Source organism: Oncorhynchus clarkii, chromosome 8 (assembly GCF_045791955.1).
Source record: "Oncorhynchus clarkii lewisi isolate Uvic-CL-2024 chromosome 8, UVic_Ocla_1.0, whole genome shotgun sequence".
Classification (NCBI taxonomy): domain Eukaryota; kingdom Metazoa; phylum Chordata; class Actinopteri; order Salmoniformes; family Salmonidae; genus Oncorhynchus; species Oncorhynchus clarkii.
This window is the reverse complement of record NC_092154.1, coordinates 24,996,692-25,112,191: the sequence shown is the minus strand read 5'-3', so window position 1 is coordinate 25,112,191 and position 115,500 is coordinate 24,996,692. Positions and strand designations below refer to the sequence as shown.

The 115,500-nt window shown below is 43.8% G+C and overlaps 5 protein-coding genes, 1 non-coding gene and 2 pseudogenes across 13 annotated transcripts; 5 read left to right on the top strand and 3 right to left on the bottom strand.

Moving 5' to 3' along the window:
• Positions 1-9,284: 9,284 nt before the first annotated feature.
• LOC139415422 (intraflagellar transport protein 172 homolog) lies at positions 9,285-36,474 on the bottom strand (annotated as a pseudogene).
• On the bottom strand, positions 17,644-30,424 carry LOC139415166 (intraflagellar transport protein 172 homolog). Its single transcript, XM_071163046.1, has 14 exons — positions 30,392-30,424; positions 30,097-30,254; positions 29,618-29,703; positions 28,205-28,386; positions 24,315-24,422; positions 22,958-23,050; positions 22,602-22,724; positions 21,823-21,887; positions 21,522-21,642; positions 20,634-20,924; positions 20,450-20,532; positions 19,276-19,372; positions 18,227-18,613; positions 17,644-17,775 (listed from the first exon to the last, which is right to left on the bottom strand). Exons 4-11 carry the CDS (start codon positions 28,276-28,278, stop codon positions 20,511-20,513), a joined length of 897 nt encoding a protein of 298 aa, XP_071019147.1. The 5' UTR covers positions 28,279-28,386; positions 29,618-29,703; positions 30,097-30,254; positions 30,392-30,424; the 3' UTR covers positions 17,644-17,775; positions 18,227-18,613; positions 19,276-19,372; positions 20,450-20,510.
• Positions 36,475-42,883: 6,409 nt separating the features above from the next.
• trnaa-ugc (transfer RNA alanine (anticodon UGC)) lies at positions 42,884-42,955 on the bottom strand. Its single transcript has one exon. It is a non-coding gene; the product is annotated as a tRNA-Ala (tRNA).
• A 410-nt stretch (positions 42,956-43,365) lies between these two features.
• LOC139415165 (epidermal retinol dehydrogenase 2) lies at positions 43,366-45,630 on the top strand. Its single transcript, XM_071163045.1, has 6 exons — positions 43,366-43,917; positions 44,123-44,257; positions 44,374-44,473; positions 44,620-44,764; positions 44,855-44,980; positions 45,200-45,630. The coding sequence occupies exons 1-6, from the start codon at positions 43,552-43,554 to the stop codon at positions 45,366-45,368; spliced, it is 1,041 nt and encodes a 346-aa protein (XP_071019146.1). The 5' UTR covers positions 43,366-43,551; the 3' UTR covers positions 45,369-45,630.
• Positions 45,631-45,817: 187 nt separating this feature from the next.
• On the top strand, positions 45,818-69,563 carry LOC139415164 (multifunctional protein CAD-like). Of its 3 annotated transcripts, XM_071163041.1 has the most exons (44): positions 45,819-46,220; positions 47,113-47,252; positions 47,357-47,486; positions 47,618-47,760; positions 47,973-48,114; positions 48,341-48,512; positions 49,030-49,215; positions 49,347-49,456; positions 49,544-49,686; positions 49,812-49,943; positions 50,141-50,374; positions 50,540-50,761; positions 50,974-51,162; positions 51,298-51,422; positions 51,523-51,656; positions 51,806-51,918; positions 52,001-52,251; positions 52,593-52,839; positions 52,946-53,044; positions 53,273-53,497; positions 53,843-54,025; positions 54,196-54,414; positions 54,585-54,752; positions 55,131-55,313; positions 55,409-55,513; positions 55,671-55,916; positions 56,334-56,415; positions 56,586-56,752; positions 56,915-57,079; positions 57,178-57,309; positions 57,688-57,889; positions 58,022-58,212; positions 58,375-58,608; positions 58,732-58,870; positions 59,036-59,077; positions 61,548-61,604; positions 62,049-62,236; positions 62,427-62,501; positions 67,537-67,749; positions 67,943-68,068; positions 68,247-68,402; positions 68,547-68,648; positions 68,727-68,821; positions 68,954-69,559. In XM_071163041.1, exons 1-44 carry the CDS (start codon positions 46,139-46,141, stop codon positions 69,051-69,053), a joined length of 6,789 nt encoding a protein of 2,262 aa, XP_071019142.1. In that variant the 5' UTR covers positions 45,819-46,138; the 3' UTR covers positions 69,054-69,559. The 3 variants fall into 3 exon arrangements, with proteins under 3 accessions (XP_071019143.1, XP_071019142.1, XP_071019145.1); XM_071163042.1 differs by lacking the exon at positions 59,036-59,077 and having other exon boundaries at positions 45,818-46,220; positions 68,954-69,563; XM_071163044.1 differs by lacking the exons at positions 59,036-59,077; positions 61,548-61,604.
• On the top strand, positions 52,396-52,523 carry LOC139415696 (small nucleolar RNA SNORD15; annotated as a pseudogene).
• Positions 69,564-69,808: 245 nt separating the features above from the next.
• LOC139415162 (DnaJ (Hsp40) homolog, subfamily C, member 5 gamma a) lies at positions 69,809-89,265 on the top strand. Of its 5 annotated transcripts, XM_071163036.1 has the most exons (7): positions 69,843-69,977; positions 80,255-80,403; positions 80,630-80,843; positions 81,681-81,837; positions 83,387-83,592; positions 85,589-85,628; positions 86,280-89,262. In XM_071163036.1, exons 2-5 carry the CDS (start codon positions 80,264-80,266, stop codon positions 83,587-83,589), a joined length of 714 nt encoding a protein of 237 aa, XP_071019137.1. In that variant the 5' UTR covers positions 69,843-69,977; positions 80,255-80,263; the 3' UTR covers positions 83,590-83,592; positions 85,589-85,628; positions 86,280-89,262. The 5 variants fall into 5 exon arrangements, with proteins under 5 accessions (XP_071019141.1, XP_071019137.1, XP_071019139.1 ...); XM_071163040.1 differs by lacking the exon at positions 85,589-85,628 and having other exon boundaries at positions 69,809-69,977; positions 86,280-89,265; XM_071163039.1 differs by lacking the exon at positions 83,387-83,592 and having other exon boundaries at positions 69,860-69,977; positions 86,280-86,364.
• Positions 89,266-91,103: 1,838 nt separating this feature from the next.
• LOC139415161 (tripartite motif containing 54) lies at positions 91,104-113,759 on the top strand. 2 transcript variants are annotated; one of them, XM_071163034.1, is made up of 9 exons: positions 91,104-91,626; positions 94,187-94,362; positions 97,412-97,589; positions 105,549-105,644; positions 105,876-106,109; positions 109,752-109,774; positions 110,132-110,268; positions 110,459-110,497; positions 113,180-113,759. In XM_071163034.1, the coding sequence occupies exons 1-8, from the start codon at positions 91,456-91,458 to the stop codon at positions 110,488-110,490; spliced, it is 1,047 nt and encodes a 348-aa protein (XP_071019135.1). In that variant the 5' UTR covers positions 91,104-91,455; the 3' UTR covers positions 110,491-110,497; positions 113,180-113,759. The 2 variants fall into 2 exon arrangements, with proteins under 2 accessions (XP_071019135.1, XP_071019136.1); XM_071163035.1 differs by lacking the exon at positions 113,180-113,759 and having other exon boundaries at positions 91,289-91,626; positions 110,459-110,698.
• Positions 113,760-115,500: the final 1,741 nt, after the last annotated feature.

Genomic DNA, 115,500 nt, shown 5'->3' with positions numbered 1-115,500 from the left:
TATAAACTTTAATTGTATTTTGAATTTATTGTTGGCCTTTTTCGAAAATCTGCATTTTTTTGTACAAGATTTCTCTGCAACAGACTCGAATGTTATAGGCATAGGGAGGGTAGCCTAGTGGTTAGAGCGTTGGACTAGTAACTGGAAGGTTGCAAGTTCAAACCCCCGAGCTGACAAGGTACAAATCTGTCGTTCTGCCCCTGAACAGTTGTTCCTAGGCCGTCATTGAAAATAAGAATGTGTTCTTAACTGACTTGCCTAGTTAAATAAAAGTAAAATAAATAAAAATACACGTCAAATAACTCAAATTGTATTGGTCACATTCTTATCAGATGTTATATAGTATAGAAATGATTGTGTTCCTAGCTCCAACAGCGCAGTAATATCTAACAATACACACGAATGGAATTAAGAAATATTAGGTCGAACAATGTCGGCAGTCCGTGTGTGTATATATACACACACGTGTATGTGTGTACCGCAATAGTTAAATAGGATAGGCCTAGACTAGAATACAGTTTATATATATGAAGTGGATAAAACTGTACCTAAACATTATTTAAAGTGGCCATTGTTCCATTATGGCTATGTACATAGGGCAGCAACCTCTAAGGTGCATGGTAGAGTAACCCGGTGGCAACAGTCTATTGACAGTGATTAAAGTTCAGTCCAGGGTACTGGGCGGAGGCCGGCTTGTGGTGACTATTTAACAGTGATGGACTTGAGATAGAAGCTGTTTTTCAGTCTCTAAGGTCCAAGCTTTGATGCACCTGTACTGACAGGGTTAGCAAGCCGTGGCTCGGGTGGCTGAGGTCCTTGATGACGTGGCCTAGTTAATGGGAGACTGGTGTGTTGTTAATTCCTATAGGCCTACATCTATAGTCCGATACACTCAGAAACATTATCTTATGTGGAAATCCACAAATAATACATTTTTAAAAATTGCATTAAAACATACAAGTTTTATCCAACACAATCACGTGAGAATAATTTGTTTACGGAAGACATATAGTTGGTTATAGATGGGTTTGATAAAAGGATTGGCTAGAGACTGATCGATGTTGATGCACGAGCTGAGACCACTGTCTTTCATTTGTGAAATCAATTAACTTTAATAGCTGCATAGGCCCTATAAAACTGAACAGCAATGCGTCACGTTCACAGTGCATCGCCTATTGTCCATAGCGTTTGAGACTTGATGATAAAATAGATGGGAAAGGCTGTGTTTTGTCGTCTTCCATTCAACACCAATATACTACACATTCTAGATGTACACTGTGGTCACCTGCAGCCTGCAAGCCTACATTAACGCCACTGCACCCTTTCACTGCGGGGCTCGATGGCTTCTTTGCCGCATAGAAAGGCCTCTAAATCAGATAGGCTTTATTCATTACTGTGTAATATAGGTCAGCATAAAGGGGTGGATTGCAGAGCTTGGCTTACCATACAAGCCATCTGGAGTTCACTGCGCGTCGAATTTGTTCACGGGAGGCACGCGTCCGGCTGCTCAGCAGATGACACTGCGTTTTACTGCGGCACGAGAGGGGGATAAGGGGACCTCAACCAAATCCATGCATACGAACGGGTGTTCACTTTGAACAATAGAAAAGGTCTGGGGTTATGGTGCAGCTATAGGTCTGGGGTTATGGTGCAGCTATAGGTCTGGGGTTATGGTGCAGCTATAGACTACATACAACGTCGCCTTTGTTCTGCAGTACTACCACATTTTACGCAAGATGTAGACTGCGCCACCGATGTAGTCCTATCCAATGCCTATTACAGAAATTATTGAAAATAGTTGAACATTTAACATTGCAATGTGCATTATTTGTACCATAAGAATTATCCACTCATATAAATGTAGGCCTAATTATCCATACATATATCATATTCCAGGCCTTATATGATGCTATTTTTAGCGAGCACGATTTTTTTTTTTTTTTTCATATTGGATCTCTGTGTAATTTAATTCAGGGTTCGAATGAATAACGAAAGAATCCCAATAAATCAATGGGCTTCATATGGGACACGACAGGGATGTGGGTTGGGGGAGAGAACGCACAGATGACAGGCCATATGGAGACGGCCCATTTGGGGTAAGAATATCTTAATTCCCAATACTTCATGAAGGTTTCTCGCCATGTTTGCAAAATATTTACGATTGGCCGTGTATGAAAACACAGCAGTGTAGGCTACATGGACACAGCTCTTGAGAATTATCAATAATGAATTATGCCAGGCACGTGCAGTTTGATAATTGTGCATTCCACATGAGCAGGGATAAAGTGAATAGGCATGGTGTCTCCATTTTTCCAGATGCCTATAAAAAAGGTGCCTATAGTCTTCTTTTGCCACATCAGCCTATACACATAGCTATAATATTAGGCCCCTATATATTTATATTGTGCCAATTGAAAATGTAGCCTAATAAAATGCATCAGACATTCACATATTTGTTTCACACGTCGATAGGCCTAAGTTTTTTTTCATTGGAAAAACGATGTCAATGCAAAATGTAGGCTCATGATTATGGCCATCGTGTGTATTTTTCTGTTAACCACGTCTATTGTCGTTGCAAGGCTTATAGGTAGGCTAATCTCGGTAAGTCAATTACATGAGAGAAAAGGGGAGTTGGAGCGTCCCATTTCGAAACCCCTACGATTTGTTTAGTAAACCTGCAGATGCTACCTCTTCCCTTCTGAATAATTCTCAGAAGAGAAGAGAAGTGGAGGAACAGCACAAGGGAGAGGAGCAGGGCGACCACGCTTTAAGCTGCGCACGGCGATGATAAACTGGGCTACTCTCCTCTCTGTCAGATGGCTCTTTGCATCAGACCCTTTTACGTGACAGTCTCGGCTGGCTCTGCCTCCAGACTGCACCAAAGCTGTCTCCTCTCAGTGTGCTGCTTAGATGTAGCCTATGCTTTTTAGCATTTCCCGCATCCTTTGAAGAGGTCAGGGTATTTTAATGCACAATCAGTGGAATATGGGTGTTTTCATCACGGCACCAATTTCCATCTTTCGCAGCGCGCAGACAACATGGCAGAATTGATGTCACTGGAAGGACATTTCTGTTCAGCATCATCAACGGAGGAGACCATCCTTGGTACCCAACCGGATGTACGGACTGTTTCGATGTTTCGAGGAAAATGAGAGTTGATTGTAAAGGTATCGCAACAACGCATTTCTGTAAGTTGTTCCGCTGAATAACATGTTGCAAAGTTAAGTATACATTTTTTTGCCTCAGCATTTTTACACAATATTCTGTTTCTAAAGGGGGGAGGACTAATTCAAATACGCATAAACCTTATGTAGATATGCATGTTTTTAGTTAATTGTAAATAAAGTGCTATTTCTAAATATGGGATTGTTAGCCTATATATATATATATATTATTTACTTTTGGCACCTTCTCAATAGGTTATATTACAAGGCCTATTATCCGTTATATATTCTTGATTCTGTCAATATGGCTTCTGTTTATCCCCAAAACCAATGTGTTGGTCACAGCTTTGCCAAATTGTACCTCCCACTCTTTTTCTCCAATATTGAGCTAACCCCTGTATGATGCAGGTGCGTTCAGTGCCTCCACCTCCTAACCCACCCTGCTCGACCCCCACAAAAGGCAGGGACGACTCTATTCAGCCCAACAGCTTTTCCCCACTCTTTCTTAGCTCATGCAAAATGCAGCAGAGGTATCTAGGTCATTCGCATTTTAGCGTGTGCAAGATTTGACAAAGCTGATGAGAAGCCAGATGGGCCCTCTTCTATTTTTTTTGGTATCATGGGACTTGAGCAAAAGGACCGACTGCAGCAAGCCCTGTATTTTCGCTGCTGTCACTCGGGCCTGGCGTTCGTTGCACCACCAAGGATCGGGCTATATCTACATCCAAGGAAATAATAATATAGAATACATCTCATGCGCTCGGAAGACTGCCACTGCCAGGATATAGGTAACTTAGGCCTAACATAACGGTTAGCTTTTTTGTGTCTTTTTAAGATTCTCAGTGGAGTTTATTATTATTAGTCTATATGCCATGTCGACCTCCAATAATGCAATGGTGACTAACAATGTATACGCATTAGGCGCTACTGTATTGGATAACGGTGCCTAGCCAGCCGGTGGAATACGTAGTGGTACATTTTGGTGCAAGACCGTTGCTTTCAATGAGGTTACCCTCATTACGCGCACTGCAGCTCGTCAGGCAGTTGCCATTACAGTAGCTGTTACAGTGATACAGAGAAAGACTAAAGGGGCCCTGTCTCTCCTCGTGTTCACAGCGGACCTTGATTTAAATGTCCATACAATTAAGGCACGCGGTGAATGCCAAGAGAGAGGGTAAACATCATCAACATGTACGATGTGTGTTCATGTGTCATATTACACAGTAATAGGTCGTCAGATAAGCCTCTACCTCAAAAGGTGAAAGGTCTTTCTTTGGAGGTTCTGTACCGTGCCTTGTGCTAGCATTTCTGTAAGGAAGCGACTGGAGCGCGCCATTCCATTCTCTGCTATAGCCTGCGCGGTTAATTGCTGTAAGGTCGAGGTGAAATCTCATCCATATAAATACACACGCTGCGTTTTGTGGAATTTAGATCTTTGTAAATTCTTAACTGGGACACTTAGAACCTATACCTAGAAGAAGGGACTCTGGATGATGACAAATGGAAAGTAATAGACTATTAAAATCAACGTGTTTGTTGTATGACAATATTAAGTGAAGGCCTGTGAAATGGATTGCATAGCTTCCTATAATGGAACGAAAGGCAAACACTAATGCGCACAACGCGTTTTGTTACACAGTGATGTGTGGTCAACAAGAGATGCGTAAAATAAAATTCGCAGTCCAAATCGGGACATCAGTGACATAATCCGTGTGGCAGGATTAGTTTGTCCGGCCTAGCAGCGCATGTCAAATTACTCAAGGAATACAGTGTCGTTATAGGCCTACATGTTTCGGGTCAGGGTAAAAGGAATGTGATACGATTGATATTTTCAGCCATGAAAAACGCAGTGATTACATTATCTCATATCAACAGGGATTAACAAAAGGTTTGTGGATTATGTCGATTACGTTTCGCATGCATTTTGTAATATTCTGCAATGATTGTTGTAACCAATTCTTTGCAATAAAATCTCACAATGCACAAAATAATGTTAAGAATTTATTTTTTTAAACCAGAAATTATGCATCGGTTTTGTTTCTTTGGTGCGCTATGTTCAGACAATCCACAAATGTGATATTAATAACATGGCTTGTCAAACTGCAATGCAGAATGCATGTAAAACTTTCATAATGATTTTCTATATTTCAGATAACATTCCGGAAATGTATCTGGTGGTAAAGTGCATTATCACAAACAGAAATCATGTCAAAGCTTGTCATAGTAAACCAGAAGTTTTCGGTTCGACAGGTTCTTCATTAAGAAATGTAATGTTTAAGACTGGTATATTTTTTGCAGCCAAATCGAACGAAAGAGCATAACTTCATTTTGCAAATGTACCACTGTTCCTCACAAGAATTTTCATATGTTGTGAACGTTAGCCTGAATATGATCGATATCATGCACTCTGAAAACGACTTGAACAGCGCGAAAACGTTCATTCTTTAAAATATATATTTTTAAGACTTAGTTTAGCGTATGTTTTCCCTCTAGGACCTTTTCATTTATAAATAGACCCACAGAGTGATTACGACAATACCTAAAAAGGTAAAAAGTTGTGTTTATTGTAGTTTGAGATAGTAACTATGTATTTCAAAGTAATGAGTACGTTTGGTTTAAAAATGAATCTTTATGCAGGTAATACAAATTAAACATTTACACTGATTTAACTATCAAAATCAAAAGCGGTCTAGACAAATGAAGGCAGTTTTACAATAATTTTGTCCGTTCGGGCACTTGCATCTTCATCTTAAATTGGTTTATATAGGCTAGTTTCTTTGCAATGGTAATTCATGGACATTATAACACAGGATTCCTGATTTTACATTCTTACCGAGAATGCTGTTCTGTTGTATCAAATTGTCACAATTCCCGATGTCAGTTTGATAATATAGTACAGGTAGGCTGATGGACAAGCGAAAAGAGGCCTGACATGCCTATATGCGTTACATAACATAATTTCAATATATTGGTAAAAAACGTTATTTCAATGCACTCATTTCTAATTAGGCCTACTTAAACCGTTTTGCATTTGACGTAATACGCGGTGTGGCATTCAATTAAAAAATTCGGACAAACGGAAAATTAGGCCTATATGGAATAGTTGAACATGCCTCGGTTTCGTAATACGCGGTGTGGCATTCAATTAAAAAATTCGGACAAACGGAAAATTAGGCCTATATGGAATAGTTGAACATGCCTCGGTTTCATAAACGCTTTTCTGAATGTTTTAGGCCTCGAGCTCCCAATAGATAACTTTGAGCGAGTAGGCCTACTGGATGGTGAAATTCCTGCTTCTCTCTTTGGAAGTATAAATGAAGAAGCAGTCAGAAAAACGCATACAGATGTGACAAGTTTTATGGTGCGTAAAAGTCTGTGCAATAGGGTCCTGCATTTAAAAGGCCAAACCTTTAGTCGCGGGTGTTTGTGGTATAATTATAACATTTGATAATTTTTGATAAAAAAAGATAGCATTTAGGATTTTCTGTAGAATTTGTATGGATGACATAAGTGTACCCTATAGGTGGCCTAAACAAATAATCAACATTTATATTGAAAATTAGGTTAAAAAAAATATATATAGTCAGGTATGGAGGCAAAATAGAGTGGGTTACCACAAAGATGATCTCTCAGTGATACCTTGCTGAGGAGATCACTGATACCTGTGCTGACCTCATTTCTGTATACCCCCGCTTAAAATAAATATTGTCATGAAGATACAGTCCTATAATCTATGATGTTCAATTTTGCTCAACAAGAGACAAGTTATTTTACCTTTATTGTGTGTGGGGGGGGGGGGGCTTTCAGAATGATATGTATTTGGGTGGGCCTTTCTAATGATGTCGGCAGGGCCTAGTCGGTTGTAGCCTAGCGGCAGGGTAGCCTAGTGGTTAGAGCATTGGGCTGGTAACCGGAAGGTTGCCAGCCCAATGGCATGTTTCAAATCCCCGAGCTGACAAGGTACAAATCTGTCTAGCGGCAGGGTAGCCTAGTGGTTAGATAGAGCATTGGGCTGGTAACCGGAAGGTTGCAAGTTCAAATCCCCGAGCTGACAAGGTACAAATCTGTCATTCTGCCCCTGAACAGGCCCACTGTTCCTAGGCCGTCATTGAAAATAAGAATTTGTTCTTGCCTGGTTAAATAAAGGTAAAATGAAAAAAAAAAATGTCCATGAACGGGTATTTTGGTGGCTGATAACCTTTGTCCACAAGGGGTATTCTTTGGCTGGGAATCACTCCACCTGAGTGGGTAAGGGTGCGATGATTCATAACATTTTTATAGACCTAGAACCCAATTTAATATCAGGTAATAAGATATAAGATAATATAAGATAATACATGCACTGAGCTGTGTGGTCTACCTTTTCTGTTCAGCAACTAAATGTCATTTTGGTTGAACACACAATAAAAAGAATGGGGCCTAACAGCTCTCCCATTTTCTAGGTGGCCTTGTATTAGAAGAAATAGATGCAGAATATTTTTTATTTAACCATATTTCCATCATATGAAATACATTCAAATCTGCATTTAATCCAACAATACATGAAGCCAATACAGTATTCTAAAGTGCACTGTCAAATTCTCCTATCACACAGGAACTTTGCTTTTAGAACACAGCACACGTATTACAGATAACAGCACTTTGATTATGAAGATACAGCACCTGAAGTGTAAAGGCATCTTTCAAGTCCCTCAACTAAATAACTAAATAGCCTACTCCAGTCCTTCAGCAGTACCAGGAACATAGGTGAAAATGGGAATGAACACACATTCAAAAGGTAAAACAGGACAGACACAGAGGAGAAGAGGAATGTTCTGCTGAACTTTACAGACATCCCCATGGTGACACAGAATCCTGACATCAGGGACTAAGTGGCCAATGGGATGCCAGTAAGGACTGTGCTGATGTCAGCGCTGCAGAAATGTATGGCGCAGTAACACAGCAGGTCTTCTCAACAGTCTATTGTTATGGAATGATGTGAACTGTTCAACACTAACAGCAAACCAGAGATGGAGAGGATGGATTAAATAACTCAGAAGTAGGCAGAGGCTCTAAGCAGAGTACGGTATGGTAAATTACTGTAGTTATGGGTATGCGGTACACTGGACGAAGATGGAGTTTTCAGCATCTTGGTCCTGTCAGTGGAAGAAGAAGCCGGAGGTGGGGAATCCACCACGCCAGGCTCACAAACTTCAGCAAATCCTGGCACTCCGGGCTGTGAGATATAGATATATATTTATATATTTGACACACACGTGTTATAAGCTAGTCTTTAAATCTCTGTGGACATTAGTCCATTTACTTAAATCACACTGTAATCCCAATCACACACAGGAAGGATGAAACAAAGGAAAATGGGCCCTTCTCTAAGACGCAACCTTACATGTTATACATTCTAAACCTGCATGAGTGCCTGTGATCAAAAGTGTGGATAAATTCTAAATCAAACCCAGTGTTTCATGTGGGTGAGGGCTGATGGACTAGCAGCTAAATCAGCAGAGGAAGTCATAAGCACAGTGATGTAGTCTCCAGGTCGAACATAACAAACCCCCTTCTTACACTTGTGGGCATTACGAATGTATTCCAGTCGTCCTTGTTAGCTGCCTTGCCAGGTTCTTTGAATTCAATCTTATTCCGCGAGAGAGAGAGAGAGAGCGCGAGAGCTTTCATTACAGTCGTATGTTTAGTCAACCAATTAACAGGTCTGCCATCATCCGTGGGTCTGCTAACTGCCTCCCTGAACACAACACAGTTCTCTGGGTGTTGTGGGAGGCCAGTCAGTCCCTGCATCTCTGGATAGCACTGCATCTTTACGTACTATATACCAGGTTATATGCACCCGTGTCTTGTCAGTAATGTTATGACTGGTGCAGGCCTCTGAGCAAGCAGGAGTCAGCACCTCTGCTTTGCTTACCAGTACAGTATACACATGTATGCCATCAACTAGTTAGGTTGAAGAACAAAATGGGGTTCATATGTACTTTTGTGAATCTATGCCAATTACAAGAATAACATGGCAATTATAAAATATTTAACTAAGGTCAAAGACTCTCCAACAATAGCCCCCCTCACACAGACACACCCAAGACTTTTCACACCCCTGGAGTAGATGGTACAGTCCTAGACACTGGGGTAATTCCATAGAGATGGGAGACGGTAAGGTAAGGTGGTAAGGTGCTCTGTAGGGGGTTTCTCCCACCCACCTGTGATAACGCAAGGCAGGTAGCGGATGCCGGTGTTGGCTGCCAGTAGAGAGGCGTCGTAGGTGTCCCTCTCGTCGTTGGGCAGCACCTGCTCCATCCGCTGGTCCATGGACACCGTCAACACCCAGCCACGGATCTCCTCACGCTGGGCATCCTGGGATATGACAACATCAACATCATCATCACAGCCTAGTGTCATCATAAGACCATAACAGGAAAGTCAAACAACAGCAACATTACGCACCTCATTAAATAGTAATATACTGTAGCTAAGCCAACAACGTCATGATATAGAGCTATCAAGCTAACACTGTCACAGGACAGTTATAACACAGCAACATTTCAGACCTGTCATAAGACATAATGACACAGCAAAGCAAACAATATCGACTTGTGCCTTACAGTGACGTGTAGCTTAGCAGGGACAGGAACCTCGGAGATGTCCGTGTCCTGGAAATCAGAGTGGTCCAGATTCCCTTCATCTATCCCCTGGAAATACCACAACAGGTATCAAGACAACATTCATACATTATCTCATCTTCAAACATTCAAATTAAAACAATGGATACAGAAAATGTTTACAGTTACTCACTGTTTATATGATGAAATATAGATTGTCATCACTCATATAAGCTACGTGTGAAGTTTTTATGCTGACTGAAAAAGTCTGCAGACTTTGGTCAAGTTGAGGTGAAACCCCCAAGGTAAAGCTGAGTGGGGACTCACATTAGACAGATCCAAGAAGTGGTTGAGGAAGATAAAGGACATGTTCTCATAGCCCACAGCCTGTAGAGAGAATCAATAGTTCAGCAAGTTGGGAGAGATTGACATTCTCCTAAATTATTTCATTTTTGTTCATTTCCCCAAAAAATTTAATTCTGAAAATGGACGATGCGATAAGCTACTTCATACTGCTGTTTGAGCACAACATTATTCATAACACCTCCAGCGGCCCTACCAGGAGCACAGACTCAGGGGACTTTGATCAGAGTAGTTCCCAGGGGGCTCCAGCAACAACAACAACCCCCCGCCTCCAGTGATTGGCCGAAGCTCATACGAGCAGTTCTCATACCCTGGCAGCCATGCCTGCCTTGTAGAAGGCCTTGTCAGCTGGGATAAACTCTGTGTGGCATAGCAGGGAGATAGACAGCTTGGCAGCCACACTGACCTACAGAAAGATAGGGAGAGGGGTGGAGAGGAGAGAGATCGGAAGTGAGTGTGTACCACAGCCAACACTATACAAAAACAGGCTTCCGAGAGTTGTCAAGTTGGCTGGAGGAACATTCTTGATACACACAGGAAAATGTTGAGCGTGAAAAACCCAGCAGCATTACAGTTCTTGACACACTCAAAACCGCTTTGCCTTGGTTTCTCAAGTGTTGTTTGTATCGCTGGTCCACATAATCTTCAAACCTACATGAATAGACAGACAACACAATGCAGAAGGACGTTCTACTCAAAAATGAATGAAAATAAAAGTATTCTGCCACCATCTAAAATATAAATTACACTTCCAGAAATGAGCCCATTAACACATTGGTAAAAATGTGTTAAATTATGTTAACATATTGGGCCATGTTTATAGCCTATGCATGGTTCATATTATCAGGTATGCAACTGATGCAGAAAAAAGCTAATAAATAGGCTGAAGCATGGGGTTGCCTATCTGCATTTACCCTATTGGCCTAATCATTAGCCAGATCCCAAATGTGATCTTTTAACTAGTTATTATCCTATTGATGAATTTTATGTCCCAAAAAAGTTGCATAAAAACAACCGCCTACCTGTCAGGGTAAGTGAGTAAAACGTTCCCGGCCTGTACTTCTCACATAAACCACTTGTGTCACCAGAGACATCAGTAAGAGATGATAGCTCTGGATTCACCTGCTCGGTCTATGTCAGGGAAAGAGCAGGTGTTCCTAATGATTGTTCACTCAGTGTATATAAGAGTTGGTCAACCCCTTGGCAGCGCGTGGCGCATTAGTGAGAGATGAGCAGATGCTGATCTCAAAGAGTTGGTCAGCTTCTCACACTGCAAACAGATAGACAACGAGACTATTAAAAAAATAAGCTCACTACTTTAAAACTGTCACTACATAGCAACTACACACAGAGACTATGCATTGGGCCAATACGTGTGGTTGCTATACAGTACGTTGTGACCGGTCACTATCGTCTCCCGTCTCCCTCTGGACCTGTACTCATCAGCAGCAGCATTACGTCTCTCAGGTCAGCCCACATGCAGGACTCAGCGCCGTCTCTACCTAACAGGCTCAGCAGGTCCAGGAACATCATCTTGTAGTTCTGGGGGGGTTGGCTGGGGCACCTTCTCCGCATCTCCCTCCTTGATCAGGTGGGCGGCGTACAAGTCCACACACACTTGTGAAGAATCTTGTAATTCTACAAATATTAAAATGAAAAACAGTAATGGAATAAAACTGAAAAGACAAAAATAAGGATGAAAGACAATGAAACTAAAGCAGGAGTGTTGATGGTAGAATCACTACCTGTTTAGAGGCGATCTCTATGCACTTCTCCCATTGGCCTCTCTCAGCATACATGTCCAGAGCTGCCATGACATCCACTCCTACCAGCTAGGATTAGAGAATATCCCAAATTACTAATATGGTATACACTTACAGAAAAACTTTTAAAATGTTTTAACTATGGAAGCCTTTCAGCAGGTTTACAAGGCAATGGAAGCCTCGTAATAGCTAGCATCCAGAAACTTTGATACATGCTTTTAAAACTAGCCTGACGGTTACAAACACCCACATTATGAAGTCTTTGGTGCATTATGCAGACAATACACACAGAGTGACACGTCCTTCGAAATCTGCCATTCACGTTTCACAGGCAGGACTTTTTCCATCATCATTCAACTAGAGAAGTCAGAGCCACTGAGCCAGTCTAATGTGGCATAACAAAGAGTGCAAGGACTGGGAATATGGATCCATTTTGTTATTTCGCTCTTATTTCTGAGTGGATGGAACCTAGGCCACCATTTCAATGGTCTCCTCCCAATAGTAGGAGAGCAGAGAAAGAGGTGAGGAGGAGGCAGAGAGAGTTGAGGAATTAGAGGTGGGCACACTGACATGAAAGATATCTTACAGCACCACCACCACACAATGACACTTCCCTTCCTGATTTTCTACTGAAATCAAAATATATATTTTTATATCATTGGATACACATAATATTACAAGTTATTTGGTACTTGCTGAGTAAATATTACTTAAAAACAGGCTTATTATTTGCAATACGTAGTTGCGTTAAATTGTAGCTACTCACCGAAACCTCTTTGCCTTGGTTTCTCAAATGTTGTTTCTATCGCTGGTCCACATAATCTTCAAACCTACATGGATGGATAGGACAGACACACAATGCAGAAAAGTTAAATGTCCTTCATTGTCCTCGATTATGTACTATAATGACTGTGTTCAGGAGCTGGAGAACAAGAAAGCAATGTAACCATGTAATACTCCCCAAATAGATAAATCACAGCACAAATGTACTGTACTAAAAGGACGACAGTAATAAGTGGGAGCCTATGGCGCATCAGCAGCTCTCATTGTCTGAAGGAGTTGGTTCTGTTCTCCCTACAGACAGCCGTTGATTATATACACTTTATAAAGGCTCTGAAACAAACAGGGATGCTGAGAAAAAGCTAAGTCAAAACGTGTACATTTGACAAACAATGTCTAATAAAATCAACTGACAAAATAAACAACTAGTTAGCTACTGTCGTTCACTCTGGATGAGATCCTAAATTACTAATGCAACATGCAGAATAGATGAAAGGAATCCAATCGCATTCACTAAGTCTCCCTCCGTCTCTCTGGTTTTTAGGAGCAGCAGCAGCTGACTGATGTCTGTGAGGCCTCTGACTGACACACTGATTTCCCCTAGCTGTAGCCTAATGACAGAGGTGGTATTCTAACCGGATAGGCTTGTTGTCAGGGGCGACCAGGCAGCGTTGTAGACAGGCTCACCTTGGATCCAGCTCCTTGGCCACTCTCTTGGCTTTGTTCCATTCTTCTCTCTCGATGAATGCATCTATGGCTTCCTTAATTAGGTCCAGGCTGAGGTACAGCTCAGCCGCCTGAGGAAAATAAAACATTTGGCATCAAAAGAGAATGCTTGAAGGACGCCAGAGAATAGGCATAAAACATGGGATGCCTTGTCTTTTTCTATCAACACACTCGCTTTCCGTTGGCAGAGCGGCCTCCACACCTTTAGATTGATGAAACCTGTTGCAGAATGTAGTTACGTCCCCTAAATCTTTTTCACAGAATTTTTCTAAAAGAGATTATTTGACCTCAAACATTTTGAAGGACTGAAAGATGAACATTCATACTGTATTTGTTCAAGACTAGCTATGAATAGGCACATAATGGTCCCGTCGAGGCAAACATTGACTGGACAACTGTCTTCCACACACCATGTCAAATCAATATTAATAAACTTTCTAAATAGCATGAAATTGCTGTAATTACTTCAATAGAATTTCCACAAATCAGTTGACATACAGTAGCCTGAAACCATGCTTGTACTAAATAACACTGAATGATCAATATCAAGAGGCCGTTAGTATTGAGGGAGCCACAGCAGGAAGTGTGCGGTGACTCACAGCACTGTACTTCCTGAGCTGGGTGAGGCGAGGGCCCACAGCGTGGATCACATCTACAGCCCTCTCCTGGGTCAGGAACTTGATGGCCAACTTAGCAGCCTGGGGGAGGTCACACACACAGGAAACATTGAGTCGCTACACTCATGGCCACAGACAGTGGCACAGAAATACACAGGAAATATGAAATGGCACGACTGTCCATCCAGGGCCACAGATAGAGGCTTGTCTCATAACCAAAAACACAAGTGACACTACACCAGTCGGTTTTGTAAGGACAGCATGTATGGGTTGTGTTATAGTGACATTCATTGTCAGTCCTGGGGCTCCATTGTGTACCTTCATCCAGCACTTCTCCACAAGGGGGGGGGTCGTTGGTGGAGTCCTTAACCTTGAAGTAACACTCCACGGCCCGGGCGTACTCCCCAGACTGCTCCACCCCTCCGTACACAGACAGAACACACGTCAGTAAGACATTTACATGTCCTCCTTGGCATTATGAATTAGATATAACTGAGACGCATTGGTGATTAACGGACCAGATGGAAGTGAAGGGAATAACAGAACTAGAACATAAGACTTGGAAGCCCATTCTAAGAACAGACAGAATACAGTACATGTCTGTCTGTGATTAAGGATTCAGGCTTCGAAGGCAAATACAAGAATACACAGCGCACACTTCTCTCATTAAAATCCCATCTCTCTCCCTCTTCTCCCATGCGTTACAAACTCAACCCTTGTGATGTTATAAGACAGAGACAAGAGTCAAAGTGAATGGCAACATGTGTTAGAGTGTTCTGGCTCTCAATTGAGCATGATTGACAGTATCAGAGGGCTGAATTACTCATAATTAGGAACTGAACTAAAGACTGCAAAATAAATGTCTCTTCCTTACCCCCCCTTTCTTTATGACGGAGGCTTTGATCTTTTCCCACAAGTCATTAAAAGCAGGGAGCTGATGGTTGGAGACTAACGGAGGCCCTGCGTGTCTGCACTTTAATGAGCTGCTCATTATGGATTTAATTCAGGATAAAAAGCTGCCAATGTTTAATAACGAATCATCCCAAAGCACATCTAGATTAATAACAGACCACGACACAAACTGTGTGTACATGAGTTTCTCCTTCTCTGTTAATGTGCAACGTTGAGACACGTTTTCTCTGCCTCTCCAAAGCCACAAACAAACATATTAAAAATGGGATAATAACCAGGAAAAAGGATGGTAAAAACAGATGTTGTTGGAGTGAGTCTTGCTCACCGGGAGCCCTTCTTGGCAGCTTCCTTCTCGTACTCCTCTTGAAGGACGCTCAGCTTGTTGGGAAGGTACCCTTTACAGATCCGCATGGCATCACTCCACATCTCCGCGTCCTAAGACAAAAAAACACCAACAACAGCAGCACTCAGTACCAGGGGGCATCCAACTCTGTGAAGCATATCCAGCCAAACGAAGTGTGAATAATGGAATGAAAACATTACGGAGCATTGCATTCTGTTTAACCTGTAGTGTTCTCTGTAAAACTACCCCCAGACTTCCAGAACACAGAGAATAATGAATTGACTAGAATATGAACCCTCTGATTAAGAATAAAGGCTCACTATATAATATATATAATCACTGTGGCTTCTTGCATAAATTTAACCATTTTCTTTTTTAATGACAGACATAATTCCTGATTTAAACCTCACTGAGGACAATCTGAGTCAAATGGTTTGATTCATTCACATCTCCAAAGTCCTCTTTCAAACCAACCCCGTCAGCTCGACTGTCAATTAGGAGTCTGGAGTGTCAGTTCTAACCAGTTCAAACAAAGACAGTCCCTTACTTTGTGTTACTTAAATGGCCAGCTCTGGCCTCTGAGGCCAGAGAAGGAAGGCCTCAGCCTTGTGAAAGTCCTTCTGTTCAAAACAGAACTTGGCCTGGCCTACCAGCTCATCTGACACAGTGTCTGGGTTGTTGGCCCCCGCCACCCTCTGGGCTCTAACCCAGTCCTGGTTATGGACGTACCTGTAAGGGACACACCCGGCTAGGAGTTAACCTCCCTCTTCATTTTGTTATAGCGCCAAGTTCAACTGTTTCATTGATCAAATTGAAGACAGCAAACACTCTCTAAAATACTTGATATTAACAGATTAAAGCGCTCCAGCTGATATCAACTAGACAACATGACTCATGATGTTATCTTCCAGTAGCACTAATACTGTAGGTCTCTCATCCTACACTCTCTACAGCAGAGATCAAACAGGCTCAGGGCTCCAGTTCCTCTACGCTTACCTGTACCCATGTTTGCCCTGTACAACTATGGTCCTTCTGTGGGGTGCTGAAATTCATACTTGAATAAAAAAAACTATTTGCGAATACAATCACCGACGTCTTCAGCGTTGCTCGTACTACGTAAACTGAGATTCAATTGGCCCTGTGCAAGTCAAGATCCTTGGGACGTCCCTATCCTAAACCCTAACTATAATCCTTACCTAACCCCATTAAAGTTGACATTTTAAAATGGTTACGGTAAGGACGTCCCAAGGATACCGGATAGCACAGACTTATGTAGCACGAGTAAAAAAGTCTGATTGTATTCACAAAAAGTTTTTATTAAGTGTATGAATTTCAGCACCCACGCGCGGAAGGGCAAACAAGGCAAACCACACGACCAGTTATCAAAAGTCAACTCCGCCTCGATATAAGTGAACGGGGCTGAACGTTCCTCAGCTACATGTTAGTGAGAGCTGAGCTCCCCTCCAACCAAACCTGCCTGCACCACATCTCACACACTTATTATAACCAATGTACAGAGAAGTGAGGGGAAGTTCTGAAAGGGCTGTGCTGGCACCGGCGCTCCGTTTAAAGTCTACTAAGGAAGGCTTGAAGCTCCGACTTCTGTAGGGGACACATGCCAGCACCTCTTGCTAGCTGGCGAAGAACTCCTCCTGATATACTTACATCAGCACCGCCTCTTTCTGGCTTCCCCGCTTTGATGAACTCTGTCTCGGCTTCGGTGAACTTGCCCTTGAAAAGTGAAACATTATCACAGCTCAGTGCTCGGCGTTGGAGGGATTACTAATGCATGCGTGACATTTAAATGCCTGCGGAAACAGCGCTCAGACACAAATTTGGGCCGGCAATGGAGAATTTTTTGTATTCATCTCTGAGATGATGCAAGCTGCAGAGTAACCTTGAGTGTGTGATTGTTAGGATGAGGAGGAGTGTGTCTGTATAAGCTGTGGTATTATACCTGATCCTCCAACATTAAGGTGTTTTTCAGGTGGCTCTCAGGGATCGTGTTCTTGGTAGATAGACGAGCCAGTTTACAGGCAAAGTCAAAGGAGCTGAGAGAGGACAAGAGAAGAATGACCACAATCTACTGTACAGCACCAACAGACTCCTCGCATAGGAATGAATGGGGAAGGTCTAAACAGCTTGTGTCCTGTTGAATGCTTCAGACGATTAAATAAATGTTTTAAAATTCTAACTTGTTGGGCAATATAAAGCAGGCTGAACAGAACAGAAACATCAGATACTTTGTCAAGTACCTCCCAGTGATCAGAATTTAACTGCAGGGAGATTCTTCACCACTTTGTCAACGATATTGAAGAGCTTGAGGTTCCAGGCAGTACAGTAAAGTGTAGTCCAGTGCATTGGTCTACTCACCAGTCGTCTGCTGCAAAGCCGATGGAGGTCTCCAGCAGACCAAACTTGTTGAGCAGTTTGACGGCAGCCTCCCCTCCCAGACTCTTGGCCCACAGGTAGCCCACCTGCTTATGGGCACTGGCTGCTCGCTACCTGCCATGCACAGAAGAGGAGCAGGAACTGATTAATATGCCAGAAGCTCCCACCATCAATCACCTCGCAGCACAGAGAAGAGCAAGAGAGAGTGAAACAGCTACATACAGAGAATTGGATACTGGAGCTCTTAATATATTACTGTACAATTAAGTGTTAAATAAAGAGGATGTGCATTTATGTGCCTCTATATTGTTCCAATGGCGGGCCAGAAAGGAGGGAGCAGAAGTAACACAGTTGCAGCCAGGTGAGGATGTGTTAAGAGTGTTAGGAGAGCTCTTGCAGCGTAACACATCCACTCTGTGCTACTGCTGCTCTGTCTGTTAGCACAGACCACCGTCTTTGATACAGGCCAAGCCAGGGATGTTACAATCACACCGTCCTGCTGTTGACAAACACTCATCGTATCATGGACTCTCAGGTCAACTTTGTTAGTGGTGTGGACACGTACCCTGTAGGCCTCCTCCCACATGTCGTTGACACTACATGTTGACTGCAGCCTTCCACTCCTGGCCCTCCATATAGTGGTACTCTGCTTCTGAAAACCTGGACTCTGTCCCCAACTCTTGGGATAGGGAACTCAGACTTAACATGATTAATCTAAATCACCTTGAGCCTCTCTCATAAGAATTTTCCCGAATACCCATAAGATGTTTATATTTTCTCTTTGGGCAGCACCCCCTATCGTTGACCTTGGCCAGGTGCAGGTGAGTGTCAGCCAGTAGGTCTGGGAGATGTTTGGCCACCAGGCGAATCACATCGTCAACATTTTATTCTTCTTATATATAGCGATGGCCAGGTCCGGCTTCTCCACTGTTGCAAACAGCCTGCCGATATTCTAGACACACACACACACACGATTGCATTGCTATGCATGGAGATTGAGTAATTCTTAATCTCTGAATACATAAACTGCAAATTAGGCATCAGAAAAAAATAGAATTTCCCTTTACTGATGAATGTTGTTAACCATTTCTCACAGGAGAGATCAATAAGCGAGGCAAGTATTGAGATGACACAGAGTTGGGGGCACATGGTGACATATTGACTTTGTGGCAGGCTTGCAGCGTGAGGGAGATTACTCTGTCTAATATGGAAAGACACAGGCTCCTTTTGAGGCAGATAGACTGGAGGTCGACACAACACAGCACAGACCTTATTAAAGTCCAATTTGCTATCAGTGCACGGCAAATGAACACTTTTGTTTGTCAATTTGTTGTAGTCGGACCTTGACCTGAACGGCAACTGACAATTTTCTGGATGTGAGTGAAATATAAGCAGGGCCCTATAACCCAATGTTGGAAAACTTTGCCTTTGATGAATTTGGCAGCAGGGTTGTGGTCGATACGGGTGTAAAACAGAGGGTAATGAATGATAGGGAGGGAGAGAGGAAAAGAGGAAGAAGAGAAGGAGTGGAAATGACAAAATATGTTTCATTGTCACATAAACAGGATAGGTGCAGTGAAATGTGTTGTTTTACAGGGTCATGAGAGAGGTTACCTTTCTGCCTCCTTGTATTTCCCCTCTCTCCCCAGGTCCTGGGCTCGGCTGACGTACAGAGCCGACACGTCCTCCGGGTCATACATTTCGCTGCCAGCTAGGACACACAATGAGTGTGTGTGAGTACTGGTACCCCGTGTACATAGCCAATTAGATTTATGCATTGTGTTATTATATTTATATTATTTATATCGCTGTACATAGCCAATTAGATTTATGCATTGTGTTATTATATTTATATTATTTATATCGCTGGAGTATTTCTCCAGTCTTATCCTGCTTCCTGTGTGAATTCAAGTATGCTCCCTCTTATTCTCGCTCTCCCTCCCTCTCAGAAGAACGGAACACAGGGACCATGCCTCAGGACTACCTGGCCTAATGACTCCTTGCTGTCCCCAGTCCACCTGGTCGTGCTGCTGTTCCAGTTTCAACTGTTCTGCCTGTGTCTATGGAACCTTGACCTGTTCACCGGATGTGGTACCTTGTTCCGGACCTGCTGTTTTCGAACTCTCTCCTACCCCACCTGCTGTCTAACGCAGCTATGGAAAGCTAACTGACATTTACTCCTGAGGTGCTGACCTGTTGCACCATCTACAACCACTGTGATTATTATTTGACCCTGCTGGTCATTTATGAACGTTTGAACATCTTGGCCATGTACTGTTATAATCTCCACCCGGCACAGCCAGAAGAAGATTGGCCAACCCTCAGAGCCTGGTTCCTCTCTAGGTTTATTCCTAGGTTTCTGCCTTTCTAGGGAGTTTTTCCTAGCCACCGTGCTTCTACATCTGCATTGCTTGCTGTTTGGGGTTTTAGGCTGGGTTTCTGTATAGCACTTTGTGACTTCGACTGATGTAAAAAGGGCTTTATAAATAATTTTGATTAATTGATATAAGCTTTTATCTCTGTGTTACTGGGAAAGGCCTGTAAGTAAGCATTTCACTAATCCACACCTGTTGTTTACAAAGTAGGTGACAATTTGTGTGTCTAGCCAGATCACTAACTCACTTTAATTCCCACCACAATTCACTCTAAATCCCACTTTAAAAGAACACACAGGCCTGCTACAACTAAACATAGAAAGCACAGCAGTGTTTCCCATTTCAATCAACCCCCTGGCATTTGAAACTGGGCGAGCCAGATGACGAGATGGGACATTGAGGAGGATACATACCTTATGAGCCTGCTCCCACCCACCGTGAACATATCAATGGCATCTTTGATGTGGTCTCTCTTCACAAACAGGGGCTCTGCAACCTGGGTTCCCACAGAGAGAGAGATGGGTGAATTTCTGTGGATTCCAGCTCTCAAAGCACTGCATCGATACTTTAATTAAATTCGGCAAACACACTGCTCACGTAGCACAGAGGCAGCATGGAGTCTGGTCTGGAAAAAAGCAGACATCGCCAGCTGCCAGGTTGCTAGGCCCCTGACTCATCAGAACAGTTGGAATGAGGCTGCGGTCATCTCCTCCCCTCCCGCTCTCTCCATCACTCTGCCCTCTAATCTCACACTCCTGGCTGGAGGCGTAGTACTGGGCTATCTTCAGGTAGAACTTCCCTCCTGACCGGTCTTCCTGTAACTCCAGGATATGGACCGCCTTCCACTGGCGAGCGCCTACAGCTGCCTCAATGGTCTTCAGGGAACAACTATGATAGAGAGATAACAAAAGGGGTAGGAGAGGAGGGGGAGAGCAAAGGGGTCGATGAAGCGTTTGCACCAATGAAGGACATTGAACTAATGAAATACAATACAAAGCAACCTTATTCATCCCCATGGAGAAACTAATAGGCTACGCCCAGCCAGGGAGCAATTAAGACTAGGCTGGCTCTACCCAATGTCAGGATCCTGTCAAAGTACTCCACACATCCACTTTTACTGGTAATTTCTTTATTTGATTCCTGTGTGTTGATTCCCAGCAGTATGTGATTAGTAGGAGATGGAGCTTTACTGAGGCCATTTTGCCAGTCAGTCAGACCACCACAGTATTAACAGAGGGCCAGCCATCCAATTAGCATCCAGTGTTCTATCTACAGCAGCCTACCCTGGGGACTGAAGCCCTGGCGCTGCCTAATGAACAACACCTCCATTTGATTACAGAGGAAATTAATCATTCACTTGACTTTATAAACAAACCCCTCACGCCAGCTCCTCCTGTTTCCCACTCCTTTCATCTCTTTCCTTCTCTCTATATCACTCCCTCCCTGGTTGGATTAACTTATGGGCAGACAGCAGAGCTGACTCACCCAGCCTCGATGTAATGGTTGATTGCAGCGTCCATTTGTTTCTGCTGGACCAGGTAGTCTACCCAGTCCTCCTCCAGCTTCACCACATCAGTTGGGAAGGAAACACGAGCCAGCTCCACAACTACCCTCAGGGAAAGACGTCCCCGTTATATTCACATCAATATAGTTTGCAATTAATTCTCTAAACCAGTATAAACCCCACCATCAAGATTGGGCCATTAACTAAAGAACTAATACATAACACTACCCAATAGGTGATGTTAATGAATATGTTAACCTCCACCTGCTGTGTCAGGCCTACCTTTCCGGAAGGTAGCGGTCCAGAACCCTCTGGTGGTTCCTGATCTTCTCAAACAGATCTCCTCCCTGATGATAGGGGAGAGAAAAGTTCATTAGTTTCAGTTCAACTTCCTCCCTCTCATTTAGTCACTTAGAGCATCTCAGGACCTCTGGTCCATAACCAGATGGTTCAAGAGCAGAGAGAGAGAGACACAGAAACAGAGAGAAACTCAGAAAAGTAGACAGAGCAAGAGAGAAAGATTGAGGAGAGAAAACAGAGGGCTGACTAACATCCCTCCCAGCACATCCTTTATTAAGACCCACAGAGACACCTTCCCTGACATCTGTTCTGAGGAGTCACCCATGGCCCAGAGTAAGATCTTAATCAGCACTGAGACTCAGGGTGTACACAGAGCTAGAACACTGCACATCTGTCTCTCTCTGCACCAACTTCTGCTGCCTCACAAAAGACAAGCCAACTTATCCATCACACACAAATCACATTGCCAGACAATCAAGCCGAGTCCCTCAGAACTTCCCCTCTCCGGTGCTCCTGATGGAGATCTAAACAACCACTAATCTCATCTCATTAACTTCTCCTCTGTCGCCATGTTGTCTTGAAGAGACCTAGTGTATTGTTAACGGCAGCCATTGAGTTCGCTGTGTGACTTTGCAGTGGTCATGACACCCACCCTCTCAGAACTCTCCCTTGATGAGGGCAGCAGCGATTCTACTGAGGATGTCACTGTTGGAGACCAGCTCCTCACGGCCAAATCGGGCGGCCTTGACTGGTAGGCCCACCTTGAGGTAGAGGTTGACGACGCCCATGAAGTCCTCCTCCCCCTCTTTGACCTCGCCAACCTTCTCATGATGGGTTGGTCTCCATCAGCCACTGGTAGTAGCTGTGACGCAGGTTGTTCAGCTCTGGGAAGACAGAGACTAAGTCCATGAGTACTGGCTACTCCAGGGTACTCCACAGCCTCTTAGTACTGGTTTACCTTGGCTTCAGCGATGCAGTCGACCCACATGTGAAGCTCCTGATACATCTCCAGCACCTCATCAATGGCATTGTACAGAGCACACCACACTTAATTATACATGAGGCTGGGAGTCCCTGAAAGTCTCAGACCAAACTCTGCAGATTCATGTTCTCTTACCTGCTCCATATAGTACAACTCTGACAGCTTGTAGTTCTTGTCCAGCATGGCCAGGCGTGCTTTGACTTGGTAGAACTCTGTACCATCACCACCCTGGAGATTAGACAAGACAAGTGTCACATACAGGTAATATCAACTAAATTGAATGTCCTTTCTAGCAGACTGGTGCAGACTTATGCATTAGCAAGCAGACCACTGCAACAATGGCTAACAGGTGTGTGTGTGATAAGCATTACTGGGGTTTAGTAACTCAGCGGAGTTGAGTGACGTAATGGATTGAATGAATGGCCTGGCCAGCCAGGGAGCAGCTGAGCAGACAGGGGTGCCAGGCTGGGTGGGGGGGTGCCAGTGTGGCAGCTGCCCACACTCCAGGGGCCAAAGAGACCCACACAGGGGCCCCAACTGACACGCAGGGCTCAGCCTTGTAGCCCGAGATGGAACACCTGGATTGGGTTTCCTCCAACAGAGCATTCAAGTGGACCCAAACTAGAGCCTCCAACACTACTAAGGGGAGAGACCAACACACACTACAATACGTACATATTGGTCAGCGATATTGTTAGTCTCGTTCAGAAAGCGAACTTGAGACATCCCCCAAGGCAGCAAAGCACCTAAAAGAAACACAAAAATGGCTTAAGGGACAATGAGGGTGCAGCTAAATCAAATGTTTACAGATAAACTTTTAAACCTCTAAAACAACAGCCTTAACCCTGGCGCTGGAGCACGGCTAAACACAAGAACGTTTAAATGGCTTCTAACCTGGGCCGGCTGTATTAACAGCTCTTTCAGAGAAGTTGCATCACGCTAAAAAGCTGCGCTCGCCATCTTATTAGCAAACCACACTCCTTCATTTACATTCTCCTCTCCGGACAAAACTTTTTCCTGCATTTATGCAAATCAAACTACATACATAACGAAATCTCGCCACATTATTGATGCCATGCTACAGTGAAATCTAACTTTCACCCCCCCAAAATAGAAGGAAAATGCCTATAAAAAGGGAAAAATTACAAAAACTTGCTCTGGTGGTGCTTGCTTAAGCAAAATGTCCTATTAAGAAAGAGACTTCTCTACATGAGTATTACAGAGTAAACTCAGCTCTGGATGAGCTGCTTGGGTTTTTACTATTTCTGCCCCCCCAGTCACACACACAGCTCAGAAAACCACTGAGGGGAGGGGCTGCTCTAAAGCTAAACATCTTCACAGGAGACAAGTCACTTTTCACAACTTAAAACGGAGGGAGAGGTATAGAAAAGACTGCATTAGAAGATAAGCCTAGTGTTGCTGAGCACCCTTGGGGGACACACAATGGCATGTATGGAGTGTGCGTGTGTGTGGGGCCCCCAACTGTACTGACCTCTCTGAGATGTGGAGCTGGCGGGCCACCATGGACAGTTTGCTCAGAATTTTCCACATGTCCTCCGTCTCTGAGGACATCTCCAGAGTCTCCAGGAACGCTGTGGCTCTGAGGAAGACACACACACACACACACACACACACACACACACACGTGAGTCACACAGCAGGAGAGAGCCACAAAGAATACAAGTAAAAACATAATAAACAGAATCACATTTTTGAAGCTAAGGTGACAGCTTGACCAAGCCCCCCAAAAAATATTGAAAAAAAAAATGAAAAAAAGTGCTGGTTGTTGAAATAGACTTCATACACTTCAAATAGGGGACACAGCATTTCTTTCCAAATGGGTGGAATGCACACCGAAATAGTTGCATTTTAAACCCACAAATTCCACCCTTGCATAGATGTTGCACAATGTGGGATCTAATCAAAACCAATTCAGAAACAAGTATAGTAATAATCTCTTGACACTAGCTGCCACTTTCATGCACTGCAAAAAAACCACTGCATTCTTCAGGGATGCAAACTAGTAAGGGCCCAAAAAGGTGACTTTTTCTTCTTCACTGAAACGTGCAAAAAATAAATCCCTGCTAGGGGGAAATGCAGGTTTTAAACAAAGAATTTATCTACATGATCAGTCTCTGTGCGTAAAAGAGGTTAATGTGAACCGAACACACAGCTAAAAGATGAAAAGAGAGCAATCCAATGTTATTTGTTGCCAAGACTTTACTGCAAATGGCACTCAAGTCTTGAGAAAATAAACAATACACTAATATTGCAGTTAACCATGACAGCCTTAATAATAGAACGCTTGTGACCACACATAAATATTGCACTCTGACAAAAAACATCTTAAAGTAGAAATATAATCAAAAAGAGGCATTGTATTTTTGCTCTATTAGTGGCCAGTATATACATTGATCAAGTGCACATGGCTACATGTGTGCAAAAATAACTTACACAGAGTATAAAAAAGTATAACTCCCCCCTCACTCACATGTCTTACTGTCATATTTGGGCTACACTGCACATTATTACATTGAACACTTTTATGCCACTTTCTGACATCTGTTCTATAATGTGCCAGAAAAAGTGAGAAAAATGGAAAGTGTGTGGTGTTCCATTCACCAATAGTGGCACCCAGTTTAAAACAGGCCCAGCTCCAGTTGATCCCTGAATCCACTTGTTTAACAAGCATTTTTACCTAATTTAATTCTGAAAATTAACCACATACTGTAGAGGGAAAACTTAACAGATAGTGGTTAGTTCGTTAACTAGTTACAATTCACACAGATTGCCAGGGTCCAGTAAGCAACTAACGTGTATTAATCTGAGGAAAGGCAAGGAGTCGTTTACCAGTTAATAATCTGAATCTTTACATTTAAAATTTTAGGTCAACAAAATATTCAAAAGCAATAGCAGTGGTTTTTTACAGTGGATAATAGCTCATAGCTGGGTTTACAAGCGCGGATATCGACTCAGCCGCTTGAACATGCTTTTGGGGCACAGTCGAGAGCGCGCTGGACCTCGGGCTAGAAGGTCGAGGGTTCCAGACCTGCTGTTTCATTCCAATACTATAGCGAATTGGTTAGGTTACTAATGTTAGCTCATCTGATGTTGTAACGTTATCTGTCTGACTTTATTAGCAAGCTAATTTTCACACCATAAACTCAATTATTTGATGTATTATTTGATGTGTTATTTGATCAGATAAATTGGCTAACATTGCTCAACATTTCTCTGGCTACGGAGAATTCGATCCAGCTAGCAAGATACTTAACTATGGGAATACTTGTTCAATCACACTTTCTTCCTCACCTCAAACTTTCCAAATGCCAGTAGTTTTTCGGCTACAGCTCATGAAGTACACTTCATCACCTTCTCACTGGTCAGTCTTCTCACGTTACCTCTTCCTTGTCGTTCAGGGGACGCGCTGGTGTAACTGACAAGCTGCATTTCCAGAGGCGCGCTGATGCTGTAACTAGTAAATTGGTTGTATCTTCTTCCTTCAGTTGCGTACTACGCTGGCTGCATACTGCGCTCGCTGCGTTCTGTTGCTATTTGAACGATTGGCTGAGCCTTGGATACAGCAGCCAGTCTTGCTCAAAACGCGCAACACTCGTTCGCTTATAGCCAGTAGTGATCCGAGATGCTACATTAGCCCTATTCTCAGCCCTTATAGCTCTGCATTCCGAGGCCTAATCAAATATTTAACCTTTATTTAACTAGGCAAGTCAGTCAAGAACAAAATCTTATTTAGGCCTACCCCGGATAAACCCGAACGACGCTGAGCCAACTGTGCGTCGCCCTCCCAATCACGGACGGTTGCGATACATTAGGAATATGTTTCTAGGCCTCCTGGGTGGTGCAGTGGTCTAAGGCACTGCAATGCTAGCTGGGCCACTAGAGATCCTGGTTCGAGTCCCGGCTCTGTAGCAGCCGGCCGTGGCCAGGAGACCCATGGGGCGGCGCACAATTGGCCCAGCGTCGTTAGGGAAGGGTTTGTCCTTGTCACATCACGCACCAGCGACTCCTGTGGCAGACCTGGCGCAATGCACGCTGACACGGTAGTCAGGTGTACAATGTTTTTGGTGACACGTTGGCTAAGTGGGCATTGTGTCAAGAAGCTTGGTTGGGTTGTGTTTCGGAGGACACACGGGGGACACACGGGTCCGACCCAATTGGATACCACAAAACTAGGGAGAAAAAGGGGTAAACATTTTTTTTGTTAAAGGAATGTTTCTGAATAAAAAGAAGACCAGCTCAGAGTCGGCAAATTGGGTTGAAGTGGGTACTAAACTTCACGGTCTGGTCTATAAATAGAAAGTAGTGGAGCCCAGCCCACGAGGTGACGCTAGGCCTTGCCAGCTGGCCTACTGTGAGGGAACAGTAGCACATGAGTTGGCCAGGACCTCCCTCTCTCACCCTGAGGGGGGACATGGTGGCTTTCTCTGGGCTGTTGATGTTGTAACACACACACAGGTCACCTCTGTTTTTGCCCACCACTACGTCACTGCCAGGAACCCACTGCAAGTAGGAGCAGAAACTCAACACTGTGGTTTTAATGCTGCTCTCAACGTCATACAGGTGGAGCTGAGGGAGGGGGAGAGAGGACCAGGCAGTGATGCAAGGAATCAAAGAAACTCAAATCAGCAGTAATGCACCTTTCAAAACTAGAAATCAAGGTCTACTGGGTCCTTTACAACAAATTCTAAACCATAGCAAAACATCCCTTGAGTGTACAAAACATTGTGAACACCTTTCCAAGACAGCTTTCTCCTGGATTCACCTGGTCAGTGTATGATCCAGTATTGATGTCACTTGTTAAATCCACTTCTATCAGCGTAGATGAAGGGGAGACGGGTCAAATAAGGATTTTTAAGCCTTGAGACATGGATTGTGTTTGTGTGCCATTCAGAGAGTGAACAGGCAAGACAAAATATTTGCCTTTGAACAGGGTACGGTAGTTGGTGCCAGGTGCATACGTTTGCGTCAAGAACTGCAATGCTGCTGGGTTTGTCACGCTCAACAGTTTCCCATGTGTATCATAGTTCACCATGCAAAGGACATCCAGCCAACTTGACACAACTGTGGGAAGCATTGGAGTCAACAGGGGCCAGCATCTCTGTGAAACGCTTTCAACACCTTGTAGAGTCCATACACCAACGAATTGGGCTGTTCTGAGGGCAAAAGGGGGGGGTGAAACTCAATATTAGGAAGGTGTTCTTAATATTTTTTTTACACCATGTATGAGTAGAATTTGTCACTTCTCAGTCAGAAGCTCCCAAAGGGATTCCCAATTAAAATGGTTGTCATCCTTTGCCCAAGAGAGAGCACATCAAACAGGCATAGCTCTAGGCAGCCCGTTACTTTGAGCTTCTGCCTCACCCGCAGCTTCTTGTAACTGTAAAGCAGCTTGCGCCCCATCTAGTTGAGCTCCAACCAGTCAGTCTTGGAGTCATGGCTGATGGTTCCCAGGTTGTAACCGCCAGCCAATTCCACTGTGAGTGGGAGGGAGAAGATTACCTGAGCTGTGCCTGTAGGGCATTGTATCAATCACTGACGGGCGGCTGAGGGAGAGAGAGAGAGAAAACATTCAACTCCAGAGTGATTGAACTAAGGGGAGAGGTGGTGTATCACGTTTAAAGCCACGTTATATATCTATCCATCTGCTAGAGACAAGAGATATATTAAAGATATGTTGTGACTGATGGGCTAACAGAACAAAGACATAATGAAATATGAATATGGCAATGTTCACAGTCAGCATCCATCCACTCGAACAAACACATCTATGATTCTCTCATAAATCATTTGACAGAGGCCTGGCATTGCCTCTCCTTTTATTCTGTAATTAAGCTTCCGAGAAACACGGCTAAAAAAGCATTTTCCAATTTATACTTTCAGAGCAGGTTAAGTACACAACTGACAATGCGAGGGAGGGAAAAATAAATAACTGCGCCTGTCATTCAAGGGGGAGAAATAAATTGCATGGAGGTTGCTTCTCATTTTCACCACCTAAAAATAAAAAACAGCTCGGCAGCCAACAGAAGGACATACCTGGACTTAATTAGCACAGGAAGTGGACCGGGCAGATGGTGCTCAGCTCAGCGCTGCTTGGGCGGTGATTCAGACTTAACACAGCCGCTCGCCACCTCGCATGTCCGGACCGCCGTGGGGTCAACACCTAATTGAAAGGCATCGTTCTCAGAAAGTGGCATATGCCCGTTTGTTTCAGTATCTCTCTGTACCGGCCCTCACAGGGCCCGGCGTCTCAGGCTGCTCCAGGGGAGAGAGGGAAGAGGGGGAGGGTGTGGGCACGCTACAATCAAACGCTCGTTTACCTAATCAATACCTAAAGCAACGTGGGGGCCAGGTTGCGCGAAGCAGCACCTGCCTGCCTCCACATGAATGGGGATCATTCATCACAAAAAGCAAGTCAGCGTCTTTGTGTGTTAGACACTATCTACAATAAGAGTGGAGTGGCGGGCTGGGCTGGAACTGGGGCTGAGAGTGAAGGTTGCAAACACTTAGTTCACAGATTTAGCAGTTACTTCACACAGGCAAGTTGGCTGCAAATCACTTCAATAGATAGTAAAAGCAGAGATAAAATACAAAAGTCCATGTAATTTTGGCCTGAGAATTAAAGTTATAGTCAACAAGCACCCCAGTCAACCTTGGCATAACCTGAAAAAATATATTTCTGCAGCACAGAAATCATGATTTTATGTCCTCGGTCTCAGGCAGCATACTCTCTGCATCATACATATTCATAGCATCACCTTCCACAAACACACTTACCAATGGCAATGGTCTTGATGTCAATCAGGTAGGCTAACTTGTTGCTGTCTTCAACTCCATTCTGCTTGCGCTCATTGAGACAAACACTAGAGATGCAGACAGTGTGAGGCAGACAGATCAGGGAGCTCAGGAGGAATGTTAATACCAGCCTGAACCTCCAAACATTTGCACAGAAGTAACTCCAATCTGACAATCTTGACAGCCTAAATACAGTAGGATGGATTTGTAATTACTAACTTTGTCCACTGAAAACTGTCTTGACAGCTCTATGCAAAAGACTTATCCTTCTTATTCATTCAAACTAAGTGTGCCTTAATTTCATGTACAACCAAAGCTCAACGCTACCACCTAGTGACCATTTTTTAACATTACTGTAGTAGACTGGAAAAAAGGTATATGGCTGTGGTAGTGATTAGAAAATTCATTAACTGCTTTCTATTATATAATATGCATTAGGAGGAGAATGGGTGAACACCAACCGGATGAGATGTGGGTTCATGAACTCAGTTCTCACTGATCCCAGGATGTTGTTGCTGCCGTACGCCACCAGCATCAGCACCCCAGTGTTGCAAATCATACACAGCTGACAACACATCAGTCAGCAGCTGACTCCCTACTCTGAAACAATTCAGAATTCCTATGTTGAAGAAGCAATGACAGCCAGTTAACAGGTGCATGACAGGTATTTTCTTATTCATAAGTTGGGATAGCAGTGGCTGAAAACTCCTCACAATAGCACATAACTGCAGACAAAGCTAAAACTGGGAATTGTACCGTTTCATTTTCAAAGAAGAATTTCTCATTCCCCCTGGAGCCCTGCCATCTGAAAAAAGAAGAGCAGAGGGGTCTTTGTTCACCTGGGGTGAGGTGCGGTGGGCGACACTCCCTGCTTTACACATATACCTGCAGCCAGGGCGTAGTATTATTATTACTACATGTCATTTTCAACATCAGCACTCCAGCATAGGAAGGCTCCTTAAACTCACAATTAACCAGATATTAGCAAACTGAATCCTGACAGCCCTCAAACTTCTTCTTATAACATTTTAAAACAGGTCCTTGGAACTTCATCCATAACCATTGGTTACACGGTTATTGTTCCAGCTGTAATGTTGAGACTTCGCATAGAGGGGACGGTGGCCTACAATAGACACCAGTCAGCGAGGGCAATTAAATGTATTTTCTAGTACTTAGTGTTTTAGCTTTTTATGGCTGCAGGGGCAGTATTGAGTAGCTTGGATGAAAAGGTGCCCATTGTAAACGGCCAGCTCCTCAGTCTCAGTTGCTAATATATGCATATTATTATTAGTATTGGATAGAAAACTTTAAAGTTTCCAAAACTGTCAAAATATTGTCTGTGAGTATAACAGAACTGATATTGCAGGAGAAACCCTGAGGAAAATCAAAACAGGAAGTGGCTTCTATTTTGAAAACTCCATGTTCCATAGCCTCCCTTTGCTGGATTTAAAGGGATATGAACCAGATTCCTTTTCCTATCGCTTCCTCAAGGTGTCAGTCTTCAGACATAGTTTCAGGCTTTTATTTTGAAAAATGAGCCAGAACGATAACATCGCGTCAAGTGGTCACATGAGTTTTGCTCGCGCAACAGAATTTGGACAGCCATTGTTTTCCCCTCTCCTACTGTGAAAGACATTTGCGGTTGTTATATTATCGATTATATATTTTAAAAACAATCTGAGGATTGAGTATAAAAAACGTTTGACATGTTTCTGTGGACATTATGGAAACTATTTGGAATTTTCGTCTGCGTTGTCGTGACCGCTCTTTCCTGTGGATTTCTGAACATAACGCGACAAACAAACGGAGGTATTTTGGATATAAAAACTGGGAGTCTCGTGAGTGAAAACATCCGAAGATCAAAAGGTAAATTATTAATTTGATTGCTTTTCTGATTTTCGTGACCAAGCTTCCTGATGCTAAGTGTACTTAATGTTTTGTCGTGCGATCGATAAACTTACACACGCTTGGATTGCTTTCACTGAAAAGCATAATTTCAAAATCTGACACGACAGGTGGATTAACAAAAGGCTAAACTGTGTTTTCCTATATTGCACTTGTGATTTCATGAATATAAATATTTGTAGTAATATTTATTGAATGTAGCGCTATGCTATTCAGCGGTTGTTGATGACACTTATCCCGATATCGGGATTGCAGCCATAACAAGTTAAATCTTCCAACTGCTCACTTCAAATTCTAGGTCTGCAATACCACACGAGTGGAGGCAAGTAAATAAATAACTATAGTGAAAGATTAGCATCAATTCCAATATAAAATAACCCCATATCCATCTGCCAGTGAATGGTCAGACTGTCATACCTCACTCAGGTTGTTGGAGGACAAGTCTCCCAGCAGCAGAGTATCAGAGGTGTGGGCCACCAGGTAGCGGTCCTTCCTAATGATCTTCACCTCGTCTATCTCATGGCCGTAGTGGGATTTCAGCACAACCTGCAATCCCTGTGGACAGGTTCTTTACAATCACCTGGAGAGACAATGTTCAGTTAGATAGACTGAGTCACAAACCCACTGACAAAGGCGTAGAGAGGAGTTGGCAGTCGCAGGTTTAGAACTACTGAGTTTATTAAAGCCCCCTCTCTCTCATTCATATATCTCTCTACACACACATATATATCTAAATAAATGCGGGACGAGACCTAAAGTGCAAAATAAAGTTCAGGAAATAGGAGAGATTCCTCTCAGGAAAACAAGCAACATTTACAATGACTGACAAGACAAATGACAGAGGGAGTATATATATATATATATATATATATATATATATATATATATATATACACACACAGTGATAGCGTGGGGATTAGAACCAGGTGTGTGTAATGATGACGAGACCGGGGTTGATGAGTGAAGGGCATTTGCCAGCAGCAAGAAGGCCTGCAAAGCCGAACGCCTGAGTTGGACAGGAGGGGGAGCCAAAGCGAAGGCTGGTGTGACATCCGCAAGGAATTAAGTGACATGGCTAAGAAGAACTGTTGAGTCCACAGAGGGTGATGTGAAAAGCGGTGAAGGCGGTGAATATCACAATGTACCTGACTCAGTCCCTCATAAGTAATCTCAAATTTGTTCTTGTAGATGCTCCTCCAATGGCAGCAGAAAAACTGTTCCCCTCCGCCACACAGTGTACTCTGAACACAGGGGTTGACAAAAACACGTTCATTAAGTTTAATTTACAAAAAGCTGTGAAAGGCAACGTGTAGCCTACTTTTTACAGTACTTTCAGAGCAAAATCAATTATGGCATGGTGTGTGCGTAACAGGTGTGTTCGTACGTGTATGGTTACTAACTGCACAGAGGCGTGAGCCGTCCTTCTTCCAGGCCAAGGCAGGGATGGTGTACAGGTTTGGAATCTCTTTGGGGGATGCTTCGTCCCAAGCTCCTTTCAGAGGACCCCAGTTGAAGACTTTGAACAAAACAATTTATCACCCAGAAGAACTTCCCAGCAATGTAGGATACTGTATGAGGTTGTATTATCATGCTTATTACCTGAAAAATGATGTATCAAAATGAAGACTGACCGGTAATTGCTACCGATGACCACAGACTGTCCACTGGGGCTGGTGGCCACTGAACTCTTTCTCAGCGTGTCCTCGGCTGTAGTCAAAAGTCTGCTGGATGTGACCTTCCCTGCCATAGGCCACTATCTTCTTGTCACATCCAGCCACTATGACGCTGTTGGCTCCCCATGCCAGGGCATATGGTTTGGCAAGGGTGGGTCAACAATTTACCCTGCAAAAAGATGAGACATGCACATCAATACACAACATGCATCAATGCACATCTACCTGATACGATTTCAACTGTGAACCAGAGACAGTATACAGAGAGGAGTTCACTATTATTGTGATCACCACGAGATTACAACTTTGAGTGAAAAGGTTGAAATAAAGAACAAGAGCACACTGTTGTCAACGAGACAACGTAGGAATCTTCTCTGTAGACTGTAGATGACTTGTTTGTTTTTGTGTTAGCAAGGTGAACCCGAGAGGAAGCAAACAAAACATGTCAAGATCCAACACAATGTTCAGAAAAATCATTGAACTTTGTTAATAAAAAAAAATGCTGTCAATAAATTTTTAAAAGATTGTGTATATGTTTACACACCTTTCCCTCAGTTAAACCAAAAACGATTGCGTGTTCTGCCGGCCATAACAAACATGTCAAAGCACTCAAACAGGATGAAATGTGTTTCATTTGAATGTTGTTGATTAAAATAAGATAACTTACCATCTTTACAAATTTGTTGCAGATTACCTTCTCACCCCTGTGTGAGGGATAAGAAGGATGCATCACAATTGATACAAGGAAAGGCTACAGGTCGGTCAACTGTGAATTAAAAGCCAGCCAAAATACAACTATGAGAAGTATGAAGTTATGCTTACCATTCCTCTCAGATTTTGTAGACATAACATAATTTATCAGTTTGGGCAATGGCAATTTTTGTTGAGTCGGGAGAAAATGCCATGGCCTTGGCAAATCTAATTGTATTAGTCACATGTGCCGAATACAACAGGTGTAGAGCTTACAGTGAAATGCTTACTTACGAGCCCCTAACCAACAATGCAGTTTCAAAAAAATATGGATAAGAATAAGAGTTAAGAGTAACAAGTAATTAAAGAGCAACAGTAAAATAACACAGAGTCAATGTGCGGGGGCACCGGTTAGTTGAGGTAATATGTACATGTTTATTTTTAAAATTTTAATTTATCCTTTATTTTACCAGGTAAGTTTGCAGCAACGACCTGGGGAATAGTTACAGGGGAGAGGAGGGGGATGAATGAGCCAATTGTAAACTAGGGATTATTAGGTGACCGTGATGGTTTGAGGGCCAGATTGGGAATTTAGCCAGGACACCGGGGTTAACACCTTTACTCTTACGATAAGTGCCATGGGATCTTTAATGACCTCAGAGAGTCAGGACACCCGTTTAACGTCCCATCCGAAAGACGGCACCCTCCTCCTCCTACTGGCCCTCCAACACCACTTCCAGCAGCATCTGGTCTCCCATTCAGGAACTGACCAGGACCAACCCTGCTTAGCTTCAGAAGCAAGCCAGCAGTTGTATGCAAGGTGGTATGCTGCTGGCGACATGTAGGTAGAGTTATTAAAGTGACTATGCATAGATGACAACAGAGAGTAGTAGTGGTGTAAGGGGGGGGGGGGGGGGGGCAATACAAATAGTCTGGGTAGCCATTTGATTAGATGTTCAGGAGTCTTATGGCTTGGGGGTAAAAGCTGTTTAGAAGCCTCTTGGACCTAGACTTGGCGCTCCGGTACCACTTGCCGTGCAGTAGCAGAGAGAACATTCTATGACTAGGCTGGCTGGGGTCATTTTATAGGGCCTTCCTCGGACACCACCTGGTATGGAGGTCCTGGACGGCATGAAGCTTGGCCCCAGTGATGAACTGGGCCGTTCGCCCTACCCTCTGTAGTGCTTTACGGTCAGAGGCCGAGCAGTTGCCATACCAGGCAGTGATGCAACCAGTCAGGATGCTGTCGATGGTGCAGCTGTAGAACCTTTTGAGGATCTGAGGACCAATGCCAAATCTTTTCAGTCTCCTGAGGGGGAATAGGCTTTGTCGTGCCGTCTTCACGACTGTCTTGGTGTGTTTGGACCATGTTAGTTTGTTGGTGATGTGGACACCAAGGAACTTGAAGCTCTCAACCTGCTCCACTGCAGCCCTGTCGATGAGAATGGGGGCATGCTTGGTCCTCCTTTTCCTGTAGTCCACAATCATCTCCTTTGTCTTGAGACAACATAGCTCTTCGTTCCATACTGAAAGAAGGTTGGGCTCCCGAGTGGCGCAGCAGTCTAAGGCACTGCATCTCAGTGCTTGAGGCGTCACTACAGAAACCCTGGTTTTAATCCAGGCTGTATCACAACCGGACGTGATTGGGAGTCTCATAGGGCAGCGCACAATTGGCCCAGCATCCTCCGGGTTTGGCCAGTGTAGGCAGTCATTGTAAATAAGAATTTGTTGTTAATTGATTTGCCTAGTTAAATAAAATAAATATCACAACATTATCACTCGATCAGACACAGCTTCAGTTGTGGTATCAAACTGACCTGACAAAGTGGTGTGTATGTAATTGATGTGAGTATAACATGTGATAGTCAAACGACAATGGTGGTGATAACTCACCTTAGAGTCAGCAGGCTTAGTAGAGAACTTATCCCTTTACACCTCTGTCCACAGTGCATACAGCACATTTTATATAATTCGGTGCCCATATCATACAAGTCACTTTGGTAGCTCCCTCCTGTGGTAAATGGACCACAAATTGGATAACATGTCAGTATACTTCACACGACGCTAGCTGTACCCTCAGTGAACCCGGCACATAACGCACTGCTGAAGCTAGAAACATACTGTTAAGCATTTCGATACACCTGCTTTAACATCTTCCAATCTGTGTACGCGACAAATAAACGTTGATTTGACAGTGTTCTTCAATACGGTCTCTGGAGCCACACCAAAAAGCCTAACGTCGTTACACACAGACACTGTCCCTGGGTCATCCGTTGAATAAAATGTACATAAGTTAGCTACTAAAAAAAAGGTAGTTAGCTAGCTAGTTAAGAACACATACTAAGTCTAGCTAGATACTAGACAGTGCTAAGTAGCAGCAAGCTAACGTTAGTCATCAAAGCATTAACGTTACGTACAGTAACGTTTGCTAACGTTAACTTTAGCTAGACCTGGTGGCTAATGTTAGCTAGTAACGGTCAAGTTTGCGGCCGTTAAAAAAGGTATTCAGATGTTTTAGTCGCATGGTTAAAATCTAGAATAATCTGTGTAACTGCTGTAATGTGAAATCGTTAGAAAATTAAATATTGCTGTTGACGTTATGTAGACTGAGTGACAAGGGAGGCAGACATTTTGGTAAACATCCGTCCTCCCTGGTTACCGTTGTCTGGCACGTACGTGGGCGTGTTCAAATGTTACGTTTTTAATCTCACGTGCACAAGTACAGTGAAATCCCTTTCCCGCTAACTCCGTTCAAACCCAACATGCTGTAATCAATATTGCACACAAAAATAATATAAGGTAGGAAAAAAACACGGGGGGGGGGGGGGTCTGGGGTACAGGAACGCATGAGACAAAAAAAAATCCCCTTTATTGAAAAGCATTGAATGCATATCATCATCATCGCATTTGAGTAGTGGCATAGAGCAGGCATAGAGCAAGTGACACAAATGGGTTACATTTTTAGTACTCTAGGATCCCAGAAAATGTTGGCATTTTATAAAGGAATTTAAAAGCAATTCAAATACATTTTCCATGACTGGAGACTATATTTTTTAATACTGCACAGATTATAGAAATAACAGGCTACTTTGACATTGACAAACTAAGAATCTGAGATCAGTCAAAACTAAGTTGTCTTAAATCCATCAATAGCCTAGGCCAGGGGTGCTCAACTACTATTTGAGGTCCAGTCACAAATTTCATAGGTGGCAAAGGTCCAGATGTATAATGTAATTTATCAGCGTAGTAACAAATCCCAACCTGTACACACCACTCTAGTTGGCAGAGAGAAAATGTTGCAGTTTTAAAGCAGATTCTCCACATTTTGCATGGGGCAGAGGTTTGTTTCCCCTGTTTTAAAGCTAATTTCCTTGAGTTCATTGCATTCTTCCATATCTTATTTGTGTTTTTATGATACCAGGGGTCAAAGCCCAAGCGAGTAAAGTATTTTTTACCCTGTCCTGGGTCCGGATCCGGTCTGCCGGTTGAGTATGGAGGGCCTAGGTCTAGGTGTGTGGAGATGCACATATTGTAGGCTACAATACCAGGAGGGAAATTAGTCCTAAAAGCATTTTTCAGTGTCACTGACTCACCCAATGATGAGTAGTTCACTTGCTGGTGGTGGCCGATGTGTTCTTGCCTAAAGCCTCTCTCGCTTGTTTTACTAAAGATTCTAGATCACCTGTACTCCACACACAGAGACGTGTACAAAGCTCTCCCTCGCCCTCCATTTGGTAAATCCGACCACAACTATATCCTCCTGATTCCTGCTTACAAGCAAAAATTAAAGCAGGAAGCACCAGTGACTCGGTATATAAAAAGTGGTCAAATGAAGCAGATGCTAAACTACAGGACTGTTTTGCTTTCACAGACTGGAACATGTTCCAGGATTCTTCCGACGGCATTGAGGAGTACACCACATCAGTCACTGGCTTTATCAATAAGTGCATTGAGGACATCGTCCCCACAATGACTGTACGTACATACCCCAACCAGAAGCCATGGATAACAGGCAACATTCGCACTGAGCTAAAGGGTAGAGCTGCTGCTTTAAAGCTCTCTGTAGCTGACGTGAGTAAGACCTTTGAACAGGTCAACATACACAAGGCTGCGGGGCCAGATGGATTACCAGGACGTGTGCTCCGGGCATGTGCTGACCAACTGGCAGGTGTCTTCACTGACATTTTCAACATGTCCCTGATTGAGTCTGTAATGCCAACATGTTTCAAGCAGACCACCATAGTCCCTGTGCCCAAGAACACAAAGGCAACCTGCCTAAATGACTACAGACCTATATAGCACTCACATCCATGAAGTGCTTTGAAAGGTTGGTAATGGCTCACATCAACACCATCATCCCAGAAACCTTAGACCCACTCCAATTTGCATACCTCCCAAACAGATCCACAGATGATGTAATCTCTATTGCACTCCACACTGCCCTTTCCCACCTGGACAAAAGGAACACTTACGTGAGAATGCTATTCATTGACTACAGCTCAGCGTTCAACACCATAGTACCCTCAAAGCTCATCAATAAGCTAAGGATCCTGGGACTAAACACCTCCCACTGCAACTGGATCCTGGACTTCCTGGTGGGCCGTCCCCAGGTGGTGAGGGTAGGTAGCAACACATCTTCCACGCTGATCCTCAACACTGGAGCTCCACCGGGGTGCGTGCTCAGTCCCCTCCTGTACTCCCTGTTCACCCACGACTGCATGGCCAGGCACGACTCCAACACCATCATTAAGTTTGCAGACGACACAACAGGCCTGATCACCGACAAGACAGCCTATAGGGAAGAGGTCAGAGACCTGGCCGTGTGGTACCAGAATAACAACCTATCCCTCAACGTAACCAAGACAAAGGAGCTGATTGTGGACTACAGGAAAAAGAGGACCGAGCACGCCCCCATTCTCATCGACGGGGCTGTAGTGGAGCAGGTTGAGAGCTTCAAGTTACTTGGTGTCCACATCAACAACAAACTAGAATGGTCCAAACACACGAAGACAGTCGTGAAGAGGGTACGACAAAACTTATTCCCCCTCAGGAAACTAAAAAGATGTGGCATGGGTCCTGAGATCCTCAAAAGGCTCTCCAGCTGCAACATCAAGAGCATTACTGCCTGGAACGGCAATTGCTCGGCCTCGGACCACAAGGCACTACAGAGGGTAGTGCGTACGGCCCAGTACATCACTGGTGCTAAGCTGCCTGCCATCCAGGACCGCTACACCAGGCAGTGTCAGAGGAAGGCCCTAAAAATTGTCAATGACCCCAGCCACCCCAGTCATAGACTGTTCTCTCTGCTAACACATGTCAAGCGGTACCGGAGTGCCAAGTCTAGGACAAAAAGACTTCAACAGTTTTTACCCCCAAGCCATTAGACTCCTGAACAGGAATTTGCATTGTGTGCCCCCACCCCTCTTTTTCCGCTGCTGCTGCTACTACTGCTCTCTGTTTATCATATATGCATAGTCACTTTAACTATACATTCATGTACATACTACCTAAATTGGGCCGATCAACAGGTGCTACCGCACATTGGCTAACCGGGCTATCTGCATTGTGTCCCGCCACCCACCAACCCCTCCTTTACGCTACTGCTGCTCTCTGTTCATCATATATGCATAGTCACTTCAACCATATCTACCTACTACCTCAATCAGCCTGACTAACCAGTCTGTATGTAACCTCACTACTGTATAGCCTGTCTTTTTACTATTTTTATTTCTTTACTTACCTATTGTTCACCTAACACCTTTTTTGCACTTTTGGTTAGAGCCTGTAAGTAAACATTTCACTGTAAGGTCTACACACCTGTTGTATTCGGCGCACGTGACAAATAAACTGATTTGATTTGACTTTATTTTGAAGTTGATCAAATATTCTGGTAGCCTACAGCATACGGATTAGAGTTCTCTTTTCAGCAGCCATTTGCTTTCCAACCTGTTTTCCTGCGATTGTCTTTGAAATATTTCTAAACGCTTGTTTTGTCGGCATGCTGTTCACTGGGCACATTTTGTCATCAAAGAGAAAGATGAGTTGAATGACCGTTCAAATCGTATTTTCCCAGTCGAAGCTCGTTTGTCCGGAGTTCTCAGTTGTCTTGAACTCACAGCTAGCCACTAATTCCTTCCCAAACCACCCATTGTTGAATTTGCGATTTCCAACTTGTTGTGTAATGCCCAATAGCCGATGAGCACCGAGACGCTTATCTCTAATTTCTCTTCATATGACAAGGATTTGATTGTCGATTTGAGTCATGGTGACGACTGTTAGCTTGCCAGCTAAGATTTTGAAAGTACGATGCTGACATGATCAGTCCAATCAAAGTGTCAAGTGTACTCCCTCTCCGGACTCTAGATCATCAGGCTGCTGATTATCCCGCACACCGGTCACCATCGCCTCGCGCACTTGCGCCTCATGACACTCACCTGGACTCCACACCTCCTTGATTATCTTCCCTATATCTGTCACTCCCCTTGGTTCTTTCGTCTGGTGTTATTGATGCTGTTTTCGTGTCGATGCGTTGTTTGTGGTTCGTGTTCTTTGTTTGTTTTATTTATTAAAACACTCACTCCCTGAACTTGCTTCCCGGCTCTCAGCGCACTCGTTACACAAAGCTACTGTATATATAACGTGATTTGATGTCATTCTATCTGTGGCCAATGACCTTGAGGCTTCTTGGATGGGCACTTCTAATATAACTCTATGGCAGAACCCAAGGGGCAAAAACGTTCTAGCTCTAACCTTAGAATTGGGGATGACCTACTGTCCCATGAGTGACAGAAATCTTAGCCAATCCGGTGCAACGCTCTGTATTTTCTGCTTGCTAGCCCCACCACCACCACAGAAAGCACTGAGCTAGGCTCAAACACCTGCTTTTCGGAGATGCCTTATTCAAGAAAGAAGAGACCATGCTTGTATGCTGCTTTAACTCATTTACACTTTATTTAAATTTTTTTACATTGTTTGCTAACTGATATGTTACACGTATTAATGCCAAAATAACAAGCAAAACAAGCAAGCCCTCACAATAAAAATAAATACATATATAGAGAATATATTTTACCTAAAAGTGTGGGGATCAAAACAGGTGGGGCCCCGCCACTGGTTCTGTGAGAGATACAGGCGCGCTTCTCACACAGCTATCTATGTCCATGCATTGGTCTCAAACAGGTTAAACTGATCACGTTTACATACACACCGATATCCCATTATTATAATTTTTTGTCGTTGACATATGTTGTAACACATGTAAGCATATCCCGTAATAAACTGAAAAGGCATGGATTCCAGTTATGAGAAACCCGGATAAAATGCCTGGGATATGCTGATTTTAGATGGGATATGCTACTGTGGCATGTAACATTTTATCCTGTTTACTGTTGTTTTTCACGGTCTGCACGGGCTCACTTTCGCATATCATTGGTGTATAAATATTGTATCCTTTTACTGCAATAAATGCACAATTCTGCAGGAGTTAATAGTATAGATTATTACGCATTGTTACAGGTTATATGCCTACAGTCAGTGTCCAGATTTCAGTTACTATTCCATTTAACCCATAGGAATATAAATGAGGAATATTCTGTTTATTCATGACTACAGGGATACTCCAGAGCGGGATATCAAAAGTGCATGATGTGAACCGATGTGAAATGGCTAGCCAGTCAGCGGGGTGCGCGCTAATAGCGTTTCAATTGGTGACGTCAGTCGCTCTGAGACCTTGAAGTAGTTGCTCCACTTGCACTGCAAGGGCCGCGGCTTTTGTGCGGCGATGGATAACGATGCTTCGTGGGTGACTGTTGTGTGCAGAGGGTCCCGGTTCGAGCCCGGATTGGGGCGAGGAGAGGGGCGGAAGCTAAACTTCTTCATATGTAAACAGCTTCTCCCGAATGAGACTTTAAGCAGGATATTAGCTACTATCCGGAATACTGGGCACATGTAAACGTGTTCAATGTTAAGCAAACCATAACAACCCCGGGCCCAACCCGAATCGACTCTTAGAATATCAGGCCCTGCTGAAAATCTACTTTCTCACGGTATGCTTTTCTTCTTTCAAAGAAGAATGAACCTTGATCGCTTTTATTAAATTTTTTACATTGCAAAAAGTAAAACTTATATTTCATGCCATGAGCGGTACCGGATCCGGACAAGTAGGATCCGGAACGAAACAGTTCAAAACGGTGAGGTGCTGGTGTGGTGCCGAAAATTCTCCCTCCCTTCGCGTTGTTCATAGCTGCGACTTGCTTGCTACTGTAGTTGAGAGTCTGCTCTTCACTCCGTTGTCTATTTAACCTACATTTCACTGATCTTAGTAGCAGAAAGCATTTTTGTCTGCAGTTTTCGGTTTTGCTATTTGTTTCAAGTGTATGTGGCGGTTCTAGCTTGTATGGCGCCCTGGGCGTACCCCGGCAAGATGCCGACCTGGTCGGCTACTCACGTCGCCCGTACCTAAATCCGCTACTGATTTGTATTAGTCTATAAATAAATATCTCCCATGTCTTATTCGACTAGAATTTTTTGAAAGTGCAAGGATAAAAATTCAGCCAAAGTTGTTCTGAAATGTTTATTGCTTGCCAGCATTTTACTCCCTCCTCTATGTTTAATATAACACACATACATTAATTATTAATTTCGGTTGCTTATGTGAAGTTTGTTCTGATGTGTGCCACAGAAAGTATTTGACTCTAGCCACAAAATTAAAGGAATTAAGAGGGGGGATTCTGGCAGGGGGGAGATGATCCGGCTAATGATTCGTTGATTATTTGAATCAGCTCAGTAGTGCTAGGGGCAAAAACCAAAACGTGCACACCTTGGGGTCTCGAGGACCGAGTTTGGGAAACCCTGCACTAACTCCTAACACACGAAAATATCCGGAGCTCGGACTTGTAAAATATTTGTCAAACATAGCAAAGCTAAACGGATCAAATGAAAAAGCATATGCCAGGGTTATCGAATTGCAAAAAAAAACCTCTGGAGATGCCGGGGATTGAACCCGGGGCCTCATACATGCAAAGCATGCGCTCTACCACTGAGCTACATCCCCTTTCCTGCGTTATGACACAGATACACGTGTACACTACAGTTGTGCCACAATACGAAATTAATTACAAAATATAAATTAACTACATATTTATTTGCCCGCCGACGGATTTATGGTCGTTAAATACGTTTTAATTAGGGTAAACATAATTGTTGCTCTGTAGGCCAAGTATTTAGTTGCTACTAGGTCTACAAGGCTATACTATATCGTTTCCGGTAATGGTAGTGACTGCAGTAGCTACAACTATTACTAATGGTAGTGGTAGTAACGTTAATGAACAGTAATAGGGCTGTCATAGGCCTGCTAACATTAACCCAATCTAAAATGATCTTCATAACAAATGTCCACTGACTACTAGGTGACAGGTCAAACACCAACGTGACACAGCAGATATGAGAGAACAAAAATAAAACACTCATATGACAGCCTTTGACATTAGGACAGGGGAGGGACATCTGAGTCTAATCCGAGAGAGGGACATGATGTTGCGAGACTTTGAATAAACGGATCAATAAATTCTTAGAGCGATTTGAAGATATCACCGAGATACTTTTTAAAAGGGAAGAAAACATTGTAGTAAGAGGGTCAGCCCAGCAAATATGCACAACCAACTGATCCAGTGTTTCGAGGGCTTTCTATTAAATTTGTGTTACATAAAGGAATTTTTTGAGCTCATTATTGGAGCAATCTTTTACCTTTTTGAGGCCCTTGTGCGCCTGTTCATCCAGCCACCCAGGAAGGACGTGGAAGGGGAAATAGTGTTGGTAACAGGGGCAGCCAATGGTATTGGCAAACTGATAGCCAAGGAGCTGGGTCGTCGTGGGGCTACCTTGGTCCTTTGGGACGTCGACTGGGAAGCTCTTGATGAGACAGCCAAGGAACTTCGCCAGATACTGGACATACGTGTCTATGCCTATGCTTGTGACTGCAGTCGACGGACTGAGGTGTATAAAGTTGCAGACATGGTAAGGTGGTTTGTTCTATGTTTGAATGAAAGCTGAGATAACTTTTAGGACAGTCAACTTTTTAAATGTGCACAATAATGTGTATAATAATGTGAACACTGTGTGTAATTGGTAATATAATGTTTAACAGGAGAAAAAAGTACCTTATCCACCAAGCACTGTGTGTGATTTGATGTACACTTTGACTCACCTGCTGATTCAACAGGTAAAGAAGGAGGTGGGGGATGTTTCCATCTTGGTGAATAATGCAGGAGTAGTGACAGGAAAGTACACCTTCACAGAGGCCCCAGACAACCTGGTGGACAGAACACTGAGGGTCAATGTCGCTGCTCACTTCTGGGTAATTGAGCTTGTAATTTCTGGGGAGGCAAACAAAACTATTCAAACCTTATTTAAGAGTTGATCTGTATCCTGTATGATGATCCATACATTTCTCTCTGACATGAATCTGTACAGACATACAAGGCTTTCCTCCCTGCTATGATGTCCAGGAACCATGGGCATCTTGTGTGTGTGGCCTGTCATGGAGGACTGTTTGCTATGAATGGATTAGCAGGTGGGTGAATCTTCATGTGGGTCATTTACACTATTTGGAGTGAGCCCTGAAACACAACAATATTAGCTTCTATCCGTAGTGTTACTCCACAGAATTTAATAATAATTTACTGACTTTGTTATAACATTTAAAAAAATTGTTGACAGACTACTGTGCCAGCAAGTTTGCAGCTGTTGGATTTGCTGAATCCATTGCCTTAGAGATGCTTGTCCTCAAGAAGGAGGGGGTCAAAACTACTATAGTATGTCCTTACTTGATCAACACAACCATGTTTGGAGGATGTCAGACAAAGTAAGTTATCCCTATATGATTGCCCCCCCAGGTAACTAAAACTGGCAATAATGATACTAGTGTAATTTCTATATTTCCCTTCTTGTTTAGGTGGCCGTCTTTTCTGCCCATCATGGACAAGAGGGATGCAGCAAAGATGATTGTGGATGCAATCCTGAGGGAGAAGATGTATTTACTGCTACCCTCCAGTCTGTACTTCCTCATGGCATTAAAAAGGTAGACATTAGTTCCATACCTCAGTCGTCTCTTTTCATTTTCCCAAGGCCTTTCTCTTGTATCAGAAGCTCAATGGTCAGTCACTGAATCCAGGGATTGATACGCCACACCTAATGACACCTGTCGCAGAGGGAGAATTTAAAGTTTTGAAGTCTCTATCACTGAGTTACTTTATAATAGTCGCCTTATTGATCTCAAGTGCATTTTCTTTTGTTTCAGCTTCATGCCAGCCAAGTTGGGCATCATCTTGGTGAATTTCTTTGGAGGATTGGATTTAATGGATCGATTCAGGGGAGTTCCAGTGCCCATTCTGCCATACAAAAAGCCTCTGCGCCAAAGATATGACAGCATTGGTGAACCACAGAATGCAATAGTCTATCACAACTAGCTAATATAAGAAGACAACTACTGCAGTATTGCATCTTTTAAGAGGACTTTGTAAAGGAGATGTTGAATGGGGGTCAGGTAATTTGTCAAACAATCCATCATACATACAGATATTCATAAGTAAGTAAAGTGTACATTAGACTAGCCTACACACATTTCTTGAAATCATCAGAGGCAGGCAGGCAATGGCACTGTATGCAAATAGCCTATTTTGAGAATGTTTATCAGAGCTAAATAAAAACATATCTTCACATTATTTCATGCTTTGATCTATTGTGTGAAGTGAATCAACAGAGCCAACTGAACAAACAGCACGTCTTAATTGCCATGATTCTGGGTGCCAGTCTTCAAACGCGCAAAAGCCAGCCCTTTGAGATTGTCCCCTCCTTAAACGTGCTTACGCTCGTTTTTACGCTCTATGTAACCACGGCGAGGACGCTGAAAAAGTTCCACACTGCTAAGGCGGCGTGCTGAGCAGTGTGGATCCAACGTTCAGCCTTCGAAATACAACATTTCGACGCATTTAACGCTTTCTTTTGTTTGAAAATAACATAATTTGTCTTAGTTTTAACATAGTCAATTTTCAATTATTATTATTATTTTTGCTCTTGCATCCTCATTAGCATCTGACCAACGTGTTTCACGTGGGCAAGCATTGCGGAACTGAAGCATCCATCAGACCAAAAAGCTGATTATTGCTTTCCATTATTGAATAAAAAAATTGCGTTCATTCTGCACAATTACAGTATTGACATTTTTTATTTAAAAAAAATGGCAACCCTGATTTTAGAAGATGGGACCACCTTCAAGGGACGCCTTTTCGGGGCAAATGCGTCGGTGTCTGGTGAAGTTGGTAAGTCGTATTTTATGAGAAGGCAAATTGGCCCATTGATTCGCAACATTTTTTTAACTAGCTCATTTTAATATAATGATATCATCGTTTATATTCTGACTGATAGCTAGCTATATGTTACCCACAAAGTCAAATTTTATAGCTAAAAGCAGCTCTTCACCCAACCGTCTTCGGTTCCGCGCAAAATGTTCGAGTTTCCCCTTTGGTGCGGTCTTTACAGCGTGTCTTCCCATGCAGAACATACTATTTGACGAGTTGTCACGTGGTCCTTGTTTTTTTTGCGCAATGATGTGACATTAAGATTGTATCCTGTATTTTAAACCTTTATTCAGAAATTTGAATTACACCCAACATTTAAGCAACTGTCTGAGAATGGTGCTGGACCGTCTGACGTAAAAGAAAAGGGGACAGTTTGAAAAAGTTTTAAATAAGGGTTAGAATCCATGCATGCCACATGATTGCGCAAATCACAGGGCCCTACCATGACCTATTGACTTCTTCCTTCAGCCCTATTTAGGTCTGTGGCGCAACTCGGTTTGACCTATTTATGAACATGTTTCGCCTATGCCCTATAAAGCATTTGTTGCTGTACCATGTCCCATACATTGTAATGCTTATGTATCTAGCATCCATTTAGATTGTAAGATCCATTTCTCCCATTAGAATTACTGAAAAATTGGGTAATTAGATGTTATGCTCCCCTACAAATTTAGTAGTTTAGCCAATAAGGTTTTTGCTGAAGTGCAAATGTCTAAAGTTCCAGTATCATCACCTTTCTCATCACCTTTCTAAATGTGCCAATCCTGAAATGTAGCACTTTTCACTGATGTACACTTTGCTATGAAAACTGGAAAGTTGACATGATGATTCCAGATGATTGTTTGTTTTGCAGTGTTCCAGACAGGCATGGTGGGCTACCCAGAGGCCCTGACTGACCCGTCCTACAGATGTCAGATTCTCACCCTCACCTACCCTCTGCAGGGCAACTATGGCATACCCCAGGATGAGGAGGGTGACTTTGGACTCAGCAAGGTGGGTGGAGTTGGCTGTTGAACATAAATAATAGGTGGAGAAAATAAATATATTGACCCCAAGCGCCTGTTTGACTGTAATGTTCTATTCTGTTTTCCCCTCAGTGGTTTGAGTCTTCTAAGATCCACGCTGCAGCCCTCATCGTCGGAGAGGTCTCCCAGAACCCTAGCCACTGGAGCTCAGCCATGTCTCTGGACCAGTGGCTCAAAGAGCAGGGCATCCCCGGACTAGAGGGTCAGTAGAGTTATCATTCGATACATCCTGGTACTGTATCAAATGTTGTCTGAATCTGTTTTGATGTGGTGCTGTTTACAGTAGTGTCTACAATAGAGGTTGTAGTTGATGCGCTTGCTTTGATACTGTAGGAGTTGACACCCGCAGTCTGACCAAGAAGATCCGTGAGAAGGGAACCATGCTGGGGAAGCTTGTTGTGGACGGAACGTCGGAGGACAACGTTCCATTTGACAACCCTGACCAGAGGAACCTGGTCAAGGAGGTGTCCATGAAGGTAAGGCAGTGTTTTAAGTTTGGTCCCGTCATACTTTTTTGTGTGTGTGTTTAGATCCTAAAACGTCCTCAATCGAATGCCAGTGGTTTTGTGTGGATTACATAACGCTGATCACGTTCCAAGTCTGTGAAAAGTCGAATGTTTTGTCTCTCACCACAGTAGATAAGCAGAGGCTTATCAGAACTAATACGTGCCCTGTCTGTGTTGAGCAGGAGCCCCTGGTGTTCAACCCCAGTGGTACTGTCAGGATCACAGCAGTAGACTGTGGCATTAAGTACAACCAGATCCGCTGCCTGTGTCAGAGAGGGGCCTGTGTCACTGTGGTGCCCTGGGATCACCCACTGGACAGCACAGGTTAGTCACAGCACTGGGTTTCATATACGATTCACAGAGACACTGTACCATCACTCCTTGTTCCCTTGTTTTCCCTCTTCTCTCACCTGCCTTGATCTTTACCTTGGAGCTTCTGACCTGCAAAGTTGTGTTTCAGCCATTCAATTATGAAGTTCTATTGCATGTGCAATAGTTAGTATTGTAATATTTGTTGTGGCTATGCTGACGAAGATGTGGTCCTTTTCAGATTTTGATGGGCTATTCATAAGCAATGGCCCTGGGGACCCCCAGTTCTGTAAGGAGACCATAAACAACGTGAGGAAGGTGGTGTGTGTGGATAACCCCAAGCCTGTGTTTGGTATCTGCCTGGGCCACCAGCTTCTCTCCCTTGTCATCGGAGCAAAAACCTACAAAATGAAGTTTGTACAGAGTACTACATCTTAGTTGTGATTGGTGTCACTCTCTCTCTGCCTCAGCTCTTAAGTTCTACTTACTTTCTTTGTTTTGCTTCAATGAGGACAGCCAGTGGTACTGGCTATTGGTGCTGTTATTTGGCCACCTCCTCAATGTCAGTGCTTCCCAGGGCCCCTCTTTATTTATCTGGGAGCATTCTGGTGTGAAATGAGCTTTTCTGCTTAGCGCAGCAGTCTGGTTGCAGCCTAGTGCATTGCTGAGGTGCTGGAAAGGCCTGGTTTGTTTTGGTAAGACTCTTGGGATTGTTACTTTGTTAGCGTTCTGTTTGTCCAAGGCCAGATGAGATGCCAGCTTCCTTTTGTCCCTCTGGAATGTTTGGCCATGCAGCTGTACAGTCAGTGGGTGGGAACAGAACAGTTCACCGGGTTAATAGTAAGACCTTTGCAGTGTTTGTGTCAAGTAAGGATTCTGTAGAATATAGGCCATTAAAGAATATAATAAGACTAAAACAACTGTTTTTAGGTATGGAAATCGTGGCCATAACCAGCCCTGCATCCACAAGGGCACGGATCGCTGTTTCATCACATCTCAGAACCATGGCTTTGCTGTGGACCCTCTCACCCTGCCTCAGGGCTGGGACGTGCTCTTCACCAACGCCAATGACCAGACCAGTGAGGGCATTGTGCACAACACCAAACACCTATTCAGGTACAACTACCAACTCTTGTGCTGCTTCCAGCCTTTCAACTTGTTTCATTGGAAAAAAATGGTAGTCAACTAAATGACCCTCCATGATACAGGAAATTGATAACCAGATATTTTTTTACCTGTAATTTCAGTGTTCAGTTTCACCCAGAGCACATGGCAGGCCCCACTGACCTGGTCAGTCTGTTTGACGTGTTTCTGGACACGGTTAGAGACCACAAGGAGGGCAAGAGTGGCAAACCAGGTTAGATGTGCGTTCATCTCCTCAACCCTTCTTACCTCTGTATTCCAGTTGTAGGCTATAGTAACGGCCCTCTCTCCCTCCCTGCAGTGAAGCAGAGACTGACGGAGCACCTGACCTACCCTGGGTCTCCCAAGCCGGAAGAGTTTGTTCGGCCACGCAAGGTCCTGATCCTGGGCTCTGGGGGCCTCTCCATCGGGCAGGCTGGGGAGTTTGATTACTCTGGCTCTCAGGTGAGACAAACTGCCAACACCAGTGAAGACTAACAGCAAATACAATGAGCTGTATAATTCAGTGTTGGTTCTCTCAAATTTAACAGTACTTGAACTAATCAGTCGTCTATGTCCACCCCTCCAAGGCCATAAAAGCATTGAAGGAGGAGAACATTCAGACTGTGCTCATCAACCCCAACATCGCCACGGTTCAGACCTCCAAGGGACTGGCTGACAAGGTTTACTTCCTACCTCTCACCCCGGAGTACGTCACTGAGGTAAGGAAGGACATTGCTCCCTGCGCCGCCATCCAGTCATTTCAGATGAGTGCTCAGCAGAGTGTGTGCATTAAAATGCTCATATACTCAGAACTGATAGTAGAGAAGGAGCCAGTTTGTCCCACAAGTTGTCATTGATATTTGGTCATTCAGTCAATGAGTGAGAACTGACCATCTGCCCAATTTCCTCTGTCCAGGTGATAAAGAATGAACGTCCAGACGGGGTCCTCCTGACCTTCGGGGGGCAGACTGCTCTGAACTGTGGGGTGGAGCTGACCAAAAGGGGTGTCCTGGAGAAGTATGCGGTGCGTGTGCTGGGGACACCAGTGGCCTCCATCGAAATGACTGAGGACAGGAAGATCTTTGTGGAGAAGATGGAGGAGATCAGTGAACACGTGGCGCCCAGCGAGGCTGCTCTGTCTGTGGAGCAGGTAAGGAGAGGGGCTTGGGACAAATGTCTCACTCCCTCACACACACATTGACTCATACTGAAACTATACTATTATTTTCTTGATTGTCACTTTATTCGTGGATTAGAACCATCTTAATGTTTGACTACTGTGGGCTTTTGCTGTGTATTTTATTCTGTGTTGTAGGCGGTGGCGGCTGCAGAGCGTCTAGGCTACCCTGTCCTGGTGCGCTCTGCCTTTGCCCTGGGCGGACTGGGCTCTGGCTTCGCCAATAACAGTGAGGAGTTGACCTCTCTGGTGACCTCTGCCTTCGCCCACACCTCCCAGGTCCTAGTGGACAAGTCCCTGAAGGGCTGGAAGGAGATCGAGTATGAAGTGGTCAGAGACGCCTACGACAACTGTATTACCGTAAGTAGAGGGACGATACTATGCATTCAACTGTATTAAGGATCATTTTAAGAAAGTATATATTACTATGTAAGTACCATGTTATTATGCATTTGACTGAATTACAGCTATAGATTATACATCGTAGTTTGTGTGAAGCCTCCTTATCAATGGAGACGCAAGATCGATTGTGATTAAAGTGTTGTGTGTGTGTGTGTTCATCTGTGCTGTAGGTATGTAACATGGAGAACATTGACCCTCTGGGTATCCACACTGGGGAGTCGATCGTGGTGGCGCCCAGTCAGACGCTCAACGACTACGAGTACAACATGTTGAGGGACACCGCCATCAAGGTCATCCGACACCTGGGCATCGTGGGAGAGTGTAACATCCAGTACGCCCTCAACCCGGAGTCTGAACAGGTAATAGTCCATACTGACATTGTGAATCATTTTCTGGGAGTTTATACTAGTGTTAAACCTCTGAAGCATGTTCTGATATTTTTACAATAATATTTATTCCGTATAGCAATCTAAATGGGTGTTTCTGTGCTCCAGTACTACATCATTGAGGTGAATGCCCGTCTGTCTCGGAGCTCAGCTCTGGCCAGTAAAGCTACAGGATATCCTCTGGCCTACGTGGCTGCCAAGCTGGGACTGGGCATCCCTCTACCTGTACTCAAGTGAGTTTGGATTAAAGTCAGGTTAAGAATTTAATTTGTCGATTTATCTACAAATACCAAGGTTCTAACTGGTCATGGTAATGACTCTGCTCTTGTCCAGGAACTCGGTGACCAACCAGACCACGGCTAACTTTGAACCCAGTCTGGACTACTGTGTGGTGAAGGTACCTCGCTGGGATCTCAGCAAGTTCCTCCGTGTCAGCACCAAGATAGGCAGCTCCATGAAGAGCGTGGGTAAGAGGACGAGCACTGATGTGTTTATTCATCTGATTTGGGAGCAGCACAGTGCCTTATCTATAGAGGCAGATGATTCTACCACTTAGTGGCATTGCAGGTTTACACTAAGGAATTTGTTGATTAATCTACTTTGTCTGACCTTGTAGGAGAGGTGATGGCAATCGGCCGCAGCTTTGAGGAAGCCTTCCAGAAGGCTCTACGGATGGTGGATGAGAACTGTGTGGGCTTTGACCACACCATCAAACCAGTGTCTGACGAGGTAAGCTCAGTCAGCACATTTTTCCCTCTTGGCTTCCTTTTTATGTGAACTGTTCAGACATGACTGTCCTTTGGTCTTACAGGAGCTGCAGACCCCGACAGACAAGCGTATCTTTGTGCTGGCGGCTGCTCTGAGGGCGGGCTACACAGTGGACCGCCTGTACGACCTGACCAAGATCGACCGCTGGTTTCTCCACAAGATGAAGAACATCGCGGACCATGAGAAGGTGCTGGAGTCGTACAACCAGGACGAGAGCGCCATGCCTCTGGAGGTGATGAGGAAAGCCAAGCAACTGGGCTTCTCAGACAAACAGATCGCCCTGGCTGTGCAGAGGTAAGGTACTGTGTTGTCAGAATAGTAGCCTGCTATTCGCACGCGTTTCAAAACATTAATAGTGGAGTCTGTTACATGAAGGAAATCTCATATAACCTATAAAAAGTGAGATCAAGATTGCTGTTGACAAAACTTGACTTGATTCTTCAGTGATGATACGATGGCGAGTCGGGGCGCAGTTGGTCTCTGGGGGTCATGTTCTGTGTGTCTAGGTTCAGTTCCCTTAAGCATTGTGTTCTTCAGTTGACGACAGAGGCATTTGTCTGAGAAGGGCTTGATTGATTTGAAATGTCTTTTTTTAAATGAAATTGTCTGACCTTTAACCCTGCAACTCTCTCCAGCACGGAGCTTGCGATGAGGAAGCTGCGACGTGATTGGAGCATCTTGCCGGTGGTGAAGCAGATCGATACTGTGGCAGCAGAGTGGCCAGCCCAGACCAACTACCTGTACCTGACCTATAACGGAACAGAGAGCGACCTGGGCTTTAGCGAGCCCCATGTAATGGTGATCGGCTCCGGCGTTTACCGCATTGGCAGCAGTGTGGAGTTTGACTGGTGTGCTGTGGGCTGCATCATGGAACTCAGGAAGGTATGACTATTTATACTTTTTACGGAAGAGCTCTCATTATTATTTATGTTGATAATGACATGTTTTGCTGTGTTCTCTCCCCCCCCCCCCCCCCCCCCCCCCCAAGATGGGCTATAAAACCATCATGGTGAACTATAACCCAGAGACTGTCAGCACAGACTACGACATGTGTGACCGTCTCTACTTCGATGAGATCTCCTTTGAGGTAAGAATGCTCGACTGATGGCAGGGTCCTAACTCACTTTCTTTCAAACATTTTATTTTGTAGTTTTTCTTCATACAATATATAGCAATTGCCAACATTCAAAGGTCCTAACTTACTTGATCTAATGCTTTTATCTCATAAACAAAGGACCTCAACACCTCCATACCCTATTTAATGCATGGTATTATGCATGAACATGTAGCTCCATTGTCTCCTCCCTTCCTTCAGGTTGTTATGGACATCTATGAGATGGAGAACCCAGAGGGAGTAATCCTGTCCATGGGGGGCCAGCTGCCCAACAACATTGCCATGTCCCTCCACAGGCAGCAGTGTCGCATCCTGGGCACCTCCCCGGAGTTCATCGACTCTGCTGAGAACAGGTTCAAGTTCTCCCGCATGCTCGACACCATCGGCATCAGCCAGCCCCTGTGGAAGGAACTCACAGCGATTGAGGTAAGCACAGAATGTTAAGTTCATGTTTTAAGTATCCCTGTATTTCTGTTATTGCGGGGCTATCACTGTCAAGAGTGCGCCTGCACAGGGAGTCTTGTTGTTGATGGACCTAGCCTTGAGTGTAATGGCTACCCTGTAGTGTGTTCATACGGTATAGTAAACTTTGTTAATCTGGAACCTTGTTGTTGTGTCATTTCCAGTTAACACAGAACACTGCTTCTAATCTGTTTGAATTTCAAACCAGTAATGAAGACGCCTTGGTTGTTGATGAGCAATGCTATTGTTTTGATCTCAAGTTAGATGAAAATTGTGAATTTGATGTAATATTGTATCCTCCCCTCCCAGTCGGCCATGAAGTTCTGTGAGACCGTGGGCTACCCGTGTCTGGTGCGTCCCTCCTACGTTCTGAGCGGAGCAGCCATGAACGTGGCGTACACAGACAGCGACCTGGAGAAGTACCTGAGCAGCGCTGTGGCCGTGTCCAAGGAATACCCTGTGGTAATCTCCAAGTTCATCCAGGAGGCCAAGGTATGACTCGGTAATTGCTTGACTACACAGATTGCAATGCCCTACTGCTTTGTCATTAAAAAATAAAATATAAATTAAATTTTATTTTCAATGTGTAAAAAAAGTAGACAACCTTTTTAAATATCCAGTGAGCCTCTAGTTTGGACCTGACTGGTGTCTCTGTGTTTCAGGAGATAGACGTGGATGCGGTGGCATGTGACGGTGTGGTGATAGCCATCGCCGTGTCAGAGCATGTGGAGAACGCTGGGGTGCACTCTGGGGACGCCACCCTGGTCACGCCCGCCCAGGATATCAACCAGAAGACCATGGAGCGCATCAAGATGATCGTCCACGCCATCGGTCAGGAGCTGCAGGTCACCGGGCCCTTCAACCTGCAACTCATCGCTAAGGTAGTCTTTCTAAAGGATGTTTTGGAGTTTCAAATCAGAGGTTGACGATCAATAACAAGTCAAACCGATAATTAACCACAACGAGTCAATCAAGTTTTCTGGTCCCTGCGGGATTTCCAATGGCTGGCCACCTGTTGCCTTTAATTGCAACGAGTGTGTTTTCTGGACAGGATGACCAGCTGAAGGTGATCGAGTGCAACGTCAGAGTCTCCCGCTCCTTCCCGTTCGTCTCGAAGACACTGGGAGTGGATCTGGTCGCCCTGGCAACACGTGTCATCATGGGAGAAGAGGTGGAGCCTGTGGGCCTGATGAAAGGAGTGGGCATCGTGGGCGTCAAGGTAAAGGCGCAGACAAGTCTACAACCATTAAATACCCAAGTTTTAATTACCTCCACTAGTGACTTTCAACAATAGTCTTACGGGGTCCAGATTTGAAGAAGGTTATTTGCTGGGGGCTAGACATTTTCTCTTAACACCAGTATAAAAAATAATGCACAAACACTATCTTAGAGCACTTTTATTAAAATGTTGCTATAAGTTCATTTTAAGTGTTTTAAGATCAGCCTAATTCAGTGCAAACAATTGTTTTAAATAATGGAACACATTTGTACTTAAAACACAGTTGACCTGGATCACATTAATGGATTTCTACTTTCTTGTCTGTTTTACTTGCATAGCTTAATCTTGTGTGTCTCTCGCGCGCTCTCTCTCTTTCAGGTCCCCCAGTTCTCGTTCTCTCGTCTGGCTGGGGCTGATGTGGTTCTGGGGGTAGAGATGACCAGCACTGGGGAGGTGGCCTGCTTTGGAGAGAACAGATACGAGGCCTACCTGAAGGCCATGCTCAGCACAGGCTTCAAGATCCCCAAGAAGAACATTTTGCTCTCCATCGGCAGTTATAAGGTGACTACAATGAGATATGAATGCATCTATTGCTAATTTTCATGGAAATTCATTTTGAGGCTAGCGCTAAATAAATGTTCCTTGTTTGTTTCTAGAACAAGAGTGAGCTACTGCCTACTGTACAGGCTCTGGAGAGTCTAGGCTATGACCTGTATGCCAGTCTGGGGACCGCTGACTTCTACACTGAGCATGGAGTCAAGGTACATCACATCTAGTCTAAGCGGGCGTGTATCCACTTCTCAATGAAGTATATTAAAAAAAAATACCCTTTACATAATTTCCAGGAAAGATTGAGCAATTTTCAGTTCACATTTTTTAGTTACTTCCTGAATTAAACTGAAGCCCCTCACCCTTCAGGTGATGGCAGTGGACTGGCCGTTTGAGGAAGAGGAGAGCGACTGCCCCAACAAGGACAAGCAGAGGAACATCTTGGAATACCTGGAGGACCACCACTTTGACATGGTCATCAACCTCTCCATGAGGAACTCTGGAGGCCGACGCCTCTCCTCCTTTGTAACCAAAGGTTACCGCACCCGCCGCATGGCCATCGACTACTCAGTCCCCCTCATCATTGACATCAAGTGCACCAAGCTATTTTTCCAGGTAGATTAGTTTTTTATTTCACCTATATTTAACCAGGTAGGCCAGTTAAGAACAAGTTCTAATTTACAACTGCGACCTGGCCTAGATAATGCAAAGCAGTGCTACAAAAACAAGAGTTACACACAGTCAATAACACAATAGAAAAATATATGTACAGTGTGCAAATGTAGAAGAGTAGAAAGGTAAGGCAATCAATAGGCCATAGAGGCTTAATAATGACTATTTAGCATTAACTGGAGTGATAGATGTGCAGATGATGACGTGCAAGTAGAGATACTGGGGTGCAAAAGAGCAAAAAGAGAAACAATATGCGGATGAGGTAGTTTTGTGTGATTAGATGTTAGTCTTTTTTTTTGGAGCTAGCGATGATTGATTGCTGACTATCCTGATTGAATTGTGTGCTGCTGTGATTTGTAGGCGCTGCGTCTGGTTGGAGGCTTTCCGCCCGTCAAGACTCACGTGGACTGTATGACGTCACAGAAGTTGATTCGCCTGCCTGGTAAGCAGTAAAGCACCTTAACAGGCATTTTTTAGTCACAGCCCAAGCTTAACTTAAAAAAACAATCCCCCTGCTTTCTTCCTGTATTCAGGCAATACATGAGGGCTACTTCAGTCAAGCTGTGGAACTGCAGGGTTTCTAAACAGTTCTAATTGAGTCCCCTCTACCAGGTCTGATAGATGTGCACGTCCACCTGCGGGAGCCGGGTGCCACTCACAAGGAAGACTTCTCCTCGGGCACAGCGGCTGCCCTAGCAGGGGGCATCACCATGGTGTGTGCCATGCCCAACACGGCACCCGCCATCATTGACCTCAGCTCTCTCACCATGGTCCAGAAGGTAATGAGAGCATACATCGTCATTTAAGACATTCGCCACTGAATATTACAAATAAGTATGTTTCAGACATGAAATGATGCCTTTTTTTTTTTTTTTTTATCGACCAATGCAGTACTTAAAGGTTTACTCACTCACTGTTGATCCAATGTTTTGTCCGCTCAGCTTGCCAAGGCAGGGTGTCGCTGTGACTATGCCCTCTATGTCGGGGCGGCTTCAGACAATGCTGCTGTCTTACCCTCCATTGCCAGCTCCGCCGCTGGGCTGAAGATGTATCTGAACGACACCTACTCCACTCTGAAGATGGACAATGTCTCAGTTTGGATGGAAGTAAGAGACTAATCAACTGACTGAATGACGTCTTTGATTGATATCATTCGCAAGTGTTTCTGTTGATCTGAACAGTACTTTCTCTTTCTGTGAACTAGCACTTTGAGAAATGGCCCAAGCACCTACCAATCGTGGCTCACGCAGAGAAGCAGACGGTGGCAGCCATCTTGATGGTGGCCCAGCTCTACCAGAGAGCTGTTCATATCTGCCACGTGGCCAAGAAGGAGGAGGTAAGATGGCCACCTGGAACATCACATGCATACAGATGAAGCACTGCTTTGGCTTTGTGGCCCATTCATAGTCTCCAGAGGGAATGAGGTGTCAACCAAGGCATACAGTAAGTAACCTTTTTAGTTGTAGTTTTTTGGAAGGAGTCATCACCGATTCCTTTCATTTAAGATCAACTGCAAGACCCCACAGTAGTAAGTACAAGACAGGATATAGCACTGCTCTTATGTTCTAAAATAAGACTTTGCCTACAGAAGTGTGATCTATGCCATTTGAAATCATTCATTATGAGCCAGAAACAGACCAGAACAGACACAGGATAGTATGTAAGGAATTTGCTGAGTAACGGTTGGCATCTATTCCATCCTTCCCTTCCCCAGATTCTGATCATCCGCGTGGCCAAGCAGAAAGGCATCCAGGTGACGTGTGAGGTGGCGCCCCATCACCTCTTCCTGTGTGAGGAGAACGTGGCGGACATCGGGGACGGCCGGGCGCAGGTACGCCCCATGCTGGGAACCCGGGAGGACATGGAGGCCCTCTGGGAACACATGGACATCATTGACTGCTTCGCAACCGACCACGGTGAGGAGGGCTCCATTAACCCCAACCTTCAACATACTGCTTCAGTGTTTTAATTTTTTTTTTGTATATATACTCGTAACTATGTTGGCATACAACAGCCTTGATAATATTTCTGTGTGTTTTGGCTAACAGCCCCCCATTCAGTGGAGGAAAAGAACTCAGAGAAGCCCCCCCCAGGCTACCCTGGCCTGGAGACCATGCTGCCTCTCCTCCTCACCGCCGTCAGCGACGGGCGCCTCACCGTCGACGATATCATCAAGCGCTTGTACGACAACCCCCGCAAGATCTTCTCCCTGCCCGTACAGGACAACACTTATGTAGAGGTAGCTACAGACACACAGCAATAGATGTTTTTCCATGTAAATTGGTCATCATGGCAAGGATTTATTCTCCTTGGGTTACCACATTGAAATACAAAGAGAGGTTGAAGGGACTGGCTTTTCAAGACCATTCTTGATGTCTAAAGACCTGCTGTCTCCCACCAGGTGGACCTGGAGCAGGAGTGGGTCATCCCCAAACACATGCAGTTCACCAAGTCCAAGTGGACGCCTTTCGAAGGCATGAAGGTGAAGGGCAAGGTCCGCAGAGTGGTTCTCAGAGGAGAGGTGGCCTACATCGACGGACAGGTGCTGGTCCCTCCTGGTTATGGAGAGGATGTGAAGACTTGGCCTGCACCCATCCCCACCCAGCCCCCTGAGCCAGTGAAAGAAGTCCAACTGGTACAGTCCCACCCATTTCCGTTCTGCCCTTTCACATAAGTGTGCTGCTATTCAACCTACAGTTATGTGATGTAGCATACTAGCAGGCATTGGCCGTGACAAGCATTGGCTATTGTGTGGTAGACCCCAGAGCACCCGCGGCTGACCTCGCCGTGTGAGGGCATCCGTACCCGCGCCCCGAGCCCTCGCCGCTCCGCTGGGGATGGCCGCTACATGCTCCCACCCCGTATCCACAGGTCGTCTGACCCGGGCGTTACACCAGGTACTGCAACTCCCACAACCCCTTCTCTCCCCCAGAGCCTGGTTGTCACTTAACTGAAGTTTCCTCAATAGTTTGTCTTACACAGCTGAGCGCCTGCTTGTTGTGACAAAGTGCTTTGTGAATGTCTGTTTCAATAAATTGGATATTCACTGTGTCCATCTACAGGTTTTAGGACAATACACACAAAATGGCGCTTGGATTTCGTTGGTAAACCTTTTAGTCTGCATCTATGAACCTACTGATCATGTGATTAAGCGCATTGTATATAAAGTATTTTATGATAAAACAAATCATTTGCGTTTCTCTACTGTAGGCAGCATGGTCAATTAGTACTAAGAGGAGTACATTTGCTTATTTTTAAATGAGAGGTCTAAATAAACTCAGCAAAAAAATAAACGTCCCTTTTTCAGGACCCTGTCTTTCAAAGATAATTCGTAAAAATACAAATAACTTCACAGATCTTCATTGTAAAGGGTTTAGCTTCTTGGCGCTACCCATCCCGTTAGCGGGATCATTTTCGTCAGCAACCGCTGAATAGCATAGCGCAACAGTCAAATAATATTACAAAAGAAATTCATATTCATGAAATCACAAGTGCAATATTGCAAAACTCAGTTGAGCCTTTTGTTAATCCACCTGTCGTCTCAGATTTTGAAATTATGCTTTACAGCGAAAGCAATCCAAGCGTTTAAGTTTATTGATAGCATAGCATAACATGTACACCTAGCATCAGGAAGCTTGGTCACAAATCAGAAAAGCAATCAAATGAATCGTTTACCTTTGATCTTCGGTTGTTTTCACTCACGAGACTCCGTTACACAACAAATGTTCCTTTTGTTCCATAAAGATTATTTTTATACCCAAAATACCAATGTTTGTTTGTCGCGTTATGTTCAGCAATCCACAGGAAAGAGCGGTCACGACAACGCAGACGTATATTCCAAATAATATCCATAATGTCCACAGAAACATGTCAAATGTTTTTTATAATCAATCCTCATGTTGTTTTTAAAATATATAATCGATAATATAACAACTGAGTGGTTTTTCAATAACCGTGGGAGGAACAATGGCTGCTTTACTCAGTTGCGCAAAAACTCACTCTGAGAGCCCCCACCTATCCACTTATGCAATGTGATCCTTCACGCTAATTTTTCAAAATAAAAGCCTGAAACTATGTCTAAAGACTGACACCTTAGAGGCCATAGAAAAATGAATCTGGTTGATATCCCTTTAAATGGAGGATAGGCATACATAGGAACAGAGAGGTTTCAAAATAAGAGGCACTTCCTGATTGGATTTTCCTCAGTCTTTTGCCTGCAATATCAGTTCTGTTATACTCAGACAATATTTTGACAGTTTTGGAAACTTTAGTGTTTTCTATCCTAATCTGACAATTATATGCATATTCTAGTTTCTGGGGCTGAGAAATAGGCAGTTTCAAATGGGTATTTTTTTTAGCCCCCCCCAAAAATACTGCCCCCTACACGCAAAAGGTTAAACACTGTTTCCCATGCTTCAATGACCCATAAACAAGTAATGAACATGCACCTGTGGAACGGTCGTTAAGACACTAACAGCTTACAGATGGTAAGCAATTAAGGTCACAGTTATGAAAACTTAGGCCTCTTTAGTGTCCTTTCTACTGACTCTGAAAAACACAAAGATGCCCAGGGTCCCTGCTCATCAGCGTGCTGCAAGGAGGCGTGAGGATTGCAGATGTGGCCAGGGCAATAAATTGCAATGTCCGTACTGTGAGATGTCTGAGACCAGACGGACAGCTGATCGTCCTCGCAATGGCAGACCACGTGTAACAACACCTGCACAGGATCTGAACATCTGAACATCACACCTGCGGGACAGGTACAGGATGGCAACAACTGCCCGAGTTACACCAGGAACGTACAATCCCTCCATCAGTGGGACCTCCACAATCCCTCCATCATGGGACCTGTTGGATCGGAGGGTGAGGGCTAGGACCATTCCCTCCAGAAATGTCCAGGAACTTGCAGGTGCCTTGGTGGAAGACTGTGGTAACATCTCACAGCAAGAACTGGCACATCTGGTGCAGTCCATGAGGAGGAGATGCACTGTAGTACATAATGCAGCTGGTGGCAACACTAGATGGTCACTGTTACTTTTTTGATTTTGACCCCCCTCCCTTTGTTCAGGGACACATTATTCAATTTCTGTTAGTCACGTCTGTGGAACTTGTTCAGTTTGTCTGTTGTTGAATCTTGTGTAAATATTTGTATGAACATAACATGTTGAGCTTGCTGAACATTAACGCAGTTGACCGTGAGAGGACCTTTCTTTTTTTGCTGAGTTTATTTTGGTCCACCTACAGCTCTCTGATGCTTAAGATATTTTAGTCGGCCATTTGCTATGCTCTTTCTTCACCCATTAACAAGACACTTCACACACAGCCACTATCGGATGATTTCAGTTTGAAATGAATGATGAGTTGTTGATTAACATTTGATTGACGTCACTGTCTTTGTAAGAAACAATGGCCAGATGAAATTATGCCACAATCGCAAACGTATTAATAACTCAAATGATAATAGCGTTTCATGTCAGTATACTGGCTAATTGCTATAGTATTGTCTAAATGACTGTAGTTTTGTATCGTCTCTCTAACACTTGTGTTCTAACTCTGTCATGATATTCTAAACAGCTGAAGATTCAAGGGAAAGAGCATTAAGAAGAGCATTTGAAGAAGATTTAAGAGAAGGTTTGAAGCTTGTTTTAGCGCAGCTCTTCTGTTATGCCTAATACTAACCTCTTGTCTAGATGTGCCATCTTTGCGGCTGTTTTGGTGTAATTCTGGCAATGCATTCCAATGGAGTTATACTGGTAGTTTCTTTGGTGGACACTTGTATTGCATTGCATGATTGGTTGTAGAGAGGTTGTAATTTACATTCCTTCCAATTAGTTGCTGCACTATCCATGTCGCTTTGCTTGGAGCGGACTGCTTTCCTAACGCTTGGACCATTTCGAAAGGAAAAAGGGACAAACTTACTTTGAAATATGGTGTAATCAGTGCTTTTGTTGGTCACGCATCAGGAAATGGAAACGACTGCAGTCCTTTTAGGAGATGCTGCTGAACTAATGAATATTAACTCACGTTAGATTTCTCCTGTGGTATTTGAAGTGTTTGCTGTTCCTCTGTTCCCAGAGATGGCCCCTGCAGCTGGGGATGGCTCCAGCCATCCCCCTCCCCTGGCCAGGGTCCTGTCCCCCCGGGCTGAGGCAGGGTTGGGGGTAGCGGTAGGGCAGACCCTGACCCACCTCCAGACCTCCCCCCTACTGCACCCCCTAGTGGGACAACACGTCCTCTCTGTCAGGCAGTTCAGCAAGGAACAGGTACTCCACATAAATGGCCAGGGAAAGATTTACTGAAGTACATATGTGCTTTTACGTTTATGGAAATTGTAAAATATTTTGTCTTAATATATTTTTCGTTATGGTGGACCCCAGTAAGACTAGCTGTTGCTAATGGGGATCCTAATACAGCGAATGGGGAAAACAAATCTAAAATTTGTATCTATTTCAGATTTCTCACTTGTTTAATGTGGCCCATACTCTTCGCCTGATGATTCAGAAAGAGAGAACCCTGGACATCCTGAAGGTAAGAGTTTTTTTCAAACTCTAATGTAAAGAATGACCGTGCGGTAATACTTAGGGATGTACCAATTTTTCTGGTGCACATCGGTCCCTGTTTCAAATTTGGGGGGAATACGACTGCATTGGTCTGCGGACCCCAAACCAATCCAAATGTAGCACGCATCGGTCAGGAAATCAATTCAAACGCTGATTCTGAATCGCTGATTCTGAATCAGAATCGCTGATCGCTGAGTTTTACTCATATTTTGTCAGCCGGTTATTGTCATGCAAAAGTCTGCCATTAATTTACATTAACATGTTTAGCCTCCACACATGCATGCCGTTGCGTGCCTTTGGAACTACATTATTTAGTGTAAATTAAAATGTTCAACATCACAATAAATCCATTATTTATGTTAGTCGGGTCTAAAGAAACATTGAGACGAAGAAAAAGTATTTCAGGAGAACAGAATGAGTTGGCCTACTGTAGACCAATGTTATCTGGCATTGCTCCATAGACAAGATAAGCTGAAGTCCTGTGCCATGATTTTTATAGTAAGAACAATTTAATTTGACTGAATAAAATAAAGGATATTTTTCCCTGTTAGCAACTGCACATATGAAGTGGTTCTCTATCTTGAGCATGAAAGTGATCATTTGAAACAGGTCCTTAATACTAGATTTAGACTTATTTGGCAACTTCAGGTGTGAATGATACAAACATTAAAGTCTTAGAAATCAAAACACACATGGGCTGCATGGTGCGACTGTAGGCTATTGATCTGAGAAGGTAGCAAAAAAGCTTGCGCTCTGTTCCTTGCTTCAGGCTGCACAGCTGTTCTCTCAATGGATCATATTTTCACTCATCAGACTATTCTCAATTTAATCTTGTCTGTGCTATGTAAAATTTGATTTAGAATGGCCCATTATCAAATAGGAGCATGTGCTAAATATTAGAGCACTTATTAATTCTAAGCATCAACCACCTTTAAGGAACAATCTCTCACTGCCCCAACAAGTGATATTCCACCCGAACTCTGTATTATTAGGATATTTCAAATAAAATACAAAGCCTACAATTAGTGACTAACTGTAAGCCGCCCTGCACAATCAATGAACCAACCACATCGCCTAGGGCTTTACGTTCTCTCCCAGACTCATTGATAGACATTTGGAGCCTTGCATAAGGTAACCGGTAAGTCCAGCATGGGTTACACAGTCCACACTCAATGGTCATTACTTACATTTGTTTAATTTTGTAGTATAGGCTAGACCAATTATGTAGCAAAGACCTCTAAAATCAGTTTTGTTTATCTGCCATACCTAATATGGTAGGCTATGTATCGTATAACATTTGAATTGAGTTTTTGGGTCGGGGTTTGGGCTCATAAAACCTATGCAGAACCTCTAAGCATGTGGGGGTTTTGGAATGAATCATCACCTTAGAAATTGCTGTCCATTTCGTTGTTAGGCATTAAAACAACATCCATGTTTTATACTGTTTCAACCTCCAAATTGATCAGTGAGTTTTTTTAATTTATTTTTTAACTACGATAGGCCTGCTGTTTTGATTGATTTTCATTTTTAGAGGGACAATAGAACCCTGAGTACCAGCATTAGGACCGGATGATCGTTAGCATTTTGGGGACTACCAAAGCATGTCCAGAGTGCATAAAAGGAGATTACCATGCATTTTACTGTGACCATAATACGGTCACTGCAACAGCCCTACTCATCTCTTTCTACTTTCATGAAGATACCTCGTCTTTTGTGTGTCCTCTCCTTCAGTGTCAAACTAAGCATGTATGCTGCCTTCAGCAAGTATTCACTCCACTTGTTCCACATTTTGTTGTTTAAATCCGGAATTTAAGAGTCATTTAGATTTTTTTTTGTTTGTTACTGGCCTACACACAATGCCCCATGTCAAAGTGGAATGATATTTTTGAACATTTTATACCATTAATTAAATATTAAACTGAACTGTTTTGATTCCATAAGTATTCAACTCCTTTGTTATGGCAAGACCAAGTTCAGGGGTAAAAATGTGCTTAACTAGTCATAAGTTGCATGGACTCGTTCTGTGTGCAATAAGTGATTTTTGAGTGACTACCTCATCTCTGTACCCCACACATACAATTATCTGTAAGGTCCCTCAGTCGAGCAGTGAATTTCAAACACGGATTCAGCCATAAAGACAAGGGAGATTTTCCAATGCCTCGCAAAGAATGGTAGACGGGTACCCATTTTTTTTTTTTAAAGCAGGCATTGAATATCCCTTGGCATGGTGAAGTTATTAATTACACTTTGGATGGTGTAACCCAGTCACTACAAAGATACAGGCGTCCTTCGTAACTCAGTTGTTGGAGAGAAAGGAAACCGCTCAGGGATTTCACCATGAGGCCAATGGTGACTTTAAAACGGTTCGAGAACAACATTGTAGTTACTCCACAACACTAACCCTATTGACAGAATGAAAAGGAAGCCTGTACAGAATAAAATATTCCTATTGACAGAATGAAGCCTGTACAGAATAAAATATTCTCAAACATGCATCCAGTTTGCAACAAGGCACTAAAGGTAATACTGCAAAAAATTGCGGCAAAAATGTACTTTTTACCCAGAATACAAAGTGTTATTTTGGGGCAAATACTACACATTGAGTACCCCTCCATATTTTCAAGCATAATGGTGGCTGCATCATGTTATGGGTATGCTTGTAATTGTTAAGGACTAGGGAGTTTTTTAGGATAAAGAAACTGAATGGAGCTAAGCCCAGGAAAAATCTGGTTCAACCTGGTTCAATCTGCTTTCAACCCAACACTGGGAGATTTAATTCACCATTCAGCAGGACAATAACCTACAACCCAAGGCCAAATATACACTGGAGTTGTATACCAAGAAGAAAGTGAATGTTCTTGAGTGGCAGAGTTACAGTTTGGACTTGAATCTGCATGAAACTGGTTGTCTAGCAATGATCAACAACCAATTTTACAGAGCTTGAAGAATTTGGATAAGAATAATGGGCAAATGCTTGCCAATCCATGTGTGGAGAAAGCTCTTACAGACTTATCCAGAAAGACTCGCTGCTGTAATTGCTGCCAAAGGTGCTTCTACAAGTATTGCGTCAGGGGTGTGTGAACTTATGTAAGTGAGAGATTTCACTTTTCAATAAATTAGCAAACGTATAAAAAATAATCATAATTTACTGACAACAACGTATATGAGATGCACTTCAGCCCAGCTTGAAACAAAGGGAAAATCGGGGCCTCGACTGAGAGACTTGAAAATCAAAGCCTTGAAGGCAATTCATCCCGAAACCGTAAGCCTGTTTGCTTGCTTGTCCCGTCAATAAATATATGTGATTCATGCAGCAACGGTGCTCCTTTATTCTCTCGGACCAGGTGAAGTATTCTGGGGTAAGGAATGTTTTAGGTTTCACTATCATTATGGGGTATTGTGTGTAGATGGGTGAGAGGGAGAGAGATTGGTTTAATCAATTTTGAATTCAGGCTGTAATGTACAACGTGGAATAAGTCTGGGGGTATGCATACTTTCTGAAGGCACTGTGACGGTCATTGATATTCAAGTCAATTTGAATTCCAAACAACCCCAGGGAATATCGGAGCTTAGTCAAACTGCCCTGCTTTGCACGCTGACCAATGTGAGGTAGGCGGCCTGTTCCTGACCTTTCACATCTGCGCAGCACCGTCCGCATTCAAATGATAAAGTAGCTTGTGGGATATTAGGCTTTATTAAGTGACAACTTAGGTAATTTGCTAGATTATTATTATCTGTGTGCTTTTGAAATTGGTGTTTTACCGGAATAAAAGTAGGCTACTTACTGGAAACGACTAGCTGTAGGCTACCTGCTGAATGGGGCTTTCAATAGATTTTCAGGTTCACCATTGGCAATAGTTTTGGTAGTTTTGCTTTAAACATGCTTTTAAACATTTTTTTTAATTTCATAAGGACAGCAATCCCTTTGCACTGCATGGCCAAAGCGGGAGAAAGGAAGCTCATCAAAGTGGTCAAAACCATTTAGATTTTGTGATGGGGATGAATGCCGAAGTTGTGCTATATATAGAGTACAAAATATGATGAACAAGTGACGTCAAAGGATCATAGCGTTCACTTGGTCAGTCTCATGGAAAGAGCATGTTTTCGTAAACTATAAATATGGGTACATTAGCAGTTTAAACACAATCTGCAAAAATGATGAGTTAACTACTGGTTGGTGTTTTCAGAACCAAAGTAGGCGGGGGGGCAAAAACAGGCTACTACCCGATCTGGTAGATAGATGCCTGGTCTCTCTTATGGCTCAGATCAGGTGTCTACATAGGACGTACACTATAGACATATGTTATTTACACACAAGCTCCATCCGCAGCTGGTTTTTAGAATGGAAAATGTGTGTTTATGCAACAAATGTTAGTGCATTGACTTGTTGTTTTAATCAATCCGAATCGCTCCAACTCATTTCACACTAAAACGTATCGGAGCCCATGTATCTAGATGGTTATTGAATTGTCTTGAAAGGGAAATGTGTACATTCCTAGTAATACTGAGACAAGCTGTGATTTGTCACAGTAGAAATTGCAGGAGAGAAACTCATTTCAGAGTAGCCAGTTGGGCCGTTCCATAAAGCCCATTTGTCGCCCAGGGTTTGAATCATCAGCAGGACCTCAACAGGAAGCATGACTAAGTTCTGATTTCTCTCTTGGTTCTCTCGCCCTTGGAGTGCGATGAGCCATTGTCCTTCAGATGAAACACATGGGAGCAGTTGTGCTGTTTAAAAATAAATCTACCAGTCCCATTCGAAATGACATCATGTGGTACTTGACATCATTAAATCCAGACAACAATACAAGCAACACCTGCCACCTGTTTGTGTCTATGCCTAAAAATCACATAGAACTAGTTTTGCCACTTGGGTCAGTAAATCTCTGTTTTAAGAATATGGAAATGCTGTTTGTGCCCTGAAATGCCTGAATACTGGGCTTAGAGAAATGTTGTACACTAGTCTGTTATTTGTCTTAGACCCCTGTGTGTTACTCTCTCAGGGTAAGGTGATGGCGTCCATGTTCTACGAGGTCAGCACGCGCACCAGCAGCTCGTTTGCGGCGGCCATGCAGCGTCTGGGCGGCTCTGTGGTCCATTTCTGCGAGGCCACCTCCTCGTCGCAGAAGGGTGAATCTCTGGCCGACTCGGTCCAGACCATGAGCTGCTATGCTGACGTTCTGGTGCTCCGACACCCCATGCCAGGGGCTGTAGAGGTGAGCAGCGGTGTTGATTCGCCATGTTACAACTTCACTTAAACTTGCCCTGTCATGTTCATTAGGCAAGATGTTCTGAGAAAACACTTTGAAACAATAGTGGTACCACCTGAACACTGAGCATATCTCTTGTATCAGTTATTGAGTGAGAAGCTGCACTTTCTGTATCTGACATGTTTATCTCCAACTGTAGTCTGCAGCGAGGCATTGCCGGAAGCCAGTGATCAACGCTGGGGACGGGGTCGGGGAGCACCCCACTCAGGCCCTGCTGGATGTGTTCACCATCAGAGAGGAGCTGGGCACGGTCAACGGCATGACGGTGAGAAGAGCCCTCAAACCTCTGCTTTTTATGTTCTGACAGTGTTTTTATATGAAACGGAACTAAGATCTGGAACCTGACTTGGTATTTTCATTTCTAATCAGCCGCTCCTTGGTGACTGCACCCCTGCCTGGTAAGTTAACATAGCCAATGTCCTGACTGGTCTCTGTCTCTGTAGATCACCATGGTAGGAGACCTGAAGCACGGACGCACCGTGCATTCCTTGGCCAGGCTGCTCACCCAGTACAGGATCACTCTGCGCTACGTCGCCCCAAAGAACCTGCACATGCCCTCCGAGATCATCGACTTTGTGGCCTCCAAAGGCATCAAGCAGGTGGGTGGATCATGGGCCATTTTGGGGAACAACTGATGTCTCTGAATCAAAAATGTCAATGGCACAGACTTCTAGTATGTAGGTGTCCTTTTCGCACGGTATGCACTACATAAAGCACTAAACTATGTCCTTGTGGCTGTGCAGGAAGAGTTTGAGAGCATCGAGGAGGCACTGCCTGACACTGACGTGCTCTACATTACCAGGATCCAGAAGGAGAGGTTTTCCTCAGAGGAAGAGTACAAAGCGGTAAGGATCGGGTTTCACTAACATGTGAGGCTGGCCTTAGTGTTTGATCAGTGCTAAAGGACATGTGTTTTCATCCAGTGCTTCGGTCAGTTCATCCTTACCCCACACATCATGACTGGAGCCAAGAGGAAGATGGTGGTGATGCATCCTCTACCGAGAGTCAATGAGATCAGGTACGGATGTTCCCTGAGATTACAATGCAGCTCTTCATTATTTCTCCTTTGATTCACTAATGTTTGCAAATTCTAGTTAATGAATTAAGTTGGATGATTTAGCGTCATGTTTACTTTCTCTCTCTCTTGCAGTGCGGAAGTGGACACAGATCCTCGTGCTGCCTACTTCCGGCAGGCTGAGAACGGCATGTACATCCGCATGGCCCTCCTGGCCACAGTGATGGGTAGATGAGGGGTGTGTGTGTGTAGAGTGGACGCCACTGTTAGGACCGCAAAACCAACCGGGACCAATTGAGAAATCGATAATAATCTAATTGCTCCAACAGTCTCTATACAGTCACGTTTGCTGTGTACTCTTGAACCCTGTTTTTTTTTTTTTTTGCCACCTCCCAGGTTGAATTTGTATTGTCAGTTAACAACAATTAGTTTTGACTGTTACATGTATTGTCATCATTCTGAGTACAATTTGAGAAACATGTTTCATAGAACCAATATCAATATGTAGTTTATAGAATAGTTTATTTCTGTGTCACTGTTGACGAGTCATCTGGTTTTATTGTATGGGGAAAAGGAATAGACTGCTCATCAGAAGGTGGAACCATTGCAGAACATCCTTTTTATGCAGGAGAATTGTTATGCTGATTGTGCTTTATAAATAATATAAAATGTCAACACTTTCAAGGGTTTTGTACATGAGTATTCCATTAACCTCTGAAAATAAAGCTATTCTCATGTGAATGTGGTTCTGCCTAGGGCTTCTACCCAGTTGTCTTCAAACACTAGATGGCAGCACAATAGTGGTGGTCCAACACGAGACCGAACAAAAAAAACCTGGCTCAATCATCGTTGGTTACAATTGTATAGTTTTCATAGAACACAGAATTACAGTAGGTAGAAAAAAACTTTTTTTTTTTTTTAACGTGAATTTCACAAGCGCCAAATTTGTGTAAGGATATGAAGACGCTGTTCATTGGTTGAAGCCCTCGTCTCAGAAGCAATCAGGCGTCCCTTGTCCACTGGGGCTAATGGTACTGAAACTGTAGTAGCTAGCATTTTTAGGAGGGGCGGATACATTGACACATTGTCTGGCAATCTTGACATACAAAGTGGATGCCTCTATGCCACAGCGAAATATACCTCTTCCAATTTGCACAAGGTAAGATACGTCGTAAAGTCGCCCTAACCTGAGCCACGAGAGCTTATTTTTTTCAAGCTACACCAGTCGGTTTTGGCTAGCTACTGAGCCAGCGAGCAAGTGTGGGGTCTGGTCGCGAGGACAGTCCAGAATCCCACGGACATCGTTGCGTTAGGCTGTAACGTTACAAACTACTCTGGCATGCGGTTGCAGATTGATATTGGGTTGGTTAAATACGTTGTTTGGACGCACGCTTGTTTCAGGGAACATTTATTAGAGTGAAAATGCATGGTTAACTAATTCTGACATCAGCGTCGCTAACGTTAGTTGGCTAAATTAGCGGTCGTGACGGTCAGCTGAGCAGCCCGTCGACTTTTGCAATTGAAACATTTTGAAGTATCAGTTTATCCACCAGCTTCTCATTACTAACCAAAAACCTTATAAGCGTTCATATTTTTTAAATAGTTGGCTAATAGCCAGCTAACGGTACAACTGCGGCTCCACAAATGTTATTGACAACATTCATTGACAGCTAGTTTCGTTAGTAAAACATTTTGGCCAGTGCCTGGGTTATTTTAGCTAACTAGCATCTGCATATCTCGAGCAAACGCCACAATAGCTAGGTGCAAAGATAATTGCAGTGTCGTTACTAGTTCACATTACTGTAGCTTTCTACCTAGCACTGCATATGTAGCTAGTTAGCCAACGTTAGATTCTTCTTGCATGGGGAAAAGACGATGTAAAAATGGAAAGTGGAGATTAGCAAGGGATTACGGTTGTGCAAGGACCATGGAATGTCTTTATAACGTTATATTGTACAAGGACACAGCAGTGGTTACAAGACACCCAACAAACTATAAAAACCCTACATTCCTTACTATATAAGAAACAATTATGATTGCATGGATTATTCTATCGCAATCGCTAATCTGTAGCTACAGCTATCGGGTTTCATCTCGTGTGAGCTAGCTATTGCATAATGTATTGTCTTTTATTTTGATCACACCCTTGCCTGCCCTCACTGCCATGTGTGTCATAGCAACACGTAGATACGGTGTGTTTCTTCAATCTCCTGTCACAGAATAGATGGCTCAAACGGTTCCTGTTTTTGCCTTTGGTCAACATAACTAGTATAGGTTGGTGATGGTTAATGTAGATATTTTACCGCCATGATGTCAGTCTTCCAAATCCCTTTTGGCCCAGCTGTTGTGAGGTCAAATGTGAGGTGTCATAGCAAAATCCTGGTGTGGTATTTTACAGATTAGTCATAGATTATGTCAATTTTGCATCAAGTATTTGTAGCAGCCAGCAATTACACAATTCCCCACAGGGCTCGACATTAAAGCTGGTCCTTTTGTCCATCCGACAAGACTATAGATTAAAATTGTTCAAATGGACAAGTGACACAAAAAAAAATCACACATTACAATATCAAACAATTACACCGATCAGAGGACAACATTGGAATAATATTAGTCTATTTTTTAATGTACATAAATACAAAGGGGGGGGGGGGGGCAGGACAGAGTTTGGGAAATCCTGGTGTAGGTGATAGCCTATGCATATTGGCTACAGCCTCATGTCCAAACCAATGCTGACATGAAGTGCCAGAAAATGTAGGCCAACTTTAATGAGACTTTTAATGACATATAGAGGCGAAATGCCAGTAAACGCACCACACATCACCCACTTTGAATTTGAGCAGAGGCGGTCAGCATTTTAAAACTATTTATTCCATAAACCTAGTTTAAAACCTATAATTTTTTTGTTATTTTCTAAAGCATGTCTTACCTTGTTTCAAAGTAGCCTAGCCAAATACGTCCATAGAAATGTTGAGGGAAATATTTTATAAACACTTAATATGCCATTGAAACCAGCACATTTCTCACGTTCTGTTGGTTTTTAAATCAACTTTATTTTATTGTCCAGCAGCCAAATACATTATCCTAGTCTATCAGTAACTCATGGTAGTTGATGCATCTTTAGATTTCGCATTCTTAATTTCAAATGTATATTTTCATCTCCGTCACTAGCCCAAAGGTCGTCAGATGGCGATATTGAGAGTTCATTTTACCGTCCAAACTCATTGTACTTTGTGCAACCTTCAATACCCTTGTATCCCCCGTGGACTGGTTTGTGCCTTAAACATTCTCATTTCAGACTGCAAAGGTTTTGATTTCCTCAACTTTATTTAATGGCGAGAACGCAGGGAAAAATACAGGAAAAATAATCATATTTTCTTTTGAAACACAATTTTTTACCACCATGCTAGTGTCTAATGCCAAGGAATGCTACTTCCTGATATTGTACCCCGCATTCAGTGGACTGCTAAAACAACCGACTGCTGCAAACATAATTGTTACGTAAGGAAAGTACGCATATTTCCCCGGTTTTTATCACGCCTTCACGCATTGAATACATTTGAGGAAATCAAAGCTTTTGCAGCCGGAATGGAGAATGTTTTAGGGATGAACCGTTCCACTGGGGATATGAGTGTATTGCCATTGCCAGCTGCATACAATGCGTTTGGACGGTAAGATTAACTCAATATCGCCATCTGCCGGCCTTTGGGGCTGCTCTGTCACGTTAAACCGCTCGCGCTTTTGAGTGATGTTTCCCCTAATAGAATTTGGAACGTTGGATAATAGCCTAGAACCGTGTGCGTATTGTTGAACATATAATATGAAGAAATACCACTTTATCAACATTTTATGATATACGTTCTGATCTGTTGCATCAGCCTCATTGCTTTTTTGAATGTGTTTATGTGCGGTGGTTGTATGAATTTTGGATCTGTCGTCCCGGAGTCTGTTTTGAATGGTAGACATACAAAATTACAAACGTATTTAGTTGTAATGTTGAAAGGGTGGCCAACCATCCTCCAGGAGAGCCTTAAAGAGGCAGTGTTGTATTTTAATACCGGTTTGAATATGCAAAGAAGCCAATAGGAAGCGTGTAGCCTACATTTTTGTATTTTTCACTATAGTAAAATAAGTGGTTACTTGCACCATACAATGATATCATTTCTTTGGGACAAGTGAACAAATATGTGTTGTACAAGTCCAAAAGACAAGTGGCAAAAAAAAGTTAGTCAAGCCCAGTTCCAGTTTTTGGGTCGGTTTGATGTTGAAATGCTAGTCTGTCCTACTACTTGTCTTGGTCATTGAGTTGTCCTTACCCCCCACTGAAGCATGTTTAACATTGTAGCAATGTTCTATGCCTAGAGACTTGTATTTTATATATCTCAGGTTTCAACCTTAAATCAGAGGTTGTTGTTGTTAAAGTTTATGGTGGCAAATAAAATCAGATATGATCATTTTCCATTGACAAGGTACGGAAGTAGTTGTTTCTAAATGTCCTGAAGCAGCTCTCATCCCTTGGATGTTTATGAAAGTTCGGTAAGAACAACATTCAGCTCTTGAATCACTTGAAAAGGCAACAAAGAAATGGCCTTCTGTGAGAAACAAGAGGATTGCAAAAGAATGCAAAATACCCTTGATTAAGCCCAGCACTGACAGTAGGCTGCTTGAGTGCTGCTGCCTCTGTGTTTTCTCTTTCACATTAAGATAATTTGGCTGTCACAGTGGCTGTTCTTCAAATTTGTTTGATCTTTCCATCTCTGACTTGTTGATATATTTAGCAAGTAGGGTCAATTAAATTGTTAGTTAGGCTTAGATAAATCACTCTTCTTCCATTAATCCAGTCTTTGTGCTTTATTTAGGCATTTTTGCATATTAGTGTGAGAAAGTTCCACATCAGGGGTGACCTGTCAGGGGTCATGAACCCTGATGACATGTTGAGTATGAAGACCAACTCACGCACCCGGCCTTGCCTGTGTATCATCTTAGCCAGGGGTTCCCTTGGCTCAGTCTCAGCTAGGTAAGAGAAGAGATGGTGTAGCCAGGCCAGGGACTAGCCGACTAGGTAAAGCTTGTCAGAGCCTGTGTGATGGACTAGCCTATTAGGTAGCGCTTGTCAGAGCCTGTGACCAGACCGTTTCACACCCAAGCTAGAAGTGCTCCCGGGCTGCCGTCTTTTCCAGAGTGTCAAATGGTGGCTTTGACAGGTGTTGGGCCATGTCTACTCTCGCTAACCCACAGAAGCCTCTTGCGGTATACCGAAGACCGTTTTATTTGGAAAAGACACAGGATGGTTTTTCAATACTGTCGAAACTATTTATTTGAAGTTTTTCACATAATTTAAATATTTGTAGCTACTTTTAAGTTATTACCTGCAGTCAACTTGTGCAATACCTTAGGAGATAAAGCAGATTGCGTTCTTTATTTCACCTGTCACATTATTTAAAATTATGATACTTACCATAGTTCTCCAGAACAGTTGAGCCAGCCACGTGTTTGTAAACAGCACAACAGGAGAAAGCGAGCTGGTGAGTCCATAGCGTTCTAGATCTATTGACGAGTCTCTGTTTTGCGGCGCACAAGGTGATGAAGTTACACTCGTATGCAATTCACTAGTAAATGTTTGCCATCATATAATGGCTTTCTGCCAGAAGTCCACAAGCTCTGGATGAGTTATCTGTACAACTGCTATTTTTCCCTATGCTTCCTACTAGTGTTTTTTTCTTTCTCCTTCTTTCTTCTCCTATCTGCTCCGTGTACACATGCTGCTCTTCCTTCCATTCCAGTTACTAGCAATGCTTGAATAACTTTGAGCTTGATTTGCTTGTCTTTGCAATTCGTTTTTTCTCTTTTTTTGCTCTAGCTTTCAGCTAACGGCGTCTGATTTCACTATTCGTTTTTGCTAATTCCGTTAGCATTCTGGTAATAGAGGCCCAATGGGCTTTTTATGCATTTTTAGTGCCCCCTTGTGTGCTATGCCGGTAATACAGTAATTCCCGGTACGAGAGAAGACCATATGGAAATCTCGATACAACCCAAACCTACCTGGATGCACACATTTTACTCTTTCACAACGTTTGACATGTGCCAGTGTGGAACACACAGGGAAAAACCACTTGGCCTTACTTGCTGGCCTACATTTTATAACCCAGAAACAGTGTAATGACCATAACCAAAGCATAATCATAAACACACATCATGTCACATCTCTTCCAGGAATCAAGGGATCTGTGTGTTAATGAAAAGGTGCCTTCAGTTTTTCTCCCTTAGGACAGCAGTTCCCAAACTGTGGGGCCCTTATTATTATTATTATTATTATTATTATACATTTTTAAAGGAACTCAGTCCGGCTTTAAACTTACTCTTGAAAGTCGTAGTAGTAGAAGGCACAAGGTGCAATTTCTAAATTGGGTAGTGTATCATCAGTTCCTCTTGTCATGTTAGCCATTGTATACCTAAGAGAACTATTTATAACTTGTCAGAAATGTCCAGATCTACTAGTCCATTTTTGTATTTATTTTTTTATTATTTTTTTAGCCCATAGATATTGTTGTATATTGTCACTCTAATATCACATGAATACACATTAGACATGGCAAAATGTATAGAATTGCAAGAAAATTTGCTTTAAACTGCAACATTTTCATTGCACCCCATGACAAAATGTGTGGAATTGCAGGAAACGAGCTTTAAACCTGCGAAACTCTCTCAACCAATAAGAGGGGTGTGAACAGTTTGTGTGAATGGCCGACAGACAGGCTGGATAGCAGAGGTAATTAATGGTCGAACACAAGCTTTGCTGGCTAAATGTTTCTGCTTGTCCAAGCTTTGGAAGTGTGTGAGTAAGGTTTGGTGGTTGTTAAGCAGATAGAAATCCTTGACTTGGAGATTGACCAGTAAGACAAAGGTAATTACAGAGACCACCTTCTCAGTATTGGGACAACACCAGCCTGAAGGGAATCAAAGGGAAATGGGCAGGTAGTGTAGTTTACTGCTACTCTGCTACTGCTTGTAGCCTTTTGCCACCATTTACTGTTCCCCCTTGCAACAACCTGTAGACTACAGGTTCCTCCCCAGCCAAGCCTCCTAAGCCTGTCTCTGTGCAGTGCTGGCTGTTCAGGCCCATCTCTCCAGGGCCAGTCTAGGATTGCCCTGTGTTGACTTGTGTGAGTAATCTGTGCAAGATCTGCAAAATGTAATCGCCTTTAGCTCAGGCCTGCCCAGGGCATTACTAGTCACCAGTAGTCACAGTGTGCGTGGCTGAGTGTGATGTGGTGTGTGTGTGCCACAGCAGGGCTATTGTCCTGTTCAGCAGAATGTGGGGCTGTGTGGAGCGTTGGAGTCTCACTGCTGGCCTTCTGCTTTGTTTTAATCACAGGGATTTTAGATGGAGGTTCCACAGTTGTGATGCATTATTCATGTTTAACACATGCTACTGCACTTCACTACACGCAGTCTTGGAGCTTAATCCCAAATTCATCTGCGCTAAGTGTATTGTGGTTTAAAAGGATTTGTAAGGGTTGTGTGTAGGCCCAGTTCTTACATATGTGTGCAGAAATTGTTTAAACATAAACCGCTGAATGCTATATCCTTGTGTTTTGCTGGTTCATACTTTTTTTTTATTAGTATCCTTGTATTGACATTGGGTTTATGAGATGGGATATTCTAGGCAGGGCTGTTCAAATCAAATCAAATCAAATTTTATTTGTCACATACACATGGTTAGCAGATGTTAATGCGAGTGTAGCGAAATGCTTGTGCTTCTAGTTCCGACAATGCAGTAATAACCAACAAGTAATCTATCTAACAATTCCAAAACTACTGTCTTATACACAGTGTAAGGGGATAAAGAATATGTACATAAGGATATATGAATGAGTGATTGTACAGAGCAGCATAGGCAGGATACAGTAGATGGTATCGAGTACAGTATATACATGAGGTGAGTATGTAAACAAAGTGGCATAGTTAAAGTGGCTAGTGATACATGTATTACATAAGGATGCAGTCGATGATATAGAGTACAGTATATACGTATGCATATGAGATGAATAATGTAGGGTAAGTAACATTATATAAGGTAGCATTGTTTAAAGTGGCTAGTGATATATTTACATCATTTCCCATCAATTCCCATTATTAAAGTGGCTGGAGTTGAGTCAGTGTCAGTGTCAGTGTGTTGGCAGCAGCCACTCAATGTTAGTGGTGGCTGTTTAACAGTCTGATGGCCTTGAGATAGAAGCTGTTTTTCAGTCTCTCGGTCCCAGCTTTGATGCACCTGTACTGACCTCGCCTACTGGATGATAGCGGGGTGAACAGGCAGTGGCTCGGGTGGTTGATGTCCTTGATGATCTTTATGGCCTTCCTGTAACATCGGGTGGTGTAGGTGTCCTGGAGGGCAGGTAGTTTGCCCCCGGTGATGCGTTGTGCAGACCTCACTACCCTCTGGAGAGCCTTACGGTTGTGGGCGGAGCAGTTGCCGTACCAGGCGGTGATACAGCCCGCCAGGATGCTCTTGATTGTGCATCTGTAGAAGTTTGTGAGTGCTTTTGGTGACAAACCGAATTTCTTCAGCCTCCTGAGGTTGAAGAGGCGCTGCTGCGCCTTCTTCACGATGCTGTCTGTGTGAGTGGACCAATTCAGTTTGTCTGTGATGTGTATGCCGAGGAACTTAAAACTTGCTACCCTCTCCACTACTGTTCCATCGATGTGGATAGGGGGGTGTTCCCTCTGCTGTTTCCTGAAGTCCACAATCATCTCCTTAGTTCTGTTGACGTTGAGTGTGAGGTTATTTTCCTGACACCACACTCCGAGGGCCCTCACCTCCTCCCTGTAGGCAGTCTCGTCGTTGTTGGTAATCAAGCCTACCACTGTTGTGTCGTCCGCAAACTTGATGATTGAGTTGGAGGCGTGCGTGGCCACGCAGTCGTGGATGAACAGGGAGTACAGGAGAGGGCTCAGAACACACCCTTGTGGGGCCCCAGTGTTGAGGATCAGCGGGGTGGAGATGTTGTTGCCTACCCTCACCACCTGGGGGCGGCCCGTCAGGAAGTCCAGTACCCAGTTGCACAGGGCGGGGTCGAGACCCAGGGTCTCGAGCTTGATGACGAGCTTGGAGGGTACTATGGTGTTGAATGCCGAGCTGTAGTCGATGAACAGCATTCTCACATAGGTATTCCTCTTGTCCAGATGGGTTAGGGCAGTGTGCAGTGTGGTTGAGATTGCATCGTCTGTGGACCTATTTGGGCGGTAAGCAAATTGGAGTGGGTCTAGGGTGTCGGGTAGGGTGGAGGTGATATGGTCCTTGACTAGTCTCTCAAAGCACTTCATGATGACGGAAGTGAGTGCTACGGGGCGGTAGTCGTTTAGCTCAGTTACCTTAGCTTTCTTGGGAACAGGAACAATGGTGGCCCTCTTGAAGCATGTGGGAACAGCAGACTGGTATAGGGATTGATTGAATATGTCCGTAAACACACCGGCCAGCTGGTCTGCGCATGCTCTGAGGGCGCGGCTGGGGATGCCGTTTGGGCCTGCAGCCTTGCAAGGGTTAACACGTTTAAATGTCTTACTCACCTCGGCTGCAGTGAAGGAGAGTCCGCATGTTTTCGTTGCAGGCCGTGTCAGTGGCACTGTATTGTCCTCAAAGCGGGCAAAAAAGTTATTTAGTCTGCCTGGGAGCAGAACATCCTGGTCCGTGACTGGGCTGGATTTCTTCTTGTAGTCCGTGATTGACTGTAGACCCTGCCACATGCCTCTTGTGTCTGAGCCGTTGAATTGAGATTCTACTTTGTCTCTGTACTGACGCTTTCCTTGTTTGATAGCCTTGCGGAGGGAATAGCTGCACTGTTTGTATTCGGTCATGTTACCAGTCACCTTGCCCTGATTAAAAGCAGTGGTTCGCGCTTTCAGTTTCACGCGAATGCTGCCTTCAATCCACGGTTTCTGGTTAGGAAATGTTTTAATCGTTGCTATGGGAACGACATCTTCAACGCACGTTCTAATGAACTCGCACACCGAATCAGCGTATTCGTCAATATTGTTATCTGACGCAATACGAAACATGTCCCAGTCCACGTGATGGAAGCAGTCTTGGAGTGTGGAGTCAGCTTGGTCGGACCAGCGTTGGACAGACCTCAGCGTGGGAGCCTCTTGTTTTAGTTTCTGTCTGTAGGCAGGGATCAACAAAATGGAGTCGTGGTCAGCTTTTCCGAAAGGAGGGCGGGGCAGGGCCTTATATGCGTCGCGGAAGTTAGAGTAACAATGATCCAAGGTTTTTCCACTTCTGGTTGCGCAATCGATATGCTGATAAAATTTAGGGAGTCTTGTTTTCAGATTAGCCTTGTTAAAATCCCCAGCAACAATGAATGCAGCCTCCGGATAAATGGATTCCAGTTTGCAAAGAGTCAAATAGAGTTCTTTCAGAGCCATCGATGTGTCTGCTTGGGGGGGGATATATACGGCTGTGATTATAATCGAAGAGAATTCTCTTGGTAGATAATGCGGTCTACATTTGATTGTGAGGAATTCTAAATCAGGTGAACAGAAGGATTTGAGTTCCTGTATGTTTCTTTCATCACACCATGTCTCGTTAGCCATAAGGCATACGCCCCCGCCCCTCTTCCTACCAGAAAGATGTTTGTTTCTGTCGGCGCGATGCGTGGAGAAACCCGCTGGCTGCACCGCCCCCGATAGCGTCTCTCCAGTGAGCCATGTTTCCGTGAAGCAAAGAACGTTACAGTCTCTGATGTCCCTCTGGAATGCTAGACTGGCTCGGATTTCATCAACCTTGTTGTCAAGAGACTGGACATTGGCGAGAAGGATGCTAGGGAGTGGTGCACGATGTGCCCGTCTCCGGAGTCTGACCAGAAGACCGCATCGTTTCCCTCTTTTTCGGAGTCGTTTTTTTGGGTCGCTGCATGGGATCCATTCCGTTGTCCTGGGTGAAAGGCAGAACACAGGATCCGCGTTGCGAAAAACATATTCTTGGTCGTACTGATGGTGAGTTGACGCTGATCTTATATTCAGTAGTTCTTCTCGACTGTATGTAATGAAACCTAAGATGACCTGGGGTACTAATGTAAGAAATAACACGTAAAAAAACAAAACACTGCATAGTTTCCTAGGAACGCGAAGCGAGGCGGCCATCTCTGTCGGCGCTGGAAGTATTCCAGTTCCCTATGGTGTTCTAGGCAAAGCAATGTCACAACATCTGTGTCTGTCTACCAGGCTATAATACTGTGATGATTATGGCTACAGACAGTACACACACACACACACACATGTAGTTACTACTTGGACAAATAATGTCAAGATTTAAGAACAGGTCAGGTAAATACTGCAGGGTGTTTGTCTCTATTGCTACAGTGACAACCTACTCAGTTCCACACTTTGTGTGTGTGACTTAGTGCTAACCTCCTGTGTGACTGTATATCTTGGCAGACTTCAGCCATGGCCACGACAGGCACAGGCGCAACTGAGCCAAACCGGCCAGGCCCCCAGAGGAAGATGTCCACCACAGGGGAGAGCTTGTACAAGGTGCTCGGCCTGGAGAAAGGAGCTTCCGCTGAGGACGTCAAGAGAGCCTACAGGTAACACTCAGCCTGTCTCTGGTCGTTATAGCCACATAACCTGTAAGCCTGTTTCTCCATTTCCCCGGAGCAAGTTAATGATCAGCTTTATTCAGGAGTTGGTCCATCAGACAAAGAACAATTACTTTTAATGAGGTATAAGCTCTTTATAGGATTGAGTTTTGTGAAATGTGTATGTGGTGGTGTGGACTGAGATTAATTTATTCATCCGTCCATCTATTTACAGGAAACTAGCGTTGAAGTACCACCCAGACAAGAACCCAGACAACCCAGAGGCTGCAGATAAGTTTAAAGAGATCAACAACGCCAACTCCATCCTGAACGATGATGGCAAGAGGAGGATCTACGACGAGTACGGCTCCATGGGCCTCTATGTGTCCGAGCAGTTTGGAGAGGAGAGCGTTAAATACTACTTCCTCATGTCCAAGTGGTGGTTTAAGGTGAGAGAGAGAGTACCTCATAACCCTCCAGACCACCTTTAGTCGTACAGGGTAATATATTAGGTTATCAGGGGTGTAGTCAGTAGTGCTGTAACCTCCGACAGTGGGAGTGAGTAGCCCCACTCTCCCAGCTGACTGTCTCAGTGATGACATACTGACTGGACTTCTTTCACAGCAACATCACTCATCACACTAAGAGCTACTGGGATTTTATTAGACATTGTTATGGATAGAATTCACTGTCTAGTACTGTCTTCTCCATGCATTAGACAGCCTACTGTAATCCCTGTTGGGAGTACATTGACAGTATATAAGTATTTGTTTATAATTGCTTTGACAAGTCTCATAGTTACCTCCCTCTGAACCTGTCAGTGTACTGTGTTTTTTTGTTTCAGTCAGACAGATGGCTCCAGTTGCAAAGCAGTCTTTATTTAGAATTGTGTTCTGTGTAGTTGTGCTCAGTCACTCAGATGCTGAGTAGAGTAAGTAGAGAGGTCTAGATGCAGTGATGAAGATCCACCGACTGTCTCACAAACCTCACTCTTTTACCTACAAAGCAAAGGAACATTTCAGGGAGAAACAAAACCACTCCACTTATATATACCCTAGAAATGCTTGGTACAGTAGGATTATTGAGAGCATCCACATGTATTTCACTGTCTCTGCTGCTGATATCCCCTAGCTTCTCTCACTGGATCACCCTGTAGATCTGAGGCTAGACATAAGTTCTCCTGTGAGCAGGAAGACAGCGGGTGACTGTCCCGGCTGGGTATATGTGATCGGGAGAAGCTCCATACTGATAATGCTGTGTGTTTGTGTTATGCCCTTGTGCTGCAGACCATGGCTGTGTGCTGCACCGTCTTCTCCTGCTGCTGCTGCTGTTGCTGCTGCTGTTTCTGCTGTGGGAAGTGCAAGCCGCCGGAGGAGGATGATCACTACCAGTACGTGGACCCAGAGGACCTGGAGGCCCAGATCAAAGCTGAGACGGACAGAGGTGAGACCACGCTGGGAGGGGACGGGGGAGTTTTTAAATGGGGGGGGATATTTTGGGTTGGTGGCAGGTAGTATGCGGTAGAATGTTTTGGGCGCTAGTAGGTAGGCTGGGGACTGTTTGGCATTGGGTAATAAACTAAGTATGCTAGTGCACATAGCCATTTTTCTATTGTATAGTATAGACTACTATAGGTGGGATAGAGCTCATGAGGAGGGTAACAGGATAAATACAGTGTGCCCCCCAATTCCTCTGTGTTGGCCCTTCTCCTGGGTCCTGGTGCCCCTACACACTACCTCAGCGACAGGCCGCCTCGCAGATGTCGGTTTTTCAGCCTGACTTAACGCTGTCACTTCCTTTCAGAGGGAGAAAGAAGAGGGAGGAGAGGCAGGGAAACAGCAGAGCACAGATGGGGCCAGAGCAGCCAAACAGGGATGGGGAGGAGGGGATGAGGGAATGGAGGGGGGGGCACCAGTGTCTACTCCAGCTAGGCAGGACTCTGGGTCTACAGCACCTGGTCCTGCACAGGAGGTAGAGGCTGCAGGCTAGCCCTTAGATTACCTTGATGTGCAGGTATTTATAGCTACTCATACTCTGACTGAGAGACTGCTGGTTCATGTCATGAGGACATTATCCAGTTATAGCCCTAGCTCTGACATTTATTTAAATATTTTTTCTACCATGTTGAAATTATAATTATCACTCTCCTCAGTCTCACTAAATTAGATGTTGATAATTTATTGTCTGCTAGTGCTGAAATGTGCCTTGTTTCACAATGCTCCTTTACCAGAATGGGTAATATAATATAATGTTGTTTGGTATTTTTGGATGTGTAAAAGCTATGGATGCAGTGTCAGAACAGTGTGCAATAACATGTCGACATTAACAGGTAGAGATGTCAACAGTGTTTCTTTTCTTCCAACAAGAAGCTCTTTGTTTTATCCTCTCCCATCAGTGGTCCCCAGAACAGGGACAGGGGCTGGGACAGAGGCGAGATGAGGAAGATGCATGTAATCCTGTCAGATCTCAGAGGATGCTCTCTGCCTCGGCCTCTTGTGTCGTGTCCTTAACTGGTTGGTCTGAGGACAGGACTCTCAGCTCCTTCACTCATGTTGCCTCTTCACACAGCAGATCACTCAATAGAAAACAGTCCCAAGGACTAGACTCCTAATTGTCTTGTTTTTTGTTCTGAGGAGTGACCATGGTGACCCCATAGTCACGACCCTTAGCCCAAGTGACTATGACACCATTTGAACTTTCAGTATAAGGCTTTACAAGCAAAATGACAATGCTATTGGTTTCAGAGATATTCACAACATGTTCAGGCGAATACCTAGATGATATGAAAAATCTCCTCACCGTATCACACAAAAACAGGAACTGCGCTTCATTTACAGTAACTAAAAACCAAACCAAACATGACAAGCTAACAGCCTCAGGGCAGTATGGGTGTGGGGATAACATATCAGTATACTCTGGCCCAATGAGTAGGCCTGGTTTATCTCATTCTTACAGAAAGGTGTTTCTGTACGTTTGTGTTTTCATCCACCAGGTGACACGGTAATCATTGTGCAGCCCATACCTGTAGCCGTACCTATAGCTGTAACGAGTCCTGTGGCTGAGAGCATCAGCCTAGGCCCTGCCAACTGCCTAGACCCTGCCAACAGCCTAGACCCTGCCAATCCAGTGGTTGACAACCTGACCAGGCCAGTGGCTGCTGAGAACCCAGGCGAAACGTTGCCGGAGTCTAAATGACTCGTAAGCCCCCCGTCTCCCTAATGTACTTGCTGTACTCAACCCAGCTGCATCGTGTCCATCCGTCCCGCTTCCTGTGCACGTTGCCACGCCCCAGACCAACCCGTTTCACCAGACTGTGTTTGCTCATAGTGACACACGGTGCCTTTGTACTATGTTCAGCTGTTTGTTTGACTGACTCATTAACCATCCATTCTGTTTGCCTGTCAGTGTTGAGTTGCATGATGTCATGGCTGTTGCTTCAGAATGTTTTGAGCATGGCTGCATGTATGAGCTTGCCTTCTGTGTATTTATAATGTAGTGGACCTAATTTTGCTATGGATGGAGCAACTCAATAACAATCATTTCAGTTAATTGATCAGTATTTTGTCTGTGTTTGGTCCATCGTGAATGTATCTGTAGTAACTATTTTCTGCCTTGGTGATAAAGTGGATGTAATCTCTATTAATTAGGCATGGTTTATGGTCATTAAACTATAGCCTAATCTATGCCCAGTATCCCATTACTTTACCAGTAAGACCACAGAGACGCTTATGCCGGGTGTGCACTACGACTTTCAAAATCCAAACATCGCTGAGCCTCGCATGTTAAACGAACGTCTTTCCTGTAGTTTCTTGTCTTGCCAATATGGTGGTGCGCAGAATAAACCATCTGGTACAGACAAGGGGGTCACACACTACAAGAGTCTTCACTTGGTCGTGAGGATTCTCCATACCACCACGTAGTCTCGCGAAAACAATGATGTGATTAGATTGTTAACGTAGCCAGAATGAGCTGTGGCTCAAAGCAGTCTCAAACGTTTTCTGTCAGACATTGACGCATGACAAACAAGAGTTGAAATTTCTATTGCTTGTGAACTTCAGAGCTGAAACGAGTTGACGCTTTGGTTTAAGGCAAGTACAAACGCATCCTAGTAGTCATGGCCCCTGCTCGAAAGAGTCTACAACTTCTGGGTGACACGAAACAATGTCATCGTCTCACTGGTTTCTTTGGCGAGCGCTCATTGGCTTTTGCTGATCACCGGTCTCAAAACTTGTTGTTGCACACTACAAAAACATTGCAAATTTTGTACCAATAAAATCCAACATGTTTGAAAATATTGCGATGTCTGGGGCTGCTCCAAGACGAGATCGGTAGCCCTCAGATTGCGTCTCTGACCCGCTCACATTAAACGAGCGTCGGTGACAGCCGAGTGCCCCGAGTAGGCAATAATGAGGATTTTGTCTCCAATCTCATCTGGAAAAGCTAAATCGGTGCCCGAATTGTGTTGTGTACTACCGGCTTTAGGCATTTTAATTGGATGTAACAAGTTAACTTCACAAGACAAAACATGGCCCCACAGCAGCCAAGTACTCACTCAACCCACAAGACATTAGATGCCTTCAATTAACAGTAGCCGTCTATTCATATTAAAAACATCAATATAATGTCAGGCTGGTTAGTTGAAAACCTAGCCTGTGGATATGTGCTAAAAGCACAGTCCGTTTGTCATGCTAACACAACCCTTTGATCCCCCTGGGGCCTTTTGTGGAGGTACATTACCTTTAGAAAGTACTTATACCCCTTGACTTAATCCACATTTCTTGTGTTTACAGCCTGCATTTAAAATCGATTAATTTGAGATCTGTCACTGATCTAGAGACCAATACCCCTAAGACGAGTCACTGCTGTCCTGTCACATCCGGCCATATGTGTTTGTCATCTCACCTCACATCTACTTCCTCAGCGCCATCCTCTCTGTTGGTGCTCTGTTTGTTCAACACCATGATGCCTGTTGACATGTCAGTCTATGAGTCTCTCTTTAGAATTAAGAAAGTGATAGCTGGAAGCTTCAAGAGACTATGGCTATATAATGATGTTGAGATAGTCCTATATTATTACTATCATTATATTGTAATCTGATATAGTAGGGGTAGTAGCCAACTAATAGTACAAGTGCTTTCTAAGCAGTGCTCTGTGCTCTCCCTCTATGCTGCATATGGATGATGTCCTCTATAAGGAAAGTGACAGTGTGGATGAGCATCGCCAGGGAAGGGCAGGTAGGTTCATGGTACACACTTGGTCATGTTCAGTAGGGCACACCGTAGCAAAACGTTTTGCGATGAAAAACAAAAATCTGTATCCTTACTGGACACGCTCAGGTAGCACGTCCTTGTTTCAAAACATTTTCCACCTACTGAACATGACCCTCGTGGAGCTTTCAATATTTCAGGACCGGTTACACCTGAGAACAGTTAAACAAGGGCCCAATTTTAGGTCATGCCTCCTGCTAATAATACCTTCCCATGTGAATTGCTTCTAGTTGAGACAACAGGCTATTACTTGACAGATGTTCCTATAGGGATGTTTCTGCATTGTCTTCCTCATTGGCATCAGGTCATCATTAGTCTATATCTACAGAACCCTGATATGTTTACAAAGTCATTGCCATTGACGTGTGAAATGCATTGGGATCATTGTTACCTGTCTGTACATGCCTGTTAATTCTTCATTTGACTTCAGAATTTGACCTTCAGTATCATACAAACCCTAGAGAATGCAGAAGCTAAATTCATTCATAGAGCACATAGCCTATATGTAGCCTAGTCCTTTACCTACTCGTTATGGCATGGGACACTTGGCTAACTTTTCTCTATTGAGGGTTATTATTTTCCCCAGTGAGTCTGACACAGTTCAATGTCTTCCTGCAGGTCCTCGTGCCCCTATTGTGATCCAGCCACATTCCATCGCCATCGAGGTTCCAGAGACCTCCCAGCCTGCAGCCAGCCAGCCCACCTCCAAGCCCCAGCAGTGACCCTTCCCTCCCAGCCCCATCTACCCGCTGGAGCCCTCCCCTACGGCGGACACGGCCAGGCCCCTGTGGCCCCACACTGGAGCCCCCAGCAGCCAGCCAGGCCAACCGTCACTAGTGCCAGTCAACCAGCCAGCTAGTCAACCCCCCCATACTGTGGTACAGATCTAACTTAATGGACATGAGCGGCAGGCTGCCAAGAGACCAGGACTCCTTCTGACATGATATGTGTCTGTCTATCCACCAAACTGAGGATTGGAACACTCTGTCCCTCCATTTCATCCCTCCGTTTCTATCCTCCCTCATCTATCCCCCCTTTCTCTCTCTTGTCTCTGTTAGAACGCTGTGGGATTGGAGACTCTCTCTTTTTAAGTTCAGTCTGAGTTTTAAATGGCCTGAGCCAAGCATTCCACCTCCCCGGAGACTAAAGCATGGATCAGAGGAAGTAAAGGCTCCCAAACAGATTGCATGTGCTTCATATTAACTGCATGCCCCTATTGTACAGCACTGGCAAATACATACCCCATACATCCACACCCCTGTACTACAGCCACCACCCCACCACTGCCAGCGATACCGCCAGCTGCAGGTGCACCTACAGTAGTATGCCACACAACCAGGGATCTCCCCTCCACCGCCACCTGAAAGAGACCCAAGAGTGGGGCTGGATACAGTAGACATTCAAGAACTGAAAATGTCGGGTGGATAAAACAAGAAAAATGTGTTGATTGCTTAATTTAATTGCTAACTGTCATAATTATGTTAGTTCGACCAAAGCCAAACTAGATGCCACTCACTCCATGTGTTCAACAGTCAGCTCCCAAAGAGACGTTTCTCCTCATGCCACTAGAGCCAACCTGAGAGGATTGTTTAATTGAGGTGCATGTATGTATTTGGGTCTATTATGCACTTCTGAAACCTGTGAAGTGGGTAAATGATCATTTCCAGTGGACTGTTGGCTAACATGGGTCCAGCCAAGTGCTTACTGAAACCCACAGTCAGTACAATGCACTCTGTATTGGGTGGAACTGACTACTGACTACAGCCAGCTAACTGCAACCAAACGACTTATCAAACGTTTCCCATCTCAAATGGTGGTTTTGCTTTGCATTCTCCTCATAGTCTGATGTAACATGGAGATACAGGGGAGTGGGTATGTACTGTAGGGGTCTGTTTGACCTAGCCACTAAAGACCATGCTATGCCACATCCTAGATGACTGCTTTGTTCATTGTACTGCCTACAGAGATATCCCATCAACGAATATTAGACTTTTAAGAAGTAACACACCAGGTTGTTTTCCATGGGGTTTTGGTGGACTGATTGCCATGTTTATTGTTTTATGGGCTGAAGAGGCACGACTACTAGTCTCAGTGATGAGATGATACAATGTCCCACAGCAGGGTTAGGATCTGTAAAGATCGCCCAACCAGCAGTTTATCTGTACTTAAGTACAGCTCTCTTTATAACCCTGGGGTGCAGTCAGAGGTTTCTCAATGTTGTGTAATCAGAATAGTGAAAACAGTGAAGTGAATTAATGTCATATTGTCATTGAAAGTCAGTCAGTCCCAGGTGTGTGTGCGTGCGTGCGTGTGTGTGTGTGTGTGTGTGTGTAGCATTGTACAAAATCGTTGTTGGTTTGGTCATTGTAGTGCTGAGGTCAGTCAGTCATTCATCCCCCTCCCAGTTTTTTTTGTTGTTGTGGTTTGTAATTTGAAAAGGGCGTTCTGTGTTTCCTGAAGAGGGGCTAGTACATGGCGTTTAACCACCTTGTGTTTTGGCTGAAGAACCACCCTGAAGATAAGCAAACTAAAATGATGTCATCAAATGATGTCAAGCAGCCATTTTATCTTTTGTAGCTCTCTCCTGAGTGTTTACATAGACATGATCTATCAGCAGCATCATTTTGTTACTGGAATTATTGCACCTTTTCTCACCTCTTCATATTAATAAGGTAACAGCTAAAACCCACCTGAAATTTCAGACTGTTGGTTGTGTTTTCACAAACCATAATAAACATAACAGTACAGTATCTGGCCCCAGGGCTCAGAGAGGAGGAATATATTTATTCTGGTGATCCTTATCTGCTGTAAATAATAATAATCACAACCACTTGTCACGTGCAAATAACATTTATTTGAGAATCCCTATGAATGGGAAATGTTTTAAGAATCAACCCCATTTAAATTATGTACATTGTCCTTTATTTATTTTTTTATGTCAAACCGAAAGAGCTGTTTTAATAAAACACGTTGACAGACAGTTGGGAAGAGCGAACCCTAGGCTAGCCAACGTGGTCCTTACCAAGGAGCAACTGGTTGACAGAGGAGCTAGGCTGTCTCAGCTGGTTGACAGAGGAGCTAGGCTATGTCTTAACTGGTTGACAGAGGAGCTAGGCTGTCTCAGCTGGTTGACAGAGGAGCTAGGCTATGTTTTAACTGGTTGACAGAGGAGCAAGGCTATGTTTTAACTGGTTGACAGAGGAGCTAGGCTATGTTTTAACTGGTTGACAGAGGAGCTAGGCTATGTTTTAACTGGTTGACAGAGGAGCTAGGCTGTCTCAGCTGGTTGACAGAGGAACTAGGCAATGTCTTAACTTGCTAGGCCACCATAGCTCTGGTCTACAGTAACAGGCAGGCAGACAGTAAGTGTATATCTGCTTTGAGTGTAAGGCCAGGGCTGTCCCCATGTCATCACTCCCATATAGAACATGGGACTATGGGGACTCGGCCACTAATAATATGATTGATGATTGTAATTTTGTCAATGCTTTCATTATGTCATTCATTATTCACCATGATGTCTTTCATGGACAAAAATGATCTGTAAATGTGTATTTATATATAATGAAATTGAAACAATTAAAAGGGGGATTTGTACAATGTTTGTCTTCTATGTGATTTATTGTGTACTCTGAATTCACAACACTGAGAATAGTTTGTGTGATATCAAAGGAATGGCTCTCAGTTCTCCATGAACAAACAAAGTATATCTGTTCACAGAAGAACGCTATTCTTTCTCTGTTCTCTCCGGCAAAAGAACACCACTCGTTGGTGAAGATAAGATCTGCTGCCATGAGAAAAAGTACCAAACTGTCTTTATCAGGAATAGCTCAATTGTAGCCATTAGCCACAGTAGACACTAGCTACATTGTAAGTGGGTGGCTGCCTGTAGGCTACTCCAGTAAAATAAATGCAACCAGGAGGTGGAGTAAAGTATGAATGGAGATTTGGCTGCGAATGGGTACGGTATGTGTGTGTGCTTGGCTTACTCTGCACAAAGCCTCCATGTCCTATAAAAGTCCCCTTAAGCTTATTAGCAGCTCGACCCATAGAGATAGATAGAGGACTCATTATGGATATAACCTGTTTTAGCATTGTCATTGAGGGCTTCCAGCATTTTAAAGTAGTCAACTGGGTGGGGATTCCTATGAGTGAAGAGCATAGAGAATGATAGAGGCCTCTAGCAGTCAAAAGGTTGTTTTAGCATGGGGCAGCGCTGTTGAGGGCTTCCATCATGCTTCTGCCATTTTAAAGTAGTCAAAGTCAACTGGGTGGGGATTCCTATGGGTTGTAGCCTCAATGGAGCTGCCCATACTGTCACAGACACAATAATGGCACAGATACAAAGATGAGTCATCTATCTCTATGGCTCAGCCTTACCTCAGCATTGACCTCAATTGTTAAGTAACCAGGAAGTTGGGGCCTCCTAGGTGGCGCAGTGCCTTAGACCACTGTGCATCTCAGTGCTTGAGGCATCACTACAGACCTGGATTCGACCCCAGCCGGCCATGACCGGGAGGCCCATGAGTTGGCGCACAATTGGCCCAGCATCGTCCGGGTTAGTAGAGGGTTTGGCTGGCCGGGATGTCCTTGTCCCATCATACTCTAGTGACTCCTTGTGGCGGGCCGGGTGCCTGCAAGCTAACAGCGGTCGCCAGGTGTAGTGTTTCCTCCGACACATTGGTGCAGCTGGCTCCGGGTTAAGCGAGCAGTGTGTCAAAAAGCAGTGCGGCTTGGCACGGTCCTGTTTCTGAGGACACATGGCTCTCGACCTTCGCCTCTCCCGAGTCCATACGGGGTTTGCGGAGATGGGACGAGACTGTAATTACCAATTGGGGAGAAAAAGTGGTAAAAAAAAGTAACCAGGAAGTTGAGGGTCATTGGCCACTGGTCAGAAGGTGGGTGTCAGAGAAAGTATTTCCGGGTTGATTGGTTACTCAGCTGAGCCCTTTTCTTATGGGCTCCCATTCCAGCTTAGATCTTTTGAATATCCTTCACTGATAATACTTTTTCATATAACGCACATTGAGCAGGTTGAAGTAGGACATTTTCAGATGAACATAATTCACATGGGCCTGCTATTCCCTAGGGTATCTATTGATAATAACATACCGGTAGGACGCCTTATAGTTGTTGCCCATTGCTCAAGTAATGGTTTTGACTAATTTACTAGTAGCACAACATCATGTAGTGTGGAGTGGAGTCGTGTTTGTTGTGATGCCAATAGCAGTGAGTGACCGCCTCCGGACTGACCTGCGTTAAGCAGGGATTAGATTGGTGTTGTGTTACTGACGTTATGTTACATTTTTAGTGCCTCGTCATCGGCACCAGCTATCCCTCTCATGCCCAGTGACTCAGGGGCCTCTAATACACCCCCACCCTACTGAATATTCCAGTGTGTGTGTGTGTGCCTGCACGGGCCTGCCTGTCTGTCTTCCAATCAGTTTACTGCAGACATAAAAATGGACAGAGGAATCTCTCTCCCTCCTCTCTTCTAACACACCCCTGGTTTGTGCTGTGGGTCTGGGGTTAGGAATCCCATGGTCCAGAGTGGCATGCAATTTGGATAGTAACCTGACCCATAACAAACAAAGGCTAAATATATTTCCATGGCAGGGAGGGTCTTTACGCTGGAGGAGAGACAGGCAGAGAGATCGAGGGATAGAGTGATAGAGGGACAGAAAGATCGAGAAGAGAGGCACAGGAAGGTTCCCAGTTCTTTCTTCTTGAAAGCTTCATAGAGCGTCAGACCTTTAGAGAGCTTCACAGTGTCAGTTCCAGACCAGTGTTTGGGATGAACTTTGCACTGGGCTACAAACCTGGGCAACTCGGGGAGTCTAGCACCATGGATAACTTGGAGAAGCAGCTCATCTGCCCCATCTGCCTGGAGATGTTCACCAAGCCTGTGGTCATACTGCCCTGCCAGCACAACCTCTGCAGGAAGTGTGCCAATGACGTCTTCCAGGTAAGAGGGGGGGCGGACGTTTTTTTGCATCACTCTCCTGTCCTGAGGCCATGTGTGGTCAGTTAGTGGTCCAGCATTGATCTGTGATTTGCTGGACCACTAACTGCTGAGAGGAGTACATGTTTTATGGGGTGGCAGGTAGCTAGCAGTTAAGATCATTGGGCCAGGCCTCCGACCATCCTCTCAAGAAAAAAATTGGCCTGCTGCTGAAAGTAATTGGGGACCCCTGCATATATCTTTGGTCGTGTTGAAACCCTCAGGTCACTGTTTGAACTGGAGGAGCCATTCAGATATGGGAGACTCCAACAGCTGCCTCAGTCCTTTAGGAGAGGATGTAACATGGTCTGCCTTTCAGGCCCAGGCCATTAGTGGAGAGTGGAAACAGTATTCCAATGGTCTACTTATCACAGATCATGACAGGATACATTAGATGTATTTATGGAAGTTGGTATGAACCATTTAGCCTTCCTCAATATTCATAGCAGTCTATAGTGTCAAGCCTTCATCCCTTTATGTTGAGGTCTTTATCATAAAGTATTGACTGTGGAGGCTCAATATTTAGTGGTGGGTGGATGGATGGATCAGTGGCTCTGTAGATAAACTTTAGTTTCTGTGTGAAAGGTCCCTCACATTGACTGACTTGAACATTTGTTTTGGGTCCATCCTGGTTAAAGTATCTAACAAGGTTAGTATTCTTGATATCTTGTCACCTTTAGGACCTTTAAGAGGTACAGTGCCTTGCGAATGTATTCGGCCCCCTTGAACTTTGCGACCTTTTGCCACATTTCAGGATTCAAACATAAAGATATAAAACTGTATTTTTTTGTGAAGAATCAACAACAAGTGGGACACAATCATGAAGTGGAACGACATTTATTGGATATTTAAAACTTTTTTAACAAATCAAAAACTGAAAAATTGGGCGTGCAAAATTATTCAGCCCCCTTAAGTTAATACTTTGTAGCGCCACCTTTTGCTGTGATTACAGCTGTAAGTCGCTTGGGGTATGTCTCTATCAGTTTTGCACATCGAGAGACTGAATTTTTTTCCCATTCCTCCTTGCAAAACAGCTCGAGCTCAGTGAGGTTGGATGGAGAGCATTTGTGAACAGCAGTTTTCAGTTCTTTCCACAGATTCTCGATTGGATTCAGGTCTGGACTTTGACTTGGCCATTCTAACACCTGGATATGTTTATTTTTGAACCATTTCATTGTAGATTTTGCTTTATGTTTTGGATCATTGTCTTGTTGGAAGACAAATCTCCATCCCAGTCTCAGGTCTTTTGCAGACTCCATCAGGTTTTCTTCCAGAATGGTCCTGTATTTGGCTCCATCCATCTTCCCATCAATTTTAACCATCTTCCCTGTCCCTGCTGAAGAAAAGCAGGCCCAAACCATGATGCTGCCACCACCATGTTTGACAGTAGGGATGGTGTGTTCAGCTGTGTTGCTTTTACGCCAAACATAACGTTTTGCATTGTTGCCAAAAAGTTCAATTTTGGTTTCATCTGACCAGAGCACCTTCTTCCACATGTTTGGTGTGTCTCCCAGGTGGCTTGTGGCAAACTTTAAACGACACTTTTTATGGATATCTTTAAGAAATGGCTTTCTTCTTGCCACTCTTCCATAAAGGCCAGATTTGTGCAATTTACGACTGATTGTTGTCCTATGGACAGAGTCTCCCACCTCAGCTGTAGATCTCTGCAGTTCATCCAGAGTGATCATGGGCCTCTTGGCTGCATCTCTGATCAGTCTTCTCCTTGTATGAGCTGAAAGTTTAGAGGGACGGCCAGGTCTTGGTAGATTTGCAGTGGTCTGATACTCCTTCCATTTCAATATTATCGCTTGCACAGTGCTCCTTGGGATGTTTAAGCTTGGGAAATCTTTCTGTATCCAAATCCGGCTTTAAACTTCTTCACAACAGTATCTCGGACCTGCCTGGTGTGTTCCTTGTTCTTCATGATGCTCTCTGCGCTTTTAACGGACCTCTGAGACTATCACAGTGCAGGTGCATTTATACGGAGACTTGATTAGACACAGGTGGATTGTATTTATCATCATTAGTCATTTAGGTCAACATTGGATCATTCAGAGATCCTCACTGAACTTCTGGAGAGAGTTTGCTGCACTGAAAGCAAAGGGGCTGAATAATTTTGCACGCCCAATTTTTCAGTTTTTGATTTGTTAAAAAAGTTTGAAATATCCAATAAATGTCGTTCCACTTCATGATTGTGTCCCACTTGTTGTTGATTCTTCACAAAAAAATACAGTTTTATATCTTTATGTTTGAAGCCTGAAATGTGGCAAAAGGTCGCAAAGTTCAAGGGGGCCGAATACTTTCGCAAGGCACTGTATGTAGTAACTCAGTGTTTAGGTCTGTACCCAGTCTTAAGCACTGCACAGTGCATAATCATATTTTGTTTTGTGTCAATGTTTGTGTCAAACAGCTGTTGTCCATATATTCCCTTAACCCTTCAACACCCCCAGTGAGAGTGATGCTTTACCATTTGACTACACTACCCCCTCTCCTCCTCATCCATTCCCCCCCTTTCCCCTCCCAGGCTGCCAACCCCCTGTGGCAGTCTCGGGGGTCCAAGTCCATGTCCACAAGGGGTCGTTTCCGCTGCCCATCATGTCGTCATGAGGCAGTGTTGGACCGCCATGGTGTGTATGGCCTACAGAGGAACCTGCTAGTAGAGAACATCATAGACATCTACAAACAAGAAGAGTCCAGCAGGTCAGTGGTGTGTGCGTGTGTCTGGGTCTGTGAGGGGTACGTGACTGGCTTCTGTAAGCATCCACTAGAACCAGAATGCTCACCAAATGTCAACGTTATACATACAGTTTTGCCATACAACACACACTTCTGCGGTGTTGACCTCTGTTGACTTAAGGACATGGCACGTCAACAAAAGCCATGAGCTACTGCTACTACTGCTACAACCCTATGTGAACTCAGCCATGAAATATTGCTTCCAGTTTCACCTCTCATGCAACAGGCCCTAGGCAGTCAGTGGTGCAAAGACCTAGGCATCTGATTTTACTCTAATGGTGTCACTAGCGCATCTGTGTGTGTTCATCAGCTGCGTCATGTTAACAAACCAGGAATATAGAAACATCGGTCTCCTCATATTGTTGCTGTAACTAGCACACTTTATCAGGAGAACCATCTTGCGGCATTGACACAGATACAGACGTGTGTATCTGGGGTTTGGTTGTAAGTAACATAGATCAAATCAAATCACATTTTATTGGTGTAGTGGATAACAAGTTCAAACAGGTGCCATTAATACAGGTAACGAGTGGAGGACAGAGGTGCCTCTTGAAGAAGAAGTTACAGGTCTGTGAGAGACAAAAATCTTGCTTGTTTGTAGGTGACCAAATACTTATTTTCCACCATAATTTGCAAATAAATTCAATAAAAATCCTGCAATGTGATTTTCTGGATTTTTTTCTCATTTTGTCTATCATAGTTGAAGTGTACCTATGATGAAAATTACAGGCCTCTCTCATCTTTTTAAGTGGGAGAACTTGCACAATTGGTGGCTGACTACATACTTTTTTGCCCCACTGTATTAAGATACAGTAGAAGACTATAGGATACAGTATATACATATGCGATGGGTAAAGCAAGATATGTATACATAATTAAAGGGACTAGTATTCCATTTATTGAAGTGGCCAGTGATTTCAAGTCTATGTATATAGGCAGCAGCCTCTATGTGCTATTGATGGCTATTTAACAGTATGATGGCCTTGAGATAGAAGCTGTTTTTCAGTCTCTCTGTCCGAGATTTGATGCACCTGTACTGACCACACCTTCTGGATGATAGCGGAGTGAACAGGCAGTGGCCCAGTTGGTTGTTGTCCTTGGCCTTCCTGTGACATCGGGTGCTGTAGGTGTCCTGGAGTTCAGGTAGTTTGCCCCTGGTGATGCGTTGGGCAGACCGCATCACCCTCTGGAAAGCCCAGGGGCTGCGTGCGGTGCAGTTGCCATACCAAGTGGTGATACAGCCCGAATGCTCTCGATTGTGCATATGTAGAAGTTTATGAGGGTTTTAGGTGACAAGCCAAATTTCTTCAGCCTCCTGAGGTTGAAGAGGCGCTATTGCGCCTTCTTCACCACACTGTCTGTGTTAATGGACCATTTCAGTTTTCAGTGATGTGTACGCCAAGGAACTTGAAGCTTTCCACCTTCTCCACTGTGGTCCCGTCGATGTAGATAGAGGCGTGCTCCCTCTGCTGTTTCCTGAAGTCCACGATCATCTCCTTTGTTTTGTTAACATTGAGTAGAGGTTATTTTCCTGGCACCACACTCCCAGAGCCCTTACCTCCTCCCTGTAGGCTGTCTCGTCATTGTTGGTAATCATGCCTACTACTGTTGTGTCATCTGCAAACTTGATGATTGAGTTGGAGGCGTGCTTGGCCACACAGTCATGGATGAACAGGGAGTGCAGGAGGGGACTGAGCACGCACCCTTGTGGGGCCCCAGTGTTGAGGATCAGCGAAGTGGAGGTGTTGTTTCCTACCTTCACCACCTCGGGGTGGCCCATTAGGAAGTCCAGGACCCAGTTGCACAGGGCGGGGTTCAGTCCCAGGGCCTCGAGCTTGGAGGGTACTATGGTGTTGAATGCTGAGCTATAGTCAATGAACAGCAGTCTTACATATGTATTGTCTAGATGGGATAGGGCAGTGTGCAGTGTGATGGCGATCGCATTGTCTATGGATCTATTGGGGCGGTAAGCAAATTGAAGTGGGTCTAGAGTAACAGGTAAGGTAGAGGTGATATGATCCTTAACTAGTCTCTCCGAGCACTTCATGATGACAGAAGTGAGTGCTAAGGGGCGATAGTAATTTAGTTCAGTTACCTTTGCTTTCTTGGGTACAGGAACAATGGTGGCCATCTTGAAGCATGTGGGGACAGCACACTGTGATATGGAGAGATTTAATATGCCCGTACACAATCCAGCCAGCTGGTCTGCGCATGCTCTGAGGATGTGGCTAGAGCCCTGCGAGGATTAACACGCTTAAATATCTTACTCACATTGGCCACGGAGAAGGAGAACCCACAGTCCTTGGTAGCAGGCAGTGTCAGTGGCACTGAGTTATTCTAGTGAATATCTGATATTTTTCACTATATCATGTGGTGCACAGGTTAAATTGGGAATTTGGAGGTGGGGGAGCCCTATTTAGAGGGGTTAGGGTATAAGTTAAGCCAGGGTTGAACGTAAGGCCAGGGTTGAACGTAAGGCCAGGGTTGAATGTAAGGCTATGGTTGAACGTAAGGCCAGGGTTAACTTTTATCATTCTCATTTTATATAGAAGGCCACTGGGTGGCAGTCTTTTCCAGTGTTGATATCATTTAGAAACCTGTAGCAGCAATATCACAGCTTGTTCAGGCCTTGTCTTGACACAATAAAGATGAAAGATTATATTGTTACATCAAGGGAAGTGTTTTTGGTTCTCTAACACCGATTTGAGCTATATGAGCAATCTATCTAGTTTCCCTCAACATGATATTCCTCAATGCCTTTTAGTAAATGTGTAAATTGTTCTATATCTATGTGTAGGCTATTCCTCTAGAGAAAATATGAATGGTCAATAGTAGTACAATTCCCCCAATGCCTTCTGGGTTATCTGAAGCCTTGAGAGCTGCTCCCATTTCCTGTTCCATTGACAGAAGAGCCAAATAAAGTGTGTGTGCGTATGCACATTGGTGTGTGTCCGGATGTGTGCTTGTGTGTGTGTTTCTAAGAGGCTGTCCCTTTACTTCTGTGTCCCTGCAGGCCCCTGAACCCCACCAAGGTGGAGCAGCAGCAGCTGATGTGTGAGGAGCATGACGAGGAGAAGATCAACATCTACTGCCTGAGCTGTGAGACGCCCACCTGCTCAATGTGTAAAGTGTTTGGCCAGCACAAGGACTGTGAGGTGGCCCCCCTGCAGAATGTCTACAAGAGACAGAAGGTAATGGAGTACCATGAGTCAAGACCAAGGGTCTGATTGTGATGTCACTCAATATCTCTATTGTCTTGTCTTCCTTTCTGGTAGTCTGTCTGTCTGTTATATCGTCCTTATACTGAAAAGTAATTATCCAATATAACACCTTATGTATAGTCACTGTCTGTATTCATTATGTCCCCCAGATAGAGATTTGAATGTTATTTAAAGTGTAGAGCCAGTGTGTTTATGTGATCTGCCTTATCTAAAGAGTGAGTGAGTGAGTGAGTGAGTGAGTGAGTGAGTGAGTGAGTGAGTGAGAGTGTGTGGTTTGTCTTTGAGTGCTAAGTGTAGTGACAGCAGACAGATGTGTTGAGTTGTGGCTACCCTGCAGGGTTTCATCTCACCGCACACACAAAAACACACACACACATATGACCCTGTCAACCTGCTGGCACGACGACAACTAAGATTGTATATACAGTGCATTCGGAAAGTATTCAGACCCCTTGACTTTTTCCACATCTTCTTACGTTACAGTCTTATTCTAAAATGGATTAATAGTTTTCCCCCCTCATCGATCTACACACAATACCCCATAATGACAAAGCAAAAACAGGTTTCTAAACATTCTTGCAAAATTATTAAAAATAAAAAACTGAAATATCACATATACAAAAGTATTCAGACCATTTACTCAGTACTTTGTTGAAGCACCTGTGGCACCTCGAGTCTTCTTCTCCCATTTTTCTCTGCAGATCCTGTCAAGCTCTGTCAGGTTGGATGCGGTGTGTCTCTGCACAGCTATTTTCAGGTCTGTCCAGAGATGTTCGATCGGGTTCAAGTCCAGGCTCTGGCTGGGCCCCTCAAGGACATTCAGAGACTTGTCCTGAAGCCACTCCTGCGTTGTCTTGGCTGTTTGCTTAGGATTGTTGTCCTGTTGGAAGGTGAACCTTCACCCCAGTCTAAAGTCCTGAGTGCTCTGGATCAAGGATCTCTCTATACTTTGCTCCATTTATCTTTCAATTCTGACTAGACTCCCAGTCCCAGTCTCCCAGTCCCTGCCACTTAAAAACATCCCCATAGCATAATGCTGCTACCACCATGCTTCACCGTAGTGATGCTGCAAGGTTTCCTACAGACGTGACACTTGGCATTCAGGCCAAATAGTTCAATCTCGGTTTTATCAGACCAGACAATCTTGTTTCTCATGGTCTGCGAGTCATTTAGATGCCTTTTGGCAAACTCCAAGCGGGCTTTCATGTGCCTTTCACTGTGTAGTGGCTTCCATCTTGCCACTCTACCATAAAGACCTGATTAGTGGAGTGCTGCATTGATGGTTGTCCTTTTTGAAGGTTCTTCCATCTCCACAGAGGGACTCTGGAGCTCTGTCAGAGTGACCATTGGGATCTCGGGGACCTCCCTGACCAAGGCCCGTCTCCCCCGATTGCTCAGTTTGGCCAGGCGGCCAGCTCTAGGAAGAGTCTTGGTGGTTCCAAACTTCTTCCATTTAAGAATGATGGAGGCCACTGTGTTCTTGGGGACCTTCAATACTGCAGACATTTTTTGGTACCCTTCCCCAGATCTGTGCCTCGACACAATCCTTTCTCGGAGCTCTACAGACAATTCCTTCAACTTCATGGCTTCAACTTCATGGCTTTATTTTTAATACATTTGCAAAAATTTCTAAAAACCTGTTTTCGCTTTGTCTTTTAAAAAAAATTTTTTTTGCCGTTTTTCTCCCCAATTCCGTAGTATCCAATTGTTGTAGTAGCTACTATCTTGTCTCATCGCTACAACTCCCGTACGGGCTCGGGAGAGACGAAGGTTGAAAGTCATGCGTCCTCCGATACACAACCCAGCCAGCCGTACTGCTTCTTAACACAGTGCGCATCCAACCCGGAAGCCAGCCGCACCAATGTGTCGGAGGCTACACCGTGCACCTGGCAACCTTGGTTAGCACGCACTGCGCCCGGACCGCCACAGGAGTTGCTGGTGCGCGATGAGACAAGGACATCCCTACCGACCAAGCCCTCCCTAACCCGGATGACGCTAGGCCAATTGTGCGTCTCCCCCCGGACAGAGCCTGGGCGCGAACCCAGGGACTCTGATGGCACAGCTGGCGCTGCAGTACAGCGCCCTTAACCACTGCGCCACCCGGGAGGAATCGCTTTGTCATTAGGGGATATTGATGAGGATTTGTTTTATTTAATCCATTTTAGAATAAGGCTGTGACATAACAAAATGTGAAAAAGTCGAGGGATCTGAATACTTTCTGAATTCTTATTTATTTATTTATTTCACCTTTATTTAACCAGGTAGGCAAGTTGAGAACAAGTTCTCATTTACAATTGCGACCTCGCCAAGATAAAGCAAAGCAGTTCGACACATACAACGACACAGAGTTACACATGGAGTAAAACAAACATACAGTCAATAATACAGTAGAAACAAGTCTATATATGATGTGAGCAAATGAGGTGAGATAAGGGAGGTAAAGGCAAAAAAAAGGCCATGGTGGCAAAGTAAATACAATATAGCAAGTAAAACACTGGAATGGTAGATTTGCAGTGGAAGAATGTGCAAAGTAGAAATAAAAATAATGGGGTGCAATTTTTTTATTTTTTATAAATAAATAAGGAGCAAAATAAATAAAATAAATAAATACAGTAGGGAAAGAGGTAGTTGTTTGAGCTAAATTATAGGTGGGCTATGTACAGGTGCAGTAATCGGTGAGCTGCTCTGACAGCTAGTGCTTAAAGCTAGTGAGGGAGATAAGTGTTTCCAGTTTCAGAGATTTTTGTAGTTCGTTCCAGTCATTGGCAGCAGAGAACTGGAAGCCAAAGAAATAATTGGTTTTGGGGGTGACCAGAGAGATATACCTGCTGGGGCATGCTACAGGTGGGTGATGCTATGGTGACCAGCGAGCTGAGATAAGGGGGGACTTTACCTAACAGGGTCTTGTAGATGACATGGAGCCAGTGGGTTTGGCGACGAGTATGATGCGAGGGCCAGCCAACGAGAGCGTACAGGTCGCAATGGTGGGTAGTATATGGGGCTTTGGTGACAAAACGGATGGAACTGTGATAGACTGCATCCAATTTGTTGAGTAGGGTATTGGAGGCAATTTTGTAAATGACATCGCCAAAGTCGAGGATTGGTAGGATGATCAGTTTTACAAGGGTATGTTTGGCAGCATGAGATTTAACTTTGGATTGGAGATGTTTGATGAGGATCTGGAAGGAGAGTTTACAGTCTAACCAGACACCTAGGTATTTGTAGTTGCCCACGTATTCTAAGTCAGAGCTGTCCAGAGTAGTGATGTTGGACAGGTGGGCAGGTGCATGCAGCGATTGGTTGCATGTAGTTTTACTTGTATTTAAGACCAATTGGAGGCCACGGAAGGAGAGTTGTATGGCATTGAAGCTTGCCTGGAGGGTTGTTAACACAGTGTCCAAAGAAGGGCCAGAAGTATACATAATGGTGTCGTCTGCGTAGAGGTGGATCAGAGACTCACCAGCAGCAAGAGCGACATCATTGATGTATACAGAGAAGAGAGTCGGTCCAATAATTGAACTCTGTGGCACCCCCATAGAGACTGCCAGAGGTCCGGACAGCAGACCCTCCGATTTGACACACTGAATTCTATCAGAGAAGTAGTTGGTGAACCAGGCGAGGCAATCATTTGAGAAACCAATGCTGTCGAGTCTGTCGATGAGGATGTGGGGATTGACAGAGTCGAAAGCCTTGGCCAGGTCAATGAATACGGCTGCACAGTATTGTTTCTTATCGATGGCGGTCAAGATATTGTTTAGGACCTTGAGCGTGGCTGAGGTGCACCCATAACCAGCTCTGAAACCAGATTGCATAGCAGAGAAGGTATGGTGAGATTCGAAATGGTCGGTAATCTGTTTGTTGACTTGGCTTTCGAATACGTTAGAAAGGCAGGGTAGGATAGATATAGGTCTGTAGCAGTTTGGGTCAAGAGTGTCCCCCCCTTTGAAGAGGGGATGACCGCAGCTGCTTTCCAATCTTTGGGAATCTCAGATGACACGAAAGAGAGGTTGAACAGGCTAGTAACAGGGGTGGCAACAATTTCGGCAGATAATTTTAGAAAGAAAGGGTCCAGATTGTCTAGCCCGGCTGATTTGTAGGGGTCCAGATTTTGCAGCTCTTTCAGAACATCAGCTGACTGGATTTGGGAGAAGGAGAAATGGGGAAGGCTTGGGCGAGTTGCTGTGGGGGGTGCAGTGCTGTTGACCGGGGTAGGGGTAGCCAGGTGGAAAACATGGCCAGCCGTAGAAAAATGCTTATTGAAATTCTCAATTATAGTGGATTTAACAGTGGTGACAGTGTTTCCTATCTTCAGTGCAGTGGGCAGCTGGGAGGAGGTGTTCTTATTCTCCATGGGCTTTACAGTGTCCCAGAACTTTTTTGAGTTAGTGTTGCAGGAAGCAAATTTCTGCTTGAAAAAGCTAGCCTTGGCTTTTCTAACTGCCTGTGTATAATGGTTTCTAGCTTCCCTGAAAAGCTGCATATCACGGGGGGCTGTTCGATGCTAATGCAGAACGCCATAGGATGTTTTTGTGTTGGTTAAGGGCAGTCAGGTCTGGGGAGAACCAAGGGCTATATCTGTTCCTGGTTCTAAATTTCTTGAATGGGGCATGCTTATTTAAGATGGTTAGGAAGGCATTTAAAAAAAATAACCAGGCATTCTCTACTGACGGGATGAGATCAATATCCTTCCAGGATACCCCGGCCAGGTCGATTAGAAAGGCCTGCTCGCTGAAGTGTTTCAGGGAGCGTTTGACAGTGATGAGTGGAGGTCGTTTGACCTCTGACCCATTAGGATGCAGGCAATGAGGCAGTGATCGCTGAGATCTTGGTTGAAGACAGCAGAGGTGTATTTAGAGGGCAAGTTGGTTAGGATGATATCTATGAGGGTGCCCGTGTTTATGGCTTTGGGGAAGTACCTGGTAGGTTCATTGATAATTTGTGTGAGATTGAGGGTATCAAGCTTAGATTGTAGGATGGCTGGGGTATTAAGCATGTTTCAGTTTAGGTCGCCTAGCAGAACGAGCTCTGAAGATAGATGGGGGGCAATCAGTTCACATATGGTGTCCAGAGCACAGCTGGGGGCAGAGGGTGGTCTATAGCAGGCGGCAACAGTGAGAGAGTTGTTTTTAGAGAGGTGGATTTTTAAAAGTAGAAGTTCAAATTGTTTGGGTACAGACCTGGATAGTAGGACAGAACTCTGCAGGCTATCTTTGCAGTAGATTGCAACACCACCCCCTTTGGCAGTTCTATCTTGTCTGAAAATGTTGTAGTTTGGGATGAAAATTTCAGAATTTTTGGTGGTCTTCCTAAGCCAGGATTCAGACACAGCTAGAACATCCGGGTTGGCAGAGTGTGCTAAAGCAGTGAATAAAACAAACTTAGGGAGGAGGCTTCTAATATTAACATGCATGAAACCAAGGCTATTACGGTTACAGAAGTAATCAAAAGAGAGCGCCTGAGGAATAGGAGCGGAGCTAGGCACTGCAGGGCCTGGATTCACCTCTACATCACCAGAGGAAACGAGGAGTAGGATAAGGGTACGGCTAAAAGCAATGAGAATTGGTCGTCTAGAAGGTCTGGAACAGAGAGTAAAAGGAGGTTTCTGGGGGCGATAAAATAGCTTCAAGGTATAATGTACAGACAAAGGTATGGTAGGATGTGAATACAGTGGAGGTAAACCTAGGTATTGAGCGATGATGAGAGAGATATTGTCTCTAGAAACATCATTGAAACCAGGAGATGTCATCGCATGTGTGGAAGGTGGAACTAATAGGTTAGATAAGGTACAGTGAGTAGGACTAGAGGCTCTACAGTGAAATAAGCCAATAAACACTAACCAGAACAGTAATGGACAAGGCATATTGACATTAAGGAGAGGCATGCTTAGTCGAGTGATCATAAGATTCCAGTGAGTAGTGAGGTTGGTTGGGGTCACGGCGATTCAGACAGCTATCCGGGCCATCGGTAGCAAGCTAGCATAGGATGGAGGTCTGTTTTTAGCCACCTCGTGTGTTTCCGTCGGTAGGATTAGTGGGGTTACGTGTGGTAGAGGGGATCAATCCAATTCGCCCAAAAAAAATAGATATAGTTATAGAGGCCCAAGAAAAACTAAACAAATTGTCCGATAGGTCTATTCAGATAGCAGCCGATAAGACAGCTAACGATTAGCGGACCGCAGATGGGCGTTCAGGTAATGTTGCGACTGAGGAGCCAGCTGGATAACTCCCAGTCCAGTTGTGAAGGCCCGGTGGGGCTCCGCGTTGGCAGTAAAACGGGTCCGGATAGGTGATTGTAGCCCAGGAGTGACTGATGGAACTTCAGCTGGCTAGCTCTGGAATAATTTATGTTTGCTCCGGAATCGATGTAAGCCGATAGTCACACGGATAGCAGCTAGCTAGCTGCGAGATCCAGGTATAAATGTTATGGACAGTTCTCCTATCTGCTGATAGTGTTGGTGCCAGTCTAAAGGTGTCTGTTCCGAGGACACACTGGTTATTATTCTGTGAGACTGTGTGAATGCACTGTATATGGAACTGAAAAAGAACCAAAAACATACTGAACAAAAATATGAATGCAACATGCAAAGTGTTGGTCACATGCTACAAAATGTTCCGCACACACAAAAAGCTTATTTCTCTCACATTCTGTGCACAAATTTGTTGACATCCCTGTTACTGAGCATTTCTCCTTTGCCAAGATAATCCATCCACCTGACAGGTGTGGCAAGTCAAGAAGCCGATTAAACAGCATGAGCATTACACAGGTGAACCTTGTACTGGGGACAGTAAAAGTCCACTCCAAAATGTGCAGTTATTTCACACAACGCAATGCCACAGATGTCTCAAGTTTTGAGGAAGCATACAATTGGCATGCTGACGGCGGAAATGTCCACCAGAGCTGTTTCCAGAGAATTTAATGTTAATTTATCTACCATAAGCTGCCTCCAACGTTATTTAAGAGAATTTGGCAGTACGTGCAAACAGCCTCACAACCACAGACCACGTCTAACCACGCCAGCCCAGGAGCTCCACATCCGGCTTCTTCACCTGCAGTATTGTCTGAGACCAGCCATCCGGACAGTTGAGGAAACTGAGGAGGATTTCTGTCTGTAATAAAGCCCTTTTGTGGGGAAAAACTCATTCAGATTGGCCTGGATCCAAAGTGGGTGGGCCTATGCCCTCCCAGGCCTACCCATGGATGCGCCCCTGCCCAGTCATGTGAAAATCTAAAATTAGGACCTAATGAATTTATTTAAATTGACTGATTTTCTTATATGAACTGCAACTCGGTAAAACTGTTGAAAATGTTGCATGTTGCGTTTATATTTTTGTTCACTATTGTTATTCAAAGGGTTCTCCTATGGGAACAGCCAAATAACCCTTTTAGGTTCTAGATAGCACCTTTTCTTTCTAAGACTGTAACTTTCCCCTACAGGATCCAAGTGAACGGTGACTAATATCAAAGTGAAGGTCACTTGTTAAGGATGGATAATGTGCCTGGCTGTTGAGTAATACTGAAGGGGAAGCCACCCACACAAACATGATACATACACGTTACATATTTGCTGTATCTACTTTCATAAGCTAAAATAAGTATGTTTGAATGGACTATAACATCAGGTGGCTTTGGTGACAAATGTGCCTTGCATTCATTGCTCACTCGCTCACTATGAATCATTCATTACAAATACAGACGAGGAAGGTTAACGAGCAACTTCAGCTAATGTTTTATGCATTGTTAAAAAAACAACACTTTCGATATTTAAATCTTCAATCTATCATCCCAATTGTGTGAACTACTACCTAAAGTGTCAGCTGAGGGATGGAACAAAAGCCTTCATATCCTATAGCCCTCCAGGATTAGGGGTTGGTGACCACTGGTGAAGTGAGTACAGATTTTAACCCATCGTGTTATGTTGATTGGCTGCAGACGGAGCTGAGTGACGGCATCGCCATCTTGGTGGCTGGGAACGACCGTATCCAGGCCCTCCTCTCTCAGATGGAGGAGACCTGCAGGTCCATCCAGGTGAGAATGTTACCCACTACAACCACTCAGACCTCTCACTTCACAGTCACAAAGCTCACTGTGGAGTCACCACACACATCACTGTGAACAACCTGTTGTATTGTAATAACTAGCATCAATAAGTATTAATACATTATTTATAAACTATTAATAAATATATATATATTGAAAAAATTTATAAGGGCTTGTTCAAGTTATTATTAGGTGTTTCCAATGGGTGTCTGTGTGCAGGAGAACGGCCGTCGTCAGAAGCAGAGTCTGTGTGATAAGTTTGACGGGCTGTATGCCATCCTGGAGGAGAGGAAGAAGGAGTTGGTGGGTATGATCAGCCGCCAGCAGGATGACAAGCTGGACTACATCCGCTCCCTCATGCGTCGCCACGGAGACCACCTGGAGGGAGCCGTCAAGTTGGTGGCGACAGCCATCCAGTCCATGGAGGAACCACAGATGGCCGTGTTCCTACAGGTAAGCAGTATGGATGGAACACTAGCACTGAACCTAGGTACACTGTCTGGCCTCAGTAACTGGACCTAGGGTATGTACCAGTATGTCATGTAATGGAATAGAATAATGGTCAGATGTAACTTTAGATGTAAATTCTTGAGCAGAAAAGTTGCCTGTTTCAGCCCTTGTAAACTGGACGAGGATCAGTGTTCCTGCAGGTAGCTAATGTTTCACTGTCTTAGGATCAGTAGCCCTACAGGTAGCCTATGAGTCAGGGGACCCTCAACAAAGTACTGTAATAGGATCAGTTGTGTGATCAATGTCTCTGGGAACTCTGGTCCTATGGTTCTCTGATCGCACACTGTAAAGAGGAATTTCCAGGTGAAAGGGAGAGCAGTCATTGGTAAAGTAAATCCAAAATATATGTGGTTTAATACAAGTTGCAACAGGGAGATACCTCCAGCACGAAAGCAGAGCAGATGTCTCACGAGCCTCTCTAAGCAGGCCCTCATATCCTAATCATATGTTCTGGAAACACATAACTAAAGACATAACACAAAGCAGTGAATCACACAGTCTCACAGAATAATAACCAGTGTGTCCTCGGAACAGACACCTTTAGACTGGCACCAACACTATCCGCAGATAGGAGAACTGTCCATAAAATTCTGGTCTAGCATACAAGTCTAGTGACCATCAACCTTGCACATATTAGAATCATGTTACAGAAAGGAAAAGGAAAATATGTTAGCTGTGTTCGAATACACATACTAACCGCACTAACCATACTATTTGTGACGTAAATTAATTATGTAGTATGCTTATTGGTCATAGTATAGATAGAGTTAGTATGCTAAAAGCTACCGGATGTCGTAATAAATTCACCAAAGTACAAAGTACAGTACCAGTCAAAAGTTTGGACACACCTACTCATTCCAGGTTTTTTCTTTATTTGTAATATTATCTACATTGTAGAATAATAGTGAAGTCATCAAAACTATGAAATAACACATATGGAATCATGTGGTAACCAAAAAAGTGTTAAATAAATGAAAATGTATTCTTCAAAGTAGCCAAATCAAAATACAGTATATTATATTTGAGATTCTTCAAAATAGCCATTCTTTGCCTTGATGACAGCTTTGCATACTCTTGGCATTCTCTCAACTAGCTTCACCTGGAATACTTTTCCAAACAGTCTTGAAGGAGTTGATGAGCACTTGTTGGCTGCTTTTCCCTCACTCTGCGGTCCAATTCATCCCAAATCATCTCAATTGGGTTGAGGTCGGGTGATTGTGGAGGCCAGGTCATCTGATGCAGCACTCCATCACTCTCCTTCTTAGTCAAATAGCCCGTACACAGCCTGGAGGTGTTGTTGATGTTGGGTCATTGTTCTGTTGAAAAACAAATGATAGTCCCAATACGCGCAAACCAGATGGGATGCAGAATGCTGTGGTAGCCATGCTGGTTAAACGTGCCTATATTCTAAATAAATCACAGACAGTGTCACCAGCAAAGCACTCCCACACCATCACACCTCGTCCTCCGTGCTTCACAGAGGGAACCACACATGCGGAGATCATCCGTTCACCTACTCTACGTCTCACAAAGACACGGCGGTTGGAACCAAAAATCTCAAATTTAGACTCATCAGACCAAAGGACAGATTTCCACCGGTCTAATGTCCATTGCTCGTGTTTCTTGGCCCAAGCAAGACTCTTCTTCTTATTGGTGTCCTTCAGTAGTAGTTTTTTTGCAGCAATTCAACCATGAAGGCCTAATTCATGCAGTCTCCTCTGCACAGTTGATGTTGAGATGTGTCTGTTACTTGAACTCTGTGAAGCATTTATTTGGGCTGCAATTTCTGAGGCTGGTAACTCTAATAAACTTATCCTATGCACCAGAGGTAACTCAGGGTCTTCCTGTCCTGTGACGGTCCTCATGAGAGCCAGTTTCATTATAGGGCTTGGTGGTTTTTGCGACTGCACTTGAAGAAACTTTCAAAGTTCTTGAAATTTTCCGTATTGACTGACCTAAATTTCTTAAAGTAATGATGGACTGTCGTTTTTCTTTGCTTATTTGAGCTGTTCTTGCCATAATATGGACTTTTACCAAATAGGGCTATCTTCTGTATAACAACCCTACCGTGTCACAACACAACTGATTGGCTCGAACGTATTAAGGAAAGACATTCCACAAATGAACTTTTAACAAAGCACACCTGTTAATTGAAATGCCTTACTGACTACCTCATGAAGCTGGTTGAGAGTATGCCAAGAGTGTGCAAAGCTGTCATCAAGGCCAAAGGGTGGCTACTTTGAAGAATATTTTTTCATTTTTTTAACACTTTTTTGGTTACTACATGATTCCATATGTGTTATTTCATAGTTTTGATGCCTTCACTATAATTCTACAATGTGGAAAACAGTAAAAAAAAATAAAGAAAAACCTTGGAACGAGTAGGTGTGTCCAATTTTTTTGACTGGAACTGTATACACGCAGTGGCAATTCCGTGCTCTTAGGGGCCCATAATGCAATTCTTCAGAAAATGGGCGTCGTTTTCAGAATTGAAAAAATGCCGGAAAATATGCAGGCGAAGTCTGACGAGAGTGCATACAAATTCATTGTTTTAACTAATTATGACAAATGTAAATAAAATGTTGAGTAATGTAATAAAGTAATAACTATTCAAATAAGTTACGTTACACGTTATGTTGGCTGACAGTTAGTTAGCTACGCTATCCTTACGAACAGCTTAGCGTTACACAGCAGTATTTACCGGTGTGTTAGCTAGTTATCTAACGTTAGTTGGTTACTAATAATACATCGAACTTGCCAAGCAGTATATTAACTATATGCTATCTAACTACCCAACTTCTATTGACTTGGTTGTTCACATCATTTTTAGCTGTATAGTTGTTGTGCGTTCTCAATGGACATGGTTAATTCTGGCTATCTACTCCGATTTCAGAACACTCCTGTCTGAGTGTGCCAGAGCGCAGAATAATTTATGAATTTACTTGCCCTAGCAGAGTTGGTTTGGCGGTGTTTATGTTATCCAGACCGTTCGTGACTGTAACTGTACTGCTGTCAACAAATTAATAACGTTGTTTTTTTGCTGTCGTTTACTGACACCTGCCTCATTATTTGACCTCTGGTCCCCTGGCCATCAATACTGTCCTTGGAACAGAGCCAGGTTGGATGACGTGCTCCTGCTGCAGACAGATGGTAGTTAAAACCCCAGCTAGGGGAGAGATAGATGGTACCATTCATGTCATCCATCCATCCAGCAGTCCTCTCCTCCACTCAGGCCCCAGCTCTACTCCTCTCCTCCACTCAGGTCCCTTGGTCTACTCCTCTCCACTCAGGTCCCTGGCTCTACTCCTCTCCTCCACTCAGGTCCCTGGCTCTATAAAGAGCTACAGATTGAGTAAAGCTTGTAACTGAAGTGTCTCTTTATTCACCTCCCTCATTGTTCATGCTTGCAAGCCGTTGGTTTAGTCAACCAGTTTACAGGTAGCGCTAGCAGCGAGTGTTAGGATGGTGGCAGGCGCATGTTTTAAACTCATTCTGGTTTAGATATAGCACTAATTGACCTCCGAAAATAAGTGCTGGAAATTAAACTAAATGTAATAGCCTACCCATCGTTTCTTTTCTCCACAGAGCATCAAGGATATATTTAAAAAGTAAGTCAAATTCTTGTTTTCGTCTGTTTAGTGTTCGATTCTGCTTCATAAGGGGTGTTTAGCTGGAAAGTCACAAATTGCATTACATTCACTAACACAAACACACCAATTGCATTGACTGTAAAGCTAAAGTAACTGCACAGAAGATGCGTGTGATTTGAAGTTATGTCTGATTGCTGGCTGCTGATAGCTAATACATTATAATGGAGCTCTCCACCTGTAGAGTTATCGAGCAGACCCAACCAGCCTGCGTCACTACCAGCCACAGGGGTACAGAGGACGTTGCTATCCATCGCTGTCTGTCACCTCCTATTTGTTTGTCTCTGAACTATGACCTCACCACTGTGTCCTTTTAAGGATCGGCACCACTGCCAAGGTGTCCAGTATGGAATGTCCAGAGCCGGGCTACGAGAGCATGGCCCATCTTGTCATCAACATAGCGAATGTGGCAGACATGCTGAGGACCATTGACTTCATCACAGTTAGGGCCTCAGGTATTACAATATGACCATATATGGAGAGTTTAGTCATTAATGTTTCTCTATACATGACTCTAGCCTCAGGGTACTGACGCATGTTCAGCTCCGAACATTAACCCCAAAACTATTTTCAATTGCACTTTCAAGGCTATTTCCCTTGTTTTTGCTGGTCTGTCTTAATGTGGTGCTCTCTGTGTGGTTGCAGGTTTCCAGGAAAAGGACGGGGAGGATGGTTAAGATCTGGGTGAGGACTTAGCATCGCTGGCAACAGGGGATGTAGACTATGGGCGATGCTAGTTGAAAAGGGTCAAAGAAAGAAAAACCATGCTATGCTGCTCCCGTGCTTTATTTCCTTACACACATTTACAACATTTAGGCTTCAAACACAAAGGCTGTTAAATATAGTTATACTGTATATTGTTCCTTCTGACATCAGTCTTAAACATATCTGTAAAGGCTGAAATCAAGTGTTTAATATCTAGAATATGGATGGATCACTTGTCTTGTTTACCCCACAGCCAACTCATTTCAAATGGAGAGACCAGGCATTCTTTCTCCTCTCAGTGATAAAGTAATTCCATATTTCCCTTGCTACCTCCAAAAGTGTAACGATCCTAGGGCCAGGGGACCCTTCGGCCTCACAGCGTCACTGTAACATGCCAGAGATTAATTAACTAACTAGAAGTACACATTTGACTGGCCTGTTATTTATACATGATTAAAGTTTCAACTAGAAACTCTCAAGTGAGGAGTCTGATGTATTGATTGGGCTTTACCTGGGTGTACTGACAATGAAAATGCTTGAAAATGCTTGTAATTTTGGCTTAATATACAGCACCAGTCAAAGGTTTGGACACACCTACTCATTCAAGGGTTTTTCTTAAAATGTTACTATTTTAATAGTGAAGACATCAAAACTATGAAATAACACATATGGAATCATGCAGTAACCAAAGAAGTGTTAAACAAATCAAAATATATTTTATATTTGCGATACTTCAAAGTAGCCATCCTTTTCCTTGATGACAGCATTGCATACTCTTGGCATTCTCTCAACCAGCTTCACCTGGAATGCTTTTCCAAACAGTTCCCACATATGCTGAGCACTTGTTCGCTGCTTTTCCTTCACTCAGTGATCCAACTCATCCCAAACCATCTCAATTGGGTTGAGGTCGGGTGACTGTGGAGGCCAGGTCTTCTGATGCAGCACTCCATCACTCTACTTCTTGGTCAAATAGCCCTTACATAGCCTGGAGGCGTGTTGGGTCATTGTCCTGTTGAAAAACAAATGATAGTAATTCTAAATAAATCACTGACAGTGTCACCAGCAAAGCACCATGACATCACCTCCTCCATGCTTCCCGGTGGGAACCACACATGCGGAGATCATCCGTTCACCTACTCTGCGTCTCACAAAGACACAGCGGTTGGAACCAAAAATCTCAAATTTTTGACTCATCAGACCAAAGGACAGATTTCCACCGATCTAATGTCCATTGCTCGTGCCCAAGCAAGTCTCTTCTTATTGTTGGTGTCCATTAGTAGTAGTTTCTTTAATAGCAATTTGACCATGAAGGCTTGATTCACGCAGTCTCCTCTGAACAGTTGATGTTGAGATGTGTCTGTTACTTGAACTCTGTGAAGCATTTATTTGGGCTGCAATTTCTGAGGCTGGTAGCTCCAATGAACTTACCCTCTGGCTCAAATGCATTAAGGAAAGAAATTCCACTATTTAACTTTTAACAAGGCACACCTGTTAATTGAAATGCATTCCAGGTGTCTATCTGATGAAGCTAGTTGAGAGAATGCCAAGAGTGTGCAAAGCTGTCATCAAGGCAAAGGGTGACTGACTACTTTGAAGAATCTCAAATATAAAATATATTTAGATTTGTTGAACACTTTGTTGGTTACTACATGATTCAATATGTGTTATTCTATAGTTTTGATGTCTTCACTATTATTCTACAATGTAGAAAATAGTGAAAATTAAGAAAAACCCTGGAATGAGTAGGTGTGTCCACACTTTTGACTGGTAATGTAGATCATGACTCTTACACTGGGCATTCAGCTCTGTTAAAAAGCTCTGCCTCCTAGTGCCTTGGGTTGGGACCTCAGCTTGACATGTAATGAAGAATAGACCTTTCCTGTGTCTCACACACCGATCTGAGCCATGTTTCTGTAACCTGTGTCATTACTTATAATAGTTATACATAACTATTGCCCCTGCTTGTGATGGGGTTGTTGTGGATATATGGCCCTAAGCCTAGGTGCTCACATGAGCTAACGTTGCCCCCGGGGCTGTCGACCTCTGATTGCGGGAAGGGGTGGAGAGGGAGGGGACACACACGATAGGCGAGACAGAGCTAGGAGTAATTGATGGGGTGTGTGTGTGTGCGTGCTCACCACAGCAAGAGTTCCATGACTATGAATGGAGATTGATCCGTGTCGGCCACCAGTGATCCGAGGTTGACACAGTTTTCTGGCAACAATCTGTTCCAGCAATAATTCTTCACACTATTTGAGGGATGATACAGAACAGAATGTCCATGATATGTACAGTACTGGAAGGGGTTAACTGAGTGGGGTTTTCATATCTCTGACTCATAGAATCTAAGGGGAAACTATAGTAGACATTGCTTAAAACTATGGAGCAAATTTAACATTTCCGAAGGACATTAACACAATTACATAGAATCTCTAACAGCCGGAAGCAGAGAATCTCCCTCCACTATGTAATGAGGAGAGTCATAGTATATTCATGTCAAGAGACAAAACACAGTGTCCTCTCCTCTCCCACTTGGTGCCCCCGTTTAATGTTTGACTTCAAAAATAGACCCAGTCCAACAGGAAATGAAGACAGTGGTGATGGTATGAGATTGTCATGCTCAACTCACATTAATCAATCTCCTCTTTTGTTTTAATCAAGGTTTTTCCAGTCAAGAAAGGACTACTTAGAGGGTTTATGGTAATCCCCTGCGCACATCCATCCAGAGTATTGATGTTTGCCTTTACCATTCGGCTGTCAACTGGTTTTGCTGTCCACAGTATTTACATTGAGTGAATTACAGATCTACAATAGAGAATAAAGCTCAAACATCACACAGTTGAAGGCCTCCCTCGCCACCCACATCAGATATATGTACAAAAGCCTGTGTATTATGTGTACATTTGATAAGCTAAGTATAATCCACTGAAATGTATCCCACTGTTGGTTTGAATTGTGCATGTTGTGAAGTAGGAAGAATATTGTTGTTTTTCCTCACCTAACACTCCTTCTAGTGCTTGTGATTATCCTGCTACTTCCTCTTCAACAGACTTTACTTTGACAAGAGTTCCACAAGTGCCTTGAAGGAAAAATTATGACTAATATTGTAGAGACCGAAGCAACTGTAAGCTGCACTTCTAAAAGTTTATGAGGAGAACTGAATGCTCCGATGGTATAGTATATGCACTTTTTAGTCTCAGTTTACATCATTTTATAGAAATAAACATGCATTTCATTGTGATATCTTCCCTCTCCTTTTCTGAGGAAATGTTTGCACTACCAACCCTGACCCAGAGCTACGGCTGCTACTTTGATTCCAGAGGGATCAGTAATTGAATGTATCTTTATGGTGTTAACACAACGAGGAACAAGGCAGCAGAATTCCACCATACTGACAGTCTGACAGAGCTGTCTGACAGAGCTGAGCCGTATAGTAGAAACACCATGTCGGGGGCCATTTTGACGACCTCTTACAAGTTCACAGCAACCATTACACTATTATGTAGGCTTCCACGTTATGCATTTAACAAGAAGGCAGGCAACTGCTGTAAAGGTAACTGTTTAATGAGAGTTAAAGGTGAAGACTGCAATGAATTTTAGGCCATAGAGGTTTTGCAATGAGTGTTCAGCCAGAGTTTACTACTCAGGTGTTGTATTTGAATGGGCAAGAGGAACCTCAGCAGCATGACTATAATGTCTTACAAGTCAGCAGAATAGTTTCCTTTACTACATTCATTACTGTAAGAGACTATGACAGAGTCAATATCATTTTTTTCAGAACTTTTTTATTACAAAATATAAATGGCAAAAAAGCGTTTCTTTACTGCTAAACCATGGGATCATAAGATATGTCCAGATGATTAGGGTTTGACAAAGCAGTCTACATAAAATTAAGCATTTTCTTTTTTTGTTCTTTAAGGTAAGCATGCTGTACTACAGAGGACAGTTCACTCAGACGAACATATAATAAGGGGGGGTGTAAAGTGTAGGATATGTTCACCTAGTCCCAGATAAAATTGGATATTAGTTGTATCACAAAAAAGCTTGGGCACTGGCAGACCCCATACCTCAGCATTTCCCAAACATTTCCCAAGGGTTGCACGTTTTGGTTTTTGCCCTAACACCACACAGCTGATTTAAATAATGAACTCATCATCAAGCTTTGATAATTTGAATCAGCTTTGTAGTGCAGGGCAAAAACTAAAATGCGCACCCCTTGGGATCCCCAGGACCGAGTTTGGGAAACGCTGCCATACCTGGATTAATGTGAAAAGGCTTCTTCTACTGGCTGGATTGCTGTCTGCCAAGTGAGCTAACAAAACAAGGGCAAATTGATAATAACCATAAACAAAATATGTGGCATAATGTAAATATAGTAATGATCAACATTTTACATTTTAGTCATTTAGCAGACTCTCTTATTCTGAGCGACTTACAGGAGCAATTAGGGTTAAGTGCCTTGCTCAAGGGCACATTGACAGATTTTTCACCTAGTCGGCTCAGGGATTCAAACCAGTGACCTCTTAACCACTCGGCTACCTGCCATCAAACAACTGACCATTAAAGATCATAAGAGGATAGCCAATAACATTTTACACAGCATCATTTTTCTTTGGTAATGTGTTATAGGGCTATAGAGATTGTCAACATTTTTATATTTATTTCTGGAAACTTCAATGATTAGGCTATCTGTCATTGTTATTAACTTTGTAGTAACCATTTATCCTACTGTTGACATCAAATCTTAGTTAGCTCCCTACTTTGACTAATAAACATGTTGCACTTATTCCACATTAGGGCAATTTATAACCGGATTTGATTCTGACAATATTATTGTTTTAGGCCTACTACAATGTTCCGGACATTCAAAGGTGAGAATAGAGTTGTGAAATGCGAAGTATTCACACTATGCCATTTCTCAAAGAATAGTATTCCAGTCGTCCACTATGAGTACACTGTAGCTGTGGTCTTGGTAGACTGGT

What these genes read in the sequence shown, in the direction of transcription:
- LOC139415166 (XM_071163046.1), bottom strand. Translation starts at nt 28,278, where the DNA reads ATGACTCCAAGACTGACTGGTTGGAGCTCAACTAGATGGGGCGCAAGC. An exon ending in TCGTCAACCTCTACCTCAAG is followed by an intron (nt 21,888 to 22,601) that starts GTGGGCCTACCA and finishes CCCTATCATCAG; the next exon opens with GGAGGAGATCTGTTTGAGAA. An exon ending in AACCATTACATCGAGGCTGG is followed by an intron (nt 20,925 to 21,521) that starts GTGAGTCAGCTC and finishes TCTCTATCATAG; the next exon opens with TTGTTCCCTGAAGACCATTG.
- LOC139415165 (XM_071163045.1), top strand. Translation starts at nt 43,552, where the DNA reads ATGCACAACCAACTGATCCAGTGTTTCGAGGGCTTTCTATTAAATTTG. An exon ending in TGTATAAAGTTGCAGACATG is followed by an intron (nt 43,918 to 44,122) that starts GTAAGGTGGTTT and finishes CTGATTCAACAG; the next exon opens with GTAAAGAAGGAGGTGGGGGA. An exon ending in TGCTATGAATGGATTAGCAG is followed by an intron (nt 44,474 to 44,619) that starts GTGGGTGAATCT and finishes AATTGTTGACAG; the next exon opens with ACTACTGTGCCAGCAAGTTT.
- LOC139415164 (XM_071163041.1), top strand. Translation starts at nt 46,139, where the DNA reads ATGGCAACCCTGATTTTAGAAGATGGGACCACCTTCAAGGGACGCCTT. An exon ending in AGTTCATCCAGGAGGCCAAG is followed by an intron (nt 54,026 to 54,195) that starts GTATGACTCGGT and finishes TCTGTGTTTCAG; the next exon opens with GAGATAGACGTGGATGCGGT. An exon ending in CTCTCACCATGGTCCAGAAG is followed by an intron (nt 56,753 to 56,914) that starts GTAATGAGAGCA and finishes TTGTCCGCTCAG; the next exon opens with CTTGCCAAGGCAGGGTGTCG.
- LOC139415162 (XM_071163040.1), top strand. Translation starts at nt 80,264, where the DNA reads ATGGCCACGACAGGCACAGGCGCAACTGAGCCAAACCGGCCAGGCCCC. An exon ending in GACGTCAAGAGAGCCTACAG is followed by an intron (nt 80,404 to 80,629) that starts GTAACACTCAGC and finishes ATCTATTTACAG; the next exon opens with GAAACTAGCGTTGAAGTACC. An exon ending in CAAAGCTGAGACGGACAGAG is followed by an intron (nt 81,838 to 83,386) that starts GTGAGACCACGC and finishes TTCATCCACCAG; the next exon opens with GTGACACGGTAATCATTGTG.
- LOC139415161 (XM_071163034.1), top strand. Translation starts at nt 91,456, where the DNA reads ATGAACTTTGCACTGGGCTACAAACCTGGGCAACTCGGGGAGTCTAGC. An exon ending in ATGTCTACAAGAGACAGAAG is followed by an intron (nt 97,590 to 105,548) that starts GTAATGGAGTAC and finishes GATTGGCTGCAG; the next exon opens with ACGGAGCTGAGTGACGGCAT. An exon ending in CATCACAGTTAGGGCCTCAG is followed by an intron (nt 110,269 to 110,458) that starts GTATTACAATAT and finishes GTGTGGTTGCAG; the next exon opens with GTTTCCAGGAAAAGGACGGG.